Source organism: Mastacembelus armatus, chromosome 11 (genome assembly GCF_900324485.2).
Source record: "Mastacembelus armatus chromosome 11, fMasArm1.2, whole genome shotgun sequence".
In the NCBI taxonomy this organism is placed as follows: Eukaryota; Metazoa; Chordata; class Actinopteri; order Synbranchiformes; family Mastacembelidae; genus Mastacembelus; species Mastacembelus armatus.
The window spans coordinates 16,826,129-16,930,464 of record NC_046643.1 but is presented as its reverse complement, the minus strand read 5'-3'; the positions used below and the strand labels follow the sequence as shown (position 1 = coordinate 16,930,464).

Here is a 104,336-nt window from a genome sequence, read left to right as displayed (position 1 = left end):
AAGCTCCACACAACAGCTAAAGCTGCGGCTGCAGCAGGGATTCCCAAACTTTTTCATGTCAAGGGCATCTGAATACAAGAGCAGAGACCCCAGAGTTTATCCTGAGGAATCTTAATCACGTTTAGTGTTGGGACAGAATGATATAACTGTCTGCATCTACTGCAGACAGGGAGGTAAATCTGACTGAGGGGAGAATTAAAGCTTTACACAGCGATGTATGTGCAAAATATCAAGGACTGTTTTCAGTACAGTGAGGAGCAGAGCTGACTGTAGGCACGGATGTTACGTTTTGCTTTGTTTTGACGTTATATGGGCTGAAGACGAAGGAGGAAATTATGTAAAAATGATGTAGAGAAGCATCTGAACTCTGAACTTGAACTTCAGCACAGTTAAGCAAGGAACATTTAATCCCTTTTACAGCCTCCACACTAAAATTTACTGTGTCAAAATTGACCCAGTTTGAGTCAATATAGCAACACAGTGCTGGGTTAACTATACCTGGTACTAAGTTGTTTTCACTCAGTGATTTTTGTCTTACTGTTTCACCCAAACTAGGCCAGAATAATAAATTATTTTGGTGTGAGACACAAAAAGGATTCCATTAAAAATGTGTTGCCAGAAGGTACAACACGTGTAAACCTGCAGGGCATTCACATATTATTAACAGCAACAACAGTAGATCAGTAACAAATATTTAAAAAGAATCTCAGGTGCTTTTCCACCAATTGGTACTGGCTGATGTGGTGCTATAATGACCAGGCCGGATCAGATTCTAGCCCAGCAATTTGCAGTGTGTATTTTTATTTTATTTTTTTTTATATTTTATTGTTTGATTATTTACACAGTTTCAAGCACAGGTCATTAAAATATCATTATTTGTACAAAACAATATGCATATAACATTCAAAACAACAACCAGTAACAAATAGTGACAATTTAAAATTTTTATTTATTATTTTTATGAGCTAGAGTAGATTAGAATTGTCCACAACCGTACCTTTAATTTGGCTAAGTAAGTCAACATTAATGTAAAAACAGCACTAAACTCCCTAAAAGCTCATGGAGGTTTTTTATTCCTGTTACTGAGTAAGTGAACCCAGTAGTGCAGCCGTGCTGTGTTGAGCCACACTGACCCAGTCAGTCAACATCCCAGAATTTACAGTCTAAACTTTAAGGAAATGCGTATAAAATGTTGAATATGTATCATAGAGCCTCAGTGAAGAGCTGCCACAAACTGATCCAGCACATGATTCTGTCAGAAATAAGACGATGTTTCTAACAGTAAAGATACATAAGAAGATTCATTCATTCATGGCAGCAGGTTTTCATAAAGGGGCTGCATCACAAACCAATTATCTGATTTTTAAAAATTGGGCAATTGTTCAATATCGATTTGCACTTTAGAGCAGACATGTTCACCCAGACTGTTATTATTTTAAGTTAAAGACATGTGAACATGTAGATGGTAATATATAACTCAATAAAACGTTCATATCATTTTTGACAGGATGTATTTTAACTGTTTTAAGATAAAGACCATAAAGTTGGCACCAACTGTAAACATCTGTAGACCAATTAAAGGTATTAAAACTTTTAAAGTAACTAAGGAGTAATTTTGATCTTAGGCCATATCAGTGCTTTGTGTTGTGACCCCTTATTATATTAATTAGCATCTAGTTCAACCAAAAAGTGACCTTTTTCTTTGTTGTATTAAATTGATCTATAGGGGTACGGAGAAGGAAAATTATTCACAGATAAACAAAGCAAAAATCCAAGAGAGGTCTGCAAAGATTAACCTACTTTTGTGTAACTGAAATATTTTCTGTCTCCAGGTCCATCTCATGACCCTTCAGACTGACCTTGTTCCTATCAGATCGCACTGCATCATATTGTTCAACATGTAGTGAAAAACAGCCTATTCCCCCCCAGTGGGAACGTTTTCATGGATCCCAGGTGGTCCTCAGTTAACTGCACCACTGCTGGATGATCCACCCGTGCGCGCACTGCTGCGCCCTGGCGTTAAACACGGAAACAAGCGCCGGTGCCGGTCTGATCTGATTGGGTCCGTGATGGAGTGTCTCCCCCTGCTGGACAGTGTTTACTCCGGTGTCCTCGAGGTCAGAGATGCGTGTCTGTGCGAGGCCATGAAGTGTGAAAAATCTGGATTTCTGGTGGGGAATGTTTTCAGCAGCAGGTTTTTGGATGGACTGTTTTATTCTTGACAAGTGTGAATCCAAACCGATGAAATAACCTTAAGAGAGCTTGTTCGATGTCCCCATAATGCACCGTGCCCTTATAAACCCTTACATCACTGTAGTCTTTAATTATTAGCTAATAGTTAAATTGCTTACTGCCTACATTGTTTTAATTGTCTTTAAAAAAAGATCTAACTTATTTGTATCAGTGAACCCACATGTATTCAGGTAAATGCTTGTGTGAAGCATATTTCTACTTTATATTATAGTATTAAAAATCACCCAAAATATAAGAATATCATATGTGTTTATTTGTGACATTTTAGATTAGAAAACTGAGCACAGTCTCTACTACATGGTGATCTCTGCTGAATAAAGGCGTTGCACTGAAAAAAGACCATTAAAACGCAGAAATTCGTTGTTCTCGCTGTTGTTTGGAGGCGAAGAAGGTGAAGTTTATTGCACAACAGAAAAATGCAGATTCTCCTCCTGGCACCACACGTCGCCATGGGGGTGCCACAAGGCCCAGCTGTGCGCACCTTTCTGCTCCCCAGGAAGTTTTGCATTGAAAAAAAAAAAAACAACACGCGTCTAACAAAACACCCGTCACTTCCATGTCTCCTTTTCTTCCCCCTTTTCTTACTGACTGAAATAGCAGGTTTGGAAAGAAAGAAAGAGCCGCAAACATTCACGCACAGTGTGCGCAATGCTCTGTGCGCCCGCAGCAGGAGTCCTGACGGTCACACCAACACTGATGAATGTCTGCGTGTCTGTGCATGTGTGTGTTTTCATATTGTTCAGATTTAAATCTTATTTATACTTTTAAAGATTTTGCTACTTTCTAAAATGTCACACTTCCATGGTGGTTAGTTGAAAATAATAGATTTACTGTTCATTTGTTCACCTAAAAGTCAAACTAATAAATGACTTACATCTACTGTATAAATGAGGATTATATAAATAGCCTATAGAAGATAACTTATGTACCTTTAACCAAACAATTCATAACACCTAATGGGCTAAACAGAACTGATCTTATTAGAAAGTGGCACATTTGTGTTTTTCATTTTCTATCTGGGGGAAGTGGTTTTGGCAAAATGATATTTTAATACGGGCACATGCGAACTGAAACACTGTTGCTGCTGGAAAGGTACCGATACCTTTTCCTGAGGCGGAGCTGATCAGGTCCCAGTTTCCCAGTGTGAGTTGAAGCGGCTCATTTATCTCCGTGTTTCATGGGCTTTATTTGGACGGATTTTTAACCTCTCCTAACTACCCTGAAATCGCGTCTCGGTGATTTACAGAATCACCAGCAAAGGCACGTTTGTTCCTCTTCTGTGTCCTTTTTCAGAGGTGGTTGATTGTACGTTGCTTACAAATCACTATTCCAGTGTAAACATGTTATCCTTCAGCTCTGACGCCTCGCAAACATCCACCTTCAGCCAGCGAACAAGGGATCAATATGTAAATCGACTTAGACTTTAACTGAGATGCCTGCATCCATGAAAGGCGATAAGCTTTAAAAAATAAACGGGAGTGAGTTCGGAGGCATAGCCGGGGATTATCCCAAACCTGCCCCGGGGTTTGGCTCTTCTGCGCGCAACCGGACCAGCGTCTGTTCACTGCGGCCGGATAGGACCAGCAGGGCCCCGGGGCGCAGGCTGACAGGTTCCCCGGGGGCCTCCTGCGCGGCGAGGGTCTCTACGACTCAGCTCAGGATGGGGATTATAGGGTGGCAAAGCGGCTGGTATCTCCCTGAACACACACACACACACACACACACACACACACACAGAAAGAGGCGAGATGATCTCGGAGCGCCCGCGGCAGCAGCCATGCCCAGAAAGATTGACGCTTGAGCCTCACACGGTCTATCACACTCCCCACAGAAAACACACTCCCCAGCTCCGTGTGATGAGCCGATACAACCCAACTTTGTTCAGCTGACAAAGAGGCAATTGTGAGCTGAAAGGTCATTTGCCCAAGGGCGCCAGTAAAGCAAGCGCAGTTATAGAAGATAAAAACCGGCCTTCTTCAGTTCTATTTGCACTGTGGCGGCTTTGATAAACCTGCTCCTTGGAATCAGCATGATGATCTGAAATAAAATTTTGCTTTGGGATCTTAAAGTGGTATAACCAGCCAGCTCCCCAGACCTCCCTTCACATTAACTTAATACAAATGTCATAAACCAAAAAATCATTTCTTCAGGCTTTATGAATGTGCAAACAAAAGGAAAAGCCCCAAAAAGTTAAGATATAAGATCATTTATTTGTTCTTTTAATTTAACAGAATTATATACAGCATCTCAGGCTATAAATCACCTCTTACATTGTTTATCTTTTGAAAATACCTTTTTAGAACAGCATGTGTTTTTTACTCACAGCTAAAGAATGACAACAGCATAATAACACAAAGACAACAACACAGAACATTTTTGATAAACCTCATATTAACCTCATAATAAAGTGTTCATGTTCTCATTGCTTTGATTTTAATACATCCTAAGTCATAGATTTGTTTAGGTGAAGAGACAAGGATCATGTCCTCTTGAATGAAGAAGCGTCACAAACATTTATTGATGCTCTAAGTGCAAAACAATTCAACACAACTTTTTGTGTCGCTACAATCAGCAGCATGAGTGTGAAGATTAAGAATGGCAAAGAGGATGATGGAGAAATGTCTTCAGGACTGAAGCAAACAGAGCAACAAATGGGTTCTTTAACCACTTCCTGTCCAGTTCCTCCCTCTCTCTCACTCTCTGTTTATGATTGGCTGACAGCAGCAGTGGGAGGGGCGTTGGCTACAGTGGCGTTAGCTATAGCGGCGGCGGCGCCCATGCGCAGCAGTTCCTTCCTGTGTGTGAGGATGACGTCGAAGCTGGACTGCAGTCGGTTCTGCTGCTCCTGGACGCGGCTCTGCAGGGTGCGGACCCAGCGGATCAGCGCCAGGCGGCGGTACATGGTCAGCTGCACTTGGTGCTTCTCCATCTCCTGGGCCTTGAAGCGCTCACGGTCCTGCAGAGTCCACACTGCGTCCATCAGCTCAGGCACCTCACCGTCTGTGTCTGAAGACTGGTCATCGTTGTCGTCTAGCTCTTCTGTTCCTTCCTCCAGGAGATTTCCCAGGTTGCTTCTTGTCAGTGACTTGCGGCCAAAGCTTTGGTGTTGTCCAGCTGGTTCTCTGTTGCTGTTCCTGCTCTGATCACTTTCCTGATGGTTTGATTTTGGTTCCCCGACTCCAATGCGGTCCCAGGCTCCCACGAGCATCCCTTCGCCTCCACTCTCCATGTTGAGGGAAGACATGCTTCCCCCTGACCGATAGCTGAACTCAGACTCAGAGTCGCTGTTGCCCCATTCGTCATTGTCCTCCAGCCCTCCTCCATCCTCCTCTTCCTCCCTTCCTCTGGATCCCAGGCTGACTTTCCTCCTCTGAAGCCCCATTTTCCCCATCTGCTTCTCGTCATCTTGACTCATCATCACCCTCCCTTCCGCTTCCTCCATCCTCCGTTCTTCAGCTCCATCAGGGGGAACTCGACCGCAGGCGTCATCCCCGCTCTCGATTTCAGGCAGAGGCTCCAGAGGGCTCCAGCAGGGCAGGCGTGATCGTGGTGACAAGAGACCTGAGTTGGAATGACACCCAGAAGGCAGGGAGGAGCTCAGAGGATCGCGGCCCAATGAGCCCAAGCTGCGGGGACGCACCTGGTTTCGGTTCTCGTCTCCGCCTCCATGGCCTAAAAAGCCCTCTTCATCTTTGTCTCGCAGGAAGTTAAAGTTGCCGTCTTTATCACACTTCCTGTTTTGGAGTGAAGAAGAAGAACTGATGTTGTGGCCTCCCTGCCCTCTGTAGGACTTCAGAGGTTGGTCCTGATGGTGAAGCATCACTGACCTCGACTGAGACTCACTGAAACAGCAAGAGATGGAACATTAAACCACTACAGGTCCCCTACATACATACAGAACCACACAGATGTTGAGTCTGTTTAAGTTTTGTACCCAAAACTTCCATTCATATCAATACAACATCCAAATCAACAGCTTAAGATCCATAAACCATGACACTCAACAGCATGTTGCTTTTATTGGTATAGCAATCAATGGGTTTTGGTATGAAATTAAAAAATTAAAGATCTTTATTTGGTACTAAAAAAACTACTGAATGTTTGATGTGTAATTTGGCAGCTTTTCAGTCCTTCTAAGTGTCTGGACTACTTTTATAACAGGCAGGTTTGCTTCTTTATTAAATGAAGAAGCAGTTTTGTGGAGAAACGAACAAATCACATAGAGCAAAGTAACGTTTCTGCATCAGCATCATCAGTATCAAGACATTTCAAATAACACCCAGTGGAATAGGCTGTGCAGTCAGGTCAGCAGTATCTTAGAGCAAAAAACTATCAAATACACACTGTTCTCGTCACAGTCTGCACATCTTCCTTGTCTTCTTCTCATGAGTTAGACACAAAGAGCAGCTTAATTCAACTCTGCTCCATAATAAACTTTCCAATCTGGGATAAACACACTTTTAAAGAAGTTCAAGCGTTCTCAAAACAAGCCAAGCTCTCAACCCCTTTATCTACATATGATCAATTGACTTTGGCAGCAAAGTAAAGCAGGCTGAATGTTTTCTGTGATAGATATGTTGTTTCCAGTCTCTGCAGCTCAGTGTGGTGCACAAACATGAGTCAGAACCAGCAGATACACACACGTCACCGGCAGCCTAACAAACTGGTACACTTCAGAAAACTGTCAGCATGAATGAGCCCGAGCGATAATAAAACTGAAGAAAATGATAAAAATTAAATCTAGTTTGCTGACCCACAGCACCCCAACACACACACACACACACACACACACACACACACTTGAGTCTCACCAAACTCCTTGTTTATGTCTATAACTACAGGCTGGTCTGCGCACTCCGCTTCTATTAGCATCAAATATTTACATGTCTCCTCAGAATGGAAATTTCTCTAATCCTGACTTCAGGCTGCTGTCAATCAATCCCCCTCCTCTCCCGTGAACGCGCATTCACGTGGTGCTGAAGGACAGCGACAGTGGCTCTGTCGGGTGCGCGCATGTAGCGGGCACAGACGATGCTTGACGGTCACCAGGAGAAGAAAAAAAAACAGTGATTATCCAAATGAAACGGACCCTGGAGCTGGACCTTAAAATGTAATATAATCAGTCATAAAGTCGGAAAATAATGCATAAGCCAATCTACTCATGAACGGATTTCTATCCCCATATTTTACCCATCAAATAGATCTACACGATGCCACTAACGCGACGAAAAGGAGAAAAACACTAAACCGGTGTTGGCTGGGTGTTTTTGCACGGACGACGACAGAAAACGACCAATGGCGCTCAGTGCCTGCGTATTTACGGCGTAGTGATGAATAAGACACCATGCAAATCTAAAATAGGACCGTGTTACATCCTAACCCATCTCCAGCCAGCTGCATGCGTTAGGAAGAGACTCGATATGCGCTGTAAACATGAGGAAACTGGACAAGGAAATGCAGAAGCCAGAAATATTGAATCTCCGCTGCGTTATGTAACGCTCACCCCATGTCAGTGCTGTCTCCTCTCTATCCTTCTCAGTAAAAACAACCTCACACTCTTCCCTTCATTTCACATTTGCCGGTTGCATAAGTCAAATGATTGACACGGACCCACGTGAATCTATCGGCATGAGGTTCTGGTTTGTTCTTACCTTTCTGGCTGTTTTTTCTGGTCGGTGCAGACGCAGGACACTGCGCCCTCCCAATTTCCCCCTCCTCCAAGCCTCCTGTGTGATGTTTATCTTCCTCTTCCTCTCTCCTCCTCCTCCCATCCTCCCACTGCCACTGTGGTTCTGGGAAAACAGGACTGGCTGACTAATACCACTTCCTAAACTGGGCTGGGACTGGAGACGAGGGAAACCATGGGGAATAGGAACAATGTGGGGACACATTGACGCTGTCATGTTACTGCGATGTGTTAGTCATAGCAGTGTAATGTATATCTGAACATAGAGCAACAGGCCTGTATATATCAACCCCCTGCAGCCACAGTGTTACTTTCTAATTTAAGGTCCTGGTGTGTTCAGGTTCACACAGCCCTTCAGCCATGATCACACACACATTTTATAATACTCCCTCAGTGCAGGGTAAACAGACATACAGTGACTGGTTACACAGCATTTAGACTGTTAACCTGCTTCCTTGGATTATACTGATAATCTGACTGTAATTATACCTTAAAAGAAACAGTAGTTTTCCTTTATATTAAGTGATAGAACACTTTAAATATGACTCATCTATGCAAAAGCCATTATATTTATTTTGGTTTGGCCTGAGCTTCACAACAACTTTATTCAGAGGGAATTCCATCACAGGAGAATCATCCAGAGACTATTGAAGCTGTTCATACAGTTGTGACTTGAATGAGGGATAAAAATGACGTTCACCCAGTGGAAGAAAAATATCATCTGTTGCTTTTACCGTGCTGTTGCCATCACTGTCTCTCTCTCTCTCTCTCCACCTGCCTCTTATTGAATTCAATAAGATCCTGCCCATCTGCCGGTGGTTATCGAAAAGCATCCTGGGAAATGGAGGAAATCTCAGTGAATTTCAGATAGCACAATAGTAAATACCAACACTTCTGTTTAGACACTGAACACAGAATTCAAGTTGATGATGCAGTAGACTGTGGAAGCCTAACAGAGAGTTATTTTTTAGGTCTCACACAGTATATCTACCATCACGTGTGTTTAAGGCATACAAAATGCTACCCACAATGCACCACTGACAGCAAACATGACAAACTGCAGGATTTATTGCAATGTGATGCTTCAAACTGGTAACTGATTGCTTTTGTGATTGTCAGTCTCAGGATCTAAGGACGTGGCAGTTGAACGCATATGTGTGCATGCAAGTGTGTTTTCTGGAGGTGTGTGTGTGCGTGTGTGGTATAGGGAGGCTACATCAGACAGACTTAACAAGTGTTCACTGTCTCTCTCCTCGCTGCAGCTCATCCCCCTGACATGTCATCGCTGGCGGCAGAAAAAAACCTTGCACCCCCCGCCCCACCACCTTTCTTCTCCACACACACACACACACACACACACACACACACACACACACACACACACACACACACACTTCTATGCCTATCGTCTCCCCCCTTTTCTCCTTCAACAACATCCCCATTCAAGTGCATCAGCTCCAGGCATCCTCCCTCCCTCCCTCCCCTCCCTCTCCCTCCCATAGTAGCCTAAGCACATAAAAAATACATCAAACACAGCCGTCTGCCCAAGGCCTCGTCACACGCAAAATCATCTCTCTCTCTATCTCTTTCTCTGTCAAAAAAAGAAAAACCCAAGTTACAAAAGACAACTACAGAGGACACTGATGGAAAGGGAGATAGTCTGAACTCAGAGGACTGAGGGTCGTCTGTGAAGCCTCCTGGGGGAAGAAAGATTATTGTAATGTTAACACTAACCACCCTTTCTCCCTTTGACACACACACAGAAAAAGTAAAAAAAGGAGCATGACTTACCTTGTGCATAATAAGACCTTGTTTGAATTGTGCACACCCTGCAGCACCATGACCCACTTCCCTCAGTTCAGGTCCACATCTGCTCCAGCACTAGTCTCAGCCGTGACAGTGGCCGAGGGCGGCCGGCAGCACCCATGGGCTACTCTGTCAGATCCTCGGTGCTGAGATGCACAGAGACTGTAAAGGGAAGCCTGCTGGACTTTCAGCTGACAGCCAGCACTCAGTTTGAAAAAAAAAAAAAAAAAATCAGCCAAATCAGTTAAGACGTGCTAAATTGAACCACTAATTCAGCACAGGGTTGCTTTGCACACTAATTATACACTTTTATTTTAGGCACAGACGTGAAGAGACACACACATATACAGTGCATACGTCATGACACAAGCGCACAAAGCCTTGGGTGCTGCAGCTCATGTTTCTTTTCAATTATTCCAGCCTCTGCCCTCTCTCCTCCTCATGATCTGAATAAAGCCAGATCCATGTCCTCTAGATATTTAGAAGCTGGGTCTCGATGCCAAAACATGTAACCTTCCTCCTCTTTCAAGTGTGGAGTGAACTGGGAGTTTGGGGGGTCAGGGGTGGGGGTGGGATGGTTAGTTTTACTGCGCTGACCTCGTAATTCCCTCTCTGGACTTCAACAGAGTTGTGAAATTCAGTTGAGAAATGATGTTGATGCAGAGACAGAAGAAGGAATAAAAAGCTGAATTATTCTTGCCAAGACATTATTCCTATTAAACTCTTAATTAGAATTAATTTCTTGACCCTGCAAACAGACCCTTAGGATTTGGAATCAAGTCTTTATCTCGATTAATTGCATTGTAATGGCTCAAAAGTAATGATAGATGCAGCTCAACAATAAAATCCATCTAATTATTCCGTTGCTCAAAGCATCTCTCGGCCCCAGCCAGGATTTTGAAAATTTTGACTCTCAGATAAACAAACAAACAAACATAAGCCTCTTTGAAAAAGGTAAAAATGTCATGACTGGCTTAACACCAGGATTAATTCGGCCTGCCTCCAGGTACAACAGCTCACTATAGGCGGGACCCACCATGGGGTTCATTCCAGGGCCTCCTGGCGTTGGCCCCTAATGATGTGTAATGGGGCCTCCTGCGTCCATTCCTAACCCCAGGACCTTCTGCTAATCACCAGGGCTACTAATGAGATGGAGAGACATGCAAGGGCTCGTTAGAAGACCCTCCCTTTAATGCCAGACTATTATTAGACTCTCACCAAATCATTAGTCTCTAAACTGCAATTTCTGCTTCAAACTAGGAGGAAAAAGTGAAAGAAAGAAACAAAGGAGTCTCCAAGAATGGGTAGATCTTCAGCAAGGCAGGCACTGAACGCCAGTGGAGAAGTGAAACTGTGACTTAAAATGCACATTTAAGTGTTTTTAAGTCTAAAACACTCTTCCAAGAACAGAGAGGAAGGAAAGCTGGAAGATATTAATTGGATTCTGTGATTTTATGATTTCAACATGCCATTAAAGTGTCTAAGGAATTCTGAACCATTGACTTTTTGTTCAATGAATCCAAGCAGAAACACTGTCCTTGAAAGCCTTTTTTTTTTAAATTGTACTTATATTTATCCACTTTAACCCAAGCCTCAGTAATGATAGTCAGAAAAATCTCCACACTAACTGAATTAAATACATCTACAATACATTATCTCTAAGTGATGAGAGCATCATCTTCAACTTGGTGATACTGTATATTCAAGTAACTTCTGATTTACGGTGTGAACTTTAAAGATGACCGATGACCTCCTTTGTTCTGCTCAGTGTAAAACTGCTTGTAGTGCTGCTGTTTGAAAAATATTTCCAAGTTAAATGAATGAATGTTACACAATGAGGTCAAAAGATATTTAAAAACAGTTACTCAACAATAAAAAGCTTAGCTCTAAAAAGTATAATTTTAATGTGTTTACTATACAATCAATATGTACGTATCATGCACGTAGTACCTAGTACAAAAGGTGTGGTACACGTACATGCAATTTCCCAAAAGAAATTTAAGTCTTGAATAAAAAAAAACATTAAGTACTGTACATGTCAGTCCATATCAGTTTACCAACCAACACTGTCACTGGCTTCATCCAGTGTGAACCGGGAGGATGAAAGCAAACTGGGTAATGTCTTAAAATACACTTTTATTTACAATATAGAAGAATTACATTTTAAAACAATCAAAAAAAATCCCCAACCATTAAAAAAAAGCAAATCAATCCTATTTACATGATAAAACATTTCCCCAGTGGTCCAAATAAAGTCACTCAAAATGTAATAGATTAAACTAATTTAGACAAGTAGAGCAACTGGTCAGCAAGAAGATGCTTCAGTGATCCTCAGTTTGCCATTTTAAGGCAATGTAAACACATATGACTGTATATTTGTGTACCTGGAAGAGACAGACAGCTTACCAGACACTTCAGCCTCATGTTGCCTCTTACATCTGTCAAGTGTCACTGGCTGCTGAAATACTGGACGTGGCTGCAAACTTTGGGCTTTTATCATTTGGCTGATGTTTCACTTAGTGTATTATGAACTCAGTGGTCCAGGTAGCTGAAGATGCTCCTTTGGGGGCCTTTACTCTGTCCAGCAGGTTTGTTCTCCCTGCAGACCCTCTTGGCTGCTGGGTTCACAGCCTCCACCTGCACCCTCTTCTTTATCATCTGAGGATAAAACACACACGCACAGTTAAAATCATTTTCACAACAGACAGAACGATTCCCTGCACATTAAATTAACAGCTGTATAATCCACCATTTCACCAAAAAAAAAAAGAAGAAATCTTTAAATGAAGGATGTTTGACACCCTTGTTTTTGCTGTTTGTACTTAAGAGGACCTACAGTGCACAGCGTGGGCTCTGGCTCCACCTAGTGTCACATATTTAGATCATATTAAAAACAATAATCCCCTCACACTCACATGACGATCACGCTGGAGTCTCTCCAAGTACTTGGAAGCATTTTGTTTGTGTACTTATTTTAGAACAGTGAGATCTGTCAGAGATAGAACTATAAAATGAAGCTGCTGAAGATCATCAATAATATATACTTTCATTTATTGTCTGCATTCAACAGTAAAGAATTTTTAAAATCATACCATCCAGACTGACAAAGGGATCGTTACCATTACACAAGAAAGACAATGGATGAGTGTCAGTGTCACTACAGACTGCTGCTATCAGTGATCAAACGATGGTTACTATTTTAGGCAAACTAAAACATTAACACTCGGCTGTCATTTATCCATGTGATGCCAGTGCTCCTGTGTCTCTACTCCTACACCTCCACTAGTTCAGTGAGTCACCTGTTTCTGGGAACCAGCTGACGTTGAGTTGTCCTTCTCAGGAGAAAGTGTCTGAAACAGGAAACCCCGACTGTTTCTGGGCGCCAGTGGGTTCCCCTCAGAGATGGAAGCCAGCTTCTGGAGGACGGAGTGCGGCTGATTCAGCAGCGAACCCCTCCTCACCTGCACGAAATCAATAAAACAAATCTTAGACTGAGAAAATATAATAAACATTACTGGTTAAAGACTTAAGGTCAATCAACTTTATATTTGTCTAGTGAGGCTAAGTTTAAAAAAAAAAAAAGCAGAAAACATGATGAATGTGTTAGAAAGAAGTCCTGCTGACCCTAGTAAAATGGTTTTCACATTTGGTTAAGAACCATGAGATATTTTCTCAGACTAAAAGCCACAAGAACAGCTGCAGGCAACAAGTTATAAGTAGTGCTATTTTTATGAAGTCAGGTGCTGCCTGTTTGTGAAACAACAAAAACAATTTAGTCGTTCTCTAAACTTTAAATACATGTTGTAAACTGCCTGAGTAAACTCAACTACAGGTAGTTGCTTCAACGTGATGCTAGAAAAAAACCCCACTGTATTCACAGTGACATACCTGTAATGGCTGTGTGGGTCTCTGGAAGGGATATAAAGATGATGCCTTCTTTTCTGGCTGAGGTGCAACAGGAGGCTCTGCTGTGAAAATGGTAAATGTGAGTGAGGATAGTTAAATAATCAAGCTGCTGGAGTAAAGCAGAAATATAGGATCCTGCAGAATGCAGTTCAATACATTATCAACAATCACACTGGATATTAAAGCATAACGAAAAACCAGCAGGGATTATCCTGGCACCTCATATCATAACAGCCTATGAGAGAAAATATTACACTGGTAAGTGACATTGAACTTTTTTCAGTACCTTAAAGGAAATTAGTGTTTTTAAAGATTTTTCGAGGCCTGCAGACGCCTTTAGATCTCTAAATCTGAGTAATGCCCTGTGGCAGAGTCCAGTGTGGTGTTGAGATGTGAGGATGTGAAATAAACTATTCTAAAACCTCATAAACATCACATGCAGTCACTCAGTTTTATTCTCATTTCCTTTTTCCAGGAAAACAACATAAATGCCACAGCCGGCGGGAAGTGAACGCTCTGCAGCAACATGCCATTTAGCAGCAACTGGAAGCAGTTTCCCCTCTGTGTCCTGGGACCCATGCCAGGAATCTGTGTGTGTAGCTCTGCTTTGTCTCAGGTGATACTTCAGTTTTCACCAGACATCACTAAAGCATACTTCTCTGGATCTTACAACCTGACCTGGACACAAAGGTAAATGTGTTTATGTTGTCAATTCTCCTAAACTTTGGATTCACCCATTTTTTCCCCTCAACCATTACTTATACCTGAGTGTGTTTAAATATTGTTTCCTTGTGTTTGTTTGTTACATGTAGTTCTGACTGTGATAATTACTGGACAACAACATGCCTGGGTGTTTCTCAGATTGTGGGGCCTCATACCAAACCAACCTTTTTTCAGGAGAGTCTTGGCAGTCACTTTCTTGGCCAGCTTCATAAAGTGACTGTCTTCCTCTCCAACCTTCTCATCATCTGCATCCAGATCTTCCCCTTTCTTGGCTTTCTGTTCCGACTGTGAGGAGACACGGAAAGGACTGAAGACAGAGCAACACCGCCCCCTGGCACCAACACAGCAGTGATGTTACAAAAACTAGCTTCTTTAAATCTCACTGCTGCAAATGTAAGAACACTTCCTCACTATCGTTATCTGCGTGCATGAGTTTCTAACACGTTTGCAAACAGTACGACCTACCTGTTCTCTGAGCCACTGCTCTCTCTCCAGTCTCTCTCTCCTCCTCTGGATTTCACTCGGGTCAATGTCTTCATCTCCCTCCTCCTCTTCCTCACCCTCTGCTCCCATCCGGTCCATGTTGAAACCATCATCTGCAGGAAAGATTTGTAAAGCAGCTCTGAATGACAACACTGAAAGAGCATTTAAACCTCCAAATTACAGCCAGTGTTTCCACAATCTTTAATATTTACTAATTAGTTATGTACCCAGCACCACATAAGTTTTAGCATGTATATCTATTGTGTGTATCTGTTCACAGGTGAGTTTCTTAACAGGGATAGGTTATAGGAAAAAGCTCAGTAACCTTTAAATAAATTGGTCTGAATCTCAGGTGTTGTTTTGACCCAACAGTAACAAACTCATTAGCCACCACTTAAGGTTATGTCTTAACAACTACTGCGCTGAATCCAAAGACATTCCAAAAGGGATAATTAATTACACGCATGTGATATTTAAGTGCATTTGTTACTGTTAACCCACCAATGTTTTTCCAGCGGAAGCGGCGTGCTCGTCCCGGGCCGTCAGAGTGCAGGTCGCCATCAGCAAGGTACCGCTCCTGGTAGAGCCTGAGACGACGCTTGTCATCATCCAGTATCTGCTTCCTTTAAAGATCATTAAAAAAAACAAACAAACAAACAAAAAAAAAACAATAGTTACAGATGTTACAGTGATCCATCTCGCATTTTTCTTTCTCTCATGTTGACTGGTACTGTTTTTTATGTTGTGTACAGCATAATAAGAGCAGAACAGGAATAGTAAAGTAAAGTAAACATGGTGTAAGAGCAGCTGTTACTCACATGTGAATCTTGTTGACCTGGTCCTGGAGCTCTTCATCAGAGGGAAGCTCTTCTAGAAGCTCCTCTTCCTCGTATTCGCTCCCTCTGTCGAGGTCTTCATCATCGCTGCCCGCGTCACTTCCCGACAGCTCGGCCTCGGACTCCAGGTAATCGGCCAAACGCCTGTGAACAGGATGTTTGTTTGTACACATTTAAAAATCTGTAGTATCAGATGAATGGTGCAAAATTAAGTTGAAAATGATTTTTCACTGACATTTTCTTCTTTTTCTTGACCCGATGAGGTGCAAACAAACCCTGCATCTCCTCTTCCTCTACATCATTGTCCTCTTCATCCTCACCAGCATCTACACCATCCTCATCACTCTCCTCCTATAAGCAACAAATCACTCGTCATTCACAATCACATAATCCCAGTGTGTCATTTATATAACGAGTGGAACTAAATTATAAGAGACACCTGCACGTACCTGTTCGCTGTGGCTTTCCACATCTGATAGAAGCCGGAACTCACAATCCTCTTCCTCCTCCTCCTCCTCCTGTTCTTCTTCCTCTGGCTTCTTTTTACTTTAGAGACCAAAATCACTATGAGAATCTTACACTGCAAATAATTATTCTAATAAATTTTCCTTTAACCCTTTCCTTTCAAAGCAGACGAGGTAATAAGTGCAAAGAGAAAAACAGGACCACAGTGATGCAGTTGGACAAACTGGATGATTCACATGACACAGAAACATGAAACTAAATTCCTTATTTGACAAATGTCTTACACTAACACTCAGATTTGATCATGTGTATGCACTGTACCTGTCTTGTTCTGGTGAAGCTGAGTGAGCTGAACCTGAAATTCAGTGGTGAAGGAGACATTTTAAAACCATGTTGGAGTCATGCAGAATGTAAGAATGTAAATCAACAAATAAAAGTAAAATAAAAGTAAATAAATTGAATGGATGCTCTCCTACCTGAACTAGGGAATTTGCCTGAGCACAGCCCCAGCAGCTGATCCATAGTATCATCAGATTCTTCATCTTGTGCTCGTTCTTTACTCTTCTCCGTTTGCATCTGCTCCTCCCCTGTCTGTGTTGGTGGAAACTCTCCAGAGCACAACCGAAGCAGCTCATCCTCCTGTGTTGATCCGAGGCCCCTGCCCCTACTCGAGCTGCTCTCAGCTGTCCCAAACACACCAGAGCACAACCCCAGCAGCTCCCCCATGTTGGCATCCATTGCATTTTCATCCAGGCTGTCCAGGATCAACTGCCTTTTGTGGGAGCGAGGTGCACCGGGTCGAGGCCCTACATTCAGGAAACCATCTGCGTCAAGTAACTGCGAGTGGGTGTCATCCTCCAGGGAGAAGCGTCCTTGGGAGTCTCCTCCAAGGCCACGGCCTGAGGCCGCTCCACCCAATGGGCCTGAATCTGCACCTGGGGAAGGAGGTGCATACAAGTCTTGGGAGTCCTCAACAGGGAGGCAGAGAGAGGGCTCAGACAATCTCCCCGAACTCTGATGGTGAGAAGAGATTAAAGACAAATGAAAGCAGCTCCTGGGATCACTGAATGAATTATGACACTAAAATTGTAGTGGATTTTTGGTTTGACTGAATCAAGCACCTTTTGTTTAACCCTGATGATATATCTTTGAATGTTGTATGTATTAAACAAAGTGAAACAACCGTGGATCTCACCTTAGAAGCAGAACCGAGGAAGCTGGGTCTGAAGAAGCAGGGAGAAGGGGAACGGAAAACGGACGGGTTTAAAACAGCTCTGCCTGAGGAGCGCTGGTGATTGACAGGCTGGTAAGAGGTGAGCATGGATCCTGGAAACTCAAAACTACTGTTGTGGCTGTTGTCCTTCACCAGGGACAGAGAATCGTCCTCTTCTAAAGACCAGAGGGATGAGCGAGAGAGATAAGAACGTCAAAATTTCACAAAGAAAATTAGGATCTTGCCTCGTTTAACCGGAATGAGAATGTAAAAACTAAAACATAGCTCTATTTAAGGCATTTTATAACTGATGAGGACTTCACACTGATCCATCCTGAATGTAAAAAAAAACAGATTTTTCACTGTACTCACCCATCTTATTACTGCTGTCCTGTCCCAAGGGGCCAGACCTTCTTACTCCATCACTAGAAAGAAATATATATGTAGTGCTTTACTGCCCACAGTACAATACACTCACATCTCTAGAGTCAAAGTATAAGACATAAAAACACACACAACCAGAGATTCACTAACCCAGTGCGAGAGCTGGGGAACAGCATGAGGGAGCCATCTGTGTTAGTGAGGTCAGGAGTCGGCAGGGGTCTGTTCAATGGCACCGGAGAAGGGCTCCTGATACTCTGAGCCACGCTACCTTCCTCCTCCACTCCATCTCCATGCTCCTTCTCTTCTTCCACACCATCATCGCCTCCCAGTAACTCATCTACACCCTGATGGAGAACAGGAACAGTGAATTTAAAACAAAAAGGGGACACATACAAATGTGTGTAAATTGATTGGTCCAACGTAATGATGAAAAAACACATCCTCATACCTCTTCTTCCTCTGACTCATCTGTCATCTCTTCCTCTTCTTCCTCCTCCCCACAGTCTTCATTGTCTAGACGATTCAGCTCAGCCTTGCGTATCCTCTCTTCCTGTCGCCGTTGGGCCATGGCAAACTGTAGACGCTGCTTCAGGGTCAGCAGCTTCTCTCCTACAAAAACGCCCAGAGGAGGTTAGAAACGTCAGGGAATTACAAATTTTAATTTTCCATTCAAAGCTTGTTTACTCACAGCCTACATTAGCTGATCTAGATCATAGCCCCATACCCAAAAACATTGAGCATTTATTATTTTAAAAGCTTTAGCATTCTTGCTGCCTTGCCTTGAATAGCCCCTCTCAGAATTTCCTGATATTTGACTGGACTTGAAAGTGAATGTCAAAAGCATTAGTACCAGGTTTAGTGGGCACTGGCTCATCTGCTCCCTCTTTAACAGTGACGGTGACTGACTCAGTGTGCAGCTCCTCCCGGCCAGATGGGGTGCTGTCTTTGCGGATGATGTTTAGCTGCATTGTACGCTCTCCCTGGGGCCGTACAGGCGCCTGGATGTGACGAAGGTAACGCACCTTCAGGGCCTCTACACCTGATTGAAGCAGAGAGAGAATTCCAGGATTTATTCTGACTTGAGACTGACTTTTATTGTTCACCTCCAGAAAAGTAATGTCTCACCAGGATTATGCTGTGGAGGCTCAAGTTGAACAAATGCACCATCATCTGGGCACAATTTAGCTACAGGTGGAGGGTCCAGTCCAAGCTCCTTTAATCTGGCCAATTTGTCCTTCTTTGGCTTGGTGGGTTGCTGTGCTGAGTGCTGTGCTGGTGTTGGATCAGTGCTCCCACAATGAGCAGCTACAGGCTTAACCAAAGCTCCAGGTAAAGGCTCTTTAAGGAGAGCTTCACAGTCAGACATTACAGCTGCTTGGCTTTGCTCTTGGAGGGAAGAGTCAGAAGTAGATGCGACTACTGTATCTGTTGTGACTGAGTCCTGTAGGCTCTCCGACAGGTAAAGCATTGGGCCAGATTCCTGGTCGGGATCTAGGCTTGCGACTACTTCCCTGGCCTGGTTGAGGCCCTGTGGGGACGAAGTGGCAGCAGGCTGAGGTAAAGGCTGGAGCTCCAGACAGGGAGAAGAGTCCTGCTCTATACATGGCTGCTGGGGCTCAGTGGGTGGGTTTACAGGAGGAGCTGGTGATGGCTCCAACATCATGGCTGAATACTTTGTAGATCTAAAAGGAAGGAGATTTCCATTAATGTGTGCAGGGTAATATGAGCTGAGATAAACTTTAATTCCCGAAGAGAAATTCAGGATATGGCAACTAAATGCTGGCAATTTGGTCTATGCTCAAAACAATGTAACTGGTAAAACAGTGTCAACAAATGAGCCTATGCAGCTGATTGATGAACTGAAACATGTTAAATGCATGTACTTACTTCAGTAATGTCATGGCAGGTCCCTCCGGCCTGGCTCTTTTCTTAAAAAACTGGTCAATGGTCTTTGGCTCAGGGATGTGGTAGGGAAGGCCAAGTGTAGACTCTAAAAAGAACATGTTAAAGGTTCCATTAGCATGGATGACGTGACATACTTCTTCTAAAATCAAAATCACAATTCAAATTACAGTCCAAAACCAAGTTATCTGGATGTTTAACTGGCAAAAGTAAATAAGCAGTAAACAGAAGAGCTATCACATTGTCACAATACATAAAAGACACACATGGTTTCTTGTAAACTGACCTCTGACCAGCCTCTGAGACTCACTGTGGAGTTGTTTCATTGCCTCTTTGCTGGCTCGTGCAGCTTTCCTCTCCTGAGAACACCAAAATGAAAATGCTCCTTATTACTGGTCATTAATTAAATACTGTACTTAGAACGAACTCAAGCATTTTGCCACTTCATACCACGCGCTGGGGTTTCTCTGGTGCCTCTTCATCTTCCACATCTTCCTCATTCAGCAGAGGATCCTACACCAACAAATACTTTAACTTTAAAACAGTTCTTTAAAGTAATGTGAGCACCCATTGGCTGACAACCGTGGTTAAAGGCAACAATCAAAGGCTTAGATCCCTACTAAAGCCTTTGACACTACCAATAGATGATGTTTGGATTATGATTGATAGAGAATGAAATAATAATCTGGAGGTATTCACAGTCATCAAGTTGGTACCTTATGTTTTTTCAGTTTTTGCTTAATGGCTGCTCGGATGGCATCCAGAGACTCTTCTTCCTCCTCTTCTGGATCATCCAGACCCGTGTCAAACAGGTCTGTGTCACCCAGCAGACACCCACTGTCATTCAGAGCCCGAGGGAGAAGTGTGTCCTGCATACAAATTGCAAATTGCTATTTATGTATTCTTTAACAGTGATCAGTAGGAACCCTAATTCACCAAACACAATGTAGAAAGAGTTCAACAGTAGAAAAATAAAAATATAAATCCAAGTTACACTTTACCTCATTTATTTCAGAGAACCTTTCTTTCTTCTTCAGTTTTTCCATCGTTTTGCTGTGCTTCTCTTTTTTCTTCAGATGCCTTTGGCTCTTCTCTCTCTTCTTTCGTCCATTCATCAATTTTGCTTCCTTCTTCATCTCCTCCTGCTGTCGCGCCTTTGTTTCACCACCCGTCTCCTGCTCAGGCTCACTGTCTTCGCTATCAACAGGAGCCCGGCTTATTCTCTTGCTCTTCTGCCTCCCTCGCTCTTTCCCCTCCTCTGCCTCTCCAGTCTCTGGCTCCTCTCCACTGGAAGCAGGTAAGATCACGTGTACGCCGTTCTGTCCAGCTACTTCCTCTTCCTCACTGTCGCTGTCTCTAATAGCATTACGTCGAGGCTTTCTGTGAGCTTTGATGTCTTCACCATCATCAGAATCTGAAAGAAATGCAGAAATTTAGAAACAGGTAAATAACACGATAGTCATCCCTAATCATATAAGACTTTTTGTGATGCAGGATGGGCTGTAGTAAGTCTTGTTTTGGTGTTTCAGCTGTTTATTCAGAGTACTGTGCTGGTATGGTATTCCATTGCTTCAGTATTGACTATTGTTTTAACCTCATTCTCTCTTTGTAATTTGTTTTATTAAGTGTACATTACATATGTAGAGGTCTTCAAAACAACTGTCTGGAAGGAAAAGAATTTATATTTTTAATTGGTATGTACATACAGTAAAGTCCTAGAGATATATTTTTATTCTAGTATTTATTTTATCACACTTTTAGAGAACTTGCATTAATTCATATATTATTGTTTTTTCTTTACCTGGAAGCTCTTCTCTATTGTTGGTTGTCTCCATAACCATCTCTTCCGCTGGAGAGCCCATCCCGCTGTCTGAATCACTCTCTGCTGCTGCTGTCTCAGCTGGGAGCTCCTCAGCCTGAATACAAAACAAAACCCACCAATCTTAAACTGCATTTTCATTTACATTTAAATTTAAATCAAGTGTATTTAGTATGTAGGCACCACAGTGTGCTGCGAGTTAAGTGGGAAACATGAGGCTCCACCTTCAGTGTTAAGCATTCTATGGTAAAGATCAGACAAAAAGACCTGCAGAGTGAAACTGAAAGCTCCTCTGCAAATCCTCTTTAATAAGGCGACACTTCACTCCAACACAGATCTTGTTTTTAGAGGTACTCCCTGATTATACATCTAACTTATGCAATCTACCTAAAACTTCCTGAGGTGATCATCAAGGTCCATGTACAGAAACCAAAGTTTATAGGAATCCAAAAGTACTGGGTAAAAATGTCAGACTACAACCCTTAGCTCCCGCCTCTGTGCAAGAAAACACTCAGGAAAGTGTCATATGAAGTTATTGTGAAGCATGGAGATCAATTTGTGTCTTTAAGCAACCAAGTAGGTGCTCCATTACACGAATGGCGCCTTGCAATAAGCCAAACAATGAGCACACAGGTTAGCTAGCGACATGGCTTCCTTTCAGTGTCTGCAGCTAGCCTTAAATGTGCACTACATCAAAAAATGCGCCCAGGTAGAAGCGATCTATCCCTGAGAATGGTTGTCTGGGTCACAGCCTACTTAGATACGAGATTTATCCTGTGGTTAACGAAGGAAAATGCTGAAACTAAGTGGATGTGACCAGGCCAACTCAGAAACCACAGTACGAGCTGGCTAGACCCAACCTAGCTAACGTTAGCTGGCTAACGCTAACAATACGCGCTAACAGCAAATCGCTTTGATTTAAGAGTACTTTTGAACTTTCCAGGCTTTTCCCAATGTTTATATCTAACGGACACACGTGCACAAACCGATAAACAGAAACTAGACAACGCTACTCGTATCGTTATCCCCTCACCTGCTGAGAAATCACCAGGCTCATCTTTGTCCGCCGGGACCGTTTACGTTCTTTCGGTAAAATCAACCAGCGGAGACGACGCTTCGCCGACTCACGGCAGCCACCACAGACGTCGATAAGTAAATGTCTGCGTGGCAAAGACTGTTTTAGAGTTTTGAAGCACACTAGCGAGACATTTAAGCAGGACGTTGCTCTTCCTCCCGCCTGTTCCACACACAACGAAGTGAAATTTTGATCTTTCGCGCGCCGTGACAGCTGGCCCGCAGTGTTTCATCGCCGAGGTGTCAATCGCTCTGTTCTCGCTTTCCGATTGGTCCGTTGGGGAGATTTGTATCCGCCCACTGTGACGACACCGCTTGGTATGAGCATATTTTACTCACCAGACATGCCAGGGCGGGCGGGGATAAGGGTTTTAGCTTTGTTGTTTTGTGTCTTTGTGTGGACATAAGTCCACAGATGTATTCAGCCAAATCAGTAAATTTACTTTACATTTTACTGATTTATTATTTTCTCTAACTTATTGTAAATATCTTGTTTTTAATTTTTTTTTGTTCTGATCTTATTTTTTTATCTTGTGCCTTACTTTGTTTGCTGTTACTATGTAAGTTTCCCCGCAAATAAATCTTATCTTATCTTAATACTGATTAATCAGTGTCTATGGGCCATTTCACTGTTGCAGCTGCTTGAACTTAATCTAAATCTAATACTTTGCTTTAGTTTAGTGGTTCCAAAAAAGAGGTCAGCACCACCCTATACATATGAGAGATTGTGAGATAATTAAAGGAAGATGAGAGAAGAAAAGTATTAATCAACACATAATGAACAAGTGCAAATATACGTAATAGGCTACTTGATTAAATGTACATAGTTTCCTTGTCTTTTGACGTGTGCAAGCAGGTTGGAACGGGTGGAGGAAAGTGTCAGGTGTGATGTGTGACAAAAGAGTGTCAGCAAGAATAAAAGGAAAAGTGAACAAGACAGTGGTGAGACCAGCAATGTTGTCTGGTTTAGAGACAGTGGCACTGATAAAAAGACAGGAGGCAGAGCTGGAGGTAGCAGAGCTGAAGATGTTGAGGTTCTCTCTGGGATGTAGTGAAGGTGGACATGAGGATAGTTGGTGCGGGTGAGGAGGATACAGAGGATAGGGTTAAATGGAGGCAGATGATTCGCTATGGCGACCCCTGAAGGGAGCAGCCAAAAGGAGAAGAAGAAGATATTATATTATTACAAACCCTAGTGTTGTTTATATTTTCTTGTCTTATATAATTTAATGTGCATTTCTGATTATTTACTGTTTCCATCCAGCCCTTATTATTTGCTCCAAGTCAATGCAGTACAGGAAATTACGCATGCGCAGAGCGAGCCAACTGAGCTTCCAACTGGCGCATGCGCTCTTACAAATCCTCAGCTCCAGCAGCAGCAGCGGTAGTCCGGGTCAGTCAGTCCGGTCAACAGGCGTCCACGCAGCTGTTTAAATTCCCTTTTCTTTAGTTAGTCACTTTAAGCTTCGCGATACCGCCCCCAATTTCAGTGTCGGTACGGAGCCGCCAGGCCGGGACAGAGACGGAGAGAGAGGCCTCGGCCATGGAAGCGCTCGGACCCGGTAAGAAATTTAAGAGAATAGAAAAGGAGCGGGGAGCCGAGAGCGAGCCGTGTGTGGGGCGCCTGTGCGCAAATGCATCGCTTCACTGGGGGCCGCGGCTGCAGCGAGGCCTCGACGCGCTGACGGGACAAACACACCGAGGCCCAGCCCGTGTGTTTGTGTGTGTGTACATCGAACGAGAGGCACGTTTATTGTTTGTAAGGGACGGGGTTGGCGTTTTTATCGGCTCCCCAGCCATGTCTGCGCGGTTTTATTAATCTGAAGCACTCACGGCTCGTCGAGTCGGGGCTGGCATTGTGTGAGTGGGGATTTAACTAGGACCTTCCTTCCTCCTTCCTTCCGCGTCGTAGTGTGTTTACGTTCATGTTTGTTCGCGATGGGTTTCTTTTTTGCCACATAACTACGACCTAATTTCTGGGGCCATACCACAAAATTCGTCGAAATATATCAAAATATGCGAGCCCGTTTTCTGCTAAACCATTTAAATTTGCACCATCGCCATCAGGAACAGCGCGTCTCTTTGGGCTGCCCCCGTCCAAGATGACAGCGGTGGGTGGAAAAACAAAATGAATGCCAACAAAACACATGTTACTGGCGTTAAAATGAGAAGACGTGCGTGTTTTGTGAATCTGCATTTATTGGTTTTATGAGAGGCTGTCATTGGTTTACGCGCCCGTCTCCCTGGCCAGCAGCCATGCGCCTGTACAGAGCACAGCAAGGATGGATGGCGCTTTTATCGATCAGGTCTGCAGGCAGCTACATACTATTCATCTCCTATATGATAACAAAGGCACTTATTTTGCAGCGGTGCAGTGATAAAATGCCAAAGCATGCAGAAAAGAGCTCACATACCAAATCACCGAACGGTACAATGCGTTTTCATTGTCATAACATGCAAAATATGTTTAGCTGATTTTTCTCCCCTCATAGAGACAAGCTGTTCTTTTTCTGTGTGAATGGCGCCTTGTGATAAATAAACAATTGAATGCATCTTGCATGACAATCCACTATTTTTGCTACAGTGGAGAAAATGTTTATTTCTTGACTCCTTGCTTTGCCACACATCTTGCACAAAGGCTTCTTAAAAGAAAGCGGTGGCAAAAGAAAATATAGGTGTATTTATATAAGGAGGGACTTTTCATTGCAGCAGTATTCAAACATATAAATGGTGCCTTATGATGGCAAATGTTTGGACATAGTGTGCAGCTATCGAGTCCACTGCCACGCACAATCAGTGCACGCCATCAAGGTTTTGTGTTTAGCAGCTGCTACATTGCAAAATTTAACATTTGGGCTTTCCACCCGCCAGTTGCATATAAGTGTTTTCTAGAATTTAAGGAACATTTAACTGCAAACGTGCAGTAGTTTTTACCATTTTTGTGTTAAGTATGTAGATATCAACTTTTACCAGTAATATCTCCACAAAATCCAAATTGCCCATGTTGCTAATTTACACTGAAGTGCATGTATCAGTTTTTACAGATTTCTGGATTCACTTAATTGGTGGTACTTTAAGATCAGATCCTATTTAACATGTTTGTGCCGTTGGAGCTGAATTAGGAAACTAGTTGATGGAACATTGGGAAAGTTGCGTCACAGCTGGATGCCCTGTCGTGCTGTGGCTCAACAGTAGCAAAGCCTCTCCTTGAGTTGTAGGGGATTTCATCAGAAGCAGGCACTTTTTGGCTTTTCTTCAGTCTGGCATTAATTCTTTAGGCAGGGCCCTGAAAAGTTGTGTATAATGATGTAATGTAGGTCTGGGTGTCTTCACAAAGCATCTGGTTTAATCTGGTTTTATTGTTTTCAAATTTGTGAGGTGTGAGTGTTGAAGCAGTGTTAAATGTTGGAACAAATGCATTGATCACCACAGGAAAGGCGTGATTGGAGGCAAACATACAGTAATTTTCGGTAGCTGCGGTAAACTGAGTAAAAGATTAGTCTTTCAAGTTGGAAATGTTTCAACTTGAGCAAGAGACTCATGATCATCCTGAAATATGACTTTCATGTACAGGGTTGAGGACAAGGCCAAAACCTGGAGGTAAATAATTGAATCAGCTACAGCTCCAAGTAAAATTAGATTCATGTTAATTTGAGTTTGAGCTGTCACACATTTGTGTGGACAGTTGGTGCTTTATTTCCAGTCAGAAAATACATCCAGCTGCAGGTTTGTGGCCAATAAACATGCACTGCACAGGTGAAATTTATGTGAATAATGAAAAAAAAAATCTTAGTTTGACTATTTGCAATTAAAAACAGCTAAAAATTAAACGACATGGCTATATCCATTTTGTTGATGGTTAGTCAGTATTTTGTCAGTGCTTGCTTTCCCTCAGTCCTGCGGAGTACCTTAATCCAGGTGATTTGCAGGTGTGGGCATCAGCACGCTCCACATTCAGTGCCGTTAGTCTCTGACTCATCCGCACGCCACGGCATCATCCACACGCTTAGCTTAAGCCCAGCTGTCTCTGCCTGATGCCACTGTCATTACCAGAGACACATACCATTAGTAGGCTCTACAGTGCATGAGTGGCAAACCCTGCTCAGCAAATGCAAGTACGCTGCACACAGTCTAATGGTTTTCAAACATGAGATGAGTGAAGAGAAGCTGTGTGGTAAGAGAGGCAGACGTTAATCTTTTTACTGTGTTGCTGCTCGAACACATTCGTGGTCTGTTTGGACCCAATGCTGTGAAAGATGCACACAGACTACATAAAGAGCAGAAAGACTAGTTTGCCTGGAGTGCATTTGTCATTTTCTGTGCCAGAAAAGCTAATTTCACTTCCTCTGTGACTCACTATAGATGCAGCTCTGTTTTACTTGGAGCAGAAGCATAAAATTATGGAGGAAATGTGACAGGTTGTTTAAATTAAGCCTTAAACATCAAGTCTGCAGCTTCTCCTTATGTGATGTCTGGTTTTGTTAAATTTTACAGTTTTTATGTTCTTTTGTCAGAACACAGTCCTCAGACAGATTGTCAGCTTGGTGTTCTTCAATAATGCCTGTTAAACCTGCTAAAGGGATGTGCAAACTACAAAGCTGACATCAAAAAAGTTTTTTTTTAAAACTCAAAATTAATGAACGTCATTTTTTGTTTTTGAACGTTAATGCGTTTGAATGAGGGGAAAAAAATCACTTGAAAGAGGGAATCTGAATGCAATGTTCTGCTGCACATTTGTAGCTTCAATTTATAATCAGGTTGTACTATGATGTTTTGAGCCCTCAGCAGTTGTGGGGTGTTACTGCTGAATTTCTTTCGTATTCAAAGCTGTTGGTGATTTTTATTTTTATTTTTTTATTATAAATATGTCTGCTTGCCAGTGCTCATTTTCTACACACAACAGTTTGGTCCAGGTCTGGGCAGTATAATATTTTAATTTGCATCAATGTAGACCAAGCTGTTATTCTGTTATTGTTATTTCTGTTATTGTAGCAGCAGTGCAAAATAGTGAAATGACCCAACATTGCCCAAGAACTTTAGTTCGTTACTTGCAGATCTTCTTTTTTCAAAAAGCTCCTTGCACTCTGGGAAGCAGCCAGTGGCATGTGTCGCTTTAGTTTTTCAGACTAATAAATTATGAAAAAAACATTATCAGCACTTTAATCTGAAAATAAGTTCAGGTTGTTTTGTATGTGGAAAGACCTTTTAATCGTAAAGATAACATGATGGTTCACAGAAAGAAATGTCATCCACAGTTTAGTGTTCTGTTGGCTGCACTTGTTGCCATGTTCTTTATGCAGATCAACCTAATTGACAGTACTGATTAAAGCAAAAACAACCCAGTCAATTAAATAGTGCACGGTAAACCCATTCAAGGCTAAAACAATTCAGTTGATGTAATTAAATTGATCATGTTAGTTTTTGTTTTTAAACAAAACAGTGTTTTCAAAGCAGTGTTTTTTGTTTTTTTTTTGTTTTGTTTTTTTTGCCTTGTGTGATAGTAAACGGATCATATTTGGGTTTGTAATGTTGGTCAGATGACATTAACAATTTGAAGACATAATTTTGAGATTTTCACTTTTCTTACAGACTAAATTAAGCTGCTCATTGTAAAAATCATAGTTTAATGGACAATAACTATTAGTTATCTATAAACCCTTTATTTAAAACTCTCAAGTGTGTGTTGGTGGTGTTGACAGTGGTGAATGTGTTGTAGAGGAAGGATGGGTTTGAGTATTTCATACTGAGACACTTGCACACATTTCTGAGCATGGTATAGTGTGGCAGCTGAGGAGGCTATATATAGGTACAACTCTGTTTTTGGTGAAAGTAGAAGAGGAAGTCCCCAGACTTGGTGTGCTACATATGAAGTCAAACCCCTTTTGTAATACCTGTACATCCACCCAGTGAGCAGAGAAATAAAAGCCCATCTAGTGTATTATACATTAAATGCATAAGATGTCTGTAGGTCTTTACATTTTAAAAAGCATTCAATCCCTGAAATGTTTGTCTTTAAATTTAATTTACCTATGTTTAGGAAGCAGTAATGCTCTAAAATATTTTTCAGACTGCTTACACACCCACAACCTAGAAGTGTGGTTGTTACGACAGTTGATTTTTAACTAACATCATTGGCTGTGAATTAATGAGTGTTAATTATATCATTAGAAAATGTTATATACTGCTGAGAAGTACTGAAAAAAACTCTAGGTTATATTGTTCTTACTGGGGCCATCATATTTTAATGTTGGATGTGAGTAAACTGAATAATAAAGTGCATTTTGTGTGGGATTAAAAGGGTTTTGAAGTCCTAGATACGAAATTCAGAAATACAACAGCAGCCCTGCAGTGTGCATCAGCTTTATGAAACATCAAACCTGTGTTCTTTTTGGTTTTTTTAAGATTGTATGAAAGAATTTTTGACTCAACTCTATGGGAATTTTTGTGGTTTGGTATCTAGTTGTAGTTTTGCATTTTTAGTTTTCATCTACCCCCATGTAAATAGAACCAAGGCCAAATGTAATCAAAACATGATTTCCTGCATGTAAGCCTCTACAGCACACCATCAATACAATGCACCAAACATGGAAATCTGAATGCTTCTGAAATACTACTGAATTGTAGTGCTTATGTATTGTAGTTCTGATGCATAATGTACAACTGCACACACAATGTTCAGCATAACATAGAACACTTGCAACGCCTTTTGTTGCCATCAGTAACAAGGCCAGTAGGACAAAGTGAGTGAATCATCAGATAATTTTAATCCAAGTCGTGACAAAGAACAGCAGACATGCAATGAACAGCTTCTCCTTTGAGACTGTACAACAAACACAGTGATTTAGAAAAGCTGAATGATGTTACAATCAAGTTAATGGTTTGTTTGTGTTAGTGGGGAGTAGGGAAAGGGGGCATGATTTGGGGCCCAGGCTAGATGAGGGCATAGGAAGCGTGGTGAGGGTCCTGATTGTCTGTGCTCTTATGCTTCACTTGCTAACTGGAGCATGTGGGTGCATGGCGTTCAGGAGAACCCCCACAATCTCTTATCCATCAGCTGACAGAAGAATTAAGCAACCTTCTCCAGCTGCCTTTAGTACTACCAACGCTGTATTAGTTTAACTTTTGGTGTTTTGGACTTTTAAGTGTCTCTGTTCTCTTTTCATTCCCACTAATTTCAAACCAATGATGTATATCTGAGCATGTTGCAGACAGTCTTGTATAGGGAAATGCACGGCTTGGGAAAATAGCAGAGTAATGTTCTGACAGGTTGTCGTTCCATGTTGATGTAAATGAAGGGTTTGTGTTTGACATGAAACTAGCTTTTAACTAATGATTAAAGCAGCTTTTTTGTTGCAATGTAAAATTCAGTGTCACCACACCTGTGTGCCATTATGCACATCAAGTCTGTATGTAATGTATGTGTTTGTGAGCTGTGTAACGGTAATCCCAGGCTCTCAGCGTGGCACCCATCCATATGGCCCTGCTGCTGTCTGTCTGAGAGGAGCTTGGTCTTTGTCTCGGCGTGAGGGGTGGGCGCCCTTGTGTGTCTGGGTGGGGCTGGGGGCGGGCTGAAGGATAATTGGAGGTCATTGTTTCACCACCCTCTTGTTGACCCATTGTAGGTCTGGGGTCAGAGTCACGGATCAGTCGAAGCGTGCATGTGCGCCTGTGGGTCTGTGAGGCCATTGCAGTGCATTCAAGCAGGTGTCACTGATGAGATGGTTTGTAACAAGCTTGGCGTTATGCCGTGCACATTCATCTGCGTCAGATTTGATATTTAATGCAGAGTAGGCTCACGCCCTCTAACTGGTGACACCATTGTTAAATTCATAATCAATGCCAATTATGCTTTCTTTGTCTGTCTTTTTTCCAAATGAGGCTCCAAGGTAGCTTGTACTGTGAAGAGTAATGGGACTAATGAATGCATTCATCATAATAAAAGACAGTTGCTGACCAGTGTTAATTTTGGCAGCTGGCTTTAAGAGTTGGTCATCAGATGGAAACAGTTTTTTTTTTTTGTTTTTTTTTTTCTTCTGACCAAATCCCTCCAGAGTAGCTGGAGTCATTAATGAACATTTTATGTTGTCTTCGTTGTTAATTCTTTGTTGTAACTGTTTCTGACATTCTTTTGAGAAGTCATGATTACACTGATTGCATTGTCAAAAAGCCCATTTGTACAGTTCTGTAAAGTAAGTCACTTAGGTTGTTATTTGTCTTATTAAAATACAATCCCTTTTCTTTGTTCTCTCCAGGCCCGCCTGCCCCTACCTCTCTGTTTCAGCCTCCACGGCGTCCCGGCCTTGGCACGGTGGGGAAACCCATCCGGCTCCTTGCCAACCACTTCCAGGTTCAGATTCCCAAGATTGATGTCTATCATTATGATATCGACATCAAGCCTGAGAAACGGCCTCGGAGGGTTAACAGGTAAACCAGCAGCAAAGTTTGGAGTAGAAAATGCACATAGGGATGAGTTTTGTCTTCGATATGGATTGTTACTAGCACAAACTCTACGAGGAGAAAAACGTTTTCCACTGTTTAAAAGTTTTATGTTGTCACTAGAAACATTAACTTACTTATGTGGTTGCTTATGCCTGTTTGTGTCTGACTATCCTGTTTTCACCTGTCTTCCAGGGAGGTGGTGGACACCATGGTGCGGCACTTCAAGATGCAGATCTTTGGAGACCGACAGCCTGGCTATGATGGGAAGAGGAACATGTACACAGCACATCCACTGCCAATAGGGAGAGACAGGGTTGGTATTCCAAGCGCTTTACCCATACTTCCTAAAGATGATCGGAACTGTAAGATATTTTCATTTAGTTATCTTGTATGTAAGGGGGTTAAAACAGTAGTGTTCTGTGGAAATAAATTTCTCAGGTAACAAAACTAATAATTTTAAATATTTCTTGGTCTTTCATTTTCACATATTTTGGGTGCAGTAAATATTGGCTAATCTAATACATTTTTGTGATTTTTAAAATAAATACAAAGAATTAGCTCCATCCAAAGTGCTTTCCTAGAAAAAACAAATGTAACATTAAAAAAAAATCTTAAATGCTTTCATTGATGTGATGCTTCATAGATGAAATTAATTACTGTTTTTGTTTTCACCCTTTTACTGTGTGGGTGTGTGTGTGTGCTGATGAAATGTTTTATTACTGACTCATCTTTTGTTGATTCAAAGGCAAATTGATTCATCAAGGATGTGTTCGGTTTTGCTCTCTTTTAATCTGGTCTGTTCCCTGTCACCTGTTTTATTTCCCTCCACTCATCTTTTTTTTTTGTTTGTTTGTTTTCTCTCTAATTCTGCTCCCATTGTGTCCTTGCCTCGCACCCCCCTCCCCCCACCGTCCATCTTTAGGTGGATCTGGAGGTGACCCTGCCTGGCGAGGGAAAGGATCAGACGTTCAAAGTGTCTTTGCAGTGGGTGTCTGTTGTCAGTCTTCAGATGCTGTTGGAAGCCCTGTCAGGTCACCTTAACGAGGTTCCCGAAGACTCCGTTCAGGCCCTGGATGTTATCACACGGCATCTGCCTTCCATGAGGTACCGCTGTACATCAATCTCAGCGTTTCTGACATCACCCACCTTTGCATGTGTTGTCAGTTATTGCTTTTCATCTTGTTTCTGTCTCATTTAGTTTCCTACTCTGACTCAATCAATCATATTTCACCATAGTTCATGACAGCACTAGGGAACCATTTTCAGGGAATGGGCTCATTTATAGCAGGTTATATACCACTGAACCAAAGGGCACTGCATTTCTGATATATTTTTGATCCTAATAGATCACATTCACTGACCGTTCTTTAAATTGCACCCCAAATTTCCTTGACCCACTATTGCATTATGGGAAACCTATGTCACTATTGATATACAGACTAGTCTTTTTTTTTTTTTTTTTTTTTTTTATTGTTTCAATGTACAAACTTCTACTACTTAAATTAATTCCTCATCCAGGTTTAAGTAATGTTGATTACTTAAACAAATCAAATGGAGCAGCAACACTTCATTTTATTTCTATAACAAATATGATCAATTTTCTAGGCACAAAATAGTAAACTTGTGGTTGTTGAGTGATGCTGTGCCACTTCAGGAGAACACTCGTTTCGATGACTGTGCCAGTGATTAATCTCGTGTTTGTGCACGTAGGTACACTCCAGTGGGGCGTTCATTTTTCTCGCCTCCGGAGGGCTATTACCACCCCCTTGGTGGAGGCAGGGAGGTGTGGTTTGGTTTCCATCAGTCCGTCCGTCCTGCCATGTGGAACATGATGCTCAACATTGATGGTAAAGTTGTGAGCAGAGCTGATAAGTTTCAGTTGTGATTTTTAAATTAGCTTGGTGTATATTAATTTAAAAATCTGAATGCAGTGATTTGTCCTAATTGATGTGACTCTGTCAGTTATACAGTTCTGTGTATCTGATGTTAAACAGTCTGTAGCTGTTGCTGATGAAATGAGCATTTTTATTATTACATGCTCTGTCACCCTATCACATTGCTGCATCCACACTCCACATTCCTTCAGTCTATGAGTCTGCCTTTATCACAGAATAATTCGTCTTGGTTTCAGAACTGATTGAATAATGTCCTATCTGTTTTACCCCACAGTGTCAGCCACTGCGTTCTACCGTGCTCAGCCTGTGATCGAGTTCATGTGCGAGGTGCTGGATATACAGAACATCAACGAACAGACGAAGCCACTTACTGACTCGCAACGTGTCAAATTCACCAAGGAAATAAGAGGTGAGCACTCATTAACAAACACTGACACTCATTAAATGACTTGTGAATTTACAAGACTAGAGCAGAGTCAGAATTAAACACACACACATCTTTTTGTTTTTATGCATTGTGTAAGTATTAAAGAAACTACATCCACTACTTGAGACTGTAATGTTGTATGTGCATTACAAATACACACTGCCTTAATCTGCACCATAACCATAACTAATCTTAACCTCAGGGGAACCAAGGATTATGTGTCTACCTGAACAGAAACTGTGGAGTCTCAAATCAGAAAATATATCAGTAAGATCCACACAGATATTTCTATAAGAGTTAATGTTCATAAATTGTAGATTGTTTTAATAGAGAAAATGCTGCTATTCCAAGCAGCTTTCGTTTCATTTGTTATTGATACTACATAATCAGCTTCCAAACAACTTTGCAGGAGCTAATGGTGTTTTTCAGATTAGATGCAATTTTGAATCAGACCGTGAAACTTCACCTGCATATTTTCTAGGGCTGACACTGGCAACATACTCCATTCTCCTTTTGGTTTGTTTAACTGAAATGTGTGAAGGAGAACTGCAGATGGCTGTAAGAATCTGACATACAATTTACTATTTACAAGTTCCTAATTCCAAACTAGCAAAAGTTGATCATCATCATAATATGTTGTCAAGACACTTAAGTGTTGCCAAGAGAAGGGTCTGGATCATTTTCATTCATTTGTAACCATGTTGTTTTGTTTGTTTTGAACAGGCCTAAAAGTTGAGGTCACACACTGTGGTCAGATGAAGAGAAAGTATCGTGTGTGCAATGTCACACGCAGACCTGCCAGCCATCAAACGTAAGTGCCGTTCCTGCACTTCAGTTTGTTCGCCCTCATGCAGCATGTCACTAAGGACAATATTGTATGTGTAGTGTAATGTTTTAAAACGTCAGAACTCTAATGCAATTAATGTGACTTTGTTCATGTTTTGCTTTTGTGTTACTGCTGCACATTTTTAAACTTGACCCATACTTTATAATTATTTACAGGTTCCCCTTACAGCTTGAGAATGGCCAAGCCATGGAGTGCACAGTAGCTCAGTATTTCAAACAGAAGTACAATCTGCAGCTCAAGTATCCACATTTACCCTGTCTGCAAGTAGGTCAGGAACAGAAGCACACCTACCTTCCCCTGGAGGTGAGAGATGCTGTTCTGATCCTTGGATTGAATTTATAGCTGGACATTATAGCTGAATGTTTCATCCTTTGCAACTGCAACTTTCTCCTTTTTTAATTGTTCTTGTTTTGTGATTGGTTTTGTTTAATCAATAAGATGTTTTGTTCCTGCTTTGTAGGTCTGTAACATAGTAGCAGGCCAGCGCTGTATCAAAAAACTAACCGACAACCAGACATCCACCATGATCAAAGCTACAGCTCGATCGGCCCCTGACAGACAAGAAGAGATCAGCAGACTGGTGGGTGCTGTTTCTCTCTTGGGATGGGACTAAGATAAACAGCTGGCATTTGCTGTGATTTTTTTTTTTTTTTATTTAAGGACCATTCCACCTGTAGCCACTGCTGTGAACTTTTTTTTTTATTCCAAAATGAGAGAAATTTTGTTAGCAGTTCTATTTCCTTCTCTGGCCAATGTCAATCAATTCATCCACTTTACTTTTTCCTCATTTCCCAGGTCAAAAGCAACAGCATGGTCGGGGGCCCAGACCCTTATCTAAAGGAATTTGGCATTGTAGTGCACAATGACATGACAGAGGTTATGGGGCGTGTTCTCCCTGCGCCCATGCTGCAGTATGGGGGCCGGGTGAGTACAGACACAGGGAGGGACTGTGGCAGGGTGAGTACTGGGCAGGGGCTGCACTCTGGGGGCGCAACACACAGGGTGGGGGGCATCACAGAGTGAATGTGGGAAATGGGGGGGAGAGCCAGGTTTGCAGAGGTCACTGAGAAGGGTGCGAGATGCATGATTTGACTTGAATAATTGGATACATTTTGATCAGAAATTAACAATTATTAAGCCATAGCCAATTTAACATTGAGTGTTTGATGTTAATGAGTGTTAAAAATGGGCTGAACAATATACCCATTACATGTAAGACCTGGAACTTGCCCCATGTATAATCCTGTGGTTCATCTCAGCAGCCTGTTTAGTTTATTCATGTCCTTTACATCGTCTTTCTCCTCACTCACTCCCATGAGTACAGTGTATGTAAATATTACAGTGCACAAAGATGAGGTTTTGCCTCTTGTTGCATTAAGTAATGTATAAGTTGAATAAAAGAGATGTTGCTGCAGACTGCTGAGATTCACCTGCTGAATCTCAAATCAGCCTTTAAGAGATGGTGCATGCAGGGACACGATGACCTGTATGGAACTGAAAGGCAGTCATTTGCATTCAACTTGTCAAGTGGAGCAATCTTATGAAGACAAGAAATTAGCTTTACTCCATTTTTTTGACTCCTGTTTGTAAAATTTTAGAGGCTGAATTGGGATTCAAGGATTGTGTGTAAGGGGGGGGTGGTGAATGTATTGCCATCAGGAGGATGATTGGACTCATAGCCACCCGGCGTTAAAGTAAAATCTGTCTGAAATATTCTCTTGTTAAACCTGCAGAGTGAATGTGACTTTATCGCTCATCTGTAAATGAAAGGGTTAATGTAGATACTACAGGAGCTGGGATATAACAGTTCAATCAGAGGCAGCATTCAGTGATTCTAAGATAAGATGAAACTTTAATGGTCCCTGTGATGAAATTGGTTTTGCTCTCGGCTGGCTTTCTGTACTTGTTCCTCCACAGAATTAAAGCAGAAAAAATGCATTTGTGTGTGGCCAAGCTTACATCCCTCTACTGACTGCCTGAACTATATGTTGGTTCATTTAGTTAAGATCCTCTCACAACTGTTTTCTGAAAAACTTGGCTACATGCCTGCTGGGATATTGAGTCTGATCACCTTCCACTAAAATGCCTTTAATGGTGGACTGAAAGCTTTTCCCATTTCTGTGATCACTTGGTATGAATGAAATATACACACCTTTCATTTTTATTTAATGACATACAGATGCAGCAGAGTATTCACAGAAAGCTGAATGCTGCTGAGAATGTATGCACAACATGTGAGATGGGAAAGGCTACAGTCTAAGTTGGCTATTGCTAACAGCAGTCTGTAATCTCTTAAATTGTTTTAATTCCTGAAACCTTCATTATTTTAAAAGTTTGTAATGAGTTTGAAAAGCTTGTATTTTTTTTGGCATACCATTCAAGCAGTTTATTGTGCTCTCTTGTTTTGGAGGAAAAAAACACCTAATAGTCTCTTGCAGATCTTGTTAAAGTAATTGAAAGCCACTTCCCTTTTGAATTTGTATTCATAACCACTCTCAAAGTAGGAGCACTCACTTAATGATGTCCCTTTGACTAGATACAATGCCTTGTTTGCTGTTCATATCTTGGCCACTGATATGGAAAGCTGTAAAAACTGGACATTTATGTGCAATAAGAAGCTGAGCTGGAACCCAGTAGACAAGCGTACCAATGTTGAGTTTGAAGCGGATGTCTTGTGCAGAATGTTTTTAACGTCTGGCTAAAAATGGAAGAGTTTCATATTAAAACTATTTAATGTCAAAAAACAGTACAACTGGTATAAATGTATCATAACTTGAACTGTGCCAAGTCTAACAGCATATATCACCTGGAGACAAACTGGGTGGACTTTTATTACATTGTTGGTATATGTAAAGAAAATCAAGTGTTGATTGTTGTTGTACCTTTTGTATTGACTCGTCCAACTGGGGGGTTGACTAAGAGAGTAGGGACTCTCTCCGCAGAACAAAACCGTTGCCACACCCAATCAGGGCGTGTGGGACATGAGGGGGAAGCAGTTCTACGCCGGCATCGAGATCAAGGTCTGGGCTGTGGCCTGCTTCGCTCCACAGAAACAGTGTCGGGAGGACCTGCTCAAGTGAGTCATGGATTTCTGTCTTATGTTGTGTTGTGGCTTCACAAAGGGATGTATCTATAAAAAAAAAAAAACTCTAAACTTTAATCTTTAATAAGGAGTAAGGTGTGAAGATAAATGTAAATGAACCTTGTAATCTATTACCAGACTGAAATATCTCACCAGGTTATGAATGGATGGTATGAAGTTTTGATACAGACATTCGTACTTCTGTGATGATGCATCATCATGGCTCTTAATGACTTTTGTTCCATCCAGATTTTTCCTCTTAACTTGCCAGCAGGTTGTGGTTTAGAGTGAGGTGTCTCATTAGCTGTTGGCTGGATTACAAAACATTTTGTTGTAAACATTAGTTAACATGAAATACCTTTTAAAATGAATGACATCTCAAGTTAACAGGCTAACCTGTGTAACTAATATAGACTTGATGATGTTAAATGAAAAATTATTCATTTTTTTATTTCTAATTAGAAATTTATATGGATTCAACTAAAACCAAAAACTGTATATATGTGTAGACCAGCATTTTTTAAAAGAGGGTCTTAATGTCTGCACTCCCGATCTCTGATGAGCTTGTAATGTTCTTCTATAGGAGCTTCACTGACCAGCTGCGAAAGATCTCCAAGGATGCTGGGATGCCCATTCAGGGCCAGCCGTGTTTCTGTAAATACGCCCAGGGAGCTGACAGTGTAGAGCCCATGTTCAAACACCTCAAAATGTCTTATGTTGGTCTGCAGCTGATAGTGGTCATCCTGCCTGGCAAGACGCCTGTCTATGGTAAGAAATTCATAATTTTTGAATTTTAATTAATGAGGAAAGGGCAAAAGCTTTTTAGATGTGAAATGGAGCAAAGGATGTAAAGTTGAACTTTTTAATATATAGTTTATAAGACTATGCTGTTCAAACTATTTGCCCCACTGTGGGATTAATAAAGTTGTCTGAAGTATAATACAAGAAGACTTTGGTGTTGAACTTTGCATCTTCTTTTCTGTAGCTGAGGTGAAGCGGGTAGGTGACACCCTCCTCGGCATGGCCACCCAATGTGTGCAGGTGAAGAATGTAGTGAAGACGTCCCCACAAACCCTTTCCAACCTCTGCCTCAAGATCAATGCCAAGCTGGGAGGCATCAACAATGTCCTGGTGCCTCATCAGAGGTCAGCATGAATTTTATCTCTCGTCTGTGAATATAGTTGTTTGGTGAGATGCTTTCTGAATACAAAGAGTCCCCTGAATGATGTAGTGAAGTGCAATCTGAAGTAACAATCTGCATGCTTTTCCTATACTGAGAATAAAAGTTTGACTGTCTCGTTTCTCTGTGTCTCTTGTGTGTTTGTCGTTCAGGCCCTCTGTGTTCCAGCAGCCAGTCATCTTCCTGGGTGCTGATGTGACCCATCCTCCAGCTGGTGATGGGAAGAAGCCATCAATAGCAGCAGTAGTGGGCAGCATGGATGGCCACCCTAGCCGTTACTGCGCAACAGTGCGAGTCCAAACATCCCGACAAGATATGTCCCAGGTAACTGTAGTCTGTATATACTTCATAGTAAAAGTTTGATGAAATCATTGATAATGAGCTCATTTGTTAGGTATGAAGATTTGCAGCTTTCATTGTCATTTGACAATATCTTGAATATCTTAGGGTTTTCAAAAAAAATTACGTTTTGATGTAGTTTCTTTTATTCTGTTAATACGATGATAATGTGTATTATAATTCTATGCATCACTTTGGCATTCAACCTAAATTTCTCTCTAGGGATTAATAACGTTTTATCTATTTGTCATTGCTCACTGCTGCTGTATTTAGACTAAGTATAATATATATATATATGTTTTGTTTTTTTTGTTTTTTTAATAATTATTAAAATTGATTAGTAAGTACCAGTCCGATGGAGACTTAAACCCTCTTTCTTATCTTTCCAGGAACAACTATTCAGCCAGGAGGTAATCCAAGACTTGACCAACATGGTGCGTGAGCTGCTCATACAGTTCTACAAGTCCACCCGCTTCAAGCCCACACGCATCATTTATTATCGCGGTGGTGTGTCAGAGGGACAAATGAAACAGGTGAGGAGTCAGCAGTATTTTACCATCATATCTGTGTCCAGCTTATTCTCACTTTAACTGTGGCATTTTTTTGGATCATATTTTCTTGGATGAACAATGCTATATGAAAATGACTACAAAATCAACAGGGTCTTGTGAAAGAAAGAGAAAATTACATACATTTTTTTTTCAGGTGGCGTGGCCGGAGCTGATTGCCATCCGGAAGGCATGTATCAGTCTGGAGGAGGATTACAGACCAGGCATCACCTACATCGTGGTCCAGAAACGTCACCACACTCGACTCTTCTGCTCCGATAAAGCTGAGAGGGTCAGTAAATAACTTTATTATAATGTGTGATATTGTATAATGTCAAACAATGTATAGTGTGAGTAACACTGATCGCCCCCTGCAGGTGGGGAAGAGTGGTAATGTCCCCGCTGGCACCACAGTGGACAGCACCATCACACATCCATCTGAGTTTGACTTCTACCTGTGCAGCCATGCTGGTATTCAGGTGAGAGATAAAAGCTCACATAGTTTCACAGGTGATTTCAAAAATGTCAAACATTCATAAGGTAGGTCTGGTTTATGGCCAGTGAGCCACTATAGCCTGCAAACATCTGATAACGAGTTTCATAATACTGTTAATCTAAATCATACTGAATCTGCAAAGATTAGATTCAAGGAAACTGAGTGTCAGCAAGTGAGTATAATGCTCTTGATCACAACCTTTCTGTCTCTCAGGGAACCAGTCGTCCCTCCCACTACCACGTCCTGTGGGATGACAACTGTTTCACTGCAGATGAACTGCAGCTGCTCACCTACCAGCTGTGCCACACCTACGTCCGCTGCACACGCTCCGTTTCCATCCCAGCACCAGCTTATTATGCCAGGCTAGTGGCTTTCCGAGCCCGCTACCACCTGGTGGACAAAGACCATGACAGGTGAGGCAATCATGGTTATCTGATGTTCCAGTTTAAGGTGGATAAGTAGCTCAGATTCGGCTGGAATAGCACATCTTAGTGTTGTGTGATGGCATTTCATCGCTTTCACAAACTGGCTCAAATAAGTTAGTTAATGTGCAGGGCCACAGTGCTTACAGGATTATAACTTTTTTTTTTTTTTTTTTGTTTTAAATGAAGCCTAGTGTAAAGATTTGTCAGTGTGTGTCATTGGATCATGTGTTTTTGTTGTGGTTACATGTAACTCTAGTCCTAATATTGTTCAGAAAATTATCTCGTACATCTTGGCTATTTCAATATCAGCCTATCCTTTATTCCCCTTGTAATGTGGTTATTCATGGCTTTTTTTGCAGCTGGAGCTCCTTTGCTTCATACTAAATTGAACATCGTTTTTGTTTTCTTTAGTTATTTGGGTATATTGCAGTTCAGAAAGGAAGCTAGCCGAAGAAAATAGTATGCAACAAGGGTCCTTGAAGGTTGAGAATAAGAGTTTTGCAGTGGACACTCATGGGCTGTTGGATAGTGTTTAGAGTTTTGAAAAGTATCATTAAATGTTTTCATTGCTTGTTTAATATGTATCAGTATGGATTTTTGAAAAGGGAGCAGTATGGATTTTTGTTTTTGCATGTGCACTTTCGGTATACCTGCATTTTATTATTATACTATTCCTGACAAAGTTCAAGTAAATCTCCCCTCTTTGTCTTGCAGTGCTGAAGGCAGCCACGTGTCGGGCCAGAGTAACGGCCGGGACCCACAGGCCTTGGCAAAAGCGGTTCAGATCCACTATGATACCCAGCACACCATGTACTTTGCCTAAGCAAATGAGCACATCAGCCAGTCAACCCACAGATTCCCTTTCTTTCTGTCTTTTCTGCTCTGATTTGTTAATTTCTCTTCTTCTCCAGTGTCTCTCTTCTTGTAGTCTGTCTTTGTCTTCACACTCACTGTACATTTCTGAATCTGCACCAAAGCAGCTCTTGGACAGAAAAATCTGCTGCATCTCGATATCCAGCAGGTTCTGTTTCATGGAACAGTCTCCAGCCAGCGTTCCCAGTCGAGCTGCCTTCCTAACCAGCAATCCAGCACTGTGAACCGTAAGGGTTCCCAGTGCACAAAAGAAAAAACATGAAAAAACAAAAACAAACCATAAACACATACTACAAAGTTGAGCCATTATTTTGAGTTTGTTTTTGTTTTTTCTATTTGAATGTCTGCACTCGTGTTTTAAGATACACTGAGCAAGGGAGTGAATTGGCACAATATGTGTCAGCGCAGCTCTTTAGCTCTCCCAGCTAAGCAGGACTCTTATCTACTTTTACCTCAACGCCCCTTTGGGCAAAATCTGTCACAAGGTCTTGGGTTTATTGGGTGGCGGGGAGGGAACTCTACATGAAAAGAGATGGAGGGGAGTCGACCTTTTGAGAATGATATATATATATATTTTTTCCTTTGTATGAGCGTATGTTTTAACTTTCTCCTTTACAGTCTTTTACAAGCGAGGTGACCTGTGTGTCCATGCCCATTACTACTTTCTTCCCATCTTACCGAAGTATAGACAAGTTTGTGTGTGTGTGTGTGTCTGTGTGGAAAAAGTCTCTGTATATACGTGTACTGCTGTATGAGTGTTTGTGTGCATGTGTTTCATGGCAGGCCACTGAATTGTAAAGGGAAATCAAGGAGATAACTGCTGTAAATGCCTCAGATTTGTTGTTTTTATATTCACACATACAGTACATATAAGCATATATTTACATCTATAGAGCAACTTTGAGACATATGACTTAAACAGGCCTCAGAGGCTGGTGTGGGTATTTGTAGCAGTCCTGGCTCACTTATTAATTGAAATGCATTGAGTTACGTTTTGAACATGTGCATTAGTCTGCTGCTAGTGCACGATTGGTGGGATTTGCACCACTGGAAACCAGCTGTTAATAACTAAGTTAATCCAGTTCAACTAATAAGTGAAGTCAGGTCTGATGTGTAGCAGTAGTGACCGTGGTCTGGCCTGTGACTGGCTCAGCATTGGGACCTGTTAAATGGCTGAAGGCATTAAACACAAGAGTATGGTCTTATCACCCTTGCTTTCTGTGTTAAAAATGGGATCGTACTTTTCTTTGGACCTGACTATCTGAAAAATTATATTGGATTTTTTTTTTTTTTTTTTTTTTTAAACTAATTTAAACGGCCCAAAACCAGCATAGCTTTTTTTTTTTCTTTTCTTTTTTTTTTTTTAAAAAAGGTCTCCTTTGCTAATAGTGGCCAATTCATTGCACTGACCCGGGATGCTAGGCAAGCAACAGAGGGCACTCTCAAACTCTCTTACCTTTATGCATTTATACATACGAATCAACAAAGCAGATTTGTAAAAGTTTAATATAAGATGTTTTGTGGCTATCTTAAAAAATGTTGTTTAGAATTAGTAGTTTACCATTGCCGTTGTTATCGTTGTTGTCAATGTTGTTACTATTGTGATGAAATTTTAAGGTTTGCAGCAAAGCCAGTTATATAGTTTCTTGTGTGACTTCAGGAATAGACATCAGTTGTTGAGCTGCAGGTTAAGGGGTAGAGCTTTGAATTGGAAGTTTTTTCTGTAGCATTCGGGCAAATGGTGAGAAGTAGTTTTCCTTGGGATGGCTGAATCTATGCTTCCTCTCTAGGTTCTTATGTCAGTAAAGGTAAGCAGCAGACTGGAGGTGTTTTGTAGCACCCTGAATGGTTAGACAGATGTGTTCACTCGGCTGGTATTGGTTTGGATCAAATGGATGGAGACAATCGGGGATTGTAGTCAGAGTGAACCTAGATTAAGGGATTTGTTAAAAGTGGTTTGCCATAGGCAGTGAGTCGAAATTGTAGACTTTTTAAAAATGGTTTCTATTACTGTGTATTTGAAGTATACCCATCTTAAAGTCTACTATTTAATGGTGTTTGTTTCATATTTTTATGCATTTTTAACACTGGATTAAATGAATTGACAATAAGCATAAGCACTGCCCTTGGACCCCCAAACAAACACTGAGCAAACTGTTGCCATAGAAATGATGGTGACAGCTGTGCCAGTGGTTCTCCCTTGTGTTGTGATTGGATAACACTGTAGGACAGAGGGTTTGGAGAAATGGTCGACGTGCACGCCTCATCGGGGGGACAGCTCACTGAAAACCCTTTTGTAATAAACCACCCATAAAGCAGCAGGTTTACTATGAATGTGTTTGAGCACCTGCCTGTTGAAGGCGTGCGCGTTGGCGTCGGTTAAGAGCGAAGAGCAGGTAGTGAGGAGGGGGAACGGGGCGGGTGTTGTCCAGGCATTGCATGCAATAAGTTTTACTCTGTTTTAAAGGGGAGAGATCGGTTTTTAAATGTGCACTAGTTTTACCAAGCGACGTGGGCTGTGATTAAATATTCATCTGGTTTCTCTAATGGAGAATAATAATTTTTTTTTTTTTTTTTTTTTTTAAATTGCAGTGCTTCATCATTAAACTCCACTCAGATAAATTATCACTCCCTGTTTGTACCATGGCATTGCAAAGCAATATTAACCCAGTTCTAGTTTTCAAATGTGGAAAGACAAATCTATAATTCTACTCATTGTGGTTGTTGGTCTACTCTCGCTATTGTCTCTGTACTTTTATTTTGTATTGTTTTACTTTTTTTGGTTATTTTCTTTGCTTGTATCAATCAGTGGGAATGTGCATTTGGTGGAATAGTTATATAGGCTTTAGACAATTTTCTTTACAGTAATAAAATGTAGACTTTGCTCGCCTGCATGCCAGATTATTGTCCTTTTAAAAAGTAAAAAAAAAAAAGAAAAAATCTTTTTGGAATCATATTTATGAGAAAGAAAAAATATAAATGCTTTTTTTTTTTTTTTTTTTTTTTTTTTTTTTTTTTTTTTTTTTGGTTAAGTGTTTATCAATTTAGTGGGACTGTTTTAGGCTAGCAATATTTGTCCAGTCTCTCCAAGATGTATTTTAGAGATTCCTACACAAATGTCAGTAATTCGGGGGGTACAAGCTGTTTTTAGAGGCGAGGGGGGCCAGATCTTTGCGTCGTGTTCAAATTCAAACGAGGTACTTTGTTCAAACGTGGACCCGTTAAAGACCGGCACCCCTCTCCTTGTTGCCAGGTTACTGTAGTGAGCATCCATTTTTGTCTCCTAGTTCCTGGTTTGTACCTGTGGCCACGCCTCCAGAGGTGGGTGGGTGGGTGGGTATTTGGGGGGCCCTCATGTCTCCATTGAAACTCTGCTGAGCCCGTCACAAACGCACTTCCTCTTTGTGTAGGGGTCTCCATGGCATCAATGGAGGAGGATTACCTCTTTTTAACCTTTTAAAAAATATCCACAATTCTTTCTGTGCCCCAATAGAAAAGGGAGCATGAATTATTTTTAAATTCCTCTCACTTTGATATATTGTTATCTTAATGGATTTGTAATTTGACAGTGTATTGTGTATTTTAATTTTATTTTATTTTCCCTTTTTTGTTTCCTGTTTTGTTCGGGTTGGGGGGGTTGTTATAGCTCTGCTCTGTTTGTTTTTTTTTTTTGTTTTTGCTTTTTTCTGCTAGTGGTCTGAAGCTGTGATCATCTAATAGCAACAGGGTCACGGAATTGGAACGTGCCAGTGCTGTGAACGGAGCGTTCCCATTCTGTGAATGAGTTGAACTGTTTCTGACCAGTTGTAATCGGGTGGGTCATTTCCCAGCTCTGCCCCCAGCAGAAGGCCTTTAACTCACTGTTATTGCTATTATGTGATATGTTCAAATAATTTTTTTTTTTTTTTTTTTTTTTTTTTTTTTTAGCCTGCAGGGAATTCTTGTGTTAATGTGCAAAGTAATAAATTGGTATTTTATGCCTATAATATAACTTGTGTGTTTTCATCATTGAGGACAGCTGGCATGTCTTCCGGAGAGCGCTAGTTGACCAGTTAACACCAGGATCTAGATGTGCATGTACTTTGTCACTAGATGGCATTCTTCACCAAACTAAACCAGACCGCATGGCTACTGGGAGCAGTAAAACATCGATGTAGCCCTTCTCTCACCTCAACAGTCCTCTAAGGATAGGAATGATGGTCTTTAGAAAAACTTGCTGATCATCTTTTTTTGGTTATTTTCATACATCCCTGTGTTCTTACCATGCCAACAAATGTAGATGCATGCATTCTGAGCCCATACCGTGTTCAGTCATCTTTGTCTTTACGCTGAGACAGTGTATGAACCTGAGGAGTTTCAGTCTTTGCTGTAATCATGTACTGTAGCTCAGGAACTAATCGGTGCAGTAGCTTGGACTGTCTGTGCTGTTTGTTTGGCACCATTTAAAAATCAGGCAGGTAAATGGGCAGAATAAAAGGAATGGGCTCTTCCCTGTACCTTAAATGTCTTGTTACTTACAAAACGGCATTGGGAGTACTACAGCCACAGCTCAGTATTTTTACTGATTGCATTGCCACTGAGCATAATTAATAACTTACAGTACATGATATATTATTATCTTAAAAGGACTTTATGAATTTTAAAGAACTGCTGAGTGACCCAGGTTTGTGCAACTGTACTGTGTCAACATTTCACGCAATAATCAATGAAGTGCTATTAAACAACAGTCACTCACAAAATGTCAGTCACTTTTGAAGTGAGGGGCTGCATTACCTTATTAACTGTAGTCTAATTTAAGAACACTGAATTTGGCCTCTCCTAACAGCGTACACATCTATCTGTTCACACAGGCCACCTATCATTGGTATGTGTCACCTTCCTCTGCCTCCCTTTGTGTATCATCCCCTCTCCACTCCCGGTTCCTGTGTCCTGGCTGGTTGTCATGACCACCGTTACCAAGGAGAGCAGAGACTACAGAAGAAAGGAAACCTGAACCACAGATCTTGATGCCACGATATATAATTCATTGGTACCGTGGCACACCAAGGTTACGGTTATGCAGATGCAGCAAGAGCAGTCTAAGGCAGGAGGGGATGTTTCTGAATATGAAGAGACAGCTGCTGTCAGATCCTTATGTTACATACAGGGCCTGTTTTTCTTCCTCTAGCTTTATGTTTAACAATACATTGATATATATATATATATATATATATATAACAATTTATATAATATGGGCTGGCTATTTTCAGAAGATTGTTTCACACAAGGAGGCATTTAAGTGAAATTCAATTAAACAAATATTAAACAAAATTTTGAAAGAAGTTACAGAATTCAGGGTTTTGTATTGTCCTCAGCATCTGAATGGAAAAATGTGAAGATGTTTTTTTTTTCTTATATTTTTCTGTGGCTTTTTACCATTTCAATGACCATCGTTGTTTTTTGGGGGGGGGGCATCACTATGAACCCCTGCTTGCTTTATAAAGTCTTTTTGTCTCTTTTGTGGCTGACAAAAAGGGAAGGTGAAAGCTAATTTTTGAGTGTTACTTTAAAACACATGTGAGTTTGTGTGGTATGGAGTAATACAAAGTGTGTAATCCCCACTGGAAAGGCCCTACATGTAGTCTTTGTGTTAACTGATCCACCTACAAACTCTGCTCCATCCCCTGCACATCCCTCCCTCCCTCCTTTTGTTGTCTCACCCTGTTTTGCCGTCTCCCTTCTGCATTTTTTTTTTCCTGGGGTTCAGTGTTGCTTTCATGTCACCAGCAGTGCTGAAGATAGGACAGTGTGAACTGATGATGTATTTACACAGAAGTCTGAATGTGCAGCCCTGATTTGTAATTTATACCCATGTTGTAACCGGACTGACCCATTTGGGCTGCGCTGCTACCAAAAGAAACGGTTGGGGGGAGGGTGAAGCCAGGCAGCAGCTGAAGTCTGAAGTGGCCTCATGCAGGATTGGAGCGCCGGAGCTGTTTATTGTCAACGAGACCCTTCAGCTGGCTACAGCAGCAGCGTCTGACGACAAGATCTGCTGGCTGTTATCCTCTGGAAACCTTTGCTTAGAGACACAGATTAAAAATCTGCTTCCTGTGACATTTGAGGTTGATTCTTGGAAAAAACACGATTCGACTGAGTGGAAGAACCTCTTCTGACTCTCATGGACTGTTTGTCTGTAGTGGATATTTAATTGATTCTGTGAGGACTAAACACTGGATATCTGTTAAACAGGTACAAAGCTATGCTGATTTTCATTGTGTAATTGAGTATCAGTATTTTCAACCTTGCTGTGACAGGATACTCATAGCAACATTAGTGGCCTTGATGCCAAGTATCAGGTTTTCTCAGTCTGATCCATCTAGGTAAGGCTACACCAAAGCAGGAGAGTGATCTGAAATACAGTGCAGCTCAACAATCGGCCTCCTGGATTTGAACCACCTGTCGAGGGGAAAGAACCACTTCCACTCATATAAAAAAAAAAGCCTGGCTGAGATCCATTTCATCCCCAAAGCTTGGAGCGTGAGGCCTGATCGATCCTGCTTCCACGGGCTGCCACAGGTGGCTGCACAGCTATCAGCTATTCAATAATGCATTGACTCAAACTCAGCAATGAAAAGGAGGAGAAAGTGTGTAAGCCTCTGATCCTTTGTAAAGGTGAATGACTGTCAAGAGAGAGCAGGCAATTACTTCTGGATAACCCAGTGAACTGAGGACACGTGGACGTGAAGACAGTGAGCAAATGTTGAAGAGAAAAAGAAAGAGAGAAGAAAATGGCTGTTGACAAAGTGACACTGGGGCAAGCACTGTAAGAACCTTGGCCAAGCTGTACAGAAGGAAGACAAGAAAGCCAAAGCAATAGACTGAAGAATAACAGGATAAGAGCAAAAATCAAGACTTACCAAGGAGAAAAAGTAAGAAAGACACTCAGAAGAAGCTGTAACTTGAATCAGTTGTTGGGATCATGGTGAATACTGGCATGCAGCTGATCAGCTTCACCTGCGCGGTGACCGGCTGGATCATGGCGATCGCTGTCACAGCCTTGCCTCAGTGGAAAGTGTCGGCCTTCATAGGCAGCAACATCCTGACCTCAGAGATTAAGTGGGAAGGCATCTGGATGAACTGCATTTACCAGACCACAGGTCACATGCAGTGTAAGACATACGACTCCATGCTAGCCTTGCCTCCAGACATCCAGGCGGCCCGTGCCCTTATGTGTTTGGCCATCTTCATGGGCTGGCTCTCCTGCACTGTGTCCTGCTGCGGCATGAAGTGCACCACCTGTGCTGGGGATGACCGCCGGGCCAAGGCTGGTATTGCACTCTCTGGTGGGGTTCTCTTCATTCTGACAGGCCTGTGCGTTCTGATTCCGATTTCCTGGACTGCTAACACAGTCATCCAGGATTTCTACAACCCCAGCGTGCCCGTGATGCATAAACGAGAGCTGGGTCAGGCTATTTATCTGGGCTGGGCAGCTGCGGTGATTCTTATGATCAGTGGAGCAGTTCTGAGCAGCACCTGCCCTCTCATGGAGAGGAGCGGCAGATACCGCAGGGGTTACATAGGTCGTAGCTTTGCGAATTCTCCCGCTTCAGCACCAGATCCCCCAAAACCTATTACATCTAATAGTCTACCAATGAAGGAGTACGTATAGGAAGATAACTGGTTCTTTCCTTAAATTACACCCTGTTCATTTTAAGCTATAAATTGACATCTATATATTTATTATTATATTGAAGCTATATTTTGCATATCTATTTGTAACATTAAGCTTGTTTTCATTATGTTTTATTTCTACGGTTATGGTTTACAGTATTGCCTGAAGAAAGCCCATTGTCTCTGGTGAAATCAACAGCATTCACAACAAAGCATTTTGTTGGCTTTTATGATGGCTTGTGTTGGAGATTGCAGTGATTTATTAATCAGTTATTTATTGACATTATGTCTGGATTTGTCACAGAAAGCCTTGAGTCTGTGTGCCTACATCCACAGTACGAAATAAAACAAGTTTGTTAAAGTGTGCTCCACTGGGTTTTGCAACTTTCTTTATCTTTGTGTGAGTGTGCTGGTTTTAACAAAATAAATTGGGCCTGTTTGATCATTGCAGACCACAGTGTGATACAGTTACTTTCACATCATGAACTAATGCCACAAGTGTGAAAATGCATCTTCTGCAACATCCAAGGACATTTATATGACAAAATAAAAATCCAGTCCTTTTACAAACATGTACAAAAATGTGTCCATTTGAGGTATAAATGCAAGTTCTTGTTTTTGCTTCAGTGCTTCTGTTCTTCTCTTCTATCCTCAATAGGTATGAAGAGAGACTCATAAATTGATCCACTTATTCCTTCGCTTTTACTCTCTTCATTCTGACTCCATAAAGAATGACACTTTGCAAAGTGTATCTGAAAATTGACAAAAGGGATTAGTTGGTTTACAGTTTAAATCATATAAAAAGGATAAGTAAATACAATGCACTGCCAAAGGAAAAGATCTTATTCAAAATCCTGACATAAAACTAATATTTTTGACATTTTTCAATCAAATCTCCAATGTTGACAGAGGGCTTTACTCAAATATGAGTGTGCAGAGCTCTGTAGAAAATCTTTGTTAAAATAAAAATACAACAGAATCGAAAAGAACACATGAGACTATTAATGTATTTGTTTGCATTAACATTACAATGAAGTGACACATTTATACAGGGCAGTTTTACCTGTGATGTTGTCATCTGCAGTGGGAGACTCCAGGGATTTCCATCTCTCAGGAGCAGATTCTAGAAGTGAGAGATTGTCTGCTCTGAGCGTCTGGAGCAGAGTTTTCCTCCTCAGAAATCTGAACACGAGTTGAGAAAAAAAAAGAAAAAGTCTCCAAACATAACGCAAACCCAACCTGAAGTAAGCATGAACAGAAAGGATACTGGTGTCGATAGTGACGCTCAGCATCCTGCAGCCACTCCAGCATGTCAGTGACTGATGGGGCAGTGGCTGAGCGCTCGGTTACAACGGGCAGACCCAGACTGTCTGTGTTCTGCTCGTACAGCTGGAAGACTGCACAGACCTGGTTACTGATGGCATCCCGGACCGACTGCAGAGAAGTCCTGAAGGAAAGTGGAAGAAATGGATAGATGAGCTCACATGGAACATACTCTAAAATAGATTTGTGTCGAATTACACTATCATAAAAATGGCACATGGGTATCCTGTTTTTATGTACAGTATGCTTTTATGAGTACAATTTGCCACAAGGTACAATAAAGGCAACAAGAGCAGGTAAGGAACGGGCAGTGATGCAGAAATAAAGGGGCTGATGGTACATCACTTTTGCTTTAGTGGCATTTACCGATTCAGCATTGTATTTGAATCACTTTAATTAGGGGTGAGTAGAGGGCCGTAGCTCATATTGGGCCATGGGTGAGAGGTGATTTTGAGGCAACCTGAGAAGAGAAGTCATTTTATGACTGTCGCAGTTCACATCCTAAGGAAAGATTCATCACTATAGTCTTAATATATGTTTCACTTAGGTACTTACATCTTATCGTTGAGTTTGCCCAGCACCGTATCTGTTGCTTGCAAGAGTTTGAAGCGCAGCCGTCCCTCCAGGTCAGGAAAGAGTCTGAGCGGCGTGTTGGAGATCTGGACGTTGGACAGCGCTCTGGATTGCTCTGCCAAATTCCCAAGAGACGACAACAGAGGGGTGCACTCGGCCAAAACGCTCTTCCATAACTTTTGGTTGTTTTCCACACACTGGAAGCTTTTTCTCAGTGCCTGATGAAGTGATGTCAATGCGGGTTTGGACATTTCTGGCGCCGATTTTAGACATTAGTTAACTAAACAATCAACGCCTCGTGTGTACACTAAACGACACTTCACTCTAAATATTTTGGTCCGCCTTGACAGCGACGACCTTCTTTAATACGGCTTCTGTAAACCTTCGACCCTTTGGTTAGCTTCGCTGGTAATAACATCACATGTTGGAATGCATTTCCGCCCTGCTGATGTAAATATTGACGTTTGGCGCTGTGATTGGTCGAGAACAAGTTTAGCGTAACATTAAGAAACGCGAGTCCTGATTGGCTGATTTAGGGTATCGCCCCTCCCCACGCGGAGATTTGAAAACGGCTTTGTGAAAGTAGGGAGGGACGACTGTGCGGGGGAAAATAGCGCAACCAGGTAACGCTAAATAATTGCTTCTTAAATATGTGTTCCCGTAGTAAAACTTTATTATATACAGTGTTTAATTAAGAGTTTGTACATCTGAAAAATCCAGTTGAAAGTCGCCCAATTGTGGCTCAAACTCGTGGTCTGGCTGATTCGCTAACGTTAGCATCAACTGTTAGCATCAACTGTTAGCTCGCTAAAGAGTCAGGGACATGTGGGAAGAAAACGGCCGTAGCTCTGCTGTAATGTGGCTAACTTGGTGTTATTACCGTCACCCCCTGTCTAGTGTGGGTGAACTTGTTTTCCACTGCTTATCTGTGTAGACATGGCTCCCAGGAAAAGGACCACCAGGCAACGGAAAAACAACCCCAAGTCTGCCAAGCTAGAGGCTTTTCTGCAGGACTTCGACGTAGAGGGTGAATATAGTCTCTACTTTGCTGAAGCTTCTGAATTTAACCGATTTTCAGTTGTCTGATGCACTTATGTTTTGAAAGGCGATTGAATACCAACTAATATTAATAGGTCCTGGCTTGAGTAGCATGTAGAGCTGCCTGTCTGAGCCAGTCTGGAGTAGTTTTTAAATTAGTGGGTGTTGTATTCTGTCACATTCTCATCAATAACACTTTGTTATCACAGTAAAGACCAGGGTTGAACAGCTCAAAGCGAAGATCGACCAGCTGATGAAGGATGTTGACAGCAGCTACAACATGGCACTAATCAAGCTCCCCATGGCTGTCAGACAGATGAACTGGCTGGAGTATTGCAGTAAGTCTCATCAATGCCAAACTACTCTGATCCTATGAACATTATTTTAAAATGTGCTGCAAATATGCTGCAGAGGTAATTTTTCTTTAATAAACATGTAATTGATCTTCCAAACACCTAACTCTGCTATTTTGAGATTTGATGTTTGAACATTTGTTTTGAGTGATAACAAAACAGCCTTTGAGGATTTTAAACAACATAAATTTTAATTGAAAATACGTTTCCTGCTTGCAGTAGGCAGTAATGTTAGTTATGAAACATTTTTGTATGTGCTTTGTGCAAAAATATTAATGGAAAGCATCAATTGATTTTACACTGTTTGTAGAGGTCCATGTTTTGTTTGAAGATATATTATGAGGAACTATTCTCATGTACTAATGTGAAATACTGGCAAATGTTACATAAATCATAAATTCAGGCAGTTGGTAACAAGTCTGTGTCTTAGCATTCCTATTGGTTTACATGGAAATCTGTGCAACTAATCATATTTTGATTATCTGCACCAAATGATCACAAAAACAATGTAATCAAGAAAAAAACATTTATTTTGCTACATCCTGTTTTGCTTATTTTAAATCACAGTGAGTGAGGATGGTGAAAGGAGAGCAGCAGCATTCAGTCAAAAAAATTTTAAAAATCTTTTTAACGACGGGAGTTTTTTTTTAAGTTGAATAAATGCATCATGTTTCTGAACTCAATGATTAATCATGTTAAAATTGTGATTTCAATATTGACTAACATAAGTGATTATGGACCCCCCCTCATGATCAAAAAGAAGCCCTGATGAAAAAACGCTTGTTAAATATAAGTCTATGTGGGTTTTAAAAGATTTTTAAAAGTCTTAAGGTTTCGTTTTGTGAACCCTGTTGAGACTATGTCAAATGAAGACTATATGGTATGACTTCAATTTTTCCATTTATATTTTGCACATGCTGTAATTTGGTTATTTAATGGAGAAATGTGTATGAAATGAACATGTACACAGTGTCACATTTGCACCATTGTAAAGCACAGTATCTACACCAATGCTGTATATATTGTGTAAAATTAGAAACAGCCATACTGGTTTATCCTTTCTTCCTTCATGATTATGAAAAGTATTAATTCATTTTTATATTCCCTCTCTCTATAGAGTCTGAGAAACCAAAGTCACCAGAAGTGGATAATAAAAAGGTGAGCTGAAGATCTTTTTATCCTATATGTTGTCTCTTGATTCACAGTCCTTTGGTTTATGAGCTGTGTTAAACATTCAGCTTTGTTGCTCAACATCTGTTAACAGAGAGAAGAAGAAGCTGCTATTCTTGAGAGTGTTACTGTCAAAGACCATGCAGAACTTCTGAAATCAGTCAAGAAAAGTATGTTAAAACTAGTTTTTGTGTATTTATAAATGAAAAAAACAATTTCAGCAAACTACTATCACTGATGGTAATGTGGATTGGCTGTATGACAGATTGTTTTGGTCAAGAATGTGAGTCTTGTAAAATGAGTACATTTTAAAGTCTGTCTCATCCTGTTCACTTTGTCTCTAATCCACAGTCTCAAAGAAAAAAGCCAAAGCCACTTCAGAGGATGAAAACACTCCGAGCACAATAAGGAAGGTGGTAGCTGATTTTCATTCTTTCACACAGATTAAACAAAACAAAAACACTAATACGCAGTGCTATCGAGCCTTGTTGAGCATAAATATAGGGTGGTTGCTTTCTATGTAATGTGGTTTGTCTGAATCCCTTTTGTGTTATTTAAATACTTGTTCTTAATTTAGGGGAAAGCAACAAAAAAGCCTCCAACTACAACAAAAAGAGGAAAGGCACTGGCAATCAGCAAGCAGAGCACTTCCACCAGACGGTAAGACTTTTTAAAAAAACATTTTTTTTTTATATTAACTGTTTTCTTTACTTAACTCATTTCTCAGGTTTAGTAGCCTGACTAATATTTCTCTCTACAGATCGACTAAGAAGCCCATGGTCACTCCTGCCAGGGGCATGCTGGATTCTTCTTTGCTGATGGGCCCTACTCCCCTCATCACCCCTCGCTTCGACCCACGGTAAGCTTCACTTTGACAGCCACACACTGCCACTTTTTCTGTTATAATATATTGCTCCCCTGCTTTCTGCAACAATGTCTCATTGCCTGTCCACTGGTGCAGAGTATATATCATTGTTTGCATAAATGCAGTTCTAGTGAAGGGTAGTGTGATCATCAGGGCTAGACTTATCCATCCAAATGAAGTGATGGATATAAATCTGAGAGCAAACTTGAAAAATGTCACATAAAAGTAGGCAAGTCCTTTAGGTGTTTGTGTATTGAATGCCACTGAATTTAAAAAAAAAAAAAAGAAAAAATGCTAGAGCTGCAGTGTTTATCAGCTGTCAGTTAGTAGTTAATGGACTGTGCGCTGTGTTCCTCAGACTTCCTAAGACTCCTGCTGTTAGAGTTCCCCGCCACAAAGAGACAGTCTATAGCATTTCAGTCAACGGCTCTCCCATTGCAGCAGGCAGTGACGTTGTTATCAACGTCCCCATTGCCACTGGAGAGGTAAGTACACAGCTCTGGACGGATGAGACAAGATATTTTATTTAACAAAAACTGTTTAAACAAGGCATGTTGTTGAAGAGACAGCTTTTTATTGACAAATCTGACTGGGAAGAAACAATATAGTTTATAGTTCATAAGTTATTGGAATTAAACAGGTAACATGCATTTATTTTTAATAAGTTATGCTAAATTGTTCAGAATAAGAAGGTATTGAGGAGTTTTCTGTGTCTTGTAATATGTTGATCCAGAGCATTCAGCTGTTGGCCAGTCAGATGGACTCAGTGGACCTGTCACTGCTGGATGAAACTGCTATGAGGAGCATACGGCTGCTGCAGGTACATTTGTGTATCCATGTATTTTGCTATAGCTATTAAAATGTGAAATACTTGTATTCTCATGTTTTTTTGTTTTTGTTTTTGTTTTTGTTTTTGACAGAATCGCCTCACAACCCTGTGTGGGACATCAGAGTGACCTCACCGTCAAATGTGTAATAAATATTTTCATTGTACATTTTGGATGTCAATGCATTTTGCTCCCTGACATACTTTACCTTTCATTTTTAAATGGTATTTTCTGCTGCTTTTGTAAAATTAGGTTAAATCCTGATTGGGGTTTTGCCTAGTACCTCTGATTTTAGTGCTGTTCCAGTGTGTTAATCCTTTTAGCCTGTCAGATTTTAGGAGTTGTAAGACTTTTAAGATTTCAAGCAGATTTCAAGAACAAATGTTTCAGTTCTTGAAATCTGCAAATATAATTTACTGTCCCTTCTTTGTTTCTAAGTACGCTTATGACACTTTTTTGTTTTATATTGTCCTTACTGAGCTCAGTCCTCAGTTTCTATACAAATCATTTTACAGTTGCATTATTAGTGCAAATACCTTTATGTACATAGATCACCCTTCATTGTTGCAAACCTGATAAAGGATGTTTAACACAGCTTTACAGTTGTGATATCGTTTATTTGGGAGTAGAATGATTTGGTTCATTAATATTGTGAATTAAAAGCTTGTACACAAGAAATCCTGTTGCTATATATGCTAGAATTTACTGTTGGTTTTTGTTGTGGGTAGTTCAGGCTTTACCAAGCAGTGTTTTTGTATAGTGATCAGCAGGTGGCAGCAATTCACCATAGAAAGGTTTGTGTAGAGTAGCCAGTGCAGCCCTGCTGACTTACCCTCCTGATATTTAAAATTAAGAGTTAGACACAAAAATTTAAGAGGGAAAAGTGTGATTTAAGTTCTTGTTTATTCTACTGCAGATGGTAAATATTTGTAACTTGGCTGTAAGAATACTGTGGTAGTTTCAAATCAGGTTTTTGAGTTGTATGGAAAATTACCAGAGACAATTAAATTACTGGTGTCTTAAGTTAGACTGCGCTGAGTTTTATTAATGATGCTGGTCACAGGCAGGTTAATAAATATTCTTCAAAGGACTGTTAAAGTAGCACTGCAGTTTTCCTGCCAGTTGTCGTCTATGTTGCTTGTAAATGTGTAATTATACTCTATAAGCTACAAAATGCTTAGTTTTGCATATGTGAGAAGTTCATCTTGTCCTTTTGTGACTTTGTTTACACAAAGGGACAGTGGTGGTCATGTGACATGCTGTTGGCAGGAAGTGGCAGCCAGTCCTGCTGCTGGCACAGAAACCTGCATTGTGACCTTCAGGGACATCATAACACTGCCAATTAGAAGCTTGTTAAGCTCCTTTAGGCCTGATGAGCTCGTTAGGATGTCCACCTGGAATGGTGAACTGGGTCAGACCAGGCCTCACCTTAGGCCCAAACAGACAAATGTAACTCTTTGCTATTCCTGTTGGAATCTCATGCATCATATGCTACCAAGCCACAGCATGGGAACTCTGCCCCCCAGCTGAAACCGTGCCCGGTCCCTTCCATCTGCATATCTTAAGCGCTTTATCATCTGCTGTCTCTCGTTGTGCAAACTGTGCTGCAGAGGTAAAAACCAAACTGCATCCCTACAAACGACAGATGTTGTGGTCAGCAATGCGTGCAGTTCAGCTCCCTCGTTAGCGGAGTACCAAGCCCTCGTGCACCTGCTCTACATATCATAGAATTTTCCTAGTTCTGCTTTGAGTGGATTGGATCCTTTTTTTATTCTCTAGGTGGGTGGAAAATTGCCATTTTGCACGGATGGCTTGGTTTTCAGTAAGCACGCAGGCAGTGGCGCAGTGACAGGTGCGGTATGGATGGGGCGGATTTTGAGGTCACAGAGCAACACTGCTACATAAATCATCTGCTGAGATGTTCAGGATGAGGGACTGGAACCTGAGATAGTGGGAGGGAGAGGCACAGTACAGAGATGCTGACACCAACTAGTCTACATTAGCATCCATTCAGTGCACTTTTACATTTACCTGCTCTAAAGCGTTTCAAGGAAAATAAGATCTAAAGAAACATAACAGTAGTAAAGTAGTCCTTAAAGCTGCACTAATCAATAGTTTTAAGCATTTAGCAGCAAATAAGCCAGATATTTTTCTCAGGACTCAGAGACCAGAACAGTTAAAATGAAAGTGACTACTATACTTACAGCCCCCCTCTGACCCCACACACACACACACATCCTGTTTCTCTGCACCTTACTTCACTTTACCAATCCTTGCCATCTCTGTAATTTTGTATTCTCAAAATCTGTTATCATAAACATGTCTGACATTAATATAGTGTATTTGTCAAAAAAACAGTTCTGTCCCCAAACTGCTGGAGCCACTGGTTAACTGAGCCCCCAGACCTCAGGAAAGTGCCAGATTTCCTTCCAAGACAAATGAACCTGGCAAAGGCATGTTCTCCAAGCAAAATTAATTCTCTGGTGTGTTGAGGCCTCCTATAAATCCCATCCGTCAAGTGCTCCACTAATCGATTTATTCACATACCCACACCTTCGTCTGCTGCTTTCTCTCACTCAGTCCTAGTGAGCCAGTAGGGGTTGAGACTCATCTTTTCCCAAGTTGTTTTGTCAGCACAAACCAAAAGTAACAGAGTGCTTTGTTCTGTCTGCTTTGGTGATGGAGAGTTATGAGGACACAAGCTGATGGTAAAGTGAAGTGGCAGACGGGAGAAAGAGGTAAATGGGATTGAACGGCCCCCACATGATGCATTCTGGGCATGTGTTCGTCTGGTGGCCAGCAGGGTCCTGATGGCGTTTTGATGGGCGGCCCCACAGTCGCTCAGGCACCCCTGATGATGGGCGGGGTGGAGAAGAACATCTGCTGCCAAAAAAATCCTGTGGAAATTGGGCCCTGAAAATAACGGGCTGCTCTGAGGAGAGGCAGGAGGTTAATGCCATTTACTGATTGCACAGAGACAAACATTTGCTTGTCAAAGGGTCCCTCGGTGGCTCCAAAATTCAGACATTTATCTGTGAGAGACATGACAGCGTTTGTTTGCAGTGGGGACCTAACAATGTTATAGACATTAAACCTGCTCTGTGATTTACATTTATGGGTTATGTGTAAAGGACATTTGTTGATTGTAATTGTCAGGTTTGTGCAGTGCAGTGCAGATGAAAGCCTCTTCGTAGGAAAGAGAAAAGACTACATTTTCTGCAGAAATCTCTTGAAATCCACTTCTTTTAAGTCTGTAAAATGTACTTTAAGACCTGTAGGAAGCAGATTTGTAGTTTGTAAGTACTGAAAGCCGCTTCATCAGAAATGTGAGCCGATGCCTAAGCCAAGAAAGCATTTAAATTATCGTAACTGACAAATAAGCAGCTGTAATATTTGATGTGGCGTTTAAGCACTGAAAGCAGTTAAACCATTGAAGTGTGTGAAATGAAAGTAGCTAAACTGTCATTTGAAGACGAAGAGATGAAACTTCAAGTGTCAGCTGAACTGTAAAAAATGAAAGCAGCTGATTTAGTTAGAGCGCTAGAGAAAGCTGAGGTGTGTGTGCACTTGTTCAAACTTAAAGCAGCTAAAATTAGTTGAAGTGCAATTAGTGGAAAGCACGTCAAATTAGAAAGTTGCGTTCTCAGTTTGTATTTAAATGCTAAATGTAGCTGAATTAACGGAGGAAAAGCTGAATGCAATGAAAATGGCAGAAAATGAATATTTACTAGGTCACCAGTTTAATTAGTTTAACATCACATTCTTTTTTACTGTTCCCCTTTGGTTAATTGGACATTGAAGTTGAATCTTTCATAGTGTAGTCCTGTGTGTTTAAATCCGGCTTTCTTTGTTAGACATTTCTCTCTCCAGGGTTCACACTTTGCTAACAGGGAGACAGTCTACAGATATATGGTTTTAATGTGGAAAGCACTAACAGTGAAGGTACTAATCTGAGCTCTGTGCCTTCATTCATTTCTACGCTGGGCATGGCCTGACAGGTTCAAAACAAGCTTTTCTTATTTGGTTAGATGCAAATGCCAGGAAGGGCAACAGAGCAGAGAAAAAAGAAAGTGAATTTTCAGCCGATTCATTACCTGAATCAAAGAAAGAAAAGGAAAGTGACCATAAAATGAGCAGTGGAGCAATGGCTGGGATTGCCTTTGAGAAATAATTAAAGCCTCTTTGCAATGTTCCCCAGCCTTCTGGAAAAAATCCCCATCTTCTGTATGGCCTACAATTGATGTTTGGTTTACCAGCCCCTCTGTATAAAGCAGACCTTCAATAAACTATATCACCCTATTTGTGAGAGTAATACAGCCCAGTGCGGTCCACAATTTGGTATAAATGACACAGCAAATTGGAAAATTAGGAGGAGTGGGAAGGATAATTTGCTCCAAAACAGACTAAAACCAATTCATTAGGAGACCGGGAAGGAGACAAAGGGTCTCAAACACAAAGTCCCACTTTAAGTTCAGATGCCTTAGTGTTCACCTTGTCACGGGCGGATCTTTTCCCTTATTATTACTCATATGTTGTATGTGGAATTAGGCCACATGTTGCACCAGCTGGAGCTGCAGAGAAAAGAAAACAAAGGTTATCACAGGACAGTTGTGATGTACACAGATGTCTAAGCTCTATGATGTTACAGTATGTTGCCGCCATTTGCGACACTATGGATGGCAGGGAGACCGAATATCCTTCAGCTGGAAGCCTGGGCTACATTCACCATGCAAGTACCCTGTTATTACTGTGCTGAGAGGGCATCTTTGAAATGACAATTTTAGTAACATTTATTTATTTGTTGGTCTGTCATTCAGTTGGTTGGTCCACTACTTTAGGCTGAAATATTATCATCTTTTGAACTGTAGTGAAATTTTGTGCAGATGTTTGTGGTTCCAGGAGGATGAACTGAAATTATCCCGCTGATTAACACCCCAGTGTTTGACTATTAGAGAAACAGTTTGTGTGGTGAGCGTGAGACAAAAAACTAAGCCAGCCGACAGTTTCTGGGGTTATTACCATCAGTGTTATTTTCACTGATAGACCAGCAAAAGGAATTGAAGTGACACCTTCTGTTTAGATGGGTTTAACATTGACACCAGAATAAGTTCAAATATTTCATTTCTGTTATTATTTCAGGTTATATCTAAAAGTTGATATTTTCTCAAAGTACTGCTGTCACTTAGACCTTGATATTGCTGTACAGCTATGGCTTTTGCTCTGTGGCATTCCTTTAACTGGTCCCTTATGTGTGATTTTATGAGATGTGCTTACAACCTATATAGCCTGGATGTTCTATATTATACAATTTTAACACTCTCCAGAGACACCTGCTTTTAAAACCAGCTGCTGCCAGGATGGTCAGCGTCAAAGAAAACCACCCCCCCCTACACTGTGTCTTGGTCTCTGCATGCAGATGTGATGTGGCAGCATCTCCTGTCCAAGTGTGTACTTGTCATTCTAGACACAAAATAATGCAGAGATGAAGTTAGTGGTAAATATTAGTGTTGTGAGACACAAATTACACACAGACACTGGCTCTTGGATCATTGGAGAAACACCTGTCTCTCTTGGATTTATGGCAGGGGCCCTACATGATGAAATAAGACGAGGGATCAATTTGTCTTCATTTCCAGCCTCTCTTTTTATTAGATGCAGTGGTGAGTGATATGATTAGGGGGGGTCTGTATCAAGAGCAACAGCTACCACTATTCCCCACTTCACATTATACACACACACACACACACACACACACACACACATAACAAATTTCAACAATGGACGCTGTCTGTACAGAAGAGAATATAACGGTTATTAACATTCGTTTTGATCATTTACATTTGCACTGAATTGTTCTTGTTTCTTTTAAATGGTCATTTTAATGATTCAGCTCATTTCTTAAAGTGATTAACAGTGATGCTCAAAGTCTGTAACTCAAGTCTAACCTTGGCAGCAGGTGAGTGACATCTGCTGCTGGTAGAAGACTGTCAATGTCTGTGGTCTGCTACCAACTGGAGCACATCATGGACATGTACAGCGCCAAGACCAAGCCTGTAAGTGTCTGAAATTTAAATTTACTGAGTGAACTATGTAGTGGATATAATGTCCCCCGTTAATTTTAACTGTCTCCCTTCCACTCGTGTTGATGGCAAATGACCAGACTGTCAAAGTTTAACGCCTGTTACCGGATGTTTCGGTAACCTCAGCACTCCATATGTTAACCTGGGATCCAAATCATGAAATGAAGTAGCTCTTGAGGAACAGATGGGACTAAACTACAGCTAACATCAGCCCCTCATTCTCATTTCTGTTTTTATAAACATGAGTTATAATACATTTCTGTACAGAAAAGAGGTTGAGAATACAAAATTGGCAGTAACAGATAATGAAGCACTTCATATCCCAGCATCTACTTCCATGTCACTGAGAGTGCAGGGTATTTGTGGCACCGGTCTGAGTCACCACAGAACATCAGGCATATCATTAAATGGTCACACTGCAGAGACAGAGATCAAAATAAAGCTACAGATACAGCAATGACTAACAACGGCTCTGCTGCTGAAGACTGGGATGAGTCTGAAAATTCCTTTAACATTTGTTTGAAAGAAGCATTATAATACAAATCGTCTACCAATAATTCTCTCCCCGTGAAAGGGAGGAGATGTATGACTTTTTAACTTCTTCAGCTGAAGATATAGTACACTTATTGATTCAGTATGTCATGTTTTAATGGTCGTTTGAGAGGGAGAGAAGGAGGCGCAATGGAGGGAAAATTTGCTAAACAATATGTCTGCTCTTTTTAAAGAATTGCTTTACATTACAAAAACATATATTTCCTTACATGCCTTTTGTGATATTTACCAGTGCAGATAAATTGATTTTATGTGCTGAAGCTCTGAGATGTCTGACTAGAATATTTTCCTGCCTCTCCTCCAGTGGAGCTCACTGTCTCTCCAAGGTCACAGTCAACAAAAAACCCACAGATTGGCAGGAGTTTTCATTGGCACTGCTTTATACTGAAGAAGTAGTCTCTATGATTACTGTTCATTGAGAGGTCAGTGGACACTGTAATAACCAGAAGAAGTTCTGTTGACACAACACTTGTGTGGTACAGTGGTTTACCTCCACTGTACTGTGATGGGGTCAGTTGTTGATGAGACAGTGCAGCTTTAACTTTACTTCGACACAAATGGAGCCCACCAACAAATGCATAAGTCTCTTTATGGATATACAGAAGGTGCACTAGGTGTATGCACATGCACTGTTTAAGTGAGTGAAGGCAGGCTGTTGGTTCTTCAGTCTGCTGATAATGTGTCTCTGTCGTCTTGGAGCCGGGGAGTGTGTATAAAATGAAGTGAGCAAAATGCTGACCTCGCTGTAAGCAACACTGGCGTGCCGTTAGCAAAAAGCCCTGTTCCACTGCCATGCATCACAGAGCTGTTGACCTTCAGACCTCCATGCCTGTTTGGTCAGCCGCAAAAAACGTGCAGAGTGTTTTTAAGTGCTCTGCCTCAAGTCTCTGGTAGCAGGTGCTCATTTCCTTGCCTGTTTTCCTGGAAGCAACTAATAACTTTAAAGACCCTGGAAAGAATAGCATGACTGTTAAGTTGCTGAGTTGCTGATTTTATTTCTCCTGCATAATCAGTGTAAATCACATTAGCAGTGGTGGGTTGGGTGCATTAATTTGAGTATTTTCTTCTATGTGGCCTCTGAGAAGGACAGCCACTGCAGAACGAGGTTGTAGGAATTCCACTTAAATAATTTAACAAAAATATTCTCTACGTTAATATTTACATGATATTTGCAGTCATGCTCTTGACTATGGCTCCAAAATTGTTCCTTGGAAACAGAATGCACTGCTGTTAAAAAGATATTTGTTACTTGCATCACTATTGTTTTACTTTGGCATAACAGCAACAAGAGAGCAGAATCAGCATTCTCCTGGCATGTCTGAGTGCGAGTCATGCTAATCTAACGTTTCATGGTGATCATAGCAATGCAGAGCTTATTCAAACTGACTGAGCGAGGCTACACTGTGGTTACACCTGCCAAGAACTTCAGTAATACAACAGCTAAGTAGGTTTAACACAGATTATTGCTGGTCTCCTGCTGAAAGACCCTTTTGCCATTTTCCTTGTTCTCTTTGTACAAGGAGTGACAGTTGACATGGTCTGCTACATGTACAACAGGTTTTATATCCTCACAGCAGCACCTAAAAGAATAAAACATTGTGGAAAGAGTAATTTTTCTTTTTCTTTTCAATTTAGCTTTTGGGGAGACAGGTTCTGTAGAACAATGATGTGATTTAAACTGACTGAGCATTGTGCTGGGTTTCAGGTGCTCTGAGACTGTTCATCTCTCTGACTCCCCTCTGTAAATTAATACTACAACTGAATCCATTTTAAAGCATATGCTGTATCTTTGCCTATTTTTATATTAACATACTCTCAAGCATTGTAGAGTTGTAGTCTATGACAAATAACGGCACTGTGGTCAGAACACTGAAGAGTAAACATCCGCACAGCTGCTTCCTATTCCATCTATTTACAAAAGGAGAGTGGTGCAGCCATATGCAGCATCATATGGCCATCTGCAAATATGTTATCGAGTAAATAAGTCTCAACATGTCATTGCTCGCTTCTTCTCTGATCATGTTGGGTTTTAATTGGGCAGCAGCTTTGCTGTAATTAAAGCTATGACTGCTTGTTTTTCTTCTCTGATGGGCAAAGTTTAAGACTGAACATGGACGAAAGTCAAGTGTGCAACAATCTTAATTGAATTTATTATAAAGGATAAATATTTAAAGATAATAGAATATATGTATGTATGTATGTATATATGTATATATCTGTCTATCTATATATATATGTATAAGCAATGTCTCACTGTGTGAGCAAATGGGGGAACTGTTCACTTATATAGACAATATAAAAAATATATCAAGCCCTCTCAGTCTGTCTTTCCTGAGGCCCTGTGGTCCCTGCAGGAGATGTACAATAAAATGTTGTACAATAAAAACACAAAAGCAATATTTTGAACTGATGTCTGCGGTTTTCTGTTGCTCTGACTGCTGTCACTGCCACAGTTAAATCCTGGATACGATGCACAAACAAACTCTGGGCAGACATAGGCATTTAGGTTTGCACAGAAAGAGTCAAAGGTCACAGTTTTGCCTTTTAAGTAAAGACATTTTCTACTAGAACTGTTTTTGGCTTAAATGGGCAGCTTATCTTCTTCAACTCAGAAAGGTAAAGGTCTGTAATTTAAATTCTTATTAAGGATGATTTTAGCTCATTATCTCAAACATTAGTGCCTTCCTTTCCTGCATGCCTGTTTGTTCTGTTTCCCATTATTACTCAATAAACAATTCTTTAGCATCTCACCCACTGGTGTGGTCCTTGCTGGTGAACATCACTGTAGGCTGTCCAGGACCTCCTGTAATACTCACGTCATCTGGTCAGAGTCCTCTCAGGTCTACTGGGACCTGGCCATTGTTCCCTAGATCCATTCTTTAGAACATAAAAGAAGAGCTATTCCTACCCCGTTTCTCCTCCTGGGTTTTAATTTGAGTTTTTTCCCTTATCTAACCATGGGTGGAGTGCTTTCAGCTTGTAAAGTCTATACAGCAGTAAATGTATTGTTACTGATTTCGGGCCATATAAAACAAACTTGACTTGACTTGGAATTAGCTGGCACTGTTATCTCATTCCTCACCTTTGCACCATAGAAAAAAGTTTTTATTCTGAAGCCAAAAAGCAGAAAGTAGTATTCTTTAAGCCTAGAATTACATGATGCCTTGAGATAGACAGATAGTTAGAAGGATAGATACTTAACAAGAAAGAAAAACCTAAAAAAGGATACAGGAATGAATATACAGTTCAAATTTTAGGCACATACAAGAATCCTGGGATGTTTGTGTTGGTTGAGAGGAGTGAACCAGACTGCCTCTCACCCTAAATGTTGAAGTGGAGGGAGAAAAATACTAAAATTGACGTTGTGACTGACTTTTCAGCGACCTTGGTTTTGAATGACAGCCCAATCCACTTGCTGCATGAGGGCACACTTCGTCAGAAACTATCAACAGGTACAAAAGTGAGTTGAAAAATAAATCACTGTCATATTATCATATGATGGCTAATAAGACAGAAATAAAAAGTCATTTTGGGGAGCAGTCAGCTGTGTTGACAGAAATTATTTAAACCACATGAGGACTTGATGATAGTGAGAGGGGATTTTCTGAGAGGTCACAGAGTATTTGTGTATTGATTCTAGGCTGAGTCCCATAGCAGGTTTAATACTGAATCGATGCTTGTCAGGGCTACTGTATGTGAACAGGAACATTAGGTGTCAGAAGGAGGTAATGAAAGGAAACTGTCTGAAGTCAGTTTTGACCTTATTACCAGGCTGAATTTAGATAGGTCAGGGTGTTCATAGGTTACAAGCTAAAGTATAATCATTAATCGTAGCAGGAGATAGACAATATAATCACATAAAATACACCTTTATCATAAGGTTTAATGCATTTTTAATGTTCTGATAAAACATAATCTTGTTACAGGAGGAGAATCTGCCTCAGTGTAGTTACTCTTGACATTTCTAATTAAACAAAAAGATCACTTGACTGGAAAGAAATGTAATTCCTGATGATTTCTGGCCTCATAGGATAATAAAAATGTATATGTATTGCTTGAAAGCTAGTCTTTGCATACATTTTATCACCAAAAGAAGAAAAATCTTTCATATGATATATTTCTTACCTTGTTCCTATCCTTATTTCTCTCCAATCCCTTGATATCTTGGTGGCTATATTACACAGCTGAGTCTATCTTTGAAGGAATCAAGGCAATAAAAGGCGTTATTTACCCTTATCTAGAACCCCCCCCAAAACTCCACAGTATAATACAGGCCGAGACACTTTCAGCAGGCAACACGCAAAAGGTTCCATGTCCTGTCTCCTGGCAGGATTTTCTTCCTATTTTCATTTATTAAAAAGTCTTATTTCTTGTCACTGTGCATTGTATATTATTGTGTGCGATTTCTTGGAGGGAATCATCTCCCATGAGCCGGTGAAGCTAATGGAGGGAAGGCACTAAGAAAAGGAAGAATGAAACTTCAGGTTGCTAAATCAGGTCATGCCTTTGACCACTTAATAATGAAAAGCAATTACAGGCAGGCTTAGCAAGAGAGTTAGTTTTTTCTTTTTATTTATCAAAGAACCCCAGTAGTCCTGGAAACTTAATGCATGTTGTCAAGGATAGTTTTGAGCACTGCTTTCTGTTTTGTAGTTGCACTGACTTCAGTGTCAGTTTTTATAAGCATCTTTGTACAGTGTTAATATCTCTTCCAATGAAAGAGGTCTGCCTACTGACGACATTCACATACAGTCCAGTTTATGTGCAACAATATTTGGCCTATTAACCACAATTTAACATGTGCTGTACTTACACTTCTATTCTTCATTGTTTTAACAATAGCACTAATTTCTGATTTCAAATAAGCATAAAAAATATGCAGCTCATCAGCACATGTGGCTGTTATTAGTGTATTTGTTGTGATTGCACACTCATAGCATCTCAATACAGACCTGGAACCTTATGCTCTGTGTTACATACTATAGGTCAGTATGCTGCACATGCTGATTGAGTAAAATATTTATTAATCAGCACTAAATACAGCTGGTTTTGCAGGTACTTACTCATAAACCAAAGTATAGGACAAGAAACGTATACTTGGTGGCACTATGAGCGGATCACAGTGATCAAAGTGATCATGGTGTGTACAGTTCATTCTTTAAATGTATGTCAGAGCCACAAATGCAAACCTTGTTTAGACATTTAGACATTTTTGTAGCAATCCATCCCATAGTTACTGAGCTGCTTCAGTCTGCTCCAAAGAGTTGGAACTCCATGAGAGCTCAACATTACTATCTGCAGAGCAATGCATAATGTAGAAATGTAAAACAGCTGAATTTCAAACGATCAGCAATGAGCTGAGCTTTAAGGAAGTTCAGGATTTGATGATGATAGTGGGAAGTACAACGCCAATAGATTTCTAGCAAAGCCCGGCAGCTTTGCAAAGAAAGTTGGCAGCACCCTGCAAGCACCTGTATCCTGGGTGTAGCAGATGTCTATAGCTTGGAGTATATAGTATCTATATTCATTAACAATAAGGTGATAACTCTGCTTGGCATCATGTTAACTGTGCTACTCCTGCTGGTATAACTGTGAGCCCTCGCTGTGTTGCATAAATATTTAATCCTACTGTGAGAGAACCTGGGGTTAAAAGTCTGGGATGAGTGACGTATGGCAGAAGGAGCTTTTGGCAAATCGTGATGATATGAGGTGACCTTATTGCTTTTGGCATTCCTGTACAGAGATAAATACATAAAAAGTGAAATTTGTGTCTAGGATTGTGACAACCTACTTGGTGTTTCCTGCGAGGTGTGATGGATGGTGTGAGCCTCTCACAGTGTGACTTTTTCGCAAGCCTTCCACAGTCGCTCACTGGCGGAGGAATGTGGTCAGGCAGCATGTTGGGATGAAGGTCATTTCAAACTGAAGTGTCTAATTCACTGTGTGAAACATGAGTTAAACTGAACTTTTGTCGACAGAGCAATGACAATGTTAAAATGCGTAGAGTGCTGTGGCCTCTGGTATAAACCACTTATCACAGGTATAGGCTGGAGGAAGTGAGCACCACCCCAGGCTGATGTTCATCCAGTGTGTCTTCATCACAACAGCAACATGCTTTACTTTGTAGGATACGCCTCTTGAACTCAAACACTCACTTTAACTTGATGGCCCATTCTCAGTGAAGTCACAAAGCTGCAATATAAATAGAGACGATCGTAGTATTTGGTCCCCCTAGAGGTCTGAGTCCGAATATAACCTGCAATTTGGTCCCTTGAAAATATCTGTTATCGTAGGCTTTTATTGTCCTTGGATCGTTTCTGTGAATATGGCTTTTTCTTCCCCATTTTCATGCCGGGAAGACTGGGACCTGTGCCCTTCATGTAAATATCCCCCCGCGACATGGTTCCAGAACAAAGAAGAACTATATCTGATGAGCTACCTTTGCTCTAAGCCTCGGGTTAGGACATTCCCAACAGGGCCAGTCTATCACCATGTGATTTATAGGCTTTTTAGGACAGGGGTGAGAGATAGAAAAAGAACGAGTGAGGGACTGGGAGGTAGAAATGCAGGTACAGAGGGAAATAAAAAATAGAAATGAATGAAAGGTAAAGTGAGAAGGAGAGTAACGTGAGTGACAGAGACACATACTGTAGTAATAATGATAATAATGTCTTTATCCCCACACCAGCGAAGACTAAAGCAACCTCTCATCCACTCTGTTGTTGATGCTGAGCTTTATTACAAATGGATTAACATTTTAAACTGAAAAAAAGGTGTAAGTGTAAATTAGTGTGGTTGAAAGTGAATTACCATATCGACAGCATAAATTAATTTCTAATGGTCGGTTGAGTCTGTTTATTCTATCACACCAACTGCAGCTTGTTATTGCACATTGGCTTAAAAGGCACTAATAGGATTAAAATAAATAACATCATCTATTCAATCTATTGTGTTCATTTTGATGGGACATGATTCTTTGTATAAACGGGTTTTACAGTGTTTTGTTTTGTTTGTTTCTAAGGAGAGTGGTCAGAGCTGGTGGAAATGTTGAGGCCTGTAACACCTGATCACATTTTGGTGAGCAACTGACATGTGCAACCTGTGCACATACGTCTCAGTAGCTGTCTGATGTCTTGTTTCTGTATTTTTGGCCATTTTTATGTTTTACTGTCAGATCCTCATAGACCTAAATGCCTAATTAAACAAGAGAAGTCCACTTAAAGCTTTTCCAACACATCTCACTTACATTCTAGTGATTTACATTAGTCTATAGATTGTTTACTAATGAAATGGGTTAAATTGTGGTTGTATGTTTTTATATGTCTTTGTCGGGATTTGGGTTTAAAGCCTGACAAACAATTTAAGTGTAGTTGATTTTACATTTTAATCATTCTACCTCAGTGTGAAGGCTACGTGTCAGACAAATTGCTCAAAGATATTCACTGTGGGCTGGTGCTGCTGGGGTTAGATTTAAAATAGATTGAGTCTTTGGCTTCTGCAGCAGACTCTTCATACTTCAGGGACTCTTCATTCATTTTGCATCAACAATAAATAAGTAAAGTGCTGTCCACATTTTCAGTGTCATGCCAATTGACATAGTGATACACACAAATTTACAGATAATTTTTATATGGCTTCAGCTCATATGTGAAAGAAATGTCTGTCGCGTTTGTATTTCTGTTACAGCTGTAACTAGTTTTCTCTAAGTGCTGTTCCAGTCGCCTCATTGCTCCTGTGTTAACTGCACCTCAGACCCCGTGTGCATGTCTGCTCTGATATCACTGTGTGTCAGTGTAAACCACGCTGAAAAGAAACTGTCATTGCAAGGTTTACACTCCGAAAGCTAAAAGGAGAGGAGGGTAGGTGATATTGGATAAAAAGCCTGTAGGTCAACCAATGATCTCTTTCAGGGAAAGTTATTTTTTCTAATTTGTTGTATAAAGGTCAATGACATGAAGAAGAATTATGAACAACCTGTGACTGATTTGGGATTTCAGGTAAAACTGAAAGTAAACTTCATAAAAACTCGTCTATAGATGTCTTACCACCACCTATATGTCTCCTATACTGCTGCTGTCCTTCCATCCTGGCCACCCAGACAGAGCACAGCCTGCCCCTGCTGTGACCCAGAATGATGATAGTGAGGCTATCAGTCCCTGTCAGGCCACGCATTGAGGCCCATTTTCACTAAATCCCAGTCAATCACTCCTCTCTGTATCGCACACTCCCAGATGGCAGTCACCACCACCTCAGCACTGTCCCTATCCATCATACGTCTCATTCTATGAGGCAGCAGATATTAAAGGTCTGCCAGAGTGGCCTTTTTACTGCGCTGTAAATGCACAAATCTGCCAAAGAACAGGTTAGAGGTTACTCTGTTCAGAACTAGCAACCTTTAACCTAACCTAGTTCACTTTCCATTACTCAAAACTATTGCTCACCAGTCTATGTAACCTCTTTCACCTCAAATGTTACAACCCCTGTCGGCAATTTCTATGTCCTTCGAAATGTCTGTACCCTGAAGCACACATGTACTGTTCACTGACCTCCATGTCAGGGTAGGTGTACTCCCACATCATTTGTCCTTGTACGCTGTGAAGTTGTTGATATACAGACTGTGTAACTTTTTTAACCAACATATGATGGTACTGCCATGTTATTATCTACTGTCTCTACTGTCTATTTCTGTTTTTTATTTCCCAGTGCAAACCGAATGTTTGGTGCAACTCGTATGGAGGGTTCATCTGCCTTCAAATAATTGTTCATCCTTGTTTTCTTAATGTGCTTTTACATCTTATTTTAATTTACTTTACATTAATTTTATTTTAAATGTCTTTGTTTTTAAATGCTCTTTTCCATGCTTTTAATGTAATTATATGCCTTGTAAAGCACTTTGAATTGCGTAGTGTATGAATTGTGCTATACAAATAAATTTGCCTTGCCTTGAAAACAATAACTTTAAAAATGGTAAATAAATGAAGTCATTAAATAAAGCTCTTATCAGGAGTTGTAAATTTGTAGTTTTTTCTAAATGAGCTTTGTTTTTCTCCAGAAAACAAGTGAGGTGCCTGAATGAATTGAAGAAAAACAGCAGACAAAATACATTAGCAAACAAAGTTATAGTTAAATGACTGATAAGAATATTGAAGACGACTGTGATAGTAATTGATGACAATAGTCTGCTTGAAATATCACTTAAGTGCATTTCTTTCTGCACTCCATTTCAGAAGGCCATACTAGGCCATACGCAACAATTCAACTAGTTGTACAGCTTCTTTGTTTTATTCCATGACAAACCATGCAGGCATGCCTCACAAACAGACCTTTAGTTTAAGCACTTTTCAGGAGTAAGCAGACACCGAAAGTGCTTCTGGGTTTTTGTTGTTCTCAGCACCAACCCATCCTTCCCCTTTAAACGCCACCTCGGCCTATAGAGCATCACTGTTACTGGAATTGTAGCAAACAGGTGACCCCCAGTTTCCCAAAGAGACATGATACATACTTTCAACTTTATTTGACCTTTTTTTTTTTTTTTTTTTGTGAGGGGTTGTTGCTGAAGTGTCTTCCAGGTAACTCAACACCCTCTGAGCATATGTTTCTTAATAAGGAGAGGGAATATGGAGGGATGTGGGGAAAATTTTATTATTAATTGGACTGGATAGTTCTACAGGCGTCAGCAAAATGTCTGCATTCCTGTCGTCTCATTACTGTCCAGCTTTTTCAGCAACTTCCTCCAGATGCTGGAAGTTCCTATCGTGTTCACCTAAAGTTGTTTCACTTACACAAGAAGAAGTTATTACAAAGCTATGTAACTTTATTTTTTGTCAGTTCATTCAGAGTTGCTTTGGGACCTTATGCTGATTAAAATCTACACTACTTCCTTGTAATAAACCTGATACAGCTTCTGGTGTATAGGTTGTCGGCTGTCTGAAAGAGCTGTGTGGAGTCTTGTGAGGACAGGCTGAATCGATTAATATGTGTATTTGGGTGTTAAGCTTGAGAAACTGGGGAATGGAGATAAAGTAAGATGAGATATAATGAGATAAGGTGTGATATGATGAGGAAAGATGACAGGATGAAATAAGTCGTGAGGAGACATGATGAAATACAGGAAGATGAAGGCTATAAGGTAATGTAGTCAATAAAGTCCTTTCCCCTGCATTTTTCTTTCTGGAAATTTGAAGGTTTGAGCACAAATAAAACAAATCACACATGGTTGCCAGGTTCTAGTATTTGTGACACAGTATTTGCCCTGCTGAATTCAGTATTTCTTCACCAGGAGCATCATTTAGTCTTATTCTGTTGGTAAATGAACACTCAATTTTACAGCTGTGTAGCTTTTTAATTATTTACTAATGTGTTTCTGGGAAATAACCATATATTCTGGTATAGATTTTAGGGAACTAAATGTATCTAGTGAGTTTTTAAGGAATTTAGTTGGATTTATGAGCAGTTATTGATTAAATTTCCTTCAGAGGTCTGCTCCATTTCTTTTAAAATGTTCTAAACTATTATTGAACAGCTAAGTTTAAGAAATTCAAATATGACAGACATGCATGCAGTGCTGCTCTGTTTATTGATTTTTTACATCCTCGTATGTTACCATAACAACAGCAGCTCTTTCTATAGTCCACACTGTTATTTTAATAAAAAGATGCAGCATTTGGTGTCCTCAGTGAAACAGCGCCCCTCTGCTGTGACGACAGGTGCCTGTTAACGGTGAATTAACGGGAATTGACCAGGTGCAGGTAATCAAAACATGGCGGTGGAGCTGGACTAGTCGCTGAGAAGAGGACGTGTGAGGAGCTGTAACACAGTTTGCAGAAGAGGTTTGTAGTAAAACAACCATCACAGCAACAAGTCCTACCAGCTCCCCATGAAGGAAGAGAGACTCGACGACAAATAAAGTAAGTTGCATGCACTTTCTGTCTGTGTGGATGAGTTTTTAGTTGTTCTTCACATTTTGATTTCCAGCTGCTGTGTGTGCAGAGGCAGAGCCTGTTGAGGTTAATAAGCGTTTTATCTTTCGTTTTTCTTTTGTTGGTTGTTCAGACACCTCAGGGCTTGATGTTTGATAACTGTCTGTTAGTGTCTTGTGAGTATTGTTATCTTTGTGTTGTTTTTAAGATAGTTTGTATAATTTTAAACTAACTTTACCAAGTCACTGTAGGACTTAAAGTCTAGTTTTGTGTTAGTTCACGCATGCGTGGTTGCATTGTTTTGCAAATATAAGTATTTTAATAAGATTTTGCTCTGTACTAATAACACTGGTCTGCAAATTTTGGGAAGTTATGGACCCCCCCCTGAGATAAAATGTGCTAATTCTTACATATTTTGACGAGATGAATTGATAAAGTTGCTGGTTTGCCAAAGGTCACATGATATTTCACAGATTTATAATGATCTGTACACAGGTGAGTGTACAAGTGAAGGGGGTGTCTGATCATCACGGTAGAAGCTACACAGTAATGGGACCAACCATTCTCTCTGCTTTTCATGAAAAAAAGCATGAAAATGTTACATGAAGAGCAATAAATGAATGAAAAGTAACATTATTGTCATCATCTTGAAGATAAATTTTTAATGATTGGTGTGGCACTATTCTCATTGCTATAGGCCATTTTGCAGAAAAGCTATGGAGCCTAATCACACCCTCACTCCTAATTTTGAATTATTTTGGTGCAGTTTTCACCTGAAGCTGTATCTTGGAAACTGGAGCCAGTTAACTCTCAGGACGTAATTTTCCCTTATTAGTGACCCAACTCAAATTTAGCTACTTTCATTTCCAAGGCTTTCTCCTTGTAGACCAGTGATATTGTCTGTTTACTGGATATATATATATTAACACAGTATGGAGAATTTTTTTTTTTTTTATAAAGGTATTAAAGGTACACACATATATGGGTGGGTGTGTCATCCTGTGCTTTTATTTTGCATACACTTTAACCAAAGCAGCTCAACATTTCACATACACTGGGGGCAATTAGTGGTTTAATGTCTTGCTAAAGGACATTTCTGCACGGACAGAAGGAGCTTATTGACTGAACCACTAGCCTTGTAATTAGAGGCCAATCTGCTCCACCAACTGAGCCAGTGGTAACTGGGGAGATAACCACAAATACAAATCTCAGCTGAACTTTTATTAAAGGATATTTTACTTTGTATTTTGCTTTTTATTAGCTATTTCTTAGTTTATGTGAAATTGGGGAACATGGGAGAAGGTAGAGAAAGAAGTTTGACAAGCAACAAAAATCTCTGGCCAAAATTCAATCAGGGACATTGTGTTTTTAAAAAAAAAAAAAAAAAAAAAAAGCATCAGCCCAGAGTTCACCCTAACAGCTTCACTGCAAGCCATTATCCAACTTGATCAACTATAAACAAAACTCTGAGTGAACTGATATGACCTAAAACTTTCGGCTTTAAGAACAACATGATACATCTGAGTTGAAAATATGAGTCAGATACAGACTATGAGTCAGCTAGGGACACAATGTACAAGTGTACAGTGTGAGTTGAAGTTCTTTCAGAAGACTTGACAGATTGTGGGAGTTGTGTGGAAATTTTCAGTAAACGTGTGAATATGCCTAGCTATAGTTATATTATAGTTATATTAATGTGGCCGTGTAAACAACAGATGTGATTTGTTGCAAATAGTTTTCTCAAGGGTTTTTGATGTGCACAGATACAGAAGAATAAACCGTCTCATCTGATTTTGCCTCTTTTATGACCATATCAGGGATAGACACCAAATGTTTGTAGACTCATTAATTGGCCCAAAAACAAGACAGTAAGACCAAGCTACACAAGCTGCTCCGTAGAACAAAAGACAAAAAGATCATATCTGTTTTCTAGTGTGTTGATTTGAATCATTATAAAACAACTCCTCTTCTCTTGATGTGTCTGGCTGCAGTGTTAACCCACTCGCTTGCTCCTTTGCTGCTTGGCTGTTGCTCATTGTTTGGACTGGTCTGTAGAGAACTGTGCAGGTCTACCATGGTACTGTGCCTCACTTCAGTGTCCTTTCTCCTTCATCTGAACAAAGATATTCCTTCTTGTGAACTCTGACATCCTGCTGTTCGTCTGTTATTGTACAAGAGAAGAAAATTGTAAAAATCATGTTGGCTACTCTAACGTTGCTTTCTTCCATGTGTGTCCTGTCTAGTAGGGATGGGATATTGAATCTGAATTGAGTTCTGGATCAGCTTATCGAATCTGAACCCTTTCACATCCCTTATCACTTTAAATACGTTGTTAAAATGGAAGTGGCTCTCTGCTCCATCCCCACCTCCCTGTCTGGCCTCATCTGTTTGATCTGCATTGGTGCAAGTGCTTCCTCCTATCTCAGCAATATTTGTGACCTTTCTTAGCTGCCTGCAGGATGAGCTATGTTTGTCTGTCTAGACAAGCTCCTCACCTGTGCCTTAACTCCTGCCCAGAAATTCTTAGTAGCAGGAACATTACTGTGCACCTGAATAACTTTTGCCTGCCTGATCTTTCTCCTCTTTCATTGATCTACCTACACGTGCTGCCTGTCAGTGGATGGATAGGCAGTCAGGCAGTGGAAGTGACTGCTTTCTGTTCATTTACTCTTCATCCTTCCATCTCAGTGAGGATAGAGGGCTGCTGGCATGTGCACTGTTGGTAAATAGGCTTGTTTGCCTGTCTGTCCACTTGTTTCTGTCTGCAGCTCTCTCTTGCAGCCCACCAGAAGTGGTACATTATATATATCTTCTTATCTGCCTGTCAAGACATTTTGTGCTTTTTCATGACTGGCAGTCCTCCTGTCAGACTCAGACCCAGAGTTCTATCTTTCCTTTGCCTCTCTCTCCCCGTTAACTGTGATGAGCTGCTTTTAAAATCAGTAGTTTGTCTTGTAACTTAATGACAAAGTAGGTTGTTTTCACTGAAACATCTGCTTGATGCATATCCTCACTGACGAGAGCAGTAACGGTGAACCTAAGCCATAAAGCTGTGGGCTGTAAAACTAAAACAATCTAAAATATGCTATAAAGGTCTGTAGCGCTGATGGGAACTGGTGGTTCTTTTCTGTGGGTTTGCTGGCAAGAGTAACCCTTTTACATACATGTGTGAGTGTGTGTATATATATTTATATTTAATACAATATCTTTCAGGACTTTTCACACATGTTGAATGTTATGAGACGTAGTGAACAGGAAAATGAATGACTTTTTTTTATCAGTATTGCAAACATGTATTCAAGTCCAGAAGTTCTTTAGTTGACTTTCTTGCCTCGAGTTGTGCAGGTGTCACTCCAGGGCTTTGTATCACCTGTAATGAGGTGCCATCAGCCATATCGTCGTGTTCAGTTTTAGGTTGTTGATTGTTAAGCCCAGGGTTGGGGCCATAGTTGTTGACTGGGTCTGCTAATCCTGGTGAAACAGACCAGTTTTTTCTTGTAATGGCATACACACATGCTTTAATTTTTACTCTTTACTGACCTTTACTGAGAATAGCATACAGTTGTTTTTCTAATTAAAATTTGAAGTGAGCATTAAGACTTGCAATGTCATCATACCTTTTGAAAAAGTATACTTTTTATGTTGCAATCTTATGGTGAGATTGAAGTGTTTTATGTAAGTAACTTGGCATTTTTCCTTTTTTGCTGTAAGTTTCCTCTTTATACTTTATTCAGCAACTTTATCTGTCAGCTCCTCCTCTCCATCCTTACTCCTTCCAACTTTTCCCTTTCTGTCTTCACCTCCAGACTACTTACTTACTAATGATGTGCAGCAAAGTCTTATGCTTTTTTGTTTTTATGCTGCACTCTCCACCTCTCCTCTTCACCTTGTCGCACTCCATCTCCTTGTCCCCATCAGCACCCCCTCCCCGTATCCTCTTCCCAGTTCCTGATACCCCCTCAAGGTGAAACCTGAGTGGCTTTAATTGGCTGGTATCAATTAAATTATGAAAGCACATGAACTCACAGGGGACAAGTGGACTTGGCTCCAGCTAGTTATTTCATCTTCCTCCTCCTTGGTCTCCTGGTCCTTGGTTCATCCACAGACATGGAATTGATGCTTCTCTTTCCAGCCAAATCTTCCCTTTCATTACATGGCCATCTCTCTTTCTGGGCCTCTCTCCTTTCTTTCTCTCTCTCTCTCTGTTTCTGCTATCTCTCTCTTCCTTATCCATTCCGGCCACCACTTTTAAATAGATCCCTGCGGCAGTGACTGAGCCAGACACGGCCTCCATCATGGGACCAAGAGGAGGCTAATGCCTTTTTAATGAGGCCTCGGCCACAATGTGACACAGTAAAGTGGCAGGAATCGGTGGCTGGTGAGCCCTTGGTACTGGGTATTTATCACCTAAAACCCTCTGATCCACTGTGCCTGTAGGACAAAAGGAGGTAGACAGAGAGCAGAAGGCAAGCAGGGGTTGAGGAGGGAGGAGAAGTTAGCGAAGAGCCTAAAAAGCAGGATGGAGAGAGCAAATGAAAAGGGGAATGATATATAGTTATGAGGAGAAAATAAAGTATATGGAATAAATTAAACATTTTTGTAATATGCCATCATGAAATAAGCAATTTTTATTGTTAAAAATAGAGGCAGATGTGGATAAAGGGGAGCAATCAGAGGTAGGTCAAGAAAGAAAAATTACTGGTCTTAAAAAGCAGTTTAAAAAAAAAACTTTCCCTTTTGCTCATCACCGTAACTGGCTCATACCTGTTTAGCATCTCACCAGTGATTGCCCCTGGAAGCTGCATAATGTGAAATCACAATAATAACCATAATGGTTTGACAGTAATTAATATTCCTCTATACATAGTGCCGCAGAGCCCACGAGAGAGGCACTGAGTGCGGTTTGCCTCCAGTGAGGGAACTCACATTATTATATTCCCACTTCATCCAATATTAATGCCCATTGGGCCCAGTTTTCTGAGTTCCAGTGAAATGGCCTTAAGTGGTTGAATAGCAAATAAGATAGATTAGCAACAAAAGAAAACCACCTATTTCATTATTAATACAGATGATTGAAGATAATGGGCAGGTCAAAGACGTGAAATCAAGGAGATCACAAATATGAACTGGTGGAATCTCCTTTAACTCCATTTTGGCACTACCAGCGAGCTCACTATTATGGTGCTCCACCACATAAAAAGGTGTGAGGTTCAATAAAATGGCCGCTGTAAAAACCACCTATTGTAAGTTACTTCAGTCTTGCCACATAGTTGGCTTGAGCTCTGAAGTGGCGCCACAAAATCTCTAACTTGATACTGAAGAAGCTTTGTGTTCTTTAGATTATGTTTCTGAGTTAATTTTTTTCCTGTCCAAGCACATTTGATGCTACTGATAGCATGGATGACACTTTAGGGAAATGCCATTCATTGTATTTGCATTTTTAGCTGCTTCTCTGTTATGGGTCATGTTTATATGCATACTAGTGCCAGTAAATTGTGTGCTATCATGCTGCTTGTGTAGACATCTGGAGCTGCTTAGATTAAAACACGTCTCCTGTCAGACGTGCAGGCCACAGAAAACCATGGCTAAAACACTTTGTGTGTAGATACGAGAAATGAGCCACCACTTTAAGCCCTCAGACATCTAAGTCCTAAAATCTGCCTTTCCTTTAGTTTATGTATCATTTATTTACAGTAAGCATGTCTCCAGTGTCCTGTAACTTCATCTTTAAATTTTGTTCTTCTACACTCCTGTCTTTCAAGTGGGCTTTAGATTATATACAATCACTTCTTCTGAAAACTGATATTCACAATATTGATTGAATTTATTTTATTGGTTAATTGCTGATCATAAATTCTCATAGCTAAGTTGACCTCTTCAGATGGCTTATTTTGTCCAACCATTAGTCTAAAACCTAAAATACAGAATTCAGATTACTGTGATGTAAACTCTTTAGCAGCTGGAACCAATGATGCTAGAAATAGCATTTAAATCATTATTTGATTGGCAGTCTGCATTCCCTTTAAAATTCAATAAAGTGCATTATCTGTACAGGTGTAGCCATCCCAGAGGCCCCACATTTGACAGGCTTATCACACTGTTGCTCCACCCCCCCGTCCTGCACTCAGAACTGTTAGTGATATGCAGCAGACAAGGAGCAGTTTGATTTACATTCACTTGGGAGGCAAGATCTGTTAAATTAGGTTGATTCCCCTGTGGGAAACCATGTCGCGCTCTCTCTCTCTCTCTCTCTCTCTCTCTCTTGACTGCATTTACTTTAAGCAAGGCACTGCTGCCAGAGAAGTCGAGTAATGTCCAGTGTAACGAGAAACGTACCAGGGATTCCCTCGTTAGATACCAGCTGACTTGTGTGACTGTGTTAGTGTAAGAATATATGCCCTTCAGTTTCAAGTGTTTGTTCCAGAAAGTCATGTTAATGTCGTAAGACGCTATGAAGGACCTGGTGAGAAGAGAGGAGGAAAGGAGAGAGGAGAGGACAGCATAGGAAGAGTGTAAGGAAGGAGAGGAGGAAGAGGGGAAGAGATAAGTGACTAGGTGTTGGTTGTTTTAGAAGGAACAAATGTACCTTCAGAATCTTTAATAAGCCAGTTTTTATATGCATATTTGCATATGCTGTAATTACAGTGGTGTTTCATGCTTTGGGATTAAAAGACTCCTAAATGATTATTTATGATTATTTCTCTCTCATTACTGAAATGTTTGGAAACATCTCCAATATGAGAGAAATTGTCTTCTTGAATCAAAAGGATTTTCATTTTGATAAGCTTCGGACTGCTGCATTGAAACCTTGCTCTGTGTGTGTGTGTGTGTGTGTGTGTGTGTGTGTGTGTGTGTGTGTGTGTGTGTGTGTGTGGGTGTGTGTGTGTGGGTGTGTGTGTGGGTGTGTGTGTGTGTGGGTGTGTGTGTGTGTGGGTGTGTGTGGGTGTGGGTGTGGGTGTGGGTGTGGGTGTGGGTGTGTGTGTGGGTGTGGGTGTGGGTGTGTGTGGGTGTGGGTGGGTGTGTGTGTGTGGTTGTCAAAGACGACATCAAAGTAATGATCTGCACTGCATGAACATGTATATTGCATGCCGGAGGTTGAATCAGGTACTCAGACACTTCGTACGTTCTGCTTGTAAATTAAAACAAAGCTATTTACATTAATTTACATTTGCTAGCAGTTTATGGATTTCACAACAAGCTTTCTGATTTAACCATGGAAGGCATCAATTTATCACAATTTGTTTAGCTGCTCATAGCCTGAATCTTTTTTCTGCTTGGAAATGTAATATGTTTGGAAAATACTAGAAATCTGTTTTGAAAGACCTTCTTGAGAATCCAGCAATATTTTTTGAGAATCCAAGTGTTGACAGATGTAACATCCTTGTTGTTCCTGTCCTCCATGTTTACATCTGTAACCCACCATTGCTTTCATCTAAAGCTGTAGTTGCTGTATTGATTATTTTCCTAATCGGTTAATCTGCAGGTTGTTGTCTCAATGGATCATTTGGTCTGTAAAATTTCAGAAAACTGAAAAATACACCACTGTTCTATATGTGGGGTTTGTCTAACTGCTCCAAAACGAAGATACTCAGGCCACTATCAGATTAGTTGAAAGTCTTAATTTAGAAATTTTTTTTTTTTTTTTTGTGACACGTGCTTGAAAAATTACTTCACCAATGAATGATCAAAAAGTTGTGGATAATTTTCTGCTGCTGGACAAGCCAATTAATCATCTAATCATTTCTCCCTTCTGCCTCCGTCTCCTTTTATCCTTATTTCCCCTTTTATTTTATACACAGTCAATAAAAAAGCTTCACTTCAATTTATTCATATTCCTAATTTATGTAATATGTACCTTAATGTATTCTGATGATACTTGTTTCATCAGTCATTTTTCTAAATGAATTGCTGGAACATTAGGAGGAATAAAAACATATCTAGAGGCAGAAAAGCAACCAGTTTTGGCAACAAACATTGTTTCTCTGTGGGCTGATGCAGGGCAGTGATGAATACGATGGCTTTGCTGTCATTAATCAGACTGCAGCTTGTCTCTCTCTGGGATGGGCCCCCCATTCAAAACACCCCAGTCCTCCCTGGAGGGACCTTGGAGGGAGCTCATCGCAGACCCCACGTTTTTTTTTTTTTTTATCCTCCATCTTCCACTTCTTCCTCCCTTCCTCCAGCTGACAGCTATCACCCGCATCCTGTAGTCCCTCTGGTGACAGGACTCTCAATGGGAGGGGCTAAAAACAGGCCTGTGGTGGTTCAGGAACTGAAAACAAAATAAAGATGAAATGGTGGCATCCAAAACATAGAAGATGAGGAACTTGGAGCTCAAGGAGAGACATACTGAAAGAGGAAAAAAAAGGTGACACTACACAAGTGGAGCAGAGGGATCTCAGGATGCTTCTTTATTTGTAATCTCCCCAAAGTCACCCCCTCCAACTCTGTTTGCTCCCACAGACAGAACACACTGGCCTGTCTGTAACAAGGTGCCTGTCCTTGGGTGATTTCTCTCATCATCAATCAGCTGCAGCTGGGGAGTCACACAGGGCATAGAGAGGGTGAGAGAGACTATGAGTATGAGAGAGAGAGAGAGATTGAAAGAATTAGAAGGAAACAGGAGCAAGACAGAGGAATAGAGGAGGATGAAAGTGATTTAATTAAGAGATGGAAGAAGCAGTGAATGAGGTGAAGGAATACATTTCAGGAAACTCCATTTCTCATGTCATACCAGGCTGACAACAGACTCACTGAATATGAAATAGCCACTGCATGCATGACTGGTACAGCAACATGTTCTGGCAAAAATGCAATGAACTATCAAGGCCAAGTGTTGTTTTCAGAGAATTTTTGCTCCTCAGATATGCCAAGTAATGTAGCTATTTTTTTATTTATTTTTTTTTATTGTACCAATATAAGTTTTGATCTCTCATCTTTTGTCGTTATTGTGTCTGCTCATGTTTGATGGTTGAGACCTAAAGAGAATCCAAGTTTAACATGCTTTTACTGCTCTGCTGTCAGGGTAGTAGAATTCATTTCAGTGCTGAAGAAAAATTGCCCCACCAAACTCAGACCTTACAGCCAGTGTTAAGAGTGAGACTGGACATCTGCCAGCATGGAGGGTTGTTCAGGTTTTGGAAAATTTGAACTTATCCAATGTCAGTCGTTTACTCATGGATGACTCACTGTGTTTAGTTAGATAGAATATATGTTAGCTAGCCTATTAAATACATATGGCTTCTGAGTTAGCCTTAAATCTTTATATAGGTATATAAATTGTTGTATTTTTATATTTGGTTAAATAAAATTGTCAGTGCTGTGCCAAAAGGCTCTGATAAAGTCCAACAGGTACATAAGGCAGAAATACATGCTTTAGCTCAATCAATGCTGGATTTTTGAGTTAAAAAAAGTACACGATTGATCCTCTATATTCATTTGAAATTGAAACTTTAGTTAGCATGTTTGCAAATCATCAATTTTAATGACAAACATGCAGATACAGCCCAAAAATTCTTGAAACTAAAAGTATATTAACCTAAGAATTAAACTCTGTGGTGGGACTTAGGCATGTCCCTACTGTTTTTGTCTTTGTCTTTTGTGTGCTAACCTGTTTTTTAAGTTGTCTTCACATATGTGTTTGTTTTATTTTACTGTAGTTGATTTTTTTAATCTCATTTTTTTGTAGTAGTGTATCAAACATGTTGGGTCATTCTCTAGTGGGCAGTCGTGGCCTAATGGATAGGGGAGTTGGACTTGTAACCTGAAAATTGCAGGTCTCAGGTCTGGCAGGAATTGTTGATAGGACCCTTATTAGTCCGATAATAATCCCTGTTCACCTTCAATACCACGAGCACGACTTCAATACCACGGCTGAGGTGAGACCCTTGAGCAAGGCCCCGGACCCCCAACTGCTCCCTGGGCGCTGCAGCACTGGCTGCCCACTGCTCCGGGTGTGTGTTCACTGCTGTGTTTGTGCACTTTGGGTGGTAATGCAATTTCTCCATTGTGGGACTAATAAGGGTAATAACTGAACTTATGCCTTTGTATCACCTGTATGTCTTGACTGTATATCACTTTGTGTATGTCCACACCTCCACTGCTACTGATCATCAGCCATTATGTCCCATCATTTAGTTTTGGTTTTACTTTGTTCATAGGGACTGTGTGAGGAGAGATGCTGGTGCAAGTACACACACACACACCATGATATTAATTTTCCTCTCCTCTGCATGGCCAGCCAGCTAAACATCCATGTCTTCATGGTCCTTTTTTTTTTTTTTTTTTTTTTTTTTTTTGCCTTTCTTCTCGGTTCATTCTTGTTTTCTCACCCTGCTCAGGGGTGTTTGTCCATGCCCGTCTGTACTTAAACCCAGCCATGTGCTCCCTCTCATCTCTCCGTCTGTGTGTGACTCTCCTTTGCCAACCAGCTCAGGCTAGTGTCCAAACATGTGACTCACAACACAGAGGAGGTATGGATCTGTTCCTGAAAGCCTTGTTTTAGGTCACATGATCTCATACACTCTCCTAATGGAGGTTGTGACAAGCAGTGAAGCTGAAAATTATACTTTTCAGCTCATAGCAGATCAGAGAGGACACACAGAGGTATGGAGGTATGCACTGTATCTTTTTCAATGCACATATACTGGAACGGACACAAGCACTGGCCTCGCACTTGCCACAGGCAGAAAAACTGATGAAATTTTATGCCCATTCTCTGAAGCGCTTTTTCCGTCCTCCGGCTGGCCAAGGCAAACAGAGCATGTCACAACTCCCATGCTGCCTTCTGCGAGTTCATTTTCATGTCAGCGCAGTCTAATTGCTGAGGTAATTAGATTAGGGAAGGCTGTGTTAAAAATATAAGTCTCATGTTTCTTAGCACATTTGTCTCGATGGGTAGGCGTTTGAAGGCAACATCCAAGGAGGCTGCGCTGTCCTCTCTTTCTGCTCGCCCCTGTCTTTTCCTCTTTGCTGCAGGGAGAATGGCACTAAAGAGAAACTTCATTTCGCAGAGAATGTTCTGGTTGGTTTCCTTAGAGAAACAAAAGGTCAGAGTTTAAAAAGTCCATACTTTTTGGGGGGAAGTTTTGAAGCGAGAATGTATAGTCCTGAGGAAAGGGATTTTGATCATACTGTATCTAATGGCAAGCTGTCTCCAAGGAGAGAGAGTTTTACTTTGATTTATTTTTTTGTTTTTTCTTGTCACTCTGTGTGTCTGTATGAGTTTGTGAGGACATAGTGTGTGTGTGTGTGTGTGTGTGTGTGTGTGTACTGCAAAAGTCTCCAGTTGGAATTGGACTGGTGATATTGTGGTGATATGGGATATGTCTTCAGTATCATTATTTTGGCACCATGAAGTAATAATTAGTAAACTTGAGAAATGCTGCCTTCAAGTTTTAAAAATAAAATGAGGTACATGCTGCAGTTTCCTGCTGCTTTATGATAAACACAGACTTGCTTTTTTTTTTGACAGATGTAATGGCATTTTTTTTTTTTTTTTTAATTTCATCATCTGTGTCTGTGAAGGCATTATATGTTAGCCTGCTCCTCTTCATACAGGATAGTCTAGTTTTTCGTCTGTGTGAAGGCATTTGCATTGATCATGTGAGTTTCATGCTTGATGCCTGATTGATGGTGTCAGGGTGATTTATTAGTTGTGTCTGAGGAACAGACAGCTGGAGTAAAGCTCTTTTTGTCTCCGTCTTCTGAGTGACTTCCTGTTATTTTTTTATTTGGTTAGCCTCTGTTTCCCAGAACAGCTCTTGCTCTCTCTTCTCACCCTGCAGTTCCCTTTTAAAGGCTGGCTCTGAAGTTTGTAGTGAGAGGTGCTACATCTCAGATGTCTTGCCCTCATACAGCTCTGACCCTGTCATTCTATAGGAAGAGAGTCATAGGCAGGTGTGCAGCCGTATACTCTGCAGTGTTTTTGTCTCTGTCTCTTTGCCCTTGTCTCTGACTGCAGGCCTAATAGCTCTCTAATCATAGGCTTCAACAGGTAGCTGTGCAATGAGCAGTTTCCTCTGAATCAGTGTTGATGGGGTGAAGTCAAGAGGGGGAGAAGGATGAAGAAAGAGGAAAGCGACAGGTTGCCAGTACTGTTCTCATACCTCTGTGTCACACTGACAGCTAGCAGAAATGCTCAGGGCCTAGTTGTAAATTGATTGTGACTGCTCATGAGTGGCACTGTGAGAGGGAGGCAGGTGATAGTTTCCACCTGGTTCACTGAAGTTCAAACTTCAATACCACAGCTGTTTTAACTAGCTCAACATTGTGGGCTTGTCATTATAGACATAATACTTATCGTTGATTGATTTATTTATTTTTGGCTTCATTTTTTACAAAATATTTTTGCCATAGTTTGTTATAGAATAATGTTATATTGGATTGAGTGTGGGCTTTGTGCTAATTTCTTTTTTCCATCCCATGTAATGTGTTATTGTCTTCTTTATAAAGAAAAGGAACCATATTAGAAAAAAAAAAAAACACTCCCACAATCTCCTGAACTAGTGTAGTTGACTAATGATGTGCTTCTTTGTACTGGGTATAAGGCTCGATTACTAAGCTAATCATCTGTACATGCTAATGATCTCAGCGTACATTAGAGGAGACACACACATCCAGCCCGTACACTTTCGCATCTGAGGTTTTGATTTTTGGCTACAAACAAAAGAAAAGCCCCACCACACTGTGTCAAATATTGTTTTACTACAGGCACAGAAGGTTTTAGCACTGGTCAGTTATTAGAGGCCACTCAATTTTATTTCAGGACAGCTTGTATAGCGTGTGTTTTGAGCTGCAGCCCTCCTACAGAAAGAGCGTGGATAAAGCTGCCGGCACCTTCTCGTAACAGATTACAAATGAGCATGCATCTCTCCTTCTGAGACGCATGTGATTCACATCTCAACATATGTTCAATGATCCAATTCGTAAACGATATATATTTTAAGCTGCAGTGATTTGATATTGCCTAGTTTGAATGTGTGATGTGACATAATGTAGAATGATGTGATGTGATTCAGTGGAGCATAAACCGTTCCATTTTAATTCTGCAATGGTTTCATATTGGTTGCAAAAAAAATCTGGTAAACATAAATCAATACAATGCAGTTAAGCGAGAGAAAAATTCAAATGTGCTCCTTTGCATACATTTGCAGTCTCATTTATTATAATGTACTAGATATTTCTCGCCAGAAAATCAGTCCTCTTAATACTTTCAAACTGGTTATTTTATATTGCATATAAATTCTTTGTTGCAGAATTAATTTATACTAAAGCATTATGCTGACTGCTTACAATATGGCACCCACTATTCCACTGGGACTTTTCAGTTGTCCGTCCACACATGATAAAGTGACTAAATACTGTAGGTTTTGATGAGTTGCCAAGAGGAGGCTATTTGTAGTGCAAATAGTTAGTTTAAATAATGTTAACTTTTGACCTTGTCCTGAAGGCAGGATCGTGCTTCTGTTCTTATCATTGCAAAGCAAAGACTAGTCTTTGAATTGGGGGACAAATGGAAATAGAAGTAAAGGTCTGGGAGATGTATTTCCTGGCCATCAGAATCTTAACTTTCATCTCAGAAATCACTGGCAGGTTGTCTTGGTGTAGCTGGGAGTGCTCCTGTAGTTTGGCCTGGATTGGGGCAATCATGAACATGGTGAGGCTTTCTTCTTCAGAGGAGTGTGGTTGCCACTTCATTCAATGAGCATCATGGCTGATTCAGACAGGGTGATTGTTACTTCCACCCCCTGTGCTCTTTGCGATGCAGTGAACACGACAGGCGGTTGCTTCCAAAGAACCAGGTGGGCACAGACTGAGTTTTGTTACTTGTCCCAGGGGAAATCAGACATTCTTGAACTTTACCTGCAGTAAACCCAAAGGAATTCTGCACTTTCCACATGCAGAGTTCTCTGAGATGCCAGATTTACAGTTTGTATCTCAGGACACAGAGAATATCTGTGCAACATGTCCTATGCATTAACTGTTACAAAGCTGGTTATCTGTTTTTCATTTCTTTTATAACAAGACCTTCATATTTTTCTTATTTACATGAAAGAAAACTGCATCACAAGCTGAGTGCAAACTCATCTTCGTTTTATAAGCATTTAACCGTACTCTGCTTGATGCCCTGGCTCAAGTGTGGAATGTCTTCATGTTATATTATATGGTGATACTGTGAAATGTAGAGTGATTTCATTAGTTTAATTAGGACCAGTGTCAATGTTAGTGTCACTGGACAAGCCTGGACTTTTGAGTACACCTTTATAACACACATTTGTTTTGAATGCTGAATTCTTTGGACAGACACTAATTCAACGCAGTTTTTAAATGACCTCAGTGTAAACTTCTACACTTCTGTTTTCTTTTTAACATATATATGCAAATACAGATATGTCTGCAATTAGCTAAATATTGACTGATATATCAACCTGGTTTACTGGTCTAATAACATTGGTTTTTAATGTAGGTTGTTACATCCCTTTTTGTCTAGGGGATATTTTTAGGGAAGAACACAATGACCAGATGGTAAAAGGTCGGCCGATTTTTATTTACAAACCAAAGTAAGGCCAAAGGGCTTGAATACAACAACGAAAAAACAGATTCTGGTATGGGCACAGCCAGGTATTTAACAAAACCGTTTAACAAAAACTCTCAGGCTCAAAGGCATTCTAAAATGAACTAATATTTCCAGATCTTTTTAACTATTTCAGAAAATCAACACAAATACTAATAACTAAGCGAATCTAGTTTTAACAAGAACTAAAGTAACTAACCCGACAAGCGGTATACAAAACACTATCTCGACAACTAGGGGTTTTGAGGCAAAAGTCACAACACCGAGGTGAACTGACCATGGGCAAGGCACAGCTCACCCCGAGTGACGGAAATCCTGGGCCTTAAATACATGGACGTTGAGGTGTAGTCAGCTGATTGGAGGGAGGCTGGTGAAGGGGAACCAATCAGGCGAGGAGGCGCGGTCCATGGAGACGTTCTGCAGCTGCTTTCCGGCATCCTCCTTTAATGTTGGTCACCCGTCCACAGCTCCACCCAGCGGACGGAGGTTGGAAGGTGTGGGTGAGGATAGCCCAGGCATCCCTTCACTGGGGTTCTCAGTCAAATATAATATCATAACAACACACACACGGGGGCGAAAACCCAAACGGCCCATGGCTGTCACAAGGTAAACAAAGTTCTAGTTTTGCTAAATCGTGAGTAGTACATTTTATTAACTATCAATATCATGCAACATTTGACAGATAGATTTATAGTGTCATTTCAAAGCTGGGCAACCTCTATTTCACAAATCAAGGGAGGGAAAAAAGCCGACTGGGAGGGGATCACACGCTCTTTGGTATTTTTGGTTTTTGCAGCAACACTGGAATTTCTCGTGGAAGACTCAGTGGGTATGGCAGCTTGGCAGTTACAACAAAAGCGTGTGTGTGTGTGTGTGTGTGTGTGTGAGATGGGAGTGTTGATTCAGTGTGTATTTGAAGTGAAATACGAGTGGTGCAGGGGTACCTGCAGGGAGCCTTCACATGAACTAAAAGGAACAGTGTTTTCTGACACATGAGCATGATGCACACATTCACACTGACACACACTCTTTGACTAGAAAGTTTGTTCCACAACTTTCTCCCTAAATGCAAGTCTTTCTCTCAATTCAGTTCTACTCAGTTTTGTTCACATTATAGTACATGTTTCCAAAGCATAAATACATACAATGCATACATGATGATATACAGTATGCAGATTGAAGTAACTGGTTGAAGCAACAGATAATGTGTTTTGAGTGTAAGAGCAGAGTTACTCGAAAAAAAAAAAAAAAAAAATGGGAAAATTGTGTTTCACACTTTCAGTTTACCATTAAAACAATCAGGAGCAGCTTATAAACACCAGGTGTGTCAGCCAGTTGCTTCTGGCATCAATTAGGCTGATGATGCCGCAAGTGTAAACTGTTGCACCAGATTGAACATCAGCCTTCCCAGTGTCATTTAAATATTTTCTTAGCAGGCTATAATTTATGCGCAGTATACATCAACAACTTTTGCTGTCTAAAGAACCTTCTGAGAGCAGAGGTCTGAATTCTGCTCGGTGTCTGTGGTCCCTGTTCTGTCTTACGTCTGGCGCTGTGACGCCACCAACCTGATTGATATAACTGATCAATCAGCTGGCACACCTGATATTTGTTAGCTGCTCTTTCCTAACACCTGGCCCTCGTCAGTGGTGTTGATCGGTTTTTGGGTAAATTTGGCAACATTTTCATTCCTCATACGTTTCTATTTTGGACACATTAACCTGAATTGGCCTCTCTCCACTTTTTAGTCCCCTTTCTATCGAACCACTATTGGCAACACACATGAATAAACATCTTCCAGTCAGTCTGTATATTCAAATATGTCAGCATACAAGGATTTAAATTGTGAATAAATGTGGGGATAATTAAAACTGTTTTTGAAGCGACTGATAACAGTCAGGTTTTTGAACTGACTGGAGTTGGTTTTACAGAGATTTAATTAAGTTGTACGTTTTTTTTTTTTTCTTTTTCTTTTTTTTTAAGTTTCTCCAATTAATTGTTGTGCAATATATACTCATTTCATCAGGGGATAGAGTTGGTGCTTTCAGCTCTTTGGTGCACTCTTCTAATTACCTGCTTTACAGTTTTATATCTTGCTTTCCCTTTTTTCTCTTTCACAAACACACACATCCTTCCCCTTTCCTCTGGAGCATCGCTGCATGTCTTTACGAGTTTTATGGTGTTTTTGTGTTTGAACATGATAGTTAATTCAACTGCAGGCATGACTGTAGCCAACAGCTGCATTCATCTGACAAAATGAATGAACTTTCCATTTTCCTCTTTTAAGACTCTTTTATTATTTCACCTCATTCTTCTCTCCATATTGAGCTCTTGGTTGCAAACACCTGTAATTCTCTGCTGCATGCTGACTCCTGCTCTTTTGCCTTGGGAATGCTCACTTAAATCTCCCTCATCTGCTCGTGTTACGCTTTTTGTTTCATTTTCAGCTGTCAGTCATATGAAAGATTCTTGAAGCTCAGTGCTAGACAGAACATTAAAGAATCTTTCCTCCAAGAACAGTTTATGCCATTTACAAATGAAAATGCTTACGTAAGGACTGGCGATACAGTGGGAGGTCACCATTTTGGAGAAAAAAAAAATTATTTTGGTTCGTTCAGTCCATCCAAACTGAGTAATTTGCAGATATGTTTTTTTCCTTTCTTTTTTTAAAGTTTTCACATCTTTTCTTGCTATGTGACCTTTTGTATCAGGATGTAGTTTGGTCATCGAACTATAGAGGGAGCCCTTTGACAGCCGGGTGTCAGACAAGCATGACCTGGCATAATCTAATGGAAATGATGCTCTATAGCTTGTCTCTCTCTATCACACACACATCCTCCAACCTGTCGTGTCCTGGCCATAGCCAGACTCCTGCTCTCAGCAAAGAAGCAAAGAGCAGAGGGAGAAAAAGTGATGAGAATCGGACGGGAGAGTGATGAGCACAGGGAAGGATTGGCTCACTGGCAGATGATTCAAAGATCATTCTATCCCCTGAAATAGCTCTCCAGTTGCGGGGGTTGTCTGAAACCATTAATGAGTAATGAAGGACCAGTGGCCCTGGCTTTGTGCATGAACATTTCTATGTGTAAGTGTGTGTTGAGAAGCGTAAACTTGAGAGAGGCTGTGATTAATGTACGTATGATAGAGGTTTGTGTCGTTTTGGATTCGTGATTGTTTGATTGTGCTGGAAATATCTGCAGGGTTTGGGCGAGAGTGCAAGTAAGCTTCTGAGCTTCAGTCCTATTTTGAAGAGTTTCTGAACTTAATGTAAACAAAAGTGAGACTTACACCACCCAGAGTAAGAACATGAGGTTGGAACCTGCTGTCTCGTTCAGTATGATTCGTAGGTCTTTTCACTTTCCCCCCCAGGAACTTGTTTGGTTCAGTTTGTGAGCCACTTAAATCCTGACTCAGCTCTTCTTATGATCAGCTTATTTGGTAGATGATGTCCTAAACAACAACCACACTCATTAAATGCACACTTTTTGTGTGAAATAGTGCTTCGGTACTTTCCCCCTAAGGTTATGTTTTTTTTTTTTTCCTCTTCCCCATCAAGGTGCACCATTTTTATTTATTTATTTATTTTTTTATGGTGTTTGCAGAAGTTCTTTGTTTCAGACTAGGTGGCCTGCCTGAGCTTTAAAACCAAGTGGAAAGCCATTTGTTTAAAAACATATTCATAATAAAAGATAACTTATGTAAGTATTGTGTTTTGGCGCTGGACTAAAACCTGACTATATTTTTGATTGTGATCAGCTAAGAAACACTGCAAAATGCTGATTTCTCACCCATAAGTCAGTATGTGACATTTTTATGTTCAGAAAATATTGGGTCTAGTAACATTTATTTAGTTGTGCTTAATGGAATGATCCTATATGGGTTTTGGTGAGATAAAAGTTAATGCAGGGGTTCAGCCAGGCTGTTCGATGGGTCTGGTTCACAGAAGCCTTTGACAGCACCTCTCCACTTTAAGATATGTTTTGGTGCGTGATAGCAATTTGTCAAGTCCCATTTGCTCTAACATTTATGAAGAGATACCTTATCTTAAGGAAATGTCACATCAAAAATAGTTTTATTTTTTCCATTGGTGACTTATAGGAGTTTTGGAAGGCACTGACAAATTGATCTTGTCCTGCTGACTGCAGCATCTTATGAGAAAATCCTTATTACAGTATGTACCGTTTCAGGGCAATTACAAACATTTTGTGGTGAGTTACAGCTTCCATATATATCCTGAAGGTGACATGTCTGACAGTATTCTTATCAACACGTGTAAAAATTAATTGTCTTCTGTCCCAGCAAAGTCCCACATGAGTATGGCATTCATAATGTTCCCTTTACATTTGCTGGCAGGGCTCCTACAGTTTGTAGGTCTTTTATGTAGTGGCCGTTTTGCATTTTTCCTGAGTAAACACTCATTTTAATTTGACTAGGGACCCAGCATGGCACAAATTAAATCAACTCCCTATGTACAATCATTTATTTTAGAAGGACAGAGAGCACAGCCTGTTAGAATAATGTGAATACGTCATAAATCTGATGCCCACTGACTGCAGAACAGATAGCTGGTGCAAAACCAAAATGATGTAATCTCCAAAACATCATGTTGCTTTGTCTTCTGGTTCATAAAGAGACTTCATCTAAATCTGAGGGGCCTGGCAGCAGGGTCTATTTTGCAGCCCTTTTTAGTTCTGATCGCTCAATAGGCCACAGCACCTGGACTGCACTAATAGATACAAGGCTGTAATTTGTCCTGTGAGTTAATCAGCCCTGAGAGGGAGAGAAGGAGGGTGAGGAAGTGAGAGCAAGGGAAAAAATGTATAGATTTACTAAGTGGGGAAGTGAGGGAGAATAGAATTGGAATACAGGGAGAAAATGGCTACAAAGACCTGAGGAGAGACTATATTAAGTCATCATGTGTAATAAGGCATTTTTCTTTTAATAAATGATCTCCATGTGCTGTAAAAATATCACCTTACCCACACAAGTGTCACTTCCACTTTGTCTCCTGCCACCAAGAGACACCAGAGGCAGAGGAACAGGAGGAAGTGGTAGTGCTCACAGTATCTGCACTGAAAAGGATGAATGGACAGTGGATACATGTGGGTAATGAAAATTCTGGGATAAAACTACATGATAATAGAAAGAAAATGTTCCAATCCTACAGATGTGGAGTGTTAGAAATCATTTGAGAGCCAGGTGCAAGTATCGCAGTATCTGTTTAGTATTATTGGTGAAACCCACTGAATCTGCAGGAAGCTGTAAAAATCAATGATATAAAATTCAGATAAATGTTTTATATGACCTTATGAACCATCTGACCAAATGTAATGTTTTTTTAAAGCGTTTTCACAGCGTAGATTATGCAGAACCTGAGAATGCTGTGATATAATATATCACACAAAGTGATTATATAAAGACTAAACAAGTTTGTGTTCTGTGCAGTGCCTTCAAGGCAAATCAACACTTTACATAAGGCGAGTTACATGTAAAGCTGTGTGTGTGTTGCGATGTTGCTTATGTCAGACACGACTTTTGTTGTATGAGCATGTCAGGATTTATGAGAGAAATGATTTCATTAGTTGTTTTTGCTCGTCAGGCTTGTGTGTATGTTTGTGTGTGTGTGTTTGCAGCTGTTATACAGAAATGTCTTTATGAGCAGACTGACATGTTTCTCATCTTCTGAATCCTTCAGGGATGTTTTCAGCATTAGTCCTACACTTTCTCACAATATATCACCACGGACCCTTGTGGAAGCGTGGGGGGGGGGCACGCTTCATTGTTCACCATGATATCATCAAAACACGCAATGATGGTGCTTGTCATGGCTCCCATTGTCCCTGTGATGAATCACGATGAGAAAAGACAATTTCTTTTACTTTGGCTGTTGAGAGAGGGAAAAAAAAAATCATACCTATGTCACATGGCCAATAAAAGTTCTGCAGCTTTATTGTTTATTGTTTCATTCCATGTAAATGTGCAGATTTTTTTTAATGTGCCTGCTAGAAATCTTGCCCAGTGCCACTTTAAACATAAATGGCAGAGTTGGTTCCATTTAGCAGGTTTCATTTAATAAGATCACGCTCATTTCATATGAATACTGTCTGGCTTGGAACAGTGGTGCACAGGTTATGAATAGGGATTTAGTAATTAAGTTGGACAATTCTGCAGCTACATGTAAAGGCAAAAACTCTGCTGAAATATAATTTTCTTAAACCTTGCAAAGATATTCAGTTTAGTTTCGTCTGAAACAAAAAGCAACAAATCAGTCATTTAAGACTTAATTAAAACAGTTATGCTCTTTCATAGCTAATCTGATGAGTGCTCACTGTTTTGTGACCAAAAGTTGACACAGAACACGTGAGTGGGGAAAATGCAGTCTCTAGGCTTGAAGCTAAGTATGGCCATTGGAGACTTGTAATGGACATTTTCAGGCCAAAACAAGATGCCCAGACGTGTGATCTCATAATGTCAGATCTTAGATCAGTCGGTATCAAAAAATAGCAGTGCAGTGACAAGTGTGGCCAAAACAGACAGAGCGATGGGAGAAGATAAGAAAAGTAAAAGCAGGAACAATCAGAGACTGCCGAGGACACACGGAGTGGGAGAGAACCACTAAGTTGAAGCTATCATGTCTAACTCTTGTCTTTTTAGAGCGACAGTAAATCTAACTAAACTTTAAATGACTCCAAACTCTTTTCAGTCAGTCCCCATCTCACATCAATACATTAGTAGGCTCAGGCACAGTCAAAGTGGAACAAGGAGAAAGAGTCAAAGACTCTGAGAGCCATTCAAATAAGCTGTACTCTGTTTCACCCTCTCCACTGCTTGTCCTTGCCTCTCGTTCAGTTTGGATATTTGTTTCATTTTTCTTCTTTATACGTGCATCTTTGTCCTCTCTCCTTACCTCTTCAGGTGCCTGATTCTGTCTTTTACCCCCTCCTTAGCCTTTCAATTTTCCTCTTCTCAATTTCTCTCTCTACCTCACAATTCCCACTTTCATGTACTTTGCCCCCCCCCATCTCTACATTTTCCCTCTCTACCCATGTGAGATTGGGCATTTTCGTTCGCTAGAGTGCTCCATAAGTGGCACTGAAGGTGTGTACGTGTGTATTTGTGTGTGATTGCATGTAGCCCAGCCATCTGTGTCTAGAAGCCATCACACAGTTGGCTCTATTCAAAAGAAAATTCAGCAGCAGGGTAATTTCATCAGTTGCTCTGGTCCAGGGGTCAACACTGATGCATACCTGTTTTCCATCTTTCAAGCCTGTCTTGCTCTTTCTCATATGCTTTCACACATGCATGAAATTCATGACATTCAATAATGAGATTCCAAAGCATCAGTCAGTTGATCATTATAATAAATCAGGAAAAACTTCTGATGCTGGCCATATTCTGTTCATTAAAACATGCTGCCTAAGGACTACATTAAAGTTTAATTTTTCAATCAAACAGGCAGAACACAGTGTATTTGTAGATGAGACAGTTACCTACTTTAAGACATTAATGGCATTTAAAAGCCCCCCGAGATGTCTAACCTGTTCCTTAACAAGCTGAGCTATGAGGGAGTTTAAATGCAACAATACCTGATAAAAATAAGTTTTGGATTTGTGGTTGTGTGTGGATTGTGATCTGGAACATGTTCAAACAGGGCTGTAACAAATGTCAATTATTTTGCAGATTAGCAGACACCCCTACTTTTGTGTGTAAACTCAAAAATGATGCACCCATTGAGAAGGTTGTTTTTTTTTTTTTTTTTTTTTTAAATAGCAGCATGGTGGGGAATGGTGACATAAAAACCAGAATGTCTGGGTAAGTCTCACATGTGGAAGATGAGAAAGAAGTAAAATATTTTCATTTTTAAAACAGTTATAACCTTTGTACTTTTGCAGTACTGGATAGTGGTACGACCTCAGGCCTTAAATGGTTTGTGAATTGAAAATCAGTGTTTAGTTGAGCAGCTTAAAGAGGGTTTAGAAGAAGCCGACTGTAGAATACATCAGGCCCATGTTGGTCACTTTTTGTGGGTTGTGATGTGCTGAATAGATGCAAATTATAAAAACTAAAAGACATGCACCTTGCAAAGCTCATTTAATATGTTGATCTTCCTTCTGAAAGTTTAATTTACTGCTGTTTTGCTTTTAGAAATCTTTATCACTGTCACGGTGGCCTTTCAGCAAAGCATTTCATCACCGCTGCCGTTCTCTGGACGCTGCCAAATGTCTCTCTCCAAAACATTCGGGTTCAAATCAATGCAAGCAATCTGGGCAGCTGATATTTTGTATTGACCTTTTAACAAGAGATTCATCACCAATCACTTTTCTCTGCCCAGAATCACTCAGGGGAATGTTCTGCAATGCAGCTGAGCTCGGTCCTAGCAGCCACCCTGATCATGCTTCATACCACGATTACAGCACGTCTAGCCTTTATCAAAAGAAATACAGCGTTGTCACTATAAATGTTACCCTGCCATTTTAACAGCTATTTAGTAATGCTTTCCATGAGACAGAACACCAGAACATTAAGGTGACCAGTGAGCATCTCGTCGTGCCTGTAGTGTATGCAGGCTGCTGCAGCAAATATTGCTGTCTTATAGGCTACATATAATATACAAGTGTCATCTAGTGCCTGTGTATTTTCTGACAGTACATGTGTTTGCTGTCATATAGTCTCTGGATCAGTGTGTAAATGTTGCACACACATGAGATAGCGTATGTTGTTATCAGTGTCTCCATGTTCAGCCCAGGCTTCTAGATACACACACTGTCAAAAAGGTTTATTACACAAAACATGAATTCTACAAAGTGGCTGTGTTCTCCTTGTTTCCCTGTCTGTAGGTACATGATACAATCACAGAGGTGACAGCCAGGTCAGAGCTGGGTGCATGTGGAGAAAGAAGGAAAGAAGCAAACTGAGGCCTGTTTTAGTCTCACCAACCTACCAATAAAAGGCAGAGGAGAGAGTGAAGAAAATTGTGGGGTGAAGAAGCAGAAGCAACAGGGAAATTCAGAACGTGGACCAGGAGGAGCCAGAAAAGGAAATAATTATTTTATGCCAATTGTTCAGTTGAAACATGGGTGTAGTTAATGTAACGAACCAAAAGGTAAATGTGATTTAAACAAGCCTTGCACATACGCACCGACTTACGTGACGTTGCTCAATGTCAGTCCCAAGTCTGCAAATCTTTCTACAACTGGCTTTTGCTGTTCAAAGATATGCACAGAACAGGTAATAAGACCACGTACTCTTACGTCTTACAACAAAAACCATCATTGTAATTCACTAGTATTTCTGCTCTACCGCATGTGTCATATCAATCATATTCAATCTCCAGACTGAATTTTGTATAGATTAGAGTTAGTCTGGCTGGGTGGGTTTCAGGCTGCGTTTCTGGAGCAGTGTCTATAAAGCAAACTTTTGTGCCTCAGCTCAGTGTTTTGCTGTGCATCCTACAGAATTTTAACATGAGCTTCTTGGAGTTTGTACTTCACTTTTCTCTCCTTTTGACTTTCTGTAATTAGCTGGCTAGATTACGTTCATATGCATTTACAAAATAAAGCCTTATACTTAGCAGCAGTCATCAGGAGGTGGCTGGGACAGATACCAGCCATACACAGGTTTAGATGTCTGAAGTCACAGACCACAATCCTTCCCTTCATTGACCTACAGAGGTGACCCAGGTGATTGAAGAGAACTTGTAAGTGTTGGAGAGAATCTGGAGCATAAGGAGAAAGAATCTGCCTCAAAAGGAGGTAATGGAAGAAGCTTAACACTGGAATGGAAGAATCCAGAATAAGAGGAAGGGAAGCAGGATGTGTGTATGGCTACTCTCTGAGCTCATGACTTCGCCTGCCCATGACGAGGTCAGTGCTATCATCATATGTTGGTGAGAGGAGGGTTACAGATATGAGCGAAAGAACCCTCTCCGTAATGGATTAATATAGACCCACAGCACCCCACTCTTCCTTTGCTTTTTCTCTCTCCCTCCATCACCTCCTCCCTTCCATCTCATCTCTCCATCTCCCAGACAGTCGTTCATCTTCCTCCATGTGCCGCCGCCCCCATTTGTTCTCTCTTGACATGGCCTTTTACCTGAGATCCAATTCCCACCATTTTAATCGAGACAAAATCACATTACAGTGGGCTCCTGTTCCTGCTGGCCTGCCTCTGTGTGTGTGTGTGTGTGTGTGTGTTTGTGTGTTTGCCTGTATGTGTGTCCCACCATTTTGTTTTTTCATGTTTTTGATAGGGTGTGTCTACCTGCACACTGGGCATTCTGCCATCTGAATGTTGTGTGTCATGCCTGTGTGCACATGATGGATGGGTTTACACCTTTTATAAAACAAAACAAGGAAATACGGTAAACAAGACTTCAGTATTCAGTATGATCAGTATTCTAGTTTGTATTAAAATCAACTGTGTTTTTTCTACTTTATCTGCTATTTTCTTTCTGCATATGCTTTTGCAACATTAATTTATATGCCAATAAAAAATGAAATTCAGTTGAAAGCACAAGAAAAATGACTATCGGTGTCTCATTTTGACTGCATGCACGACGACATTCTGCAGTCTGAATGTGGTCTGATTGGCTTTATTACCTGTGCAGGTGTGTGCCACATGATACTGTGTTTCTGTGTATATGTGTGTGGGTTTTCTTCTTGTTTTTGGTCCCACATCCCTACTATTCTTTGGCAAATAGAGCAGCAGAGGGATAAAGAGAAAAGGCAGGGGGAGAGAGAAAGAAAGGAGATGAGAGAGAGAGAGAGTCTCTGGAGCAATTACTCTGATGCCGGTAAAAGAGGAGACATCAATACCTCAGTGTTTGTCCAAATGTAGCACAAATTTGAATCAGTTTTCCATAAGACTGCCAAAAGAAAAGGTAGCGGTGGAAAACAATATAGATGATTTTGGTGTGTTTCATGTGTTAATTAGATGAAGGTTACAGTTTCAATAGTAAACCTATATTTAATATATTTAGGACTCTGTCCTAAACTGAATATACTCCTTAAACTTCAAATTATAATGTACCTTTGTGGGCTGTGTAAACAATATTTACATTCATTGTGCATATCGTTGAGGTCAGATAAACATGTTCTATGTGTTTTCGTCCTCATTAATGGTATTAAGTGTATACATAAAATGTACCTTGGTCTATACTACAAAAAAAAACAACTTACACTTAAAGACAGAATCCAAAATAAATTTAAAATATACTGTAATATATTGTACTATATATACTGTTTAACATTGAAATATCTCCTTTTGATGCAAACCACTGCACTTACATTTGATTTATCTGTATGTGTTGTTATGACTCCTGAGGTTCCAGTGAGTAAATATTTGTGAATGTGAGACAACCTCATCCACAATATTTGGAAACGAATGAACTGTAAAATGCAATGTAATGATAAACATAAATATTTGTTCTATCTTGTTAAATATTGTCTCATGCTTGTCTCACTATATACCAATTTTACATTTGTGGCTCCAAGCAGCAGGTGCTAGAAGTGAAAATGTGGAGGTATGTTTTATAACAGCAGTTTGTCTGGCATGAATAAAAGAAAATGTATTAGCATGGGGAATGGAGAGTACTAGCTCAACCAGGAGCAGTTCTTCACAGCCATGACCACACTGCAGCAAAGCACCAGAGATGCAGCTGAGACAAAAACATAGTTCTGAGCTAAATGTGCCACTGACTTGTTGCTGATTTAGCAGTGTTGCTTAAGCCTCATTTGGGGAGGCTTTTGGCACATACTCCTGCTCAAGCACAAAGAACACAGCTGTTGGCATCATTAACAGAGAGAGCAACGGCTCAAGGGACGCAAGGGGTGTTGCGTCATTCTTGCTGCAATGCTTTGACTGTTTGACAACCACTTGTAATGCATCTAATTAGCTTTATCTTTGGTAGCCTGAGCTAAGAAAGAGGCTATTGAGTTTAGTAGCCTCGATACTTGTAGGTATCCTGTAGAGTGTTCAAAGCATTTTAAATGACATGATTGATTCACTGTTTGATAATGGCTGGAAATCTCAGCAACACTTGGTAAATTATGTTTTTGTGCAGAAATGATCTCCAGAGGATAAATGACTTTGGTGTGATCTTGACTTTTCCTCTGGCGCCAGTAACATGTCAAACTGTTCACTTATCTCAATTTGAATAGAATTTGTAAAGACATTTGTGGCCACCAGACAATGACACATAAACAAATTATGAAAGTCATATTACATGTTTCAATTAATTAACATTAAGTTATTAAAATTAAATATAAACCTTTATACAACTTTTGAATTAAACTGTTTTAATTGTCTAAATAAGCTGTGGTCTAGTTTCAAAGCAGAGTTTGGAAAAACCAATGCATCCATGGTCCGAGCGGCTCCAAAGGTCGGGGGAGGGCAGCAGTTCATTGCTGTTCTTTGTTCATCCCTCATTAGAATGAATGACTTGTCTCTGTCAGTGTGATAATGTGTAGAGTTGTGTACGCAGCATTATGTCTGCCAGGCCCAATACATCAGCTGATATTAGCTTGTATAATGGCAGATATATCGGTAGCACTGTAAATGTCAGCCAATAAGGGGACAAGAAATTGCAGTGCGGAAATGACAAACAAGCTTTCGGATAATTTAGAAACAATGTCCCTGTTGCACAGTTGTTCCTCTGGAGAGCACTGACTTTTGAACTGTAAAATCTGCTTTTCATTATGTACCTTGGTCATCATTCTTTATATTTTATATTGTTTTTTTTTTTTTTTTCCAGGTCCCTTGTACCAGTGTCTGTTTTGGTCTTAAGAATTCAGTATTGCCCTAAGCTATTTTGGGGTCTGTGCCACAAATTTAGAAATCCCAGAGGGGAGGAACAAGAAAACCTACCTAAACGTGTATGTATGTAAACCATGGAGCTTCAAAATATTAACACGTTTTGCAAAAAAGTAGAAAGCAGACATAACTGTGCTTGTGTCCGACTCCACAAGAGGGTTTAGAAGCTGTTGAATTAGAGAGAGAAAAAAGAAAAACAATCACATTGACAAAAGCATGTTACCGCTGTCCCTGTGAAGTCTTTGATTTTATTCAGACAATGCGAGCTAAAGCATTCTGGTGCTTTTCTTCTCCAGCGTAGTTTATAGCACACACTTGAGTTCTTTGTATGGAAAGGGAGAGATAAAATGAATGAGTGTCCTGCTGTTGTGGTTAGTTGACTTGTGATAACTCAGATGTTGTCTCGTCTGAAACATGGACTCTCTGCAGGGTGTAAGGCAGAGATTCATCTCCCTGCTGAAAGAGGGCTAGATAATGACGACAGGAAAAAGTGTCCTCCCATTGTGTAGGCTTGTAAGAGGTCTCAGAAGATTGTGCTGTGTTCTCTGTACTGCTCATTTCATTCATTTCAAAGCATATGTTTGTGTTTCTAAGAAGGAGGAGGAAGCTAAATGAGGACCTAGAGAAAAGCGTCTGTTTTGTTGAGATTAGTCTCATCCTGACTGCTCAGACAGTCTCCACTACACTCCTCTCTTTGCTGATAATAGATAATATATTTTTACTGAATGAGACCGAGGGATGGATGAACAGAGAGAATGAGTGTCCCCCTGCTGTTTTTGCTCGGTAAACATCTGTAGCACTCTCTCCTCTACTTCTAAGTCTAAAATATCGATACCATCTCTGTGTTATAAGAAAGTGAGAAAGGTACAGTATGATTCAGACAGTGTCCTCGCCTTGTGCTTGTAGTAGTGTTCTCAAGCTGTGGTTAGTCTTGTCAGTTTGGGCCGGATAAGTTTGGTGTAGATAAGAGCTGGTTATGTAAGATTCATTTAGTGATACATCTCTTCAAGAAAATTGTGGAGCTGGAAATGGAAAAAAGGGGAAAGTGTCCCAGAAATAACCACATTTAATATACACTCAATAAAATAGCAACTCATCTCCTAGTTTTGGCAGCACTAATGTAATAAAAGTGGACAGTTTTGGAAATGAACAGAAAAAACACTCTTGCAAAATGATTTATAAAACAGCAAGAAAGGACAACAGTAACAGTATAGCATAAGACAATTAGGTACAAGAGAAAGAAATTGGGACACGGACAAAAGAAAGCTGCTGTGCGTAATTCTAGGATTGTGAAAGGTTTTATGGTGGTGTTCTATAGTCCTTCATTCAGTCTAATCAGATCACACTTGCATTGCATTCCTGAGGGCAATGTCTGTGGACTCCTAATGTACTTTTTTGCAGGATTTTTGGTGCCATAACACTGCATGTGCTTGTGTGTGTGTGTGCGCACAGAGGTGTGTGGATGTGATAAATTGCTTTGTAAGTTTGTAAAGTGTGTGTGTGTGTGTGTGTGTGTGTGAGAGAGAGGAAAAAGGCGACAGACGGTTTGTGAGAGAAAGGGCTCTTGTAAAGTACACTTGTTGGAGTTCCTGTTTGTGATAATGAGTCTTTGTACGAGTGTGTGTTTAGTTCTTCTGTGTGTGGCACATATTTGACAATGAGTCCATTTGACCCCTTTTTTTTTTTTTTTTAACTGCTCTGGGATCCATTGATCTGCAGTTTGTACCAAACAAAACTAAAATGTAATTGCTGCTGGTGGAACCAGTTAGCCTGGTGCAGTCCGAACATAAAAACATCTCCCAGCACCTCTAAAACCGCTCATTAGAACATCATAACTCAGCAGTTTAATCCATTTAAAAAGCTAGGTGTGGTTGGACGGTGGTTGCTGTCTTCCTGTTACCATTGTGAAGTAGAAAGGTCTGTAGTGACAGATGTGATAGATGGATTTTGGTCGGCTCAAAGTGTTGCTAGTGAGCATTACTGATCTTCTCATTAAACTCGAAGACAGCCAAAATGGGAGAACTCCCCTCTGTGTTCAAAAACTCATTTCTCTCAATTTGAAACACGAGTTTTGCTTATGGTTGATTTGAGTTCAGCATTTGAGGGTTAGTCCCTTTTAATCAAGATTATCCACAGAACAGTTTTTGTAGGGACTTTCTTTGGTAGGAAGTAGTTTACAGTTTAATATTGTAGATGGATGCTGCATGTTGAGTTTTTGCTGTTTCTTTTACCATCACACATCCTGAACACACAATATAATTAAAATGAGTGAGAAAATATGTCTTGGGTAATTAGGCTGGACTGAGGTGAGTGTAAGCTCTTAGCAAACAGATTTTAGTCAGCACAGTGTCCTCAATGGTGCAACAGCTAATGTTGGAAGTACCGTTTTGTATATATTTATAATAGAGAAGAATACAATGTAAAACCTGACGTGTGTGTGTGTGTGTGTGTGTGTGTGCGTGTGTGTGTGTGCGTGTGTGTGTGTGTGTGCGTGTGTGTGTGTGTTCTTTTAGCCTCTTTCTGCCCTCCCATAACAGTGTGTAAATATGTGTAGCCTATCCCTGTCTCTGTGTATGTATGCGTATAACCTGTCAGTGTGTGTGTGTGTGTGTGTGTGTGTGTGTGTGTGTGTAGCTGTACTCCAGGCCCTCCCACGAGGTGGCAATGAGAGTGAATGAGCACTTCCTCCCCCACAGTGTCTAAGGGGGCTAGCATCTGTCAGTGTGATGCACTTTCAACTGGTACAAACTCCATTACCCAGTGTCCTGCTTCTCTGTCACTGTCGGCAAACCTCGCAGCACCCACGCTGAGCTTGTGCATCAGATAACACATAGAAATAGCATAGACTGGAAGACACACACATGGTCATTTTGAAACACATGTATGTGAGGTGGACAATATGGGACGCAGTGACTAAAATAAGTGAGGTGTGTGTACATATGTGTACAAGTACAATAAATACACAGACAAGCACATGCTCACATGTCACATTTTGGACCTCCATCTGATGATTACCCTCTCCATGCTGTCTGTCTCTGTGATTCTCTTTCACTCAGTGAGTCACTCATTCACTTTCTGGCCTGTACATACACTTTCACAGACGCACACACCACACTCCCACACACATTACCTTGACAAGAGCTCATTCAAGCCCCTCTCTCCCTCTCTGGATTTCCAGGAGAGCTCACCATAATGGCTGCACAAGTCCAAAGAGCTTTTGTACAACCACTTGTGTGGCTCTGTCATTAATGAACATCTAAGGCCTTTAGTTTTAAAAGCTAAAATTCTGTTTTTTATGCTGAACTAGTTTAAAGCCCCTCATACTTGCTATAGCTACAAGGACTGGAATGCAGCTGAAATGCATGTAAAAATTCTCCATAAACTGCAGTGCATGATGAGGCAAGGTTTCTTGGAATTGGTCTATGACAGATGCATGTGCCAGTGTGGATTAGATGTTGCTTTTCTAAGTCTTAGAAGCCCATTCATGGACTCTCCTTCTAGAGTATAGTTATGGGTAGCATCTGAGATTGTTAGAATAAGTAATATTTCAGTGAATTTAGTTTTTTAGCTTGTTAATTCTGGTCTTGCACTGTAGGCCAGTTTCCTCAGAACACATTATTGCCACAGGAAGATGCTCAAAAACACGCATGTGAGTTATTTTAGTTCAGCTAATTGTTAAAAACCAGCCTGACCTTTGCTGTAAATCCATCCAATGTAGTTGGTAGATTTAAAAAAAAAAAAAAAAAAAAAAAGGTCAGTCCAGTGTTTTTAATCCACCGAGAGTGATTCTGTGGATGTCTGCATGCATTTACCTTTGACAGACTCACATCTGATGTGGTGGAATGAAACTAAAAGGGCAGCAAAAAAACTTGAACCGATGAAGACGGACTGGAATGAAAATGGAAATTTGTATAATAAGTGGACCAAAGTGTTGAAATGAAGCTGCTTCAAAATCAAGGTTATTTTCTTCTTTTTCCTTTTTTTTTAACTTCTCACTTCAATATTTTTTTTTTTTTGTCTCCCATCCCTTCATTTTCATTTTGTCAGTGGAATGAGATTTTATATCTGCCACATTTTTCTAAAGCACTTCAGATAAGTGTGCAAGTGTGGTGAATTGCATTGAATTAACTACCTGAGTGAAATGAATTAGGGCATGATTCTTATTATGGTGGTGCTCCCTCTTCTTCTATCAGTCTGTCTCCCTCAACCAATGTTCATTTTTATCTTGTGTCGTATTAAAGCGTTTAGCAAAGATCACAGGGCCTGTAATAACATCAAATCCCCAGTATCTGCCTCCCAAATGTATTTTAAATATTATGACAGACACTTGAATTCATAAAGCACTTTCAAAAGTATGTATCATGAGCATGTTATATAGCAGAAATATGCTCTTTACAGCAAAGGTCATGTAAATAGTTTGCCTAAGAGGAGGCCTCACTATGAAAACAAATGGTGAAAAGTAGAGATGTCGAGGTCAAACTAATGTGTTTCATGGTC

At 40.6% G+C, this 104,336-nt stretch overlaps 6 protein-coding genes across 11 annotated transcripts; 3 read left to right on the top strand and 3 right to left on the bottom strand.

The window, feature by feature from the left end:
- Positions 1 to 4,484: 4,484 nt before the first annotated feature.
- On the bottom strand, positions 4,485 to 7,997 carry c19h1orf216 (chromosome 19 C1orf216 homolog). Of its 2 annotated transcripts, none has more exons than XM_026300463.2 (2): positions 7,757 to 7,886; positions 4,485 to 6,095 (listed from the first exon to the last, which is right to left on the bottom strand). In XM_026300463.2, exons 1-2 carry the CDS (start codon positions 7,759 to 7,761, stop codon positions 4,958 to 4,960), a joined length of 1,143 nt encoding a protein of 380 aa, XP_026156248.1. In that variant the 5' UTR covers positions 7,762 to 7,886; the 3' UTR covers positions 4,485 to 4,957. The 2 variants fall into 2 exon arrangements, 1 of the variants encoding a protein (XP_026156248.1); XR_003295311.1 differs by lacking the exon at positions 7,757 to 7,886 and adding an exon at positions 7,905 to 7,997 and having other exon boundaries at positions 5,960 to 6,095.
- Positions 7,998 to 11,432: 3,435 nt separating this feature from the next.
- clspn (claspin) lies at positions 11,433 to 22,744 on the bottom strand. 2 transcript variants are annotated; one of them, XM_026301091.1, is made up of 24 exons: positions 22,510 to 22,744; positions 21,459 to 21,573; positions 20,659 to 21,071; positions 20,374 to 20,526; positions 20,108 to 20,170; positions 19,944 to 20,016; positions 19,643 to 19,745; positions 18,881 to 19,437; positions 18,606 to 18,794; positions 18,204 to 18,364; positions 17,906 to 18,099; positions 17,744 to 17,796; positions 17,354 to 17,547; positions 16,635 to 17,172; positions 16,480 to 16,513; positions 16,143 to 16,239; positions 15,929 to 16,044; positions 15,676 to 15,837; positions 15,359 to 15,480; positions 14,840 to 14,970; positions 14,539 to 14,659; positions 13,634 to 13,713; positions 13,045 to 13,206; positions 11,433 to 12,403 (listed from the first exon to the last, which is right to left on the bottom strand). In XM_026301091.1, exons 1-24 carry the CDS (start codon positions 22,531 to 22,533, stop codon positions 12,278 to 12,280), a joined length of 3,981 nt encoding a protein of 1,326 aa, XP_026156876.1. In that variant the 5' UTR covers positions 22,534 to 22,744; the 3' UTR covers positions 11,433 to 12,277. The 2 variants fall into 2 exon arrangements, with proteins under 2 accessions (XP_026156876.1, XP_026156877.1); XM_026301092.1 differs by having other exon boundaries at positions 13,634 to 13,710.
- Positions 22,745 to 23,923: 1,179 nt separating this feature from the next.
- Positions 23,924 to 43,995, top strand: ago4 (argonaute RISC component 4). 3 transcript variants are annotated; one of them, XM_026300193.1, is made up of 19 exons: positions 23,924 to 24,112; positions 30,803 to 30,974; positions 31,182 to 31,302; positions 31,912 to 32,093; positions 32,700 to 32,836; positions 33,159 to 33,293; positions 34,035 to 34,122; positions 34,314 to 34,461; positions 34,619 to 34,738; positions 34,954 to 35,082; positions 37,101 to 37,234; positions 37,824 to 38,008; positions 38,226 to 38,385; positions 38,573 to 38,744; positions 39,149 to 39,292; positions 39,465 to 39,599; positions 39,685 to 39,786; positions 40,017 to 40,216; positions 40,943 to 43,995. In XM_026300193.1, the coding sequence occupies exons 1-19, from the start codon at positions 24,094 to 24,096 to the stop codon at positions 41,049 to 41,051; spliced, it is 2,592 nt and encodes an 863-aa protein (XP_026155978.1). In that variant the 5' UTR covers positions 23,924 to 24,093; the 3' UTR covers positions 41,052 to 43,995. The 3 variants fall into 3 exon arrangements, with proteins under 3 accessions (XP_026155978.1, XP_026155977.1, XP_026155976.1); XM_026300192.1 differs by having other exon boundaries at positions 34,954 to 35,115; XM_026300191.1 differs by having other exon boundaries at positions 34,954 to 35,115; positions 37,086 to 37,234.
- Positions 43,996 to 47,865: 3,870 nt separating this feature from the next.
- On the top strand, positions 47,866 to 48,752 carry cldn35 (claudin 35). The gene has a single exon (XM_026300689.1). The coding sequence runs from the start codon at positions 48,063 to 48,065 to the stop codon at positions 48,750 to 48,752; it is 690 nt and encodes a 229-aa protein (XP_026156474.1). The 5' UTR covers positions 47,866 to 48,062.
- A 376-nt stretch (positions 48,753 to 49,128) lies between these two features.
- On the bottom strand, positions 49,129 to 51,084 carry airim (AFG2 interacting ribosome maturation factor). Its single transcript, XM_026300691.1, has 4 exons — positions 50,633 to 51,084; positions 50,022 to 50,201; positions 49,818 to 49,936; positions 49,129 to 49,506 (listed from the first exon to the last, which is right to left on the bottom strand). Exons 1-4 carry the CDS (start codon positions 50,899 to 50,901, stop codon positions 49,466 to 49,468), a joined length of 609 nt encoding a protein of 202 aa, XP_026156476.1. The 5' UTR covers positions 50,902 to 51,084; the 3' UTR covers positions 49,129 to 49,465.
- A 61-nt stretch (positions 51,085 to 51,145) lies between these two features.
- On the top strand, positions 51,146 to 55,498 carry cdca8 (cell division cycle associated 8). Of its 2 annotated transcripts, none has more exons than XM_026300687.1 (11): positions 51,146 to 51,273; positions 51,585 to 51,677; positions 51,898 to 52,026; positions 53,159 to 53,199; positions 53,306 to 53,381; positions 53,563 to 53,624; positions 53,789 to 53,871; positions 53,972 to 54,070; positions 54,435 to 54,561; positions 54,810 to 54,896; positions 54,997 to 55,498. In XM_026300687.1, the coding sequence occupies exons 2-11, from the start codon at positions 51,587 to 51,589 to the stop codon at positions 55,030 to 55,032; spliced, it is 831 nt and encodes a 276-aa protein (XP_026156472.1). In that variant the 5' UTR covers positions 51,146 to 51,273; positions 51,585 to 51,586; the 3' UTR covers positions 55,033 to 55,498. The 2 variants fall into 2 exon arrangements, with proteins under 2 accessions (XP_026156472.1, XP_026156473.1); XM_026300688.1 differs by having other exon boundaries at positions 51,204 to 51,273; positions 51,548 to 51,677.
- The last annotated feature ends 48,838 nt before the right edge of the window (positions 55,499 to 104,336 follow it).

Bases quoted from the DNA above. Each gene is read 5' to 3' on its own strand.
- clspn (XM_026301091.1), bottom strand. From the start codon at position 22,533: ATGAGCCTGGTGATTTCTCAGCAG. The intron at 20,017-20,107 runs GTATGAAGTGGC...TGGTGTTCTCAG, and splicing joins CAGAGAAACCCCAGCGCGTG to GAGAGGAAAGCTGCACGAGC. The intron at 17,173-17,353 runs GTGAGATCCACG...TCTCACCATCAG, and splicing joins TCCTCGGTTCTGCTTCTAAG to AGTTCGGGGAGATTGTCTGA.
- airim (XM_026300691.1), bottom strand. From the start codon at position 50,901: ATGTCCAAACCCGCATTGACATCACTTCATCAGGCACTGAGAAAAAGC. The intron at 50,202-50,632 runs GTAAGTACCTAA...ACTTTCCTTCAG, and splicing joins GGCAAACTCAACGATAAGAT to GACTTCTCTGCAGTCGGTCC. The intron at 49,507-49,817 runs GTAAAACTGCCC...GTCAATTTTCAG, and splicing joins TGCAGATGACAACATCACAG to ATACACTTTGCAAAGTGTCA.
- cldn35 (XM_026300689.1), top strand. From the start codon at position 48,063: ATGGTGAATACTGGCATGCAGCTGATCAGCTTCACCTGCGCGGTGACC.
- cdca8 (XM_026300687.1), top strand. From the start codon at position 51,587: ATGGCTCCCAGGAAAAGGACCACCAGGCAACGGAAAAACAACCCCAAG. The intron at 53,625-53,788 runs GTGGTAGCTGAT...TTCTTAATTTAG, and splicing joins CTCCGAGCACAATAAGGAAG to GGGAAAGCAACAAAAAAGCC. The intron at 54,897-54,996 runs GTACATTTGTGT...TGTTTTTGACAG, and splicing joins GGAGCATACGGCTGCTGCAG to AATCGCCTCACAACCCTGTG.
- ago4 (XM_026300191.1), top strand. The intron at 34,739-34,953 runs GTGGGTGCTGTT...CTCATTTCCCAG, and splicing joins AAGAAGAGATCAGCAGACTG to GTCAAAAGCAACAGCATGGT. The intron at 35,116-37,085 runs GTGAGTACTGGG...CTAAGAGAGTAG, and splicing joins CAGGGAGGGACTGTGGCAGG to GGACTCTCTCCGCAGAACAA.